The sequence below is a fragment of the Phyllostomus discolor genome, chromosome 3 (assembly GCF_004126475.2).
Source record: "Phyllostomus discolor isolate MPI-MPIP mPhyDis1 chromosome 3, mPhyDis1.pri.v3, whole genome shotgun sequence".
Classification (NCBI taxonomy): Eukaryota; Metazoa; Chordata; class Mammalia; order Chiroptera; family Phyllostomidae; genus Phyllostomus; species Phyllostomus discolor.
The window spans coordinates 161,771,809-161,915,987 of NC_040905.2; the positions used below are offsets into that span (position 1 = coordinate 161,771,809).

At 42.0% G+C, this 144,179-nt stretch overlaps 1 protein-coding gene, 1 long non-coding RNA gene and 1 other non-coding gene across 5 annotated transcripts; all 3 read right to left on the reverse strand.

Moving 5' to 3' along the window:
* Positions 1–57,608: 57,608 nt before the first annotated feature.
* Positions 57,609–117,597, reverse strand: RCL1 (RNA terminal phosphate cyclase like 1). Of its 3 annotated transcripts, XM_028526045.2 has the most exons (9): positions 117,180–117,597; positions 96,512–96,583; positions 93,888–94,063; positions 88,226–88,300; positions 85,801–85,925; positions 76,900–77,025; positions 74,260–74,416; positions 68,229–68,332; positions 57,609–58,437 (listed from the first exon to the last, which is right to left on the reverse strand). In XM_028526045.2, the coding sequence occupies exons 1-9, from the start codon at positions 117,313–117,315 to the stop codon at positions 58,287–58,289; spliced, it is 1,122 nt and encodes a 373-aa protein (XP_028381846.1). In that variant the 5' UTR covers positions 117,316–117,597; the 3' UTR covers positions 57,609–58,286. The 3 variants fall into 3 exon arrangements, with proteins under 3 accessions (XP_028381846.1, XP_035877565.1, XP_035877566.1); XM_036021672.1 differs by lacking the exons at positions 88,226–88,300; positions 93,888–94,063; positions 96,512–96,583; positions 117,180–117,597 and adding an exon at positions 86,434–86,454; XM_036021673.1 differs by lacking the exons at positions 85,801–85,925; positions 88,226–88,300; positions 93,888–94,063; positions 96,512–96,583; positions 117,180–117,597 and adding an exon at positions 78,371–78,659 and having other exon boundaries at positions 76,900–77,061.
* LOC118499681 lies at positions 69,124–69,802 on the reverse strand. Its single transcript, XR_004902191.1, has 2 exons — positions 69,529–69,802; positions 69,124–69,460 (listed from the first exon to the last, which is right to left on the reverse strand). It is a non-coding gene; the product is annotated as an uncharacterized LOC118499681 (long non-coding RNA).
* Positions 117,598–123,470: 5,873 nt separating the features above from the next.
* Positions 123,471–123,577, reverse strand: LOC114513727. The gene has a single exon (XR_003685859.1). It is a non-coding gene; the product is annotated as a U6 spliceosomal RNA (small nuclear RNA).
* Positions 123,578–144,179: the final 20,602 nt, after the last annotated feature.

The window sequence follows — 144,179 nt, forward strand, 5'->3', positions numbered from 1 at the left end:
TAATAGCCAAAAAATTGGAAAGAGTAAAGATGTCCTTTAAGAGATGAATAGGTAAACAGATTGTGGTGTACCTATACAATGGAAAATTATTCAGCAATAAAATGAAGTGAGCTCTCAAACATGAAAAGACATAGATGAATCTTAAACACATATTGCTAAGTAAAGAAGCCAATCTGCAAAGGCTACATACTGTATGGCTCTTTTTTTTTAAGATTTTATTTTTTTATTTTTAGAAAAAGGGGAAGGGAGGGAGAAAGGGAGGGAAACCTCAATGTGTGGTTGCCTCTTGCACGCCCGCGACTGGGGACCTGGCCCACAACCCAGGCATGTGCCATGACTGGGAATCGAGTCAGCGACCCTTTGGTTCGAAGGCCAACACTCAATTCACTGAGCCACACCAGCCAGGGCTTTTTGACTCCTTTTATGACATTCTGGAAAAGGCAAAATTAAACAATAAAAATTATAAGTGGTTCACAAGAGTTGCCGAGGAGTAGACCAGTATTTCAATAGATGAAGTGCAGGGAACTTTGGTGGGGATTCTGTTAGGATACCGTAACTGTAGTTAAATGACATTTTGCATTTATCAAAGCCCATTCAATTATACAGCACAAAGAATGAAACTTAATGTATGCAAATTACAAAAAAATAATTTAGGAGGTCAAGGGAGTCCCAGGGTATTACACAGAATGTGACAAAACCATATGCTGTATTTAAAATCTGTGAAACAACTTCATGGAAGCAGGTGGGAGAAAAGGTAGTGACCTAAGTTATTTTAAAAATAAGTGGAGTTTGTAAAAATAAAAGGACAATAAACTGTATATAAGCACTTGAATCTAGTTGTTAAAATTATATTCCACAGGGGTATATAGGTTAACAATTCTGATACTGTAGACCTGTGTACTGAGACTGAACAATCAAGGGAATGAATGGCAGGTGTTGAGAGTCCAGACAGATAAGCAAGGGGAGCAAGCTAGAATGATCCATGTGGTAATAGAGTGGAGATATTAATATGACCACATATGTAGCTTGATATAAATATAAATGGTTACAAATAGAAATATTTATTTATATATGTGTATACACAGATTACCTAAACACATATATTAATATTTCCTGCCCTGGCTGGTGTAGCTCAGTGTATTGAGTGCGGGCTGCGAACCCAAGTGTTGAAGGTTCAATTCCCAGTCAGGGCACATGCCTGGGTTGCAGGCCACGGCCCCCAGCAACCGCACATTGATGTCTCTCTCTCTCTCTCTCTTTCTCCCTCCTTTCCCTCTCTAAAAATAAATAAATAAAATCTTAAAAAAAAAATTTCCTTGTTCTGTCAGCTGAGAGGGCCTAGAAACAATGACATGTTAGTAGCATTCAGATGTCAGTTTCTAACACTATTCTTTAATCAAATGAAGCAGGGCTCCTTAGAGAAATGACTCATTCTAGGACTGGAACAAGAAATATACAAGATGATCCTGGGGTATCTTATAGTGGCAGAAAGTAAGGAAGTGCCACTGGCCCCCCAACACACAGACACACACACACACTGACAAAAATGGGTGTGTGTTGAAGGGACACTGGAACCAAGGAAAAGATCTCCTAATGGCCAAAACTGGAACAATTTAAGTAACAAAAGAAGTAAAGTAGTATTGAATTATAATCTATAGTATAAAGTAAATATCCATGAGCCTGTACATAACTACATAATTCAATAAGTATATTATTGAATTAATAAGAAAATAAAACAATCTTCCTTGCAGAAGAATTCAAAATAAATTGTGTAAGTTTTCTACCCTCAAGGAGGTCAAGTATAACTCTCCTCTCCTTAAAAGCAGCCTACACACAGTGACCTCCTTCCAAAGAGTACGGATGGAAAGGGGGAAAAAATAACTTTACAGTTCAGAAATCTGACATACACTAATTGCCTCAGCCAGTGGTCAAGGTTAGCATCCTCATTAGTATACCCTGTTGATAATATGCACCCTTGATATGATGTCATGAGGATGGTATGTTACCTTCGTGGTCCTCCTCCCCAAAACCTATAACCCCAGGTAAATCATGAAAAAAGAAATCAAAAAACATTAGACCAAGCCCAGCAGAGCAACATTTTACAAAGTACTTGACCAGTACTTCTCAAAACTGTCAAGGTCATAAAAAATGAGGAAAGTCTGAGACACTGTCACAGCAAAGTGGAGCCTATGGCAACAAGAAGACTAAATGTAATGTAGTGTTCTGGGTAGGATTCTGGAGCAGTAAAAAGACATTAGACAAAAACTTTAAAAATCTGAATAAAAAATCCCCCTCTACATCCCTCAGCTCAGCTTCTGTTCAGTCAGGAAGTTTCTTTTCATGTGTCAGAGAAAATGGCCAATTGCACACACAAAATCTCACCTTCGGCTTAAGAACCAAAGTGGAAAAAAAAGGAAAATTTCCTCCTCTGATGCCTATATATCAGTTCAGGGGAAGATTCTGATTGGGCCTGTTTGAATCTTCTGTCCATCCATGTGATGAAGTGATGGGTAGGGCACCCATCACTGGATTGACAGTTCCTCTGAGACAACTATAAATGGAAGGGCAGCTTCCTAAAGGACATAGGGCATTGCAAAACTTACTGAGCAAAACTTACTGAGATTTACTACAACAGAAATGTGATTGATCAAAACAGATTCAAGAAGAGCTTAGAAAATCTGTTTAGTCCACTAACTACAATCTAAACTGAAAAAGTTATCAGTTATCTACTACCCTTACAAGGCACCAGTCCCAGACTGTTCTATCAAACTCACAAAGAATAGGTCACTCCTGAATTATTTAAATTGTTCCAGATGATAGAAAAAAAAAGACAGAGCACATTATTCAACAAGATTAGCATTTCCCTATCACAAAAATCAGACAGAAATAACATGGGAGAGGGGATAAAATTATAGACAAATTTCACTTATTTGAATAGACATAAAAATTCTTAATAAGATATTAGCAAATTGATTCAGCAAAGTATTAAAAAATACAGAATAATACCACGAAAACAAGTAACATTTATCATAACATTCTATTATTAGTGTATTTTAATATAACTTACTACATTAACAGCTTAAGGGAGCAAAACCATTTGAGCATTTCAAGTTTCCAAAACATTCTTATATGATTCAACATCCACACATGATTTTTTAAAATGTTCTTAGCAAGCTAGAAAGAGAATGGTACTTCCTTAATTTGGTGAAGAGAATCAGAAAACTAAAGTATACATATTTAATGGTGAATCATTAGAAGCATTTCTGTTAGAGAAATAAGAGGATAAGCTTCCATCACTATCTTTGACCATCGTACTAGAGTTCATAGTCAATGAAGTAAGACAAGAAAAGGTAAGTATCTTGGAGAAAAAAAAAACATTAACTGCAAATATAACTTTAAAAATCTAAAAGAATCAACTGAAAAATAATTTGCCCTGATAAAATAATTAAATAACATAGCAAGATTCAAGATTATTAGGTTTTCTACACTAGCAAGAATAAGAATATAAAATACAGTCAATTTCCAGGACTTGGGATTGGCCACCAGAACAAATAATACATAAATCTATGTTTTATGAGAATTAAAATTCAAAATGGAGGCATGAAAGCCTCCACTTACCTCATCACCACCACTAATATCTCTTCCCACTTTAACTTGTCACCAGAAACTCATGTGAATTGTTATTAGTCCCTTATCCTCTTTGATAGAGAGGGATCCTTAATAATGCTCAGTAGGTTCTATCTCTATCAGTTGTACCATTATTCTTTATATCGAAATCATTTGTGCATGTTTCTTATTTCCTCTATTAGATGATCAATGACTTTCTTCTTGTATTGCACCCCACAATATCTTGGATACAGTAGGTACACAATGATTATTGACTTGAATACAGTCCAAGGGGATGCGCAGAAGAGAAGGAAATGGAGAAAACAAACTGAAGAGGAGGAAAATAATATTGAGTCAAAAAAGATTGGTGGACATAAATAACTTGAGGCTCTTTTATTCACTCCTTTCCATGGCTAAATTTTCATTATCTAAATTCCTTAAATTTCAAAACAGTAAAACTTCTAGAGCAAAATATTCAATATTTGGGGAACTGCCAGTGAAAAGACTAGGAAATATTTCATATAAAATAGCCCAAGTGAGAACATTCCTGATTTTTTGTAGGACTTGAATTTAAATTTCCATTTCCCATTCACCACAAATTCTCCCAAAAACCTCTTTTTTATTTCTTTGGCTCATCTTTATTTTACTTTTATACTTTTCTGTTTTCCACACTTCCTACCTTTCTTCTCTCCTAAAACTAAGTATTCTCTTCTCCTCTGTTAATCCTGGTTTTAGAGGGGGCTAAGGAGGCCCTGGGTTTTGTGTCTAACTCAGCCATATCCTCTCTGGTGTGGGAATTAAGGAATCACAAGTGATCAAATATTTACACAGTGCATTCTATGTTTGGAAAGAGTGAACATTTGGGAATTAAATAGAACTGAGTGGAAATCAGGCTCCAACCATGCTTACAATCTTGTGCCTCAGTGTTCTCATCAGGAAAATAAAGACAATAATAGCAGCTCCCATGGAGAATTATATGGATTAAATAACACATAGTTTTCCCAATGCCTAGTTCAAAGTAGGCACTCAGCAAATAACAGCTATTAGGGAACTATGGTTGAGAAACAAGGGAGGAAGTAGAAAGGCCATACTCCAGTTTTTTCTCCCACCTTCCTTCCCTCTAACCTAAAATCATAGGAATGGGGAGAGGAAAGAAGGCAGGAGGTGAAAGTGTGGGTAAAGCAATACTAAATTTTAAATCTTAATCCCCATTTTATAGTTGGATCAAAATCAAAGACATTTTTATTCTATATCCAGTTTTTATTTTATTTATCTGATTTTATAGTTTTTAAAAAAGATTTTATCTATTTATTAGAGAGAGAGGGAAGAAAAGAGAAAGAGAGAAAACAAACATCTTTGTGTGAGAGAAACTTTGATCTGTTGCCTCTTACACACCCCCACCTGGGGACCTGGCCCACATCCAGGCATGTGCCCTCACCAGAATTGAACCAGTGACTTTTAGGTTCTCAGGCTGGCGCTCAATGCACTGAGACACACCAGCCAGGGCTGATTTTATAGTTTATTTCAGAGAAATTATCTAAGCAATAACATGTAATTGGAATAAAAATCTCCAAGAGAAAAATTCTCTTAGATCAATACCCCAGCAAAAATGACACACCAAGATAATTTGCCCATTTCAGTATCAATACCGTTTCAAATTCTCAGAAGGTAATAAAAGTTATTGTCTTTAACACAATAAGTAAACAAAGTAAGCCCCCTCAACTCATAAAATTACCATAGCTGAGAAAGAGGGGGCAATTTTATCTAATTAGTGAATTTTCTAGATATTTGATATTTGTTTTGCATTAAAAATATGAATGCCTGTTGTAGTCATTTATGGCCAGTGGTAAGTAATTGTAACTCACTTGAGAAGTGTTTTCAAAGCAGGAAGATAGAATACCAGTCCACCCTACAATCATTGCTACATTTATAATAATTACTCTGATGAATGAAAAGGGAAGGAGCAAGTTTCAGGATAGTTTTCTAAGAAAATGCTTCACTTCCAAAGTATCTGGTCAGAACAGGGATGTAGGTAGACATGCCTCAATACATTGTACAACCATGAGACAGAACACCTAACTTAAAAATGAAAAACACCCAAAACTGTGTAGAGATCTGACAAGCAAGGATTTAAAGAAGACGCTATATTCATCCAGATGGGAAAGAGGGGCTGAGATGGGGAGTTGGGGTGGAGAGGACTTGGTGTGGCTGGGGCAAGCTGGAGTGAGGGCCAGCAGAAGGGGCAGCCCTATATTCACACATGATGAATAAAAATCAGGGAGACACCTTGAGAGCGAGTGTGCCCAGCCCCAGGCCAGACTGTACAGCATGAGGGGGTGGGCAGGGCAAAGGAGAAAGCCTCATAACTTCCAGCTGTAAAGCCCACGGGGGGTTAGGATGGCGGTAGAAACTGCCAGCTTCTCAGGAGAGCCCAGAATACTGGCAAACCTACCCACCCTAGGAACCACAACCAGGACAGCAGGTAGAGGGGTGCAAGTAGCATACAGGAAGTGGGTGAAGTGACTACAAATGGGATGAGGAACAGGCAAGTTCCCAGAAGTCAGCCAGCAGCTTCATTGTCCCCTCTTCAACCCCTCCCCCACACAGTTGCAGAGCCCTGGCAGACACCCAAGGCTCCACCCCACACAACTTAACCAATGCACTAAAATGTAATCAGAGCAGCTCTACCTAGTACACAGACACAGTGAGGTTGCCAACATCAGGAGACAAAGAAATATGGCCCAAATGAAACAAAAGAACAGAACTCCAGAAAATGAACTAAACAATGCAGAGATAGCCAAACTATCAGATGCAGAATTGATAGGTTAGCTATCTATCAAAACACTGGTGGTCAGAATGTTCAAGGATCTCACTGAATACAGCAAAAGCATAAGGGAGGACATGATAGTTCTACTAAGAAATAAAGAAATATCCACAGGAAACCAACAGTAAAGAAAAGGAAGCTGGGATTCAAATCAATGATTTGGAAAATAAGGAAGAAATAAACATTCAACCAGAACAAAATGAAGAAAGAAGAATTTTAAAAATGAGGAGAGTTTAAGAAGACCCCGGGACATCTCCAAAAGAGCCAACATCTGAATCATAGAGGTGCCAGAAGGAGAAGAGGAAGGGCAAGAACTTGAAAACTTATTTGAAAAAATAATGAAAGAAAACATCTCCAATTTGGCAAAGGAAATAGACATCCAAGTCCAGGAAGTACAGAGAGTTCCAAACAAGTTGGATCCAAAGAGGTCCACACCAAGACACATCATAATTAAAAGGCAAAAGATTAAAGATAAAGAGAGAATCGTAAAACCATCAAGAGAAAAGCAGGGAATTACTTACCAAGGAGTTCCCATAAGACTATCAGCTGATTTCTCAAAAGAAATTTTGTAGACTAGAAGGGAGTGGCAAGAAATATTCAAAGTGATGAAAAGCAAGGACCTACAACCAAGATTACTCTATCCAGCAAAACTACCTTTTAGAATTAAAGGACAGATAAACTGCTTCCCAGACAAGATAAAGCTAAAGGAGTTCATCATTATCAGGCCCTTATTATATGAAATGTTAAAGGGACTTATTTAGGAAAAATAAAATCAAAACTATGAGCATTAAAATGGCAATAAACTCACAACTATCAACAGCTGGATCTAATAAACAAAAACAAACCAAGCAAACAACTAGAACAGGAATAGAATCATAGATATGGAGACTATTTGGAGGGTTATCCACTGGGAGGGAGAAGGAGGAGAATGGGGGAAAGGTACAGGGAATAAGAAGCATATTCAGTAGGTACAGAATAGACAGGGGTGTGTTAAGAACAGTATAGGCAATGGAAAAACCAAAGAACTTACATGCACAACCCATGGACATGAACTGAGGGGGGTGGAATTGCTGGAGGGAAGGGGGGAACTGGGTGGAGGGGAACAAAGGGGGAAAATTGGGACAACTGTAATAGCATAATCAATAAAATATATTTTAAAAAAAAGAACCTGAGGAGGATATTAAAAAGACAGCCATAGTTTTCAAAAAACAAAAATAAATACAGAAAGAAAGAAAGATGAAAGAAAGAAAGAAAGAAAGAAAGAAAGAAAGAAAGAAAGAAAGAAAGAAAAAAAGAAAAAAGAAAAGAAGAAAAGAGAAGAGAGAAAGAAAGAGAAAATGCTTCATTTCTCTGTCATCATTCAGCCATGGTTGTATCTGATTTCATTATTAGTGAATCCACTGCACTTTTAAGTAAAAAAGAAAAGAACACATTTCAGTTACTGCTGACTAGATATTTCATCAGTCTTCCTGTTAGTATGAGTCATAGCTGAGAAGAATTTGATGATTTACAAGAAGAAATCGTAAGTCCACTAATAAGCAAGATAATAAAATCAGCAACAAATTTTATTCTAAATTTTCCTTTGCGTGTCTACTGTGTACAAGCACTGTTCCAGGATTTCTGAGTAAACTAAAAAAAAAAAAAAAAAACCCAGGATATACTCTTTGACATTAAGGAGTGTTTAACCTGAAATTTTCTTTATAAGGAATCAGCACTCAAAAATGAAACTAGACCGTCAACTTACACTACACACACAAGAATTAACTCAAAATGCATAAAAGACTTAAATGTAAGCTAAAAAACCATAAAAATCCTAGAAGAAACCATAGGCAGTAAAATCTCAGATATCAAATGTAGCAATATTTTTGCTGATATAATTCCTAGGGCAAGGGGGACAAAAAAATAAACAAATAGGACTAGATCAAATTAAAAAGCTTCTGCAAAGCTAAAGAAACCATCAGCAAGATGAAAAGGAAACCCACTGTATGGGAGAACATATTTGCCAAGATACATCTGATAAGGATTTAATTTCCAAAATATATAAAGAACTCATAAAACTCAACACCAGGATGACAAACAATACAATTTTTAAAAAGGGCAAAGAACCTGGATAGACACTCCATCTTTGAAGTGTCTCCATCTTTGGAGATACAAATCGCCCATAGACATATGAAAAAATTCTCAATATCACTAATTATCAGAGAGATGAAAATTAGGACCACAATGGTATATCACCTCACACCTGTCAGAATGGCCATCATCAATAAATCAACAAGTGCCGGTGAGGATGTGGAGAAAAGGGAATCCTGATACACTGCTGGTGGGAATGCAGACTGGTGCAGCCACTGTGGAAAGCAGTATGGAGTTTCCTCAAAAATTTAATGGAACTCCCTTTTGACCCAATGATTCTACTTCTGGGAAAATATCCTGAGAATCTTGAAACACCAATGCAAGAAAATATATGCATCCCTATATTCATAGCAGAGTTATCTACAATAGCCAAGATATAGAAACAGCTTAAGTGACCATCAGTAGACAAATGGATTAGAAAAAGCTGTAGTACATTTACACAAAGGAATACTACACAGCAGTAGAAAAGAAAGAACTCTTACCTTTTTCAGCAGTATGAGTTCACCTGGAAACTATTAATGCTAAGTGAAATAAGCCAGTCAGTAATAGACAAATACCATATGATCTTATTTATATGAAGAGTCTAATGAATAAAATAAACTAACAAGCCCTGACCAGTGTGGCTCAGTTGGTTGAGCATCATTCTGCAAAGCGAAATGTTACAAGTTTGATTCCTGGTCAGGGCACATGCCTGGGTTGCAAATCTGATCCCTGTTGGAGCATGTGGGAGAGGCAACTGATTGGCGTTTCTCTCACACACCTATGTTTCTTTCCCTTTCTTTCTCCTGCCCTTCCCTTCTCTCTAAAAATAAATAAATAAAAACTTAAAAAAAATAAAATAGAAACAGAAGCATAGATACACGCAACCGACTGACAGCTTTGGGGGGGCGGGGACTAGATGTAAGAAGGTGAAGGGATTAGCCAAAGAACTTATATGCAAGACCCATCAACACGGACAACAAAATGGGGATTGCCTGAGGGATGGGAGGGGATGTTGGGAGAAGGTGTGCAAAGGGAGAAAAATCAAGGACAACTATAATAGCATAAACAATAAAATACAATTTTTAAAAAATTCATCACTCCTTTTCTGAGTGCTCTGATGTTGAGACTTTAAAAAATCAGTCTAAAGAGCCCAACCTCCACAAGAATAAGAACATTAATACCAAAATTTCACCAGCATCAAGCCTCTCACTTGCTTAATCACAGAAGCTCCAGTCTTGCAGTTAGTTCTTGGAGCCTGCAAAAGGGCTTACAAACATCCACAAATACTGAGCTGCGAACGCAGGAGGAAAGCAGGCTGTAGCCAAGTTGCTTGAGTCTCAAAATGGTAAGTGGTTAAGCCAGCATACTCTTTTATTTGCCAAGTCATTAGCAGTTCACACAGGGGTCACACCACCCAGCCAATGCTGGACATCTAGTCACCTAAAAATGACCATGAAAAGTGACAGGGAATTAGAGATGTTCTGTAGCAAAGTTAGTTCCCAAATTGCTCTGGACAGCTTACTCACAGCCATTTCCCTTGGGACACCAGGCTAGCAAGGCCAGGACAGATTTTGGTAGCAGTCTGCATGGTGCACCAGGAGGAACCACGCCAGAAAACACTGTGGCTTTGCTGCTGGGTTTGGCTTGCTGTGGCAGCACCCTTTTCCCTTATGGGGAGTTAGCTGACAAGTATCGCAGTGTTCTCCCTATTGTGTGGCCTCTATGGGAGCTACTCCAGTCCATCAGCCATGCTGTCTGGAGCCCATAGTGTCAGGATGCAAGTTTTCTGTTCCAGGAGGCTCCTTTGCAAGTCAGTGCCTGGCTCTCTCATCAGAATCGCCTGAGCCCCTGCTCTGGCCCAGCCAGGATGCTCTGTTACCCCAACATTGGGAATATTGCTACCAGGTGAGTGATGATAAATGATGGCCCAAAGTCATAGTAAGCATGCTAAAAATGTATAAAACCTTCTCGGTGCAAATTGATATTTTCACCTATCAGTTACCATGTTCAAGGAGGCAGTGGAATTTACATGTAATTAGAAGGTTATTTAAAGTGACCAAGAGAAATTCATATTATACCTGCAAGAATTAATATTTTACATGCCGCTTTTTGTAATCAAAAAAGATTAAAATATTTTATTTCAGAGTAATACTTGCCTAGAACCATAAAGCAAGCAGCAATACATCTGAAATGATCTGATTGAGAGTTCTTAGAGACTGAGGATGGCAATTTGGACATAATTCAGTTTGCAAAGCCCCAGAAAGATGGATGAGAATGATAGGTAAAGTTCATGGATCAGTTTTTGTGTGTCAAACACTGTGCTAAGTGATTCACATGTATGAGATAGCTACTACTATGATCTCCATACTGCGCATAGGAAAACTGAAATTAAGAAACTATCCACGGATCCTGAGCTAGTCAGAGATGGAACTGAGCTAAAAACACGGGACATCTGACCCTGACACCTCTGTGCTCACTACCTCCCGCTGGGTTTCATCATGAGATTTGGATTCTATAAGTTTGGCTTCTAACCCCATTTTCGCTCCTAAAAGGTCACTGAATCTCACTATCTTGCCTGTAAAATGTGGGAGGGAAGCCTGCTTCCCAGGTGGTGGTGAGGATTTTCTGAGGTAACATTTGCAAAGACCCCAGGGAGTGTTATCATTGCAAGAGGGGATGAGTCCCTCCCTCCTGAGAAGGATGAGGGGAGCAGAGGACCCTCCTGCAGCCAGATCCACCATCAGAATATGGGCACACTGGTCACAGTGCTGACCTGGATCCTCACTGACTTACAAAAAAGACTTTCATGCATAGAGGACTGACTTTAATTCCTACCTAGACTATTTTCATTTCTGTCCAAAACTGGGCACACTGGGATTATCTGTTTCTTTCATTCGAGTGGAGTTTGTCCACATGGCGAAAGTTGAGTATCTCCTACAGATGCGCTCATGATTCTTACCACACTGAGTCAGAGCACCAAAGCTCAGAGCCTTTGGGGCCTATATGGGAATCTCTTTTCTAAGGCTTGCATTCTCCTCTAAATAATAAAGATAAAGCTAGTCTATGAAACACCTATTATTTTTAAATTGAATTTATTGAGGTGACCTTGGTTAACAAAATTACATAAGTTCCTGATGTACAATTCTATAATATACCAGCTGTATATTGTATTGTGTGTTCACCACCCCAAATCAAGTCTCCTTCCATCACCATTTATCTCTCCTTCACCCTCTCCTACCTCTCCCCATCCCTCTTTCCCACTGGTAATCACCATACTATTATCTGTCTATGAGGATTTGTGTTTTTTTGTTTGTTTGTTTTTTGCTTAATCCCTTCACCTTTTTCACCCAGCCCCCCAAGCCCCTCCTATCTCACAGCTGTCAGTCTGTTCCCTATTCCTATGAATCTGTTTCTATTTTTTTTAGTTTATTTTGTTCATTAGATTCCACTTTAAGTGCAATCATACGGTATTTGTCTTCTCTGACTGGCTTATTTCATGTAGCATAATACTCTCCAGGTCCATCCATGTTATTGCAAAAGATAAAATTTCCTTCTTTTTTATAGCTGAGTAGTATTCCATTGTGTAAATGTCCCACATCTTTTTTTATCCACTCATCTACAATGAGCACTTAGGCTGCTTCCAAATCTTGGCTATTGTGAATAAAGCTGCAATTAACATAGGGGTGCATATATTCTTTTAGAATTAGTGTTTTGGGTTCCTTCAGATATATTCCCAGAAGTGGAATCGCTGGGTTATGAAGTACCTATTCTATCCTCAGTTTGAAATTCTACAGTACAGAAGGTTTGTTATTAAGTTCTCCATCTATACAGTCAACTGGACCCAGACCCACCGCAGGTAGCCACTTTTGGAGCTTTGTGCTTATGATGACATGTAATAAAGTGAAGAAGAGGGGAAGGAGTTGAGCCCTGAACAAGAGGACTGAGCCAGCCAGCTGATGTCCTGGTATCAATTGTCCTGAAAGGTGACTGCATCAGAAGTGAGCCGTCTGTTACAATTTGCCAACTTAAGAAAGCCTAGACCTCTCCCCAGATCTAGTCCTTTCTGGGTTAAGCACTGATACTGAATTTTTACCACTGAGTCCTTATATTCCAACTCATATTTACATCTATCATTTGTTAACTGATGGTAATGATCATTTCTATTGTAAATCAACATAAGTTTATTAGTATCTTATGTCTGCCCCATGGACCTAGAAATTGATGGAAACCAAGTAGAGTTGCCTCTTTGTAGATTTGATTGTAGGCAGTTTCCATTGATCTCTCCTGCATTTTTAGGGTTCTATCCACAAGATTTCTCATTTTCCCTTGGGCTAGACTTACCTAATGGCTGTCATCATAGTGTCAGCAGATCCTGAGTACTTACCATGTTTGACATGTTGTGTAACTAACACACAAATACGTCCCATGAACAACCTCACCCAATCCTTACAACTCTCTAAGGTTGTTGTTGTTACTACCATTATTATTATTAACTGCATTTTCCACTTGGGAAATTGAGTAAAAGAGAAGCTTCTTGCCCACAGATCACAGAACTAGAGACTGGGTTGGAGCCAGGCCTTACACACACGTCTGTGTGACTCTTATGTGACTCTAAGTCCTGAGCCTGCAACAGTCCCACCGCATGCACTCCTCCCTGACTAAAACCTGGAAACAAAACTTGTTTCCACCAATTCCACTAAAATTGCGGCCCAAAGAATGGTTCTCTCTGGGGGCAAGTTACAGACTATTTACCAAATTATAAAAACATGAAATCACTCCAGAGAGGATGACAGCTACTTGAATGTGTAGAGTCCACAGGATTGTCTAAATTAATCAGTTTCAGGAATAACTGAGCTGTCTTGAGAGGGAAAGCAGTGGGTGTGATAGGTCTCTCCTTTTCTTATTCTCCTCTATGTGTCATTGGGTAAGTCACTCTGCTTCTCTTTGTCTCAAGTCCTGGAGTTGGACTGGATACAGGTTAGTAGGTTATGAAATCAGTTTAGTGAACAACAACCATTTTACTTTAAGAAATTAAATAGAATAGTAGAGCATAAATATATTTATAATATTAATGCTATGCTATTTATATTATTAGAATAGCAGAGAATAAAAAGTTAGTCACATGTATTGAATAGTAAGATAGGTACTTTTTATCAATCTTTTGTTTCAGGTGTGGGGCCCGAAAGAAAAGATTGGGAACTGCTGTATTAGGTCACATGTTTTAGGTCACAACATAAAATGTATTTCCTATGGAGGGTCATACTAAAAAACATTTGAATAACACTTGGCTATGATTCTCTCTACCTTAAATTGAAGGATTCTATCCAATAGTTCTGATACTTCAGTCATAATAAAATTGCAGACTGTAAATCTATATAATTTGTCAGTAACCATCTTATTGGCAAACTCCAGAACAAAGAAAAGAATAGAAAAGAGAGAGTCAAATAGAATCTAATAATGTTCATTGTTTCCTTAATACCAACGTTCTTTCCTGATAACTAAGAAGCTAAATATGCTGATTGTCAAATAGTTTTTCTGCTTTATCATGACTGTTATCATATTTTTTCTCTCCTTTGACTAAAGTGACGTCTGTTCCTTTCATCACTCAACATGTTCCCACTAATGATAAGGAACCAATGAACACAACTAACCTTACAATATCACCATTGCATGTCATAATTTGCCAATATTTAGGCAAAATCCTCCTGAAAAACTTGGTACATTCCTCTGATCTCATTTGCATTTTTCTTGTTTGCTCCAATATGATAATTAGTATAAAAACATGACAGTCCATTCTCCTCATTAAGCTCTGCCACATCCATCTCTGCACCCATCCTTCTCTTTGTGTCAATTTCTTTTTGAGCAGGTAGCAGATCAGACAGTGGCAGCTAACGTAATAGGCTGCTAGTGGTTTTCTGTGAGCAACTCCAGAGTACTATGAACCCCTCGAGTACTGATGGCCCACAAAGATCCCTGCACATGACAAAAAAGAGTTAAAGTCTTGGGAAAGAGAACTAAAATGCTGTCTTCATGTGAGCAGCAGTTCCCAAAAACACAATCCTAAATGCACCAGAATCTCTGGGGAGCTTTTCAAACATAGTTTCCTAAATCTCTTATGTAGACGGCAAAATTAGGTGGATATTCTAATTTGGTAGGTCTGAGATAGGGCTTAGAAATCTGTATATTTTAACAGAAATTTATTCTGATGGGAAGCATAAATACAGAAAAATGTAAAAAATCATAAGTATATGGCTTGAGGAACTTTTACATTGTGACCAACTATGCTCTGTGTCCCAGGTGACTGATCACATCAAGAAATACAGCCTGGTGGCATATCAGAGTCCCTTGCACGTCCTTTTCCCAGACTCCACCTCTTTCCCCCAAAGTTAGCCCATCTCCTGACTTTGGATAGCATAGATTGGTTTTGCCTTTTATAACTTTACATAAATGGAACTATACAATATGTATTTTTCTGTGTTTGGCTTTCTTTGCTCAGCATATTTCTGAAATTGATGTCATCCATACATTTGTGGTTTGTTCCTTCTCATTGCTGTTCTGTTGATGTACATTTAAGTTCTTTCCAATCAGGGGCTCTCACAGACAGCACTGTGATGAACATTCTTACACATGTCTTTTGATGCACCTATACATGCATTCCTGTTGGGTACATATGTAGGACTGAAACTGCTGGCAGATACTACCAAACAGGTTTTCAATACGGTTGTGCCAAATATGAACATTTTAAACTATTCCCCAGTTGATTCAATGCCAGGTTTGTTAACCGCTGAACATGAAAAAAAAGCATGAACATTTGAAGGCAGCCACTGTGTTCTGCTCCCAGTGTACTGGACAGTATCTTATGCACAGTGAGACATCAGTAAATATATGTCAGGTTAAGTTAAATTTTCCACAAATATTAATAAGTGAGGAACGATGATCATTTTATTTTCACTTTATTTTTTTATCATTTTTCTGATGACTTTATAGAACAACATTCCTGATGAGATGGTAAAAAAGGAAACCCTAACCCAACCAAATCGGTCATCTGTTCTCACTTCACACAGCCCACACCTTCATTTGGTCAATCTCTCTCAGATCCATCCAGAAAAAAATCTTTAGGCCTAATCCTGGCTTAACTACAGAGATATTCTGTATGAACTGAATGTGTGCCCCTGAAGTTCATATGTTGAAGCCGTAACCCCTTGTGTGGCTGTTTTTGGAGAAAGGTGCTCTAAGGCAGTGGTCCCCAATCTTTTTGGCACCAGGGATGGGTTTTGTGGAAGATAATTTTTCCATGGATAGGGATGGGGATGGGGGCAGGGGGGTTAGAGCAAGAGGATGGTTTGAGAATGATTCAAATACATTACATTCAAGCTCACCTACTGCTGTGTGGCCTGGTTCCTAACAGACCAGTCTGCAGGGGGAGGTTGGGGAACCCTGTCCTAAAGAAATAATTATGGTTAAATAAAGTCATAAAGGCAGGGCTATAATCTGATAGGATTCATGTCCTTATAAAAAGAGACACCAAGCACTCCCTCTTCGCTTCCCCACCCCCTCACACACTCACAATCACAAAGGGATCTTGTGAGGTGTCAGCAAGACTGGGGCGTCTGCAACCTGGTGGTTGGGAGGGTTGGGGGAGCTCTCACCAGATAGCCACCATGCTGGCACCCTGATCTCAGACTTCCATCCTCTGGAACTGTGAGAAAACAAATTCCTGTTATTTAAACCACCCAGTTCGTGTTGTTATTTTATGGCAGCCTGAACAGATGAACACACACTCCAGTGCAATTTGACAGGCATTTATTGAGCCTGCTGGATTTGAATGCCATTTTGATCATTTAACAAGCTTCCAAAAGAAAACCGGAAGTCAACTTTCAGAGAGACACCTTGGCAAACTATTTCAAAGCAAAGCATTTTTTTCACTGATTTCCAGGGAAAGAACATTCTCATTTCTGCCTCTATCTAGGAGACAAACCCTTCAGAGGTATGTTTAAGTTAGTTCAAATCCACAAGTTCCATTACCCACAACTGGCAATAATGGTGGTTGATGTTTGGGGAGCAAAAGATCCCCCAAAAGACTGATTCTATACAGAACAACTGAAATTAAAGACTAAACATGCTTATGACTAAGATAGAAAAGGGAGATATTGAAACAGTTTTTACAATCCCAATGTTAGTTTTTAAAATTCTGTTGATATCTATGTATATCCATACACTCCTACTCATAAACAGGAAAAGAAAATAAGAGCTTAAATGGGGAAACAGAGAGTCTCATATATATAGTAAGACTGGAACTTGGTTAAACCATTATGGAAGGCAATTTGACAAATAGCTTTCAAATTTTAAATGAATGTGCTCTTTGCCCAGTAATTCTAATTCTGGGATTATTCTTACAGACATATTAGCATATAAATCCAACCACAAATGTAAAAAGATGTTTACTGCAGCACTGCTGGTAATACAGAAGAATGAAAACAACCCAAATGCTCATCAGGAATGGAGTAGTAAAAATAAATCAGTCGTACAACGAAAAACTGTGCAACCTTAAGAAGAATGTGGTAGGTAGTGCTCTCTATGTATCACCACAGAAAGTCTCTGGCATATGGTTAAATGAAAAAGCAAGTCACAGAGCAATATTTATAGTCTGATCCCATCGGTATAAACAAAGAAATTTCCTTATATATGACTCTGTGTGCAAACGTTTAGGAAATAAATCTGGAAGAGTAATGCTGGTCAAGGTTACCCCTGGGGATAACAGTGGGAGAAAGGGTAAAGGCTGTGTATTAGTTTGCTAGGGCTACCGTAAGCAAATACCACAGCCTGGGTGGCTTAAACAGAAACTTTTTTTTCACAGTTTTGGAGGCTGGAATCTGAGATCAAGGTGTTCACAGATTTCTTCTGGGGCTTCACCCCTTGGATTGCTGACGGCCATCTTCTAGCTGTGTCCTCACATGGCTTTTTCTCTGTGTATATATCCCGGGTGTCTCTGTAAGGATCCAAATGCTCTCTTCTTATAAGGACACCAGTCAGATTAGATCAGGGTCCACCCCAATGGCCTCATTCTTAATTTAATCACATTTTAAAGGCCTTACCTCCAAAGAGTCACATTCTGAGGTACTGGGGTTACGACTCAGCAGCATACAAATTTGAGGGGGGGCACAATTAAGCCAAACTAGGATGACTTCCATATTTTGTCTATATTGTCTCAATTTCTTATGATGATCATATATTTGTTTTCTAATTTTGAAAACAATTAAAAAGATAAGAAAAAACTGTCCAGAAGATTAATGTTTACAGCTAAATATTAATAGGAATGATCTCTAAAGGACTCTAGATGATCTTTCCCCCGAAGCCCACCCTGTGTTTTTCAACGTTTCCTTCTAACGCTCTTCAATAAACGTGCATTACTTCAGGGGTGTCAAACTCATTTTCACTGGGGGCCACATCAGCCTTGAGGTTGCCAAATGTAGTTTTAGGACTGTGTAAATGTAACTACTCCTTAACTAGGGGCAAGGTGCTAGGTGCTGCCACCAGGTAGAAACAAGGCACTGGGCCAGATAAAACAAGGTGGAGGGCACCCAGGGGCCGTGTGTTTGCCACCTGTGCATTACTTTTTAGTTAGAAACCAGAAAAATATTATTTTGTAATAAAAGAAAACCCAATACCTTTCTTATCAAAAGCCTGGAAATGAGACATACTCAGAGAAAATATCTACCTTTAGAACTAGCTAATGATTTTTAATAATCTACAATGGCACTTCACTTACAATAGGCTATTGAAAATACATCATCTTCCAGAGGTTCTTAGGTCATGAAAACTGGCATCCCAATTTTCCAGGTTGTAGTAATAAAGTAAATCTAGTCTTAAATTAGTAGTCTTCTCAAGCAATTATTCAAATTACAGATTTTTCAAATGACTGTTACATTATGCCTATGGTGTGAATTGCACACTTTTTCTTAATTTACTAGATTTCATTAAGTAATGACTCTTAATCCCAAAACATGCAGTAATGATGTACTGATTAATAGGCTATTTTTCCCAAGAGAGGTACAGCATAGTCATTAACTAATTTTATCATGCTATAAAATCACCTGCAGAGAAATGCAAAAAATAAGAAAATAAAAAGCTTGTGACTCCAATACATACCTGCTTTGCCTCACGATTTAAAGCTCAGCCAGAAATACCCATGCAATTTGCTGACTTCTGAGTTTAGCATCTTTTCCCCAGAGCCCATGAGAGTGAACTAAGGTCAGGTTTGTCAGTCTGACTCTCAGGAGAGTTCCGGTCTGCATGTACAGAAGTCCAGGATGCTTTGAACAGAATTTCCTAAGGAGAAAATTGCTTCATATCCCCCATGTGGCTATTTGAAAGATGGAGCGATGACATCTTCCAAAGTGGTATCTTGTTTTTTCCTCCTTTTTTCTTTAGAAACTGCCCTTAGTGTTTCCCAGAGAGTGGATTTCCCAGAGATAGAAAGCAACCTAAAGTAACATAACTGGAAATTTTGAAAATTTTCTTCTCATGGTCAGTAAACCCAACAGTTTTATTCCCATGGGGAACCACTCAGAACTTCTAACTATTTGTTCAGCCACTGGAATGTAGCAGGTTTGGAAATTCCCAACCTCCGTTCTTGTCAGGGATCCATTTCTTCATCATAGTAGTTCACATTTACCAGTGCTTGAGAAGTGGGTGGGGTTTGTTTTTCCTTCACATTTTTAGGAGTAATCAGTCCAAACAAACACTTAAGAATGCCTATGGGTGCAAGATGACAGAGGAGTGACTTCCAGTGTTATACCACCAAATATGATGTTCCACAAATTCTTTGCCAAAGGCAATATTGTATTTACAAATATTCCTTTCTTGTATATTTTAAACTAAAAGTTGGCTTACATTAGCAATTATCTGAATATCTGTCTCTACACCTAACTCTATTCAAGCTATAAAGGCTAACCATGTTTGTCTACCTGCAGAAAAAAAGAATGGGAGAGAAAGATGAAATGGCCAATTGCTAAGTAACTGAGAGCTAATGTGTGTATTTGGGTTCAATTCTCTTTCATCTTTTAGGTGTAGAATCTATGCTATTTTGTCTCCAGGAAATAAGAAACAGGCTCTTTAGGTAGCATTGGGGAGTCACCTTGTACTGCTAGGTTATCTTAGGAAGGATTTCTGTATGAGCACAGGTTAAATAAGAGGAGCTGAAAGAAGACAGAGGAAGAAAGGAGGAAGCAGCTGGGCAGTCATGGACTGGATGTTGGCAGGTCTACCTTGTTGACCTTGGCAAGCAGGGCAGAAACAACTTGAGGTAGTCCTTTACAGCTCACCCAGCCTCTGCACATGCAGACCTCATCTGGCTTTCTCAACATCCTTATGTTGAAGAAATCATTTCCCATTAAGTATTCAGGTTTTTGAGTCTAGGCTTCAAGTCTTTTTTTTCAAGCACCTTTTTTTAAGTTGATGTTCTATTACAGTTGTGTCAATTTTCTCCCATTGCTCCCCACTATCCCACCCAGGCTCCTGCTCCCACACTCAATCCCTACCCTGTTGTCATGTCCATGAGTCATTTGTATTTTGTTCTTTAACTAGGCCTTTCCCCTTCTTTCCTCCCTTATCCCCTTCCTTGATCCACTCTGGTCCCAGTCAGTTTGTTCCTTGTTTCCATGCCTCTGGTTCTATTTTGCTCATTTATTTATTTTGTTCATTAGGTTCCACTTACAGGTGAGATCATTTGGTATTTTTCTTTCACCACCTGGCTTATTACACTTAGCATAATGCTCTGCAGTTCCATCCATGCTGTCATGAGAGGTAGGAATTCCTTCTTTCTTTCTGCTGTGCAGTATTCCATTGTATAAATGTAACACAGCTTTTTGATCCACTCATTTATTGATGGGAACTTAGACTATTTCCCAAACTTGGCTATTATAAAAATGCTGCTATGAATGTAGAGGTGCATAAGTTCTTTCGAATTGGTGATTTGGGATTCTTAGGGCATAATCCCAGCAGTGTAATTGCTAGGTCAAAAGGGAGCTCCATTTGCAGTTTTTTGGGGGGGGTTATTTTGAGGAAATTTCATATTGTTTTCCACAGTGGCTACACCAGTCTGCATTCCCACCAACAGTGCACTAGGGTTCCTTTCTCCACATCCTTGCCAGCACTTGTTTGTTGATTTGTTAATAATGGCCATTCTGATTAGCGTGAGGCAGTATCTCATTGTGGTTTTAATTTGCATCTTTCTGATGGCTAGTGATGTTGAGCATCCTTTCATATATCTCTTGGGCCCCCTCTGTATGTCCTCATTGGAGAAGTGTCTGTTCAGGTCCTTTGCTCATTTTTTAATTGGATTATTTATCTTCCTAGCATTGAGACATATGAGTTCTTTATATATTTTGGAGATCAAACCCTTTTCTGAGGTACTGTTGGCAACCTATATGGTTGGCTCCCTTTTCATTTGGATGATGTTTTCTTTAGCTGTACAGAAGCTTTTTAATTTCATGTAGTTCCATTTATTTCCCTTGCCCTAGAGGGTATATCAGTGAAAATATTGCTGCATAGGATAACTGAAATTTTACTGCCTATGTTTTCCTCTAGGATTTTTATGGTGTCATGGCTTATGTTTGTGTCTTTTATCCATCGTGAGTGTGTTCTGGTGTATGGTGTAAGTTGGTGGTCTAGTTTCTTTTTTTTTTTTTTTTTTTTGCATGTACCAGTCTAGATCTCTCTCAGCACCATTTGTTTAAACTGACATTTTTACTCCATTAAAATAGCATTTTCAACAAAAATAGATGAATTCCACTTGATAATGGTGTATGATCCTTTTAATGTATTGCTAGATCTGATTTGCCAATATTTCATTGAGAATTTTAGTTTCTATGGTCATAAGTGACTGTGTCCTGTAGTCTTTTTTTTAAATATATTTTATTGATTGTGCTATTACAGTTGTCCCATTTTCCCCCTTCACTCCCCTCCACCCTGTACACCCTCTCCCACCCATATCCCCCCCTTTAGTTCATGTCCATGTGTCATACTTATGAGTTCTTTAGCTTCTACATTTTCCATACTATTCTTACCCTCCCCCTATCTATTTTCAACCTACATTCTATGCTACTTATTCTCTGTACCTTTTCCCCCTCTCTCCACCTCCCACTCCCCTGTTGCTAACCCTCCATGTGATCTCCATTTCTGTGGTTCTGTTCCTGTTCTAGTTGTTTGCTTAGTATCTTTTGGTTTTGCTTTAGGTGTGGTTGTTAATAATTGTGAGTTTGCTGTCCTTTTACTACACATGTTTTTTCTTTATCTTCTTAGATAAGTCCCTTTAACATTTCATAAAATAAGGACTTCGTGGTGATGAACTCCTTTAACTTGACCTTATCTGAGAAGCAGTTTATCTGCCCTTCCATTCTAAATGAGAGCTTTGCTGGGTAGAGCAATCTGGGATGTAGGTCCTTGTCTTTCATGACTTGGAATATTTCTTTCCAGCCCCTTCTTGCCTGTAAGGTCTCTTTGGAGAAATCAGCTGACAGTCTTATGGGAACTCCTTTGTAGGTGACTGTCCCCTTATCTCTTGCTGCTTCTAGGATTCTCTCCTTCATTTTTACCTTGGCTAATGTAATTATGATGTGCCTTGGTGTGTTTCTTCTTGGGTCCAACTTCTTTGGGGCTCTCTGAGCTTCCTTGATTTCTTGGAAGACTATTTCTTTTGCCAGATTGGGGAAGTTCTCCTTTATTATTTGTTCAAATATGTGCTCAATTTGTTGCTTTTCCCCTTCCCCTTCTGGCACCCCTATAATTCGGATGTTGGAATGTTTAAAGATGTCCTGGAGGCCCCTAAGCTTCTCCTCATTTTTTTTAATTCTTATTTCTTCATGTTTTCCTGCTTGGATGTTTTTTGCTTCTTTCTGGTCCACTCTATTGTTTTGAGACCCAGTTTCCTTCCCATCACTATTGGCTCTCCGTGCATCTTCCTTCATCTCTTTTATGGTAACCTGCATTTTTTCATCTAATTTGTGTCCAAAATCAATTCTGAGAGCTCCCTGATAACCAGTATTTTGAACTGTGCATCTGATAGATTGGTTATTTCTTGGTCGCTCAAAAGGATGAGTCCTGGGGGACTTATCTGTTCTTCTGTTGGAGACATATCTCTCTCTGTCTCTCCTTTTTTTTTCCCTCCTGTCTGGTTGCTCTTGTTATGGTGAGGGGCGGAGCCTTAGGTGTTTACCTGGGCTGGGCACCCCTGTCACTAGATTGTGACATTGTATATGGGGACGGGAGGGAACAATGGCGGTAGTTCCGTTCTCCTGGGATCACAGTCCCTTCTCTGGGATCCTGGGTTGCGAACTCTGACCTGGTCCACAATTGCTGCTTCATTGGGTCTGCCAGCCACTGCTTTCGTACTCAGGGTCCACCACTGCGATCTTGCACGCCCCGGATGGCTTACGTGCTGACTTCGCGCCGAGTTTGCGCTGAGTTCTCCCTGTTCACCATGCGCCACTGCCAACCCCGTGCTCGCCCGGCTCCGCCCCTCCTACCAGTCTGGATGAACGGGTCTACTTCAACTTCTTGGCTGTCTGACTTCCATTCAGATAAATTCTCTGTCAGTTCTGGGTGTTATTCTGGCTCTAAATTGTTGTTCTAATCTTGGTTGTGCATGGAGGTATGGTGTATCCACCTATGCCTCCATCTTGCCAGAAGTCCCTGTAGTTTTCTTTCTTTGTTGTGTCTTTACCTGGTTTTGGAATTAGGATGATGCTGTCCTCATAAGAGTTTGCAAGTCTTCCCTCTTAATGGATTTTTTTGAATAGTTTGAGAAGTGTAGGAGTTAGCTCTTCCCTAAATGTTCAGTAAAATTTGCCTGTGAAGCCGTCCAGTCCAGGACTTTTGTGTGCCAGGAATTTTTTGATTACTGCTTTAGTTTCACTAACTGTTTCCAGTCTATTCAGGCTTTGTGGTTCTTCTTCATTCAGTTTTGGAAGATTATATGTTTATAGAAATTTATTCATTTTGCCCAGTTGTCAAATTTCTTGGCATATAGTTATTCATAGTAATTTCTTATAATCCTTTGTATTTCTGTGGTATTGTTACAGAACAAACAAGGGGGGGGGCCTGAGACAATATACTATTACTGAAAGAAGCCCCCAGGTCCGTCATGTCCGCCACCAGAGGAAAGACGTCTCTCAAGGCCAGAGATTGGTGAAAAGGAAAGGAAACGTTTATTTAATGCTATACAAACTTAAAGTAGGGACCTAATGTCTTCACCAAAAATCCTAAAGTCCCTTAAAGCACCCACAAACAGACACAGTCCTTCCTTCCTTCCCCCTTTGCCCAGTCCAGAGTACAGTATCTCCTAAAGCTGCGGGGGTCCCTACTCTGACAAAGGCATGTGGTCCTCTCTCCCCGGACCACGGGAGTCCCCACTCTGCCAGAGCCGCGTGGTTCTCCCTCTCAGGGCTGCGAGAGTCTTCACTCTGCTAAAGCTGTGTGGTTCTTTCTTGCAGGGCTGCGCATGATTCTCCCCCTCAAATGGCTGCCGCATCTCAATTTAAATCCCAGCACCAATCTTCCTCTGAAGCCCCATTTCCGGCTCCTCTCACAATTGGCTACAGCTGCCAGATTCTGGGCAGGTGTGGCCCTGTGGTGTGGAGCCAATTATCTCCAGGATCTTCTGGATCTTATTACAGATCCCTATTTGAGGCTTCCCTCTTAGCTGCACCCTGTTACAGTATCAATTATAATTTCTCCTCTTTAATTTCTGCTTTTGTTTATTTGGGTCCTTTCTCTTTTTTTCTTGATGAGTCTGGTTAAAGGCTTGTCAGTTTTGTTTATCTTTTCAAAGAACAAGCTCCTGGATTTATTGACCCTTTGAATAGGTCCTTTAATCTCTATGTCATTTACTTCTGCTCTGATCTTGATTAAATCCTACCTTCTACTCACTCTGGGCTTTGTTTGTTGTTGTTCTTCCAGTTGTTGTAGATGTAGGGTTAAGTTGTTTATTTGAAATTTTTCTATCTTTTTTAGATAGACCTGTATTCCTATGAACTTCCCTAAGGACTGCCTTCGCTGTGTCTCATATGTTTTGGGCTGTGGTGTGTTTATTTTCATTTGTTTCCAGAAACTTTTTTATTTCCTCTTTGATCTCACTGTCAATCCATTCATTATTTAACATCATGTTATTCAGTCTCCATGAACTTCGATGTTTTTGAGTTTTTTTTCCTTGTGGTTGGTTTCTAGTTTCAAGCCATTGTGATCTGAGAAGATGATTGATATGATTTCAATTTGCTTGAGTTTGTAGAGGCTTGTTTTGTGACCTACAATATGGTTTATTTTTTTTAATGTTCCACGTGCATTTGAAAAGAACGTATATTTTGCTTCTTTGGGGTGAAAAGTTCTGTACATATCATTAAGTCCATTTGATCTAGAGTGTGTTCCTTGAAAGAATATCTTTGTTTGGAAAATCTATCCATTGTTGACAATGGAGTGTTAAAATCCTTCACTATGAGTGTGTTTCTATCAATATCTTTTTTGAAGTCCTCTAAGATTTTCCTTACATATTTGGGTGCTACTATTTTGGGTGCATATATGTTTACAAGGGTTATATATTCTTGATGAATTGTTCTCTTGAGTATTATGAAGTGACCTTCTGGGTCTCTTTTTATGGCCCCTATTTTGAAATCTATTTTGTCTGATATAAGTATTGTTACCCCAGCTTTTTTATCAGGTCTGTTTGCTTGGAATATTTTTTTCTTCACTTTCAGTCTGTATAGATCTTTTGTTCTGAGGTAGTGTCTTGTAGGCAGCTTATATGCAGGTCATGTTTTCTTATTCATTCAGCTATGCTGTGTCTTTTGATTGGAGCATTTAATCCATTTACATTTAAGGTTATTATTCATAGGTACTTATTTGTTGCCAGTTTTCCCTTTGCTTTTGTGTTCCTCTCCTCTCCCTTTCACTTCATCTTCTTAAACCAGTCTCTTTAACATCTCTTGGAATGCTGGTTTGGTGGACATGTGTTCTTTTAGCCCTTTTTTTTTTTTGTCTGGGAAGCTCCTTATTCCACTTTCCATTTTATTTGAGAGCCTTGCTTGGTAAAGTAGTCTTGGTTACAGCCCTTTGCTTTTCATTACTTGGAATATTTCCTACTATTGCCTTCTGGCTTGTAGTGTTTCTGATGAGTAATCAGCTGATAGCCTTATCAGGGCTCCCTTGAATGTTACTAGCTGTTTCTCCTTTGCTGCCTTTAATATTCTCTCTTTGTCTTTAAATTTTGCCATTTTTATTGTGAAGTGTCTTGGTGTGGGCCTCTTTGGATTCATCTTGGTTGGGACCATCTGTGCCTCCTGGACTTGTGTGACTTTTCTTCTCATCAAGTTAGGGAAGTTTTCTGTCATTACTTTTTCAAACAGGTTTTCTATGCCTGTTCTCTTCTTCTCCTCTGGTATTCCTATGATACAGATACAATTATGTTTCATGTTGCCTGCAGCTCCCTTAAACCCTCTTCATTCTTTCTGAGTGTCTTTTGTTTTTTTTGCTGCTCTGTCTGGGAATTTTTTCGTACCTTATCCTCCAGCTCACTGATTTGGTCCTCTGCCTCATCTAGACTGGTTTTAATTCCTTCTACTATGTTCTTCAGTTCATAAATTGTCTTCTTCATTTCCTCCTGGCTCTTATTGATAGTCTTATGCTCTTTTTCACACTGATGTAGTTTGCAGTAAGTTCCTACTAGCTTCCCTGTAGTTCTCACTGAGCTTATTGAGCTTCCTTATAACCATTACCTTGAACTCAGTGTCTGACAGTTTACCTGCCTCTATTTCACTTAGCACTCTTTCTGGGGATTCCTCCTTTCCTTTTGATTTCAGGTTGTTTCTTTGTCTTTCCATTTTAAGGGAGACTCTTCTTATTTGTTTCTGCTTTTTAGATTGATCTGCTTTAACTCCCTGTCTTTGTGGTGTGACCTTCTATGGTAGGAGACCTGTGGGATTCAGTGGTGCATTCTTTCTGATCTCCTGAACTTGATGCTCTTAGGATGCCCTGTCTGCCATTTATGTTAGCTCTCTAGTTGCAACTGAGTTTTGCTTTTTGTTGGATCATTCTTTGGTGGGTCTTCCCCTCCAGCTGGCTGACTGAGAGTCACTCCACCTACCATATCTTGTATGCTGTTGTACAGGTCCTGCCAGAACAAAAGAAAACAACCCATGAAACAAAACCCACACCTGCAATATTGACCCCTACCCACAATCACACTACCAACCGCAAATGAGCCAATATTAATAAGGATATAAAGAGATTAAGGCTATTATAAGAAAGCAGAAATGAATATGAGATGACTAACTGAAATAAAAATGATTTTGAGAGAGTAAAGGGATGAGTAATAATAATAGTAGGGAATTGGGGCAAGGTGAAGAAAGTAAAATTTATATCATAAATAAAAAAAGGGAATGAAGAAGCTGGAGAGGAGCAAGAGAAGGTAAGCATATAGTATTATGTTTAAACAAAAATTAAGAAAAACATAGTAAGAGAGAAAGAAAAAGGAAAAAATGAATAAATGAATAAAAAATAGAAACCAAATTGGAGAAAAAGATCCACCACAGCACTATCAACAACAAATGAGCTAAGATTAATACAGGTAGAATGGGAATAAATCAGGGGAGAAAGAAAGAAAAGCTTAAAAGATGTCTAGAAGAAAGGGAAGTGATTTTGAGCTGATGGAGAAGGAACACTAAGCGTGAGGAACAAAAACCAGGTGAAGATCAGGAAAAACTAAAATTTAAAATGAGAAAAAGAAAGGGCAGGAGGAAGGTAGAATGGAGTAGGAGAGGGGAATAGTAGAATCTGAGATTTTAAATACCCAAATAGTGAAGATCTAGAGATAAAACTGAAGAACTGCAACAACAATTACCCTATCCACAACCAATGAGCAAAGGTTAATAAAGGTGGAGAGAGGACAAGGGTATTTTAAGAGCAGGAAAAAGAATGTGAGATGATCAATGACAAGAAAAATGATTTTGAGAGGCTGGAGAGGGAGAAATAGTAAGTGTGGAATGGAAACAAATCATAGCAAGAGAGAAAACAAAATTTAAAATGAAAATAAGAGGAAAGAACAAAATAAAATAGGATAAGAGAAGGGAGGAGCAAAATGTGAGATTTGAAATAAACTATAATATAAAATCTAGTGACTTAATATGCACAAACTCGAAGGATAAGAAATGAATGTTTAAAATCTTTGGAGAGATAATAGCACAAATCATGAAGAAGACCGTGGTGGAATTTGTCTTGGTAGCATCTGGTATTTATCACTTGTTTTTCTTTCTGGATCTGCCTCTGGTGATGTCATTTGGTGTCCCAGTCTGGTCTTATGCAGCCTGTTCAAGACTACCAGGGATTTACAGTCTATGGCTGACTGCTTCAGTTGTTAATCTAGTCACTCTATAATAGGCAGTCAGGTTTAAGCACCACAGGGTAGGGCAGAGTAATTCTTGTGAGTGGAGCTATTGCTTCCACTCAGGCTGCTGCCACTTGGAGGGGAGTGGTCTGCCTGAGCAAGATGGTTCCTGCTGTATAGGGGATGACTCAGTGCCAGGATCCTGGCAGCTGCTTTCTTAGTTCTCTCCCCAAAACCACCATCCCCAGTCTCTCTTCAAGCATCTCTAGTCCACTTTGCACCCCCTTTGCCAGAGCCCAAAGTCAGTGGATGCATATGTGTTGGCCCTTTAAAAAGGTCTCTGTGTCTCCAGCTGTCTGCCCCTGGTGGAGAGAAACCCTGCCACTTTTCACAGCTGGATGTTACCTAGGTTCCTTTCAGTGCCATAAGCCAGGGAGCCCAGCTGTGAGTTTAGACTTCACACTTCTCAATGGGAACCTCCAAGTCACTGAAATATACCTCTGGCACTTCCACTGCTGCCCATAGAGCCCAGCCAGCCCTCTTGCATCTCTTCTGCACTCTGTACCAGTCACATTGTGGTGAAGCTGTTTCTTCTGTCTGTCCATGGTTATAAGTCTTCTTTTCTGCTATTGTTCAGTTGTTTATTCTGGATGATTTCTCTGCAATTTAGTTGTAATTCCAGGCTGGTCCTAGGAGGAGATCACTGTGGCTTTTACTTACTCCTCTACCATCTTGGATCTCCTCTCAAATCTTAATTCAGTCACTTTCTGACATTGTGAACTTAAGTTAATCAATTAACTTCCCTGTGCCTCATTTTTCTTATTCATTATGGGTGATAATCATACCTACATCATAGGATTGATGTGAGGATTGAGTGAGATAATACAAGTCCTGAGTACATGGCCCAGCACACAGTGAGCCCTTAATAGATGTTAGCTACTATTTGTAATAAGCATTTGCTTGTATCATACCTAGAGAGTTCTTTCCCTCACTAAGATTTTTTAAAAGATTTTATTTATTTATTTTTATACAAAGGGGAAAGGAGAAAGAAAGAGAGAGAAACATCAATGTGTGGTTACCTCTTGAGTACCCCCTAATGGAGACCTGGCTTACAACCCAAGCCTGTGCCCCAACTGGGAATTGAACCCAGGACCCTTTGGTTTGCAGACCAGTGCTCAATCCACTGAGCCATACTAGCCAGGTCCCTCCCTAATATTGTATGTTCACTCATACTTCCTTTTATGGTCTTATGGTTTACAATTAAATCTTCAAAAATGTTTTTAAATTGTGGTAAGAACATTTAGCATGCCCACTTCTTATCAACTCCTCATTTCCCTCTCCCCATAGCCCTCACAACCACCATACCACACTTCGCTTCTGTGCATTTGACTGTGTCATATACCTCATATAAATGGAAAGATACAGCATTTGCCCTTCTGTGACTGGCACACTTCACTTAACATAATGACCTCAATGGTGCATGTTATGGTCTCAAGTTTTACATTGAAATCTTTTATCTACTTGGAATTTATTTGTACATATAGAATAAGGAAGGGACTTACTTTTTGCCAAATGGTTACAAGGTAATATTTTAAAAAAACAAAACTATATAATATACAATTCCCAGAAAAAATAAGGATGGGCAATTCTTTCATACTGAAATTAGTTCAACTTTTTCTTTTAAAAAATAATTTCTGCTTAGGGTTTTTTTAAAAGACTATAAATGTATTAGATTTTCTTAGTGCATCCTGGTTTCTGTCATCAAAGATAATAAAGCATTTATTTGCCTTCTCATAATATTAGCTTAAGAAGAATATTCCAAAAGGGAGTGGAAATAAAGTGAGAACACCACAGACATGCTGGTGGCACCAACTAACTCTGTCTATGGGTGGCAGGAAAAAACTATAAAAAAATCCATACTTAGGGATACTTACAGACAAAGCAACATAATGGAGAGGGAAGGAAGCACCTTACAAGCAAAACATCTGTTTCCTATTTGCTTAAGCCTACTCTGTTTTAATTAATGTGTTTAATAGAATATATAAAACAGAGAATAAATTAGAAATGGACAAGAAAGATGAGGCCAAGGAAAAGTGAAAGTAGGAGCAGGAACGAAGCTCTGTGCTTTTCCTATGAATAGGCCACAGATTTATCTCCAAGCTTTCAACTGTCAGTGTACAATCAAACATAAGCTCAGCCAAAAAAATGCCAAGTACCTTTAAGAAAAAAGCAAGGTAATTTCTCAGAGCATGATACACAAAGGTGGATATTGTTGGTTGTCTTGCCAGAATTCATTCTCCCCTTCATCCTTCCTAATATAACTTCAACTTTGTTCAGGTGCTTCCTTATGCAGCACATGGAATTGAAGGATTCTGACCCCAGAGGTGGACTGATTAGTATAAGCCAGTCAGTGGTTGACTCAAGAATGAGCATATGATTGAATTTTAGCCAATAAGATAACAAGGGGATGGCTGCTAAAACTAGCAAAGTTCTTTCTTGGCCTTAAGAGACCAAGGAGAAGTTCATATCTCTTACTTGCTGGATACCAAAAGAAGCTGCAGTACTGCTGGAACCATCTTGAAACCATAAGGGAAAGCAGACCGAGGACAGGCAAAGCATGAAAATGGAAAAACCAAGACAGTTGAAGAGAAATGTACTGGAAAGCCCTGACCATACTGCACCTGAAGTCTACACTACTGTTAGATATCTACCCATATGAGTCTTATTGTTTATCAACTTGACAATGGTTTCTGATACTGCAATCTAAAACCCACTAATACATATACCCTCCAGTGTATGAAAACATGCCCTTTTTTCTACTGAGAGTTTTCTATTTGTACTTCTATGATGAGAATATTTTCCTTTATCACCATAAGTTGTTAAAATAGCTGGTTTTAGAAATTTTGGGGCTTCTGGCCAAGATGGAGGCATAGGTAGACATACTGTGCCTCCTCACACAACCAAAATAAGGACAACAAAAATTTAGAAACAAAATAGCAACCAACAGTGACAGAAAATTGAACTGTATGGAAGTCTGACAACCAAGGAGTGAAAGTAGACACATTCATCCACACTGGTAGGAGGGGCGGAGTCAGGCGGAGAGGGGTTGCAGCAAAAAAACAGTGGTGGCTGGTGGACCCAGGCACACAGTGAAGCATCTGGCGGGCCCAGTGAGGCGGCGGATTGTGGAGGGGTGTGGCACACAAGGTGGCTTATGGAACCAGTTGGTCCCACATTCACACACAGAAAAACCAGGCAAAACTGGGGAACAAGACAGACCATGCAACCCAGGGTCCCAGAGTGGGGAAATAAAGCCTCAAAACACCAATTGAAAACACCTGTGGGAGTTGAAGTGCCAGGAAAGACTCCCAGCCTGACAGAAGAGTTTGTTGGAGAGACCCACAGGGTCCTAGAATGTACGCAAGCCCACCCACATGGGAATCAGCACCAGAAAGGCCCAATTTGCTTCGGGGAAATGGTAGAAGTGACTGAAAACTGGCAGAGAGTGGAGCAAGTGCCATTGTTCCCTCTCGGACCCCTCCACCACATACAGCATCACAACCCAGTGACTGGGTTGCCCCTCCTGGGCGAACACCAAAGACTCCGCCCCTCACTACGTAACAAACATGTCAGGACAAAAACAATGGCCCAAATGAAAGAACATATCAAAGCTCCAGAAAAAATACAACTAAGCAACAAAGAGAGAGCCAACCTATCAGATGCACAGTTCAAAGCACTGGTGATCAGGATGCTCACAGAATTCATTGGATTTGATCACAAATTAGATGAAAAAAATGAAGGCTACGCTAAGTGAAATAAAGGAAAATGGACAGTGAACCAATAGTGATGGGAAGGAAACTGGGACTCAAATCAATGGAGTGAACCAGAAGGAAGAAAGAAACAACCAAACAGAAAAGAATGAAGAAATAAGAATTCAAAAAATTGAAGAGAGGCTTAGGAACCTCCAGGACATCTTTAAACATTCCAACATCCGAATTATAGGGGTACCAGAAGGGGAAGAGGAAGAGCAATAAGTGGAAAAGTTATCCGAACAAATAATAAAGGAGAACTTCCCCAATCTCGCAAAGGAAATAAACTTCCAGGAAGTCCAGGAAGCTCAGAGAGCCCCAAAGAAGTTGGACCAAAGAGGAACACACCAAGGCACATCATAATTACATTACCCAAGGTAAAAATGAAAGAGAGCATCCTAGAAGCAGCAAGAGATAAGGAGGCATTTACCTACAAAGGAGTTCCCATAAGACTGTCAGCTGATTTCTCAAAAGAGACCTTGCAGGCAAGAAGGGGCTAGGAGGAAGGAAGTATTTCAAGTCCTGAAAGGCAAGAACCTACATCCAAGATTGCTCTATCCAGCAAAGCTTTCATTTAGAATGGAAGGGCAGATAAAGTGCTTCTCAGATAAGGTCAAGTTCAAGGAGTTCATCATCACCAAGCCCTTATTTTATGAAATGTTAAAGGGACTTCTCTAAGAAAAAGAAGATAAAAAAACACGTACAGTTAAATGACAGCAAACTCATAATTATTAACAACCATGCTTAAAACAAAAACAAACTAAGCAAACAACTAGAAGAGGAACAGAACCACAGAAGTGGAGATAACATTGAGGGTTAGCAACAGGGGAGTGGGAGGAGGAGAGAGGGGGAAAAGGTATAGAGAATAAGTAGCATAGATGGTAAGTAGAAAATAGACGGGGGGGTAAGAATAGTATGGGAAATGTAGAAGGTAAAGAACTTATAAGTATGACACATGGACATGAACTAAAGGGGGGAATGTGGGTGGGAGAGGGTGTGCAGGGTCGGGGGAGTGAAGGGAGGAAAATGGGAGAACTGTAATAGCATAATCAATAAAATATATTTTAAAAAATAGCTGGTTTTAAAATCATTATCTGCCAAATCCAACATCAGAGTAATTTTGACATTGATCTCGACAGATCCTTTTTTCTTGAGTATGGAACCACATTATCCTATTTCTTATAAGCCTAGAAAACTTGGAATTTACATAGGCATTGTAAATAATACATTGTCATTGTAGAGGTTCTTGATTCTGATATACGTTCCTCTGAAGAGTATTAATTTTTTTCTTACTTAGATAAACTCAGTATCTAAACTCTGCCTCTCCTGCAGTGAACAGCTAGTCTCTGTTCAATAGTTCTCACCTCAGTTGGGCTGGTTGGAATCTACCTCTAGTGAAGATTCCAAGTAGGTAACTGGCTGGATACATGGATTTGGAGCTCAGGAATGAGGTTTCAACTACAGATAAAAGATTGAGAAAAATCAGCATATAGTTAGCAAATGAAGTCATTGGAGTAAATGAAATCACTGAAGCATACAGGTAGAAGAAAGGAGAGTATATCAATTTGTCAGGGCTGCCATAACAAAGTACCACAGACTGGGTGGTTTAAACAACAGAAATTTGTTCTCTTACAATTCTGGAGGTTGGAAGTCCAAGATCAAGGTGTGGGTAGAAATCATAGGTTTCTTCTGTGGTTTCTCTGCTTGGCTTGCAGATGGCTCTCTTCTCCCTAGGTCTTTCCTCTGTATCCATCTGTGTCCAAATGTCCTCTTCTTACAAGGATACCAGTCATATTAGATTAGGGCCCACCAACCCCAATAACCTCATTGTAACCTTTTAATTGCCTTTTTAAAGATCTTATCTCCAAATACATCACATGATAATGTACTAGGGGCTAGGATTTCAACATATGAATTTGGGAGGACCCACAATGCAGCCCATAACAGAAAACATTTGCAAAGGCCAAAGCAACCCCAACATTTGAAGGTCAGAAAGTAGAAGAGAAAACAGCAAAAGAGACTAGAAAAAAATTGCCATAAAGGTAGGAAGGTGATCAGGAGAGTGTCCCAAAGTCCAAAGGAAGAAAATTTCCAGGAGGCCATGGTCAACAATGTCAAATGCTGCTATGAGATTAAACTTGTAGGACTAAATGATACCCAAAGGATTTAGTGAAAGACAAATCACTGGTGACTTTGGTGAGAACGCCGTGCATTGGCACGGTGGAGTGAAAGTCTGACCGAAATACAGCGGGCAGTAATGAAGATAAGAAGAGAGAGGCATCGAATTTCTCTGGACTTGGAAACTGAGAGGAAAGAATAGGAAAGAGGTCAAGCTTCATTGCATCACTTATTGTAGATTGGCTCGTGAAGCCCCCCCACTACAATCCCCTTTTAGCTAGTTTCCTTTACTCTACTACATTTATTAATCCATGGAATTAATATTTATTACATGTCTAATAACAGTACCATACACTGTTTAAGAGCTTGGTGTACATCTATGAACAAAACAAATATCTCTGCTCTCATGGAGCTTAAAAGAGACAGACTTAAGCATTAAACACAACAATAATAATAAGTATATTATAATTAAACACGGATAATAAATTATAAAATTATAGAGTATACTAGGAGGTTTAAGTACTTTGAAAAAAGAAAAAGTGAAAAGAGAAGGGGGAAGGGGAATTCCAGGAAACAGGAAGGGAAGAAAGTTGCAGTATTAAATATCAAATCATACATTTAACAAAAAATATGTAAGGTTTCTACACTTAAAACCACCAAAGAAATATTAAAAGAGCAAATACATGGAGAGATGTACCATTATGTGGGTTTTTCTACACCAACAACCATTCTCCAAGTCTGTGGACACCAACTGGGCATCCAATTCCCATTGAATGATCTGATTTAATCCTGACAGTAAATGCCCAGAGTTAGTACCTGACTCCACTGCTTAGTGGCTCAGCCTGCCCTGACTTCAGACACCAGTCGAAAGTCCCAGGCCTCCCATACTTCTGACCAACCTGCTATAAATCGGTGGTTCCCACACACCCCTCCTCAGGTTCAATTATTTGCTACAACAGCTCACAGAACTCAAGAAAGCACTTTACTTACAATTACCCATTTATTATAAAAGATATTATATAGAATACAAATGCACAGCCAAATGAAGGAGTACAACGGTCAAGGTCCAAAAGGGTTTTCAGATAGGAGTTTCTGTCCCCAGGGAGCTGGGGCGCACCGCTCTCCTAGCAGGTGGATGTGTTCAGCAACCTGGAAACCCTCTAAACCCCCTGGTTTAGGGGTTTTAATGGAGGTTTCATTATGTAGGCATGATTGATCAAGTCATTGGCCACTGGTGATCTCCAGCCCTTCTCTCCTTCCAGGAGTTCAGGGGTGGGAGAGAGCCGAGAGTTCCAATCTTCTAATCGTGCCTTGGTCTTTCTGGGAACCAACCCCTCTGAAACTCTCTAGGGCCCCCAAGCTAACCCTCATCTCATTAGCATACAAAAAGTTACTCCTAGCACTCTGGAGAAGTTCTTGTGGCAAGAACCAGGAATGAAGACCAAATATGTATTTCTTACTACATCACACTATCACAACCGTTTTCATGGACTGAAAAACTCAGTATTATTAAGACATTGGTCCTTCCAAAATCAGTTAAGATTCAATGCAATCACAATCAAAATCTTAATCTAATTTTAAAATGTATATGCAAATAAAAAATTCTGGAATAGCCAAGATAATCCTGAAAGAAAAAAATGCAAAACAAACTTGGGAGAATTTCAAAACTTACTATAAAGCAACAGAAACTTATCTGTTCCCACAGATATACAGGTCTCCCTCAGTTCAACCGAGACCTATACTTCAGCTTCCCACACTCCAAAGCATCCTTTTTGCAGTGAGAGAACATCATAGAAATAACCTAAGTCAAAGCCTTCCCAAAGACACACATTGACTAAATACACTTTCATGGTATCATCTGGGAATTCTGTGGGCAGTATAGAACACAACCAAACTGTTAGGCTCTTGATCTCAGAGGAAAATTATTGACCTACTGTAGAGTATTTTTCAATTCTCTTTACCTTAATCCAATACTTCCCAAAGTGTTTTACTTGGTATTGGGTGTTTCATGAAAAGGAAGGAAGGAAAGAAGCAAGGAAGGAGGAAGGGAGGAAGAGAGGGAGACATTTCTTAACCAAGTAACATTGGGGATTGCTGAGTTCAACAAACTTTGATTTTATTGTTGCAGGACTTTCCAGAACTTTTAAGATGATAATGTACACCATAGGTCTCCAAGACGGCAGAGAGCAGACTTTTGTGTATGAAATCCTTCTAAAAATAACTAGTGTCCATTGGAATAACATACTTTGAAAAATGCTCTCTGGCCAATGGGGAAATGCTACAAATATAAATTTATTATTTTTCTCTGACTCAAGAGGAAACAGCTAGTCTTCAAGCTTATTAAGGTAAACTTTATAGTTTCAGTAATATAAATGTCTACTTTCTAACAAAAAAAAAAGAATAGGATTAGGAGCTAGCAGGTGTGCCCTCTTCTAAATAACTGTGTGACCTTGGGAAAGGATCACTTTAGCCCATTCTAATCCTATGTCTTTGCTACCACTGCAAAAGCAGAAATCCCCTGGTCACAGAGTCCTTTGTGGTAGCAGAATTTAAATAAATTTGAATAATACTGAATTAAAGAGAATACAGATATTAGGGTGGAAATCCCCAGACTATCCAGTTAGAAATTCCCTTCAATTGTTCTGATTCTTGCTGTTGGCACACTGACCACAGTTTGATGTTGGGCTTCCTCCCAGCGTCCCCACAGGCAGAGCGAGGTCAAAGGTGCACATTGCTGGTGCAAAGCCACCAAGAATGGGGCAAATCAGCAAAGGCAGAGAAAAGGCCCACTTTATAGACCTTTCCACCCACAGCAGTGCTCATTCAAATGTCCCCTTGTCAACCAGTCCTGTGGGGAGAAAGGGGCAGGGAAGGATCTTTAAGAACCTAAAGTTATATGCAGCATTATTCACAATAATCAAGATTTAGAAGCACCCCAAGTGCCAATCAGTAGATAAGTGGATAAAATAGCTGTGGTACATTTACACAATGGAATACCACTCGGCCATAAAAAAGAAGGAAATCTTAGCTTTTGCTACAGTTTGGATGGACCCAGGGAATATTATGCTAAGTGAAATAATCCAGTCAGAGAAAAAATACCATATATTTTCATTTATATGTGGAATCTAATAAACAAAACAAATAAACAAAATAGAAACAGATTCATAGATAAAGAGAACAGACTGACAGCTGTGAGAGGGGAGGGAGTTTGGGGGCTGGGTCAACAAGGTAAAGGGATTAAACAAAAAGTAAAAAGAAAAACCTCATAGACAACAGTATGGTGATTACTACAGGGAAAGGGACGTGGGGTGGTAGGAGGGGTAAAGGGGGGTAAATGATAGTAAAAGGAGACTTGACTTGGCATGGTGAGCACACAATACAATATACAGATGATGTGTAGTAGAACTGTACACCTGAAACCTATGCAATTTAATTAACCAATGTCACCCCAATAAATTCAATAAAAATTAAATAAATAAATAAGAACATAAAATCATAAAAATTCAGAATATTCCAGATGATTAGTTGTAGGGGGAGAACCTGGGGAAAAAGGCTAAAGAGTTGATGAGAGTACCTGCTCCAAAGATCTTTCATTATATATGTTTTCTTCATTTCATCTTGCTACAGCAAATTCTACTAATTAAAGATTCATGTATGTTGATTTTTAAAAAATAGAAATCTCTCTAGGAAGATTGAAGAGTTATTAAACATACACCTGGGTGTGATTTTGCTCAGTGAGGCCGCTTTCCTCTTAATGTCTGAAAGCATTTGCACTCAGGGGACCAGAGTGTGACTGGCAGTGTGAGGAAGGAAAGGGGGAAGGCACGGCGGGGGACAGGCACGGATGAGGCATTCACACAGTGACAGAGAAATATGAGACAAAGTGTGAAAAAGGAAGATGTTAATAAGAAATTACCCAATTTTGAATGGCTCCTAAGGCCTATCCTTCCATTTCTTCCTCTTCCTCCTTCATCTTATGCTCTCTTGCTCAAGGGAACCAGGAAAGTTAGGACTACAGTTAGGCTACATCATGGATAAACTTGGTTTTTCTAGGCTAGTCTGACAAGCTAAAAATCACCCATCATTGTGATGGCCAAATGTATTCCAAATTCCAAAGACCTCTTTTCGAGAGAATCTTTGGCAATATAAGTGTTCATGAGGTTTCTGATACTATCCAGTCAGTCGGTATTTACTGGGTGCCTACTGTGTGCAAACAGTGCTAGGTGCTGAAGAAATGATTGTACAATGGAGACTCAGAGGCTTCATCTCTGCCTTCACAGAGCTCAGGGATCATGTTTGCATTTCAAAGTCACTGAAGTGCAGTAAACCGGTTGAAGGGAAGCAAGATTGGAGTCACCAAATCGAGCAGGAGGCAGCCGCAGAAATGCAAGGAAGGCCTTGGTCCTTAATCTTCACTGAACATTTCTGAGTAGGAGGACATTAACAAGACTATTTTCTTTTGTATTTTTGTCCAAACTTTCCATTGTTGGGATGATGGGTATTCTTTGCATCTAGGTCGATAGTAAATAACTGGTTTGGTTTTAATACTCTATACCAACACCTGTCAGTCTTTGCTTAAGGGCTGCTCCCTCTACAATGGGCATGGCCACAGAAAGCCCCCAGGCATAACAGAGGATGCTGGCAGATGGATATTCTGTCTTGCACTAAAATGATAAGGACAAGAGAGTATGGTTATAGTATACATATTTGCTGTCCCCCGTTGGGGCAGGCGGTGACTTGTAAATCGCCCTATAGGCTGTGGGAAGAACGTGGAATCAGGAAAACTGTCATGGGCTCACCCACTTCCACACCTCTCTCAGCCATCTCTCACCGCTCACCTGGGGATTCCACATGCTCTGGTGACCCACAGTTTGAGAAACACAGCTCCAGTAAAGCAAACAACACTGGTTGAAAGAGTAGATATTCAGTTTGTTTATGGAACAAACATGTGTTCTATTCTCCATGGGGTTTGTCTTGGTTTCACAGTTTTAATTGTTTCTCCTCTTAGTACTTCTCCTTCCACACTTAGAAGTCTGGCTTCTGTGTTATCATTTAGCCATCCTTCCTCCAGGTTGTAATCCCAACATTATCACTGACACTTTGATTCTGTTTAGATAATATTCTCATCTGTAAAACTCTGCCTTGAATGCTATGATGGCCACAAAGAAGACCAGGAGGAATGTGGGGCCATCCTTCAAAGGGCATTTCTTTTGACCTTTTCTGGCTCCATTGAAATTTTCTCTAATCCTCTATTATTAACTCCCTAGCTCTCTCTAGCTCCTGGATGCCTCTGTAACATGAATTCCAGGCTCGGATAGATTGTTACCTTAATGGTCACAAATGAATCACAGATCTAATGACTCACACCATTTCCTGAAGATAGCTCCCTCCCACCTTGAATCGGAACCTGGCCTTGTGATGTGTGTTTAGCCTGTGGACACCAGCAAACACTACGTAAGCAGAGGCTTAATAAGTGCATGCACATTGCAGTTTTCTCTGTTGGAACCCTGCCACTGCCAGGCAGACAAGCCTGGCCCCAGTTCCTTGAGGAGGAAAGATCAAGGAGAAAGAAGCCCAGCTGTCCCAGCCACCCCAGTGGAGTCCAGCATCCAGAGGATCTGTCCGCTGAATGCAGCCACATGAGAGAGCCCAGGCAAGACCGTCAGCAGAACTGCCCAGCCCTGCCACAGCTTCATAAGAAACAATTGTTTAAGCCAAAGTTTTGCTATGAGGCAATCAGTAACTGAAATACATGCCTTATTTTCAAGGCCCTTCTCTGACTGTCATGCAAGTGCTCTGTTTTAGTCCTGAAGGTCTTCTGTCAACTCTTCAAGCTGCTATGCTTAGGCCTACTCTGCAAGGAGGAAGAGCATGGGCCCGTGAATCCCCTTCTGCTATCAGCCTTCTTGACTGTGTGGCCTTGGACAATTTGCTTAACCTTTCTTAATTCAGTTTTCTGCATGAGAACAGTATTGTTCAAAATGTATTGTTCAAAACGTGGTCCACTTGCATCAGAATTTGCAGGAGTGTTTGTTTAAAAAAATAGAGTTAAGCAGCTGTTTTCGTAAGAGCCACAAACTGGAAATAGTGTCAACATCCACTCACTGGTGAAAGGATATGATGCATCCATGCCATGGAGCACTTTTCAAAGGACAGAGCTACTGATAACACTTAACGTGGCTGATTCTCTCTGACATTATTTTGAGCAAAAGAAGCCAGACACAGGAGAATACATATTGTATTGTTCTATTTATTTGAAGTCCTAGAATAGGCAAAACTGATTTGTGATTATCGGGCCAAACAAATGGATGGAATTAGAACAGTGGAACATTTGAGTGGGAGGGAGGACAGGCTAGAGAGAGGCATGAGGGGACTCGCTGGCACTGTGGAAGTACTCTGTATCTTGATGCAGGTGTAGGTTATGTGAGTACATGCATTTCAGAACATCAAGCCATACACTTAAAATGTGAGCATTTTTATATGAAAAGTATATTTCATTAACAAATAAAGACATTGCAGGAAACATGCAGCTTTGGGTGGGCTACATATTTTGGTTGGCTCACTCAAACTCTACTTCATCTCCTATGTGGAGAAACTGGGAAGCTCCTGATGTGAATTGGTTCTGCCAGTTGGGTGTGTTCATGAGAGCTTCAGAGGTGGAAAGAAAGCAATTCTGCTTAGCTGTCTTTCCATGGGCTCTGGCCAATGGGACTGCTGGCAGGGGCCAGACTCCGTGCTCCACCATCAGGTGGGTGGTGGCAAAGGCAACGGTGACAGAATGATGGTCAGCAAGCCTCCAGATCTCAGCTGAGGTGGAATGACCTTGACACCAAAGGCCCAGTGGCTTCCTCTCCTCCAGCCCTTCTAACGATTTTGTAGGCACCTCATTCCTTGTTCTAAATCCCTTCCTGCTTTATAACTGCCCCAAACTAAATGCCTGGGTAGTATCTGTTTCCTGCACTAAGCCCAAAGACAGAGACCGACCCCAGACCGAACAGGGCAATGATAACACCTAGTTCGGGGGTGATTGTGAGGCTCACATGAGATCCTACAGTTTAAAACATAAAGCACTTAGTATACATACAGTAGGTGCTCAATAAATTAAGCATCTACTAAGTATTGGAATTTTTTTAAATTCATTGATTTTATAGAGAGGAAGGGAAAGAGAGAAACATTGATTTGTTGTTCCACTTACTTATGTGCTCATTAGTTGATTCTTATATGTGCCCTGACCAGGGATCGAACCCCTTGGTGTATCAGGATGATGCTCTAACTAACCAACTGAGCTACCCAGCCAGGGCCAAGTATTAGGATTACTGGGTTAAATTATTGAGATTGTTACTGAACGACACGTAGGAATCCAGGAAAGCCTAGGTGTCTGGTGCAGACATGGTCTTGTAGAAAAAACTGGAATGAAACTTCTGGGGTCTGGGTTCCAGTTCTAGCAGAGTCGTTACCAGGCCTCTGTTAACCTTTCTGAGCTTCTTTTTCTTCATTGGCAAAATGAAGGTCCTAGAGTAAGTGATCTTTTGGATAATCCTAGGGACTTCTGATACTTTCAGGAGATTAGCGCACAGTTGGGTATTTACTTCTTCTCCATGTATGCTGTGTTTCTGGCGTTGGGCCCCCACCCCCATGAGCATAACTGACAGCTTTGGGGATGGGAACTGACACAAGCTGGGTGGGTCAGACCCCGCCCTGGGGATTTTAAACTTGGATGTTCCCTGAATGAAGAAGGTAAAAACTGGGAGAGGTTGTAGCCCAACCACTTTCTTCTCACTAGGCAGACTAAGAAGCAAAGAAAGGAGAATTTCAGAGAGAAGAATGAAGCATATCAGCAGAAGGAAGCTGCCTAGGCCCTGATAGCTTTCAAATTCTTTCCTAAGGCTTAGCTGTATGCCTGCTCTTGCATTCCCTGAGACAACCCCATATCCTTATAACAAAGTCCTCCTTTGGGCAGATAAAGTGCTTCCCAGATAAGGTCAAGTTAAAGGGGTCCATCATCACCCAGCCCTTATTATATGAAATGTTAAAGGGGCTTATCTAAGAAAAAGAAGATCAAAACTATGAACAGTAAAATGGCAACAGATTCACAACTATCAACAACTGAACCTAAAAACAAAAAGCAAGAAACTAGAACATGAACAGAATCACAGAAATGGAGATCACATGGAGGGTTATCAGTGGGGAGGGGGAGAGGGGAGAATGGGGGGAGGGGGAGAGGGGAAAAATGTACAGGGAATAAAAATCATAAATTGTAGGTATGAAATACATAGAGAGAAGCTAAGAATAGTATAGGAAATGGAAAAGCCAAGAACTTATATGTATGACCCATGGATATGAACTAAGATCAGCGGGGAGGTGCTGGTGGGATGGGGGTGCAGGGTGGAGGGGAATAAAGGGGAGAAAAAAATGGGACAACTGTAATAACATAATTAATAAAATATACTTAAAAAAATAAAGTACTCCTTTTTCTTTAAGCTAGCTTGAAGCCTATAATGAATCATAGCAACTATAGTGTTTATCTAACAATGTAGCTCCCCATTCCGTGTTTTGATTTTCCCCTTTTTCTTAAATTGAGGGAATTCCTCTCCTAATCTGCATGAGGTTGTAGGAGGACAGACTATCATGGGTGCTTCCCCTTGAGGGTGGGCACGATTCAGGCAGGCCAATCGTGGCCACCAGCCCTCTGGCCACAGTGATTGGTTGGTGTTCAGGTACATCATCCAATCAAGGACAATCAATGCTTTCCCTAGTTTGATCTAGGGAGTTAGAAAAAGAAGTCTCTTTTCTGCTGGGGCAGCTATACTGAGAAGATGTAATTTTGGGACACTCAGCACCATTTTACCCTCTTTGTGAAGAAATGCTGTCTGAAACCAAGCAGAGACAAGCCAATCCAAGAGAGGGACCTCTGAAGACGTCATTTGAGCCTTAGATTCTATCCTGCCTACAGTCAGCTTCATCCTAGACTTTTTGGTTACATAAGCCAATCAATTTCTTTATTTAAGCCAGCAGGAATTGGGTTTCCATCACTTGCAACCCAAACAGCCCTGACTCATTAAGTTTATGCCTATTACTTGCCACCAAAATTCTAATAGAGCAATATATACAAATACAGAATTTTATGAAGTCTTGGAGTTTAAACAACAATCCCTATAGAATTAACAAGACCACTATGGCGACAGGGCTTTCCAAATTATGCTCATAATTCCTCCAGGTCCACTTGCTGCAGCTCTGTCAGCCTTGGGTCTTTGTTACGGTTTGAGCTGTGTACTTTCACACCACCCTCCCACCCACTCCATAAAAACAAGAAAAAAAAAACATGTTTGAGTCCTACTCCAATACCTCAGAATGTGACCTTATTTGGAAAGACAATCATTGAAGATGTACTTAGTTAAGATGGGGTCACACTGTAGTAGGGTGGGCCCCTAATCCAATAGGACCGGTGTCCCTGTAAGAAGACAGCCATGTGAACACAGAGCCCAGGGGGGATGCCACATGGAGAGGGAGGAGCACAATGATGCAACTGCAAGCCAGGGGACACCAAGGCCACCAGGCCTGAGAGACAGCCATGACAGGGATTCTCCCTCCTAAGGTACAAATCTGCTGACCTTGACTTTGGAGTTTTAGCCTCCATCTAGGTTGTGGTAACTTGTTGCAGCCGCCCCAGGGAATTAAAACACTTCCCCAACCAGGAAGCACCATTTGGGTGACGGTGGCAGGTACAGGACTGTCATTTTATTTAGGTCGGAACAACTGTGCTTATACCACCTTCCTGCTCCTCCACTTCCCTTTCACAGGTTGTTTTTCTTTTGCTCTAGGGAATCTGAAGGCCTAGCTGGAAATTCTGATAAGGTGACCCACAGTCCACCCTAGTGTAACTGAGTTCAGAGCTCCGTTTCCAAGGGACTCAAACACCAGAAGAAATTGGCATTTGTGACTGACTAGAAGGTGGGAGAATGGAGGTAGGGAGAGCCACACACCTTGGCAGAGCCAGCAGCAAGACAGGTACCCGCCAGCTGGCACCCGAGGCCCCCCTCTCAGCATCTGCGTCTGGGCAGTGTATGCAGTTGCCATCCCAGAAAACCCAGACATTTCCTTCTCTTTAACCAGCAGCCAGCCTCCCGCCCTGGACACCCCTGACCCTCGAGCTAATTGTCCGAGCAGCCGCTAAGTACAATTTCAAGTCTCATCAAAGAGAGTCAGTGTGCAGGGGTGTGGAGACATCTTCCTACTGAAAAAGAATACTAATACTAATACTTACTAAAGAGTAAGAAAATGCCAGTTGTGGCTTAGAAAAAAGTTTCCTAGGAGATGTCAGATACTTGATTCCCAGCAATGGCTCCATACAATTGGATTTATTAATTTAATGTTGAAGTGAGATCCACACCAAAGAGTAGGTCAAACTGTTCTTGTCCTTTACTTCAGACAGGTTTTGGTGACTGAGCTCCCACAGCAGCCAAAGCATCCAAGTTAGGCTTTGGTGTAAGATGAGAGCCTCCCCCAGGCACTGTCAGTGAGGGCAGCCTCTGCTCTCTTCCCCCGCCCAGAACTGCCTGCCCCCGGGCCCTGCCCAGCCCCGCCCTCTCCCTCCTTTTCATTCTCCTCAGAGCTAACCTGAGCCCTCAGCCTTTGGAAAATGAGAGAACTATGGGATAGGCGCACACCACAAATTTGCCACCAGCTTGAGAAAGGTTGCTATCTCCAAGGCCACCAAGATTGTCATGGAGGAGAGAAATTAAATCCTGGGCCTGGGATTTATTTTTTATTTTTTTGGCATTGCTTTTGGTTTTTGACATACTACTTAAGCACACCAAATCTGGAAGCTGGAATTATCCTTAAGGACAACTTACCATACCATGTGCCAGCATTGCTGTAGATCCCGTGGAAATTCAGCCAGAAGACCCCAAGGGGATGCACAGCAGAGTTCTAGGCCAGCTGCTCTGGCCCAAGCTTACGTCCGCACTCCTGTGCACCCATCTCCTTCTAGGGCCCATCTCTTGAAGGATTAGTTTTATCTCATTCTAGGTACCTCTCTTTTGCAGTTCTAAAAGGTTTTGCTTTTGTTGATAAGAGGAAACAGGAAAAAAAAAGACTCCCTTTTATCCCCCTTCATATAGACTCTATAAGAAAAAACCCAGTGGCCTGAAACTATTAGGTCCTTAGTGACTCAGAACTACACTATCCATGTACCAATGATGTAAAAGGATACACCCACGGCAACCACCAGCCTTGCCACTCTAGATTTCACTTAGTGCAAGATAAGGAATGAAGTACAGGTGGGGATAGATCCAGACCCCTCTGGGAAGCAATCATCAAAGAGAGAAGAGCAAGAAGGGGAGTCCCAAGTATAGCTGCAGCCACCAGGCATTCTCAGGTCAGTGATGTGAAGGGCGTCCCCGCTCAGGCAAACAGATAGCATCTTCCTCAGGGTAGTCACCTGGGAAGATGAGATTCTTATTCTAAAAGTGGAGCCCTTTGTTACAAATACCTAAGAAATCCTCTGCAGCCTTTAGATTTCACATTTTATTATTCTTGATGTCCTCAGTAATGGCAAGTCTTCAGGACACATTTGATGACGAGCAAGTCTAAAGGCATGTGGACTGAAGCTTAACCAATAAGCTGAGCAATTCCCTTTCAGGTCAAACTCGGGCTGTGGCTGGCTCAGTGATTCTCTCTGAGGCCTTGTGAAGTGGCCCAGAGGGGAGGAGACCAGGCCTGTGGGACGCTGATCATCATGCCCACCTGTCAGCAGGGCCTTGACACCGTTAGGTCCAGTGTACCAGGTGCGCTGTCCAGTGGGGTCAGTGCCACTGAGAGGAAAAGCCCTCATCCTTTGAAGACAACTTTTCTGGGTCTGTGGCAGCCTCAGGTTTGAGTCCCGAGTCTTGTCTCCAGCCCCAGCTCTCCACTACAGGTCCTTTACCAGCCCTCCTCAAACCTAGCATTCAGGGCCATGAGCAATTCCTCGAGATACCCCCCTGCGGCCCAGTGCCTCCTTCTAAGTCACTCCAACAACGGGAACTACCCAAAGCAAAAAGTGAGTGTCCCTTCCCCAGCCTCACATGCCTGGCTACTCCTATTAACAACCTAGATATATTCTTCCACTTATTTTCTCTCTGGGGACTCAAGCCTGCTCTTATACCTAGATCAATGCCCACATTTTGCATGCTATAGAGAGTCCACTGCAGTGGCCGCAATGATCCCCCCTCTACAGAGCCTTCAGTAGTCTGTGATTACATTAGGCCAGGCAGGCCTAATTTTTAAGTCTGGAGATCTCTTGGTGCAGCCACAACCAGGGTGGGTTGTAGGACCCACTGCTTACTGGTTCTAGGGCCAGGATCTGCTCTGAAATCGGCCCTGTCCTGGCTGTGCCACCTGGGCCAAGTCCCTCTGTTCTTCAATTTCATTATCCAGTGAAGACAGAGTTGGGATAAGAGGGAAAATGCCTTGGGAACCAATCTGTAATGGAATGGAATAGAGAAAATTGTATTGATTAGTATTCTGATCAGGGAGCATTCTGAATGTGGTTTAAAGTAATATTTTGATAAGCTGCTGTGTGTTCAAAGGAGAGAAGAATATTTCTGTATTACATACTTGCTGCCTTGGCCTGTCCAGCATCCATTTCCCTATCTTTTGGCACCAGAAGCCGTCTTTTCCTTGGGAGACTGTTCCCCTCACTTTCAGTGCCTGTGGTTTGGGAATCAGACTCCATTGTAGTTTGACTCCACCAGGATCTAGGAGTTGACATGTGACCTAAGCATGGCCAGTTAGGGCAGCCCACCCCTTTGGTTATAGTCATTGACTTCTGGTTGGGAAAATGACCCAAATCAATTCTGTTTCTCAACTCTTTGGGGATATTGTTGGGGACTGTTAGAGACACTTTCTGTTGGGGCTACTGAGAAGATAAACTGTAAGCCAAGAACTTTACATGGTCTCTCGACACCATCAGTAGGGGACCCTGCTGGAGAATGGAGCATGAGAAAGAAGACCAGAGACGCAGAGCAGAAATGATGAGCCTTAATGACATCAGTTAAGCCCCTGGATCCAGCTAGGCCCAAAATGAAGCGCATCCTTGGACTTTTCCTTTAAATGAGTTAAGGAAGTTAAGGAAACACACAGCAACACACATCATAATTAAATGACCCAAGATGAAAGATAAGGAGAGAATCTTAAAAGCAGCAAGAGAAAAGGAGACAGTCACTACAAAGGAGTTCCCATAAGACTGTCAGTTGATTTCTCAAAAGAAACCTTACAGGCAAGAAGGGGCTGGAAAGAGGTATTCCAAGTCATGAAAGGCAAGGACCTACATCCAAGATTGCTCTATCCAGCAAAGCTTTCATTTAGAATGGAAGGGCAGATAAAGTGCTTCCCAGATAAGGTCAAGTTAAAGGAGCTCATCATCACCAAGCCCTTATTATATGAAATGTTAAAAGGACTTATCTAAGAAAAAGAAGATGATCAAAAATATAAACAGTGAAATGACAACAAACTCACAACTATCAACAACTGAACCTAAAGAAAAAAACAAAAACACACTAAACAAACAACTACAATAGGAGCAGAATCACAGAAATGGAGATCACATGGAGGGTTATCAGCTGGGAGTTGGTAGGGTAGATAGAATGGGTGTAAAGGTGCAGGGAATAAGAAGCATAAAGGGTAGTACAAAATAGACAGAGGGAGATTAAGAATAGTACAGGAAACATAGAAACCGAAGAACTTACATGTACAACCCATGAACATGAACTAAGGTGGGGTGGGGGGAATGGGGGTGGGAGGGGAATAAAGGGGAGAAAAATGGGACAATTGTAATAGCATAATCAATAAAATATATTTTAAAAAACAAAAAATAAATAAATAAATACTGAACAAATAGTTAAAGAACATCATTTGAAAGGCCACCAAGGTATGACCTGCTAGACATATTCACATGTCGCAGTTCAGAGCTCAAAAGTGTTGAGTTCATGTTCCAGTTTCTCCACGGATCAATGTGGCTTTGACTGCGTTTCACAGCGTCTCTAAACCTGAACACAGTGTATCTGCCTGTGAGCATGAAATGGGAAACGTTCACGAAAGTGTGCTGAAATCCACAAAGTGGCCGGAAAACCCGAACACGTGCCGTGCTGGAAGGATGCTGCTTTGAAGAGAAGACGTCCTGAAAGGAGAAAGCAGCGCTTCATCTCAGAGGGGCAAGGCTCCGTGCAAACAACAGTTCAGTAACGACAGACAAGTGATGCCAAATGGAACTTCATCTCTCTGAGTGATGACTGAGAATGACTCAGTCACTGCACTGACCTCATCCTCCTCCTTCTTCTCTCGCCTGACTTACCCCCCCGACCCACCCACACACACAAAAGCAGAGAGTCAAGGTTTGTGGCAAGAAGTTCAAACCTTTCAGACCATTCCAGAATGATCACATGGCCAGGGTAGGTAGCCGAGAGGAGACTACTACTGGGGAGAAAATACTTACACAAAGCATGGGACCTCTATCAAACATCTAGAATTCTCATACACTTGTTTTCCACATGATAGAACCTGTTGATTGAGAAACTACTTAATGGAACAAGTATGAATTAAGTAATGCTTTGAATGAATTCATGGATTATTTATAATAGCAGTGGTTCTTACCGTTGGCAAAGAGAGTCAAAAAGAATGGGAAAGTCCTATTACACATGCTGTGCTCACAGCCCTCTGGGGTCACATGAGCCCAGACAAACAAGCAAGTAGGACAGCCTCAGAGGGACTGGGACCTGAGCAGCAGACCCACTGGCATTCTCCCGCTGGCATTCTCAGGGCAGCCCCCCTTGTTTTGCCAAAGCTGTTTTCTTGGCTTTGTTAACAAAGGCACTCCTCTCACCACACGCCACACGCTCTTTTGCTCTGAAGTTGTTTTCCGCTTCCTGTTGCACTCTTCTTCCTCTCAGGTAGTTGGTCAGGAAGCTCAAGTTCTCTTCATTACTTCCTAACTGGGGTTGCAAATTCACGTCTCTGATTGAACCTTTGCTGCTGTTTCACCTTCTGAACTCCCAAAAGACAAAACTCAGGACTGCAAATAGCACCCCCTCAGGTTGTCAAGAACTGCAAAAGTTTATTTATTGTCGATGTACAGCAGGGAGTTTCAATCTTTTTCATCTCACGGCACACTGAAACTAATTACTAAAATTCTGTGGCCACAAAAACAAAAACATTTTTTGCCAATCTGACTAAAAAATGAGTGTCATTTTGATTCATTTACACTGGATGGCTATTATGTTGGCTGTTGTCATTTTTAATTTGACAATCTGAGGAAAAAGAGGTCAGCGCCCCTGAATAGTCAGGGGTTGCATGTTTTAAAAATTCTTATGGCACACTGGTTGAAAATCACTGACATACAGCTTTAAAAAGCACCCATCTTAAGTTCTACATTTTAAAGAAGACACTCCGAGAGTATTTGGGCAGGCTCTTTTCCGGAAAACCCCTCGGCAGAGAAGTAGGGGTGGCAAGGGCTTGTTTTAAGTGCAAGTCTCTTTTTATAAGCCCATTTAAAAAGACCAAGCCCTCTTCCCATTCCCAGGTCCGCTGCCTCAAGGACCCTGTGTTTGCGTCTTAGTGGTAACTGGTAGGCGGGGCCCTGGTCAGAACTCTCAGAAAACCCAGGTGTTTGGGGGCTCGGGTTTGGCCTAAGAAGTACGGCCAACCGTTTCTCCATGCCCCCTTCCCAGGGGTTTCTCCCTGACCCGTTACCAACACTTGGACTAAGCTTCCATAGTGCCCTGGCGCTTCCCTGGGCCTCCCTCCCCTCGCTGCCCCCAGACAATGGAACTTCTACACACACATTCTGACCTCTTCTTGCTGAGAGCATAAGTGGGCTCCGCTGCCATCTTAAGGCTCTGAGACAAAAAGAAAACGATGTGACTCCCAAGAAACTGAAGACATTGTAATTATCACATGATGGAAACAATAAATCAAGTCCCAGCCTGTCCACATCCCTGACCCCTCTAACTCCTAGAAGCCCAGACAAGCAGGGTGGATGTCAAAGGGCTGGGTGGGCCGGTGGCCATGGGTGTGAAGCTCATGCTGGCAGAGGCGATGCTATGGGGTGGGGCCCGGGTTCATTACCTATGGGCTTGGGTTTCCCACTAGGTTCCATGTAACTACTTGGCTTCACACAAACTGTAATAAAGAATGGAACACTTCATCTTCTCCTAAAAACTCCTGTTAGGCCAGGAATCCTTGGAGTATGACCTGCAGAGTAAGAGCACTACATGCAATTCTTTTGCGGGTGTGTGGGGGGAGCAGGGTATGGAAGGTTCCATGGTCAAGTCAGCTTATGAAGTGGCAGGCTAGACAAAGACAGTTTCAACACAGCAGGACTTCTTGGAACCATGCTAACGTGCACTGTGACTCTCCGAGTCCGGGCTCAGGCTGCAGTGTTGTCCACACCTCTATGGAGCTCCTTCCAGGGACAGCACCATGGTGCTCCGGGAAGTGCTGCAGTGGACCCAATGGGCTCTAAACTGGTGGCGAGCACAGTGCTCTGGCCCCTAACCTTGCTGCCAGCCTTGAAAGAGGGCCAAGGTGCAGGAGCCTAAGGCACTCATCCAGCATTTTATCAGGCATCCCCGAGAGATTACCTCCACTGGTGGTACCTCCTTCCCCAGGCCCCAGCTACATCACAAGTCACTTGTGTGTGTGTTGCCTCTCTTTGAGGAAAGATGCAGAAGGGTGGGACAAAGGGGATGTCTGATCTATATTTACCTTGGAGCTACTGGAAGCTCCAAGGTAAATATACCTTGTGTTCAAAATTCTTAGTATAACTAAACATGCATGCATTAACCCATAAGCATATATGTATACGAGGGGGGGACCCCAAAAACCTGGAATTATCTTTTGGAGGGTGGGCCTCTTGTAGTACAGGCTTCCCCCACTAGGGTATTCTAGGAACTCATTTGTATTGGTGTACCAACTGGTGTTGCTGTGAGAGGCTGTGGAGAGGGGGTGTCATGGAGAAATGGTTGGCTGTACTTCTTAGGCCAAGCCCGAGCCCCCAAACACCTGGGTTTTCAGAGAGCTCTGACCAGGGCCCCACCTACCAGTTACCACTAAGACGCAAAGACAGGGTCCTTGAGGCAGCGGCTTCAGTGAATTGTTTTGAAGACTCAACACAGTTGCCCATTTCATGATGGGGGATTTACAAGCGCACCTGCCCACACCAGGCTGAGTGTTCAGCAGTTTTCGACCAAACACAGCATGGCCCTGTGCCCCACCCTCCCTATTCACCAGATTGCACTCCAAGCACCGTTTTTTGTTTCCCCAGATGAAAACAGTCCTCAAAGGGGAATGTTTTGCCGATGTGGAAGAGGTGAAACAAAAAACAGCAGAAGCATCAAAATCAATGTGTTCAAAACCTGTTTTGAGCAGTGGAAAAAACATCTGAACAGGTATACTGCACCAAATGGAGAGTACTTTGAAGGTGACTGAAGTTTAAACACATAAGAATAAACACACAATTGTTTATAAATAAATCCTGGGGGGGGGGGGGGTGATTCCGTGTGTGTGTGTGTGTGTGTGTGTGTGTCGTATATATAATAAAACCATAAAAACAAAATAATGCAAGTCATTTGAAAATAAGATGAACCGCAATTGCGCTCCCCTCCTTACACTCTGTCACCACTTGTCCTCATATGTCTTCATTGCTCTTCCACAGGCAGCTGTTTCTGTTATCATTTTAATTCTTGTATCCCTGGAATCGGAAAAACAGTCCTAATCTTCACTTCCCACTCCTGAATCTGCCTTTCAGGGGCTGGGTGAGGAAGAACCAGTAGAAAGTACCAGCTGACCCTGCATGGAGACCCCCCCGCTTCCCTTAGGGCAGCCCCCTACCCTCCCCCTGCCCCACAGCCCACAAGCTGCTCCCACACCCAGAACCGGCCACGGCCACTTCTCCCTGTGCTACCATCCTGGGTATACTCCCACTTTTAGTTCAAGAATATCACTGGCTAAAATGATGCACTTTTGCCTAGTGTCCACATTAACCTTGACCTTCTCAATACAAAGATCTGGCCTTTGTTAGGCATTATTTATTGAATTGAACTCATCCTTGTCCACCTAATTCTATACCTTAATGCTGAAAGATGGTGGTGGGCAGGCAGTTATGTGGGAACATCCTTTCAAGAATATTCAGGGAATTGTGAAATGTAACCTACAGTGGACAACTGTTGTCTCTGCCTTCCCAGCGTCTGCTTTCTTCTTTGTAAAAGCATTCAGCTTTTCCTTTGGAAACCACCTCTTACTCCACATGACTGGGTGACGCTGACGTCAGTACCAGTGGGTCAGTACCACTCCAGGGAGAGAACAGAACCCATGACCATCAAAGTGCTGCAGTTAGCAGAGGAAGACAAAATTCTGGGATTTTTCTTTTAAGATTTTATTTATTATTTTTAGAGGGGAGGGGTGGGGAGGGAGAAAGAGAAGAGAGAAACATCACTGTGTTGTTGCCTCCTGAGCACCCCTCACTGGGGACCTGGCCCCCAACCCAGGCATGTGCCCTGACAGGGAATCAAACCAGTGACCCTTTGGTCCCCAAGCCAGCACTCAATCCACTGAGCCACACCAGCCAGGGCTTTAAAAAAAAATTTTTTTAAGCATTGGGTAATGAGAATCTGTCTACCGTGGTGGGGGAATAGAATATTAAAGGGAATGCCTGCAAGAGAAGGAAGAGAACACTGAAGAAAGCAGAGCCGAGGGAAGGAAGAGGGTTTTCTGATGACAGCGTAGTTTTTTACACTGTATTTGTGGACGACGGCATTGTAGTCTGAGGATGTTGCAGACCCTCAGTTTGGCTCGTACACATAGCAGCTCTGGGATCTAACAGTCCCGAGGTAGCCCTGCCCATGCACTTCACCCTCCGTGGATGGGTCCTGTTGGAACCTGGTGAGCTGGTTGGAGCGTCATCCCAATGTGCCAAGGTTCTGGGTTTGATGCCCAATCAGGACACATACAAAGAATAAATCAATGAATGCCTAATAAGGAAACAACAAATTGATGTTTCTCTCTCTCGCTCCCTAAAATCAATAAATAAAAATTTTTAAAAATAAAGAGGCTTTCAAAAACAACTTTAAAATCATGGCTATACCAAACCTAAAAAGATGAACCCAGTTCACACCCGCATAGGTTAACAGGAAGGAGAATTACATAAGAGTGGAGTGTGGTGAGAGCTACCTTACGGGAGGCAGCCAGGGGTCGATGAGAATGTGCAGCGTGGTGAGGGCCACCTGGGAAGCTGAAGAGGCTTCGAGCTTGGCAAGGTGGCTCGAGGAGGGGAGCATTCACACGGCTTTGCTCTCTAGGTCCCTTATGACAGCACTACCAAACCGCACATTAACATGTATCCACAGCCCACAGTTTTGAAGTGCTTTTTGTAACTTTCCCTTTTCAATTGTTTGACCAGCAACTCATTTAATAGATGATTAACTCTGATTCCTTGGCAACTGTGTGTGCCTGGAAATGCTTATGAAGAGAAAAATTCACACCTATGTTGTTTTCAATATTCTAAAGATTAAGGTGGGAACAATTTATTTTGTGAATATTTAATATAATTATTTTTGCTCTTCTTTTTGCATAATTTTGCATAACTTGAAGCCAGTACTGTTTTTCTTTTTGCACACATCCCTATTGGTTTTTCAAAGTTTACAGATCTGAGGCACAGTGCCTTTAATTGCCTAACAGGTAAACGAGCAGAGAAATCAAAACAGCGGAGTATGCGGGCAGGTCCAGAAACTGAGCACATGCAGCACTTAAAATAGCCCGAGGTGAGTTGTCATGACCTGATATTGGATCCCTACATGTAGCAAGCCAGGCACCTTTTCAAAATACATAGTCCCTACCGATGTCTTCCCTCAAAGACTAGAAATAGCCTCCGAATGTCCTACCATTCCCAGATGCAGCAGGGAGAGGCAGCCACCCCCACACTTGCCTTCCTTTGGACCACCCTCCTCTCCTAAGACGGAGATGGGCCACCAGAGAGCCCAGCAGCAGTCCCTCCACTCCCTTGGCCGTGGTGGCAGCGAGTTGCTGAGCGTATTATTGCTGGGCTGGTTCATTGTCTTTGTCTTTAAGTTGGTCTCTGGTTTCTAGAAATTCCACTACTTTCATCAGTTTGAATAAACATTTCCCAAATCATAGCAGAAAGTATTAATCAACGTGAATATTTAGGAATGGGGAGGAAACCCAGAAATAGAGTGACTGGAGACCTCAGAGAAAACATCTGTGTTGAAAAACTACTCATGCCAACTAACCTTCCTGCCACCCCAAATATACACATCGAAGAGCAGGGGAGGGGTGGAAGAGGCAATGAGGGGCATCTTTCTTATTTGCCTGGCACCAACTCACACATCTACCCTGATTCTGCATAGGAAACCCAAGTGTGGAGAGGTGAATTACTTAATGTCATAACTGCTAGTCAGCAGCTGAGCTGGGCCAGAAAGCAGGCTGTGCCTCACCTGCCGAGACCACCATCACCTCCTTTGCAGACCCAATGGGAGGGTCTCAGCAGAGCAGGATGCACATCCAGAACCACTATCATGGGACAGACCAGAAAAACCCTGACCTGGCCCATCAACAGGTGCTGCCCCCAAGGCCCATGTCTCAGGCTTGGGGTCAGACTATCAGACAGGTATGGGCCAAATGTGACAAAGAATTAAAGCAGCTCTAAACCCAGGCAGCCCCTGACAAAATGAGCTTTTATTTGCGTGAATAAAGGAATGATGTGGTTTGGCCTCCGTAAGATGCCAAGCATTGACAAGTTGTTCCACTCGAATGTTTTCCTGGAGCTAGCCAACTGGAGTGCAGGAAGACCTGGCTTGCCGACTGGCATTCCCACGAACTATTAGTCACTGCTGTAAAACAGGCCAGAGTGGTCTGCACACGGACACCACCCAAGCACGAGTTACTACTTCTCACCCACTCAGGCCACAGGAGTTCCAGGCTGGGCACACCGCCTGTGGCGCTGCCTTTCCACTCATCACAGCCTGGCTGCAAGTGCGCACGGGCGCCTCCACAGGTCTCCCACCAAGTCCCAGCAGGAAGTCCGTGGAAGCCCGCATTCTGATCCTCTCACCACGACCAGGGCCCCCAGTAAATGCACTGCTTCAGCCCACCTCGGTCTGTCCCCTCACCTCAGGTGAATCTCTTGGGCATAGCCCAAACTGAGGTAGTTTCTTATTTCCATGGTGCTTCCTTTTCTCCATGCATTTTCTATCTTATCCACTTCTTAAGTCTCTCTCCTCCAGCCTGCCTACTTTCCCCACCTGTAGCAGTCAGCTCTTCCCCTCAGTCACCGTACAACCAACCACCAGCCTGGGCCCCTCCTGAGTCTCCCAACACAAAAGACCGAAGGGAAAATAGCCACCTCGTGGGCTTCGGTGGTAAAGTGACAGTGAAAGGACAGGCACCATGGTGCAACTTAACTGTTGGTTTTTTTGTTCGGTCTGTAATTAGTAATGTCCTTCACCACTTTTTATCAAAAAAGATAAAAAAAAATCATCAACAAAAACCCACGAGGGTTGGCTGTCCTATGAGGGAGATTTGGATTTCAGCAGAGCCTCCCCTGTTTCCCCATCAGCATGTCGTGTTGCAATACCCTAGTTCCTCCCACCCCGTATCAACTGTCCTGATGAATACCGTAAAATAATCTTGATGGAGGCTGGCTGGCTGGCTGGTGTTTACACAGCATGGAGTTGAAGGGTGTTGACAGGCAGAAACCTGGCCTGGTGAATGACGGGAAGGCAAAGGCAATGATTCTGCCTTGACCCCAATAAGGTCATGCTTAAAAAAAAATCACCAATTTCATTGAGAGGCCTATCTATCTCAGTGGTCTGTCTCCGTCGAAGGAAGCAGACAAGCCACGGCAGAAAGCCAAGCCCAAAACGCTGGGCTCCCACCCAAGTACCCCGGGGTAGCTAGACCAACCAGGAGCTAAGCTAAGAACAAGGCAGAGACCATGGGAGCCGAATGTCACTAAGAAGCATCAGCAAGCTGCACAGGATGTCTTCATCCCAAGAAGTGGTATTGTTTCTCTTGGGCATTTGAGAAAAGGGGCTGGGAGCAGACTGTTTAAATAAATATTAAATTTGTTCTCCTTTTGGCAGTATCATCCCCACTACTGCCAGATGTTCCTACTCCAAACACAGCTGTGTCAGATGGAAGGCTAGAAACCAACAGACGCTTCCGTGTTCACGGCAGATAGGAGCACGCATACCTTCTACTGCCTGGAGTCTACGTGCCACCCTAAACTGACCAACAGTACCATTGCCACAGCTTCTTCTAAGAGATGGAAAGCTCCTGCAGAATAGTATTCGACATGTGGCCCCTTAGCATCCACGTGTTGGAAGATCTGGGTCCAACCATCAGCAGCACTATGTCAGACTGCAGCATGTGTGGTATGCAAAGTTCTAGGATGGCTGATCAAAATTCCCAACCCCTGGCTATACAAACTCCAATCTAGGTTCTGCTGTGATCAGGGGACCTTAAGGCAGGGAGACTATCCAGGTGGGACAGTGATGAGTCGTCTAAAAGCAATGTTTTCTTCAGCTGATACCACAAGAGGAAGTCAGATTCAAAGCACGTGAAAAATCTGATGCAACAGGATTTGATGCACCATTGCTGGCTTGAAGATGGAGAGAACCAAGTTATGAGAAATGTGTGCAGGCCTTGTAAGCCGAGAGCTGTCCCCAGCCAGCCAGAAACGAAGAACTCCAGTCCTTACAACCTAAATTCTGCCAGCTGAATGACCCGGAAGCACATTCTTTCTCAGAGCCCAGCCTGGCTGACACCTTGGGATCTCAGCCTTGAGACCCTGAGCAGGGAACCCAAGCAAGCCCACCAGGACCTCTGACCCACAGAAGAGTGAGATGATCAAAGTGTTACTGTAAGCTGCTGAATTTGCGGTAATTTGTTACGCAGCAATGGAAACTAATGCAGCACATAAAGCTCTCTGCAAGTAGAGCGCACAGTTCCAAGTGCCTGGCCTTCTTCAATGCTAGCCCTCCATCTCCGCATCCCCCCGCACTCCCAGCCACAGAGCACAAACTTCCTCGGGCCCCGACCACCGAAAAACAACAGGGTACCCAGAGGGCTGAGGCGGCAAAGACTTTTCATACTTCAAAACCCCACCCCAGGGGGAGAAAACATTTGGAATTCCCATAGAAAGAATGAGATCTTCCCTCTTCTACCAACTCCAACCCCGCACACACAACCCCGAGCTCGTGCACATTCCCCTGGGGAGGCCTTTACCTGCACCCCTCCTCGTAACTGTTCACAGCAAGCAGGCTGGGGGATGAAGTAACGTCCGCGTCTGGAGCAGGAGCAGGCGTGTTGTGTGGGGAGGAGTCCCCAAGCACGCCTGCTGCTCCGCTGTCACACAAACCCACTGTGTGCGTGGCACCTGCCTGGGGCCCTCCAAGTCACCACTGTGGGACTTGGGAAACAACACAAACATGGAGCTCTTGCCCCTCACTGTGCTCTGAGTAAGGAAGTTCACTGTCTCTGACCGAGGCTCTTGTGTCTTCTGCAGCATCCATGAAACAGGAACCATCTGACTTATTAGCTAGTAAGTAAGGCAACGTCTCAGACTCTGACACTATTATAATTCCATCTTTAAATCAGGAGAGCTAATGTCTTCACATTATAAATTTCAAAGGAACAAAATATCCTTTTAAATTTTACTTGTGGAGATAAAACCTACATCCCATGGTTATTGTGAGAATAAAATTTAAAAAGTATGAGATATAGAAAATATCTGAAGACTTTAATTGGACCCCTGCCCTTCCCAGGCACTTACCGCCTCCCCCCGCCCCACACACAGTGAACAGACAGGGAGCAGAGTCTGTCTCCAAGACAGCAGAGTCCATTCCGAAGACAAGGAATGAAATAGTCTGACAGGCCATTTTCTAAAACTTGCATAACACTGAACTACTCATAAAGACTTTCCACCGATACTACCTCATTTAGCCCTTACACAGAAACCAAGGTTCAAAGAGGTCAGTCCTTGCAGAAAGGACAGTGACAGGAGCCACAGGTCTGGAAGACAGCCGCACAATGGAGCCTGGGCGTGGGCTGAGGAAGCACTGCCGGTATGCAGCTGTGGTATATGCAGCTGTGGCGGAGGTCTGGCAGCGTGGCTGAGTCCGGAAGGCACGCCCTTTGTCCAGGTGAGCCGTGGGGGGCTCTCATCACGACAGGACCTCCTAAGGAATGTCACTGCTACTAGAGAAATGGCTGGAAACCTCATGATACAAAAATGTCTTTTATTTGGATGTTCTGATTGTTTTTCATTGGAAAACTTTTAAAGGGCTTAATATAAGAGGCTATTCTGTCCTGGATGAATTTGAACTTAGTTCCCTTTGGGTCCTTGGCAGCTTCTGCTTTGCCTGCAGGCGTCAGGGCCTTCTACTTTGTGACAGCATCACTTGAGGGTCTTGCTAAGGTTGGAGAAGCCAATGCCGACACAGGTCATGAGCACTTTATCCCCACCCTTGCGTTCTTCACCACATGGCTTCGTTTCAATTTTAAACATTATCTGGAAAAAGCTCTTCAAATGCCGCAAAAATTCTATCCTAAAAAAAATAAAAGAGGAAGGAATGAAAGAGGAATTAGATTTTTTAAGAAACTCTCCTCTCACCTAGAACCCAAGCTTTTAATTTCCCAGATCAAGAGGAGTGACCAAAACTAAGAAATTCTCAAAACTGATTAAATCATACTTATTTATAGCCTACCAGTCTCTAAAGAGGACTTGTATTTGTGTAGAGATGCACATAATACAACAAGAGGAACTAAATAAAGTTAGGTCAGTACACGACACATAAGTTTTGTCCTACGCACTATTGCTGTGGACATAAACATGGTGTTAATCTTTTGAGTGGCTCCTGCGAAGTGAGAAACACGCAGTTATGATTCACAGGTTCGTGCAGTAGAACCAAGAAGAACGACTACTGCTGATGTCAGACAAGCAGGGGTCTCTCTCTTCATCCCTCAGCGTCCACAGCACCTTCCATTCACTAAACAAATGTTCATCGACCGCCTGCAATGTGCCAGGCACTGTTCTTGCTGCTGGTGATGTTGCAGTGAACTAAAAATCCCCTCTCACATGAAGTTTTCAATCTAGTGGGGCAGACAAGGTAAGTTAAATATTCTTGAAAAGGGAAATTTAAATAATGTAAGCAAGCAGATGGGAAGGAAATGTGGGTAAACAATATCTGTGTATATATGGCAGGAGGCAATATTAAATAAGGTGGCCAAGAAAGGGCTCACAGGAAGTACAGCGAGAAATTTCATGGGGGCTGTTTGTTGTCATCTTCCTTAAGACAGAGCTATGGCTTCACCCCCAGAGTACCCTGGGAACAGCAGTGCTACAGAAGGACCATGGTCTGGGTATGCAGGCTTCTACTGGTCTCGCCTAGCAGATCTAGCACTGTCCCAGCTACCCTGACCACAACACCCACCTGGAGAATCCATTAAACATGACAGGGAAGGCATGTCCATGTGGAAGAGCCTAGAATCACAGGCCATATGCAAAGACGTCCCCTCTCCACCTTTTCCAGACCCTGCCTTCCTGCTGCACAGGAACCAGGTATCTGTTATTCATAAGCACCCCAGGTGATTTTTATCAGGCAAGTCTGAAAACACTGGTTCAGTTATGAACAGACGTTCTGCATATCTGTGATAAAGTACCAGCAATCCTGTGTGTGCTCCCTGCCCATCGAAGCGCCCCAAGTCCCTGCCCCAGCCAGACGGGTCTCAGCCCCAAACGCACATGGAATCGTCTGAGGAGCTTTCAAAACACTGATCCTGACATGCAGATCAATGGAACAGAATTGAGACTCAAGAAATAAGCCCACTCATTTTATGTTCAACTCATTATCAAAAAGGGTGCCGAGATAACTCAAAGAGGAAAGAATAACCTTCTCAATGAATGGTGCCGGAACAGCTTCACACAGGCCCTTTCTTCACTTCACACACACAAAGTAACTCAATACGAATCGAAAGATCTGCATGTAAGTGCTATAACAATGACACTCACAGAAGTAAATCTTCATGGTCTTGGACTAGGCAATGGCTTCTGAGAACACAAAAGATAGAGTGATGAAAGAAAAATAAATTGGACTTTATCAAAATTAAAATATTTTGTGGACACTATCAAGAAAAGTGAAAATACAATCCCCGGAATAGGAGAAAATATTTGCAAATCATGTATCTGATAAGGGATTAATATCTAGAATATATAAAAAATTCTTACAACACAATAATAAAAAAAACAAATAACCCAATTTAAAAACAGATAAAGGGTCTGAACAGAGAGCTCCCTGAAGACGACGCGCTCGAAACCGGGGAGCACATGAACACTTGCTCCACATCGCCAGTCACAGGGCGGCCACACCGAAACCACTGTGAGTTGCCCCTTCACACCCAGCAAAATGGTTACCATCGAAGAGACAGATAGTAACTAATGTGCGGTTCGGACGGAAAACAGAAAATTATCACCACTATGGAAAATGGCCTGGCAGTTCCTCAAAATGTTAAACAAACAGTGATCATATGATCCAGCAATTCCATTTTTAAATATATACGCAAGATAAATGAAAGCATATACCCACACAAAAACTTGTGTTTTTAGAACACAAATGTTCAAAACAGCATTATTTGTAACAGTCAAAAAGTGGAAACAGTGCCCACCAACTAATGAACTTACAAATGCAGTCCATCCATACAGCGGGATATTTTTCAGCTATAAAAAGGAACAAAACACTAACACACGCTACAACATGGGTGAGCTCGGAAAACACTGTGCTAGGTGAAAAGAAGCTGGTCACCGAGAAACCCGCACTGTCGGAGTCTGTTTACACGGAATGGACAGAACAGGCCAGCCTGCTACAGGCAGAAGGCAGGCCGGGGGCTGGGGGGCTGACAGAGAACAACCACTGATGGGCAAAGGATTTCTTTCTGGGGTGGTGAAAACGTTCTAACATTAGACTGTGGTTATGTTTACACAACTTTGTGAATATACTAAAACCACTGAACTGTACATTTTACTAATATTATTTTTTAATTTTTCTAAGAGTTTGATCCAATTTGATGACATATGCCAGGGAACAAGATCTCAAATGTTCCTGAACTGTACATTTTAATGTGTGGCATATGAATTATACCTCAACAAAGATATATATAGATATATAGATATATAATTTGTGGAGTTTAACAAAAGTATTGATCCTGGTTCCCACCCTTATAGTATATACCAAACTAAGTACAAAGCCTACTGCAATGAGTTTTCCCCTCTCCCTATTCCCGTTCCACTTGATTTAGCTAAGGGAGGGAGAGACAAAAAGGAGAAAAGGGGGCCAAAACAATTCCTCACCTGGTCTGGCTGACTGACGTGACCAGCAGGCACGTCAGGGGTTAACAGGAACTGCCCTAGAGAGTAGTTCTGGTAAGGGCTGCATGCTCACAGATAAACTCCTCACTTCTTTACTCCTCTTCCACCTAGGATCATGCTACTTCATCTCTTTCTTTAAAATATAAAATAACTTACCATTTCTCAACTCTTCTGCAAAGCATTCCCTGGCCAATAACCCTCCAGCATTCTTGGCTCTGCTTGTGGCATCTAATTAAACGCTTATGTGTAGTTGTCTCATAATGTTGCCCCCCCCTTGGCAAATTATATAAGCACCTCAAAGGCAATGACCTTAAGATATTGAAACCCACTATAACTGCTAGGCATTCAATAATGAGGCACAAATGAGAATTTAGGAGTAAGGACTAATTTTGAGAAATGACTTCAGCATTCTTAGCAATTAAGGGAAGTCAGTTCTTCCCCTGCTGGCTTTCCTGTCTTACTAACCAATTTTCAGTTTTTTTGCTCTTCACCCCACCCTGTCCTAGGAAAAAAGAAAACAAACACATCAAACCCACAGATAAACAGTCCACATCTGTGGGCAAAGGGTCCAGCTGGCAGCAGTGCGGATGGACAAAGCCAGCCACCTCACCCACTCCCCTGCACCCCAAGGAGAAAACAGCTTGTTCTCTCTCTCAGCTCTAATGCAGGCCCGCTCCCAGAGCCGCCCCAGCCCAAGTCACTGTGAATCGTTCAACTGTGCTGCGAAAGCCAGACACCCTCCCCAGCTGGCAGGACACCTAAGAGGCCTCAGCTTGCTTCTGATCTCTTGGAGAAGGATAGGAGAAACACAGGTTTGAGTGTGAAGGCCTACCTATTTGCAGCTGTGGGATATTTGTAGTTTTTGGAATAGTTAGAAAAAGTAAAGCCTGTTCCATTTTTTACATAATGTTCTGCCAACCCCTCAACCTATCTGAGAAAGACCGTATATGAAAAAGGATTAAGGTATGTTTCAGAATGTCCTCTCACCACCAGCCCCACATTCTCTGTCTCCTATAGCTGGGTTGTCAAAAAGCCAATATGCTCAGAATCTGAGAAATAACCACAGACAATATTAAATCCTAACAAACAGTGTCTTTAAGAAAACGAAAAACAAACAGAATAAACCTGCCCCATATGGGCACACAGCCGAACAGTCACATCCGGTGCTGATCCACAGCCTTCTCTCCACAGCCCCACGGGTCCACATAGCTCCAGCCACACACAGCCCCACCGCACCCCACCCCTTCCCGTCCCTTTCCTTCCAAAGGCTGTTCTGCAGATCCACACTTGCCAGACACAACCACATGGCCGCACAGCCGGGCAGCAAGTGCCGCAGCCTGCTGAGGGCAGTGCTGCTTCCTGACAGAGAACCCTCGCACAGTGTGACTGGCAGCTTTTCACACTAACCATGTCGGGCAGATGGGACTGTGCAACTCCCCTGTGAAGGACTTAGAGAACTGTATCTGTAGTAAACCAGCCCCCAATACAAAGTGATTTATTCAAAAACAAACAAACCAACAAACAGTAACTGACTTCTCATGAAAGCCTCCAGGCCACCCACAAAAGCAGGTTTCGGGGAACCCTGGAACGTGGAGATAATTTCTCCTGTGCATCTTCCCAGAGCGGGCTGTTCCTGCCAGCACTGCTGGTCAGCAGGTGACAGCCGCTGGGGCTCAAAGCTGTCTGTCCAGTGAATCCCAACAGCCCAGGACCGGCCAGGTTGCTGGGCCCTGCCCCTTAAAATACAGCCCCTCGCACCGAGTCCCTCTTCTGACACCTGTTAGGGGGTGGGGGAGAAAGCAATCCTGGGGAGCTCTCTTCCTCTGGCAGCTCCCAAATGACAACAGAGCGTCCCAATTCCTGCTCCACCAAGCCACTTGGATATTGGAGACACTACTTCTCAGGTCTTGGCGGGGATAAGAGATCTGGGTGGGCCCCCTACAGTCAGCACGCCTCAGCTTTTAAAATGTATTGTCAGTGCTTTTTCTGCCAAATAGTGGCTTTCCCAAAGCCCAGCTGGCCTCTGATCTAAAAACTAAGTAATTAAACTGGGTTATAAAGGCAGAAGGAGGCAGACAGGCTGGTGGCACTGTTGGGAGATGTGAGTCCCAGGACAAGTTTGGTTCAAAACTCACTAAGGCAGTGGTTACACACTCCCTGACCTCTCTCTCATCTGAAAAGTAAAGACATCACTTGCTTTTACCATATGCCAAATATATTCTGGGGTTCAAACAGCTCAACGAAGGCAACAGGGCTCTGCAGCAATCTAAACACAAGTAAATCACAAATGTAAGGTGGCATGGCATCCTGCTGGCTCAGGAGAGCAAACAACCGAACCCAAAGAGCCGTAGGCCCAGCCAGCACATCAGTCTCCCCGCACGGTTTCCTGTGATCTGCACGCTGCTGTGCGACAGGTGGGCAAGCCAAGAACCCCCAGCCAGTCCGTGTTTAAGAAGGACCCCGGGCTCTCACTCCCCAGCACTTCTCAAGCAGCAGAAAGGGGTTATTTATTAAAGGGACAAAAATCCCAAAGCAGCACGGTTCATTTTAGACCTCCAAATAAAGATAGAAGGAGATAATTTTACAGCAGCATCTGAAATGAGGACTCTCCAAAAAAATGTAGCACGGCTGCCTGCCTCAGGCAGGGAGGCGTCTGGAGTCCACCAATGTGGATGGAATCCCAGCACTTACATAAGAGCAGTGGGTCAGGGAAGCATGGACTCTGGACGAGACTGCCTGGGTCTGAACTCCAGGTGCTGACCGCGTGATCCTGGGCCCGCGACTCAGCCCCTCCGTGCCTCAGTCTCCTCACCTGCAAAGTGGAGTGTGCACTAGCACCTGCCTCTGTCACCCTCACTGGGTCATTATGAAAACTATGTGAGTTCATATTTGGATAGCCTTAAGACCACATCCAGCCAACAGTAAATTCTATTAAGTTTTTGTTAAATAAACATCTACTTTACAGAATACTTGGGGACAGTAAATAAGATGTGCATAGTTTTGTTTAGCAATATGACTGCAGGAAGCTAGTCATACATTTAAAAATTAACAGATATAAATTTACAGCTATCTGAGCAAATAATTTACAGCTGACTCTAGCCGGGAAACTACCCAAAGCAAGTTTACTGGGCCTCCTAGTGTTCAAAGTGACTGGGCCTCCTAGTGTTAACAGGAGCCTGGATGTCCCAGACTGCAGCAGGACAAAGGAGTGTCTGGGTGGAAACCGCAGTGGCCAGCATGGCCAGCACTGACCGAGCTCTGCCAGGCATATGGCACTGCTGGGAACACTAAGTGCCTGATCTTATTTAAGCCTTGCTCCATCTCCACAAGCCCATGCCTGCAGGCCCGTTCACCTTCTCCGCAGACAGGACCAAGGCTCAGAGATGCTCATGACCACGATCTCCCGGGGCTCCAGGGCGGAGCCAGGCCTGAAATCAGACGGGCTGCACTTCAACGTCCACGTATCAACAAAATGTAGAAAGCTCTGGTAACCGCAGTCTGCAACCATAAATAATTCATGAAAGTTGCTATTTTCTTGCTGTTGATTCCACTCTTAAGTATATAAAAGTATAAACCCTCCCTAAACTGTAATATTAAGCTTTCTTAGGGGAAGATAGAACCACTGTCACCAACTGTAAACCCTTAAAATTCAACCAATTGAATGGAAATAGATTCTTCAGGTGACACCTCAAAAAATTAAAAATGGATCTGCCTTTTGACCCAGTGATCCCCACTTCTGGGAATGTAACTGAAGAAACCCACAAAACTAATTTGAAAGAACATTAGCACCCCTATGTCCTTTGCAGTGTTATTTAGAATCGCCAAGACAGGGCAGCAGCCCAAGTGTCCATCTGTGGGTGAGTAGACAAAACAACTATGGTACATTCACACAATGGAATACTACTCAGTCATAAAAAAGAAGAAACTTTTACCCTTTATGACAGCATGGATGCACCTGGACAGTATTATGCTAAGTGAAATAAGACAGTCAGAGAAAGACAAATACCATATGATTTCAGTCATATGAGGAATCTAATGAACAAACTGAGCTAACAAGGAAAATGGGGACAGACTCACAGATGGAGAGCAGGATGACAGCTGGTGGAGGCACTGAGCAAAAGGAAAAGGGACTCATGGATATGAACAACAGTGTGGTGATTGCTGGGAAGAGTGAGGGAAAGGGGACTAAATGGTAATGGGAAAAAAACAACAAAGATTAAATTAGCCCTGGCTGGTATGGCTCAGTGCAATGACCACCGGCCTGCAAACCAAGGGTCACCAATTCAATTCCCAGTCAGGGCACACGCCTGGGTTGCAGGCCAGGTCCCCAGTGGCAAACACACAAGTGGCAGCTACATATTGATGTTTCTCTCCCTCTCTTTCTCCCTCCCTCCCCTCTAGAAATAAATAAATAAATCTTAAAAAAAAAAAAGATTAATTTTATAAAAAGAGATTCTCTACATACCAGTATGTTATCCAGTACTATTTTAATTCTACTGAAAAAACTCTCTGGACTTTGTGAGGAATTTCATACATAGATTTGCCTTCTCAAGTAACATAGCTGGATGAAAAAAAGAATAACTCAGGAAACCCAACATAAGCAGGACAGAGGGAAGAATAAAAGGAAGAACCTAGACCTTACTTTTCAGAAAGGGTTTGAAAGCAATATTGCAAGAAAAAGCATCCTCCTTAATCTCCATGCTCTGTTAAAAAAAGAAACATTTAAAAAGCTATTTAGACAAATCAGAATGTGAACACTGCCAGGAAAAACAAACAAACAAACAAAAAAAAAAAACACATTTCTTTAGCCCAAGGAGGATCTTGCTTCTAGTTTTCTTGAGAAATTTGAGATTTCAAAAAACAGACCTTCATGACTTGAACCATACGTAAAAATAAGTGGTAGTTTGCTCTTCAAACTCTTGAATCCAGCTAGGATAAACTGACCCCCCAACCATGATTATGCTGAAGATAGACTCTAGGCCTTTTTACCCTGCCCTGCACCCACAAATATGACATTAACTTTGCCCACTGGGTTCCTGAAGGACATGTATTTCTTCCTACCGTCATCCTTCATCATTTTGGGCCGCTGCAGCCTCCCACAATGAAAAAGGGGAAAAGGGTCCCGAACAGATACAGCTTTCAAAAACAAACTCCTTACAACCCCCACACCCCCACCCTGTGCCAGCTTACCAAAGAGAAAGGATACTGCCCTTTCCCACCCGACAGCGGCCCCCCTTGCATGAAACCCGGAGAGGCAGGAAATCCAGAGAAAGATAGCCCAAGTCTCACATATAATTTGCGTTTTGCCCCAGTCCTGTAAAACTCCATTCAGAGTACACCACTTTGTTTTCCTGGGAGATGTAGTAATTTTAGGCAAGGTTTCTGAAGACTAGACACTACAATTAATGTTTGGTGAGAGGGTGTGTCAAGGAGAGCACAGGAACTTAAAAAAATAAAATCCAGTCACATCTTGACGAACTCCACAGGGGCTGCTGTCTTGAAAAGGTATAAAGGCCCTATAGCTAAACTGGAAAAAAAATCTCTAACGGCAAAAAAAAAAAAGTGTCAAGGAAAAATAAAAACATGCATTCCATTTCTCACATAATGTTCTGCCAAACCTCATGCCCCACAACTATACACGTCTGGACACAGCCTCAGCGCTATGTGAGCAACCAGCCCTGCTGCTGCCCCGAAGCCGAGGCTGGGAGAGCAGCAGCAAAGAGAGAGCCGAGAAGCTGACAGGGCCATGGTGGCCACAGACTATTGGCCGCTTCCAGCAAACTCCCTGCAGGAAGTGAATCTCTGCACGCAGGGTGCTGTACTCCCAGTCCTCACCTCCCCTCCAAATGCCTTTTAACTGCACAGTCTATTTTAGCAATGCTGATTCCTGGTGCTGGCATGCCTCGGAGGATTACCCAACTTCAGGCTTCCTGTCCTGTGAAACACTTTACACAAGTTGTCAGCAGATAATGCAGTCCTCATCAGTTTGCTGCTTATCAGTCTTCTCCCATTGCTAACAGAATGTATTTTCTTCCATTTCCTTTTTCCAAAAAGATCTCCACTACCAACACAAAATTTAAAAAAACCCTCCAAAAGAATCTCTGTCAAGCTCCTGGTCTCCATGCCCCCCAGCAATGACCCAATGGTGCAATAACCCAATGGTGCAACGTCCCCTCAGCAGTGCTTGCCCTTTCTCAATGTGATGGCACCACCATTCTTCAGTTATCACAGTACTGTACCTTTCAGATATACAGCATCGGTACCATGATAACCGAAAAAGGACAGTTCAGTCTCTTATCTACCTGAGTATCTCCTCCCACGCAAGGCCCACCTGCCGATGGCCATGTAATGATTTCTGGCACACATACATGCAGCCAGATGTCAGCACTCAAACAGGATGGTACAGCAAACTCATTCACTAATTCAAGTCTTCGATGAGCTGCTCTTTTTGGAGAGTGCTTGCTTTAATACCTCAGCTGTCAACTTCCGGTAACATCCAACGGCCACAAACTCACCTTTACAATTTCCCTACCAGTCCGACAGCATTACTATACACATTGCCTCGTTCTTCATCTTTCCAGCCAGTTTATACCCTATCATCTTGGATGAAAGGACAGCCCTATTTGCCACAGCTACGGAAAAAAGGGATTAAAAAAACTCATAAAATCCAAGCTAAAATGGAAATCTGGAGTTTACCTCCAAAATGGGAAAAAATCTAAAGCATAGACAAAAGAACTGCCTAGTATACCACACAACTTCAAGGACATGGAAGTGAGACATGGGAATGATGAAACTACAGGAGAGGGAGAAAGGCAAGAATCTTGTTAAACACCAGGTTAAGAGCGACAACCTCTGGCTTATTTAAGGATCAGAACAGGCAGGTGTTCACAGTGATAAGCTGTGCACAGTACAACACCTCTGTCATTTCATGCCATTGGAATTTCAGCATAATGAGGCTGAAAGAAAACAACTCACGTGTAGGGAGAGAGTGGTCCGAGCAGGACTTTGGAGACGTCCTGTTGTCCCAGGGTCATAAACAATAGAGCCAGGCTCTGGTTGGTCGAGTCCACACATCCACCCTATAAATACAAACACTTTAAAGATTAATCGTTATACCAACCAGAAAATGGAAAACCAAGAAAACAGCCACAAATACCAAGGATAGCAGAACCACAGAAGAGCAAATTGCAAACTTTAAGCAATTATAAAACAGAATACGAGTCTTTTAAGAGTCATTCTTGTATCACTTAACTGTGGAGGTTAAACTAAGAGTTAATTGAAACAACTGTATTAACTGAGACTATCAGAATAAATACAGAGACACTGAGTTTACAGAGGTGCACCTAGAGAAAAGCAAAACTTTCCCTTCTAATTAAAGCAGCAGTAGGACGTACAAACAAAACAGCAAAATCAGTTTCTAGGAAATGTATAGGTAACTAATGAGGGCAAAGTGAATGCACTTCTAGTTATTTACTTTTGTGGAACACCACAGTCAATGTGACATGAAAGGACCTTTACCTGTAAGACTTAGTCACATTCAAAAACTGCTCGCAAGTTACATTAGTTCCTCCTCTCTACCCTTCCTGTGTGCCTTAAAACTGAAGAACTGTTAAGATTGGCTCCATCCATTCTTATTACTCATGCACTATTCTCCCCCCTGTTCATTCCTTTTCTTTCAAACCAATAAGCAGAACAGAATTCTCACGAACTTTCTCCTGAGAAACGTTTTGGTTGCCTTTCTTTCATTTTTTAATTTCTCAACCATTTTAGCTATTCTGCTTCTACTAGATGCATGCATTACTACTGTTTACATGCGTGCCTTAAAAATGTCTTCCTTTCTGATCATTCTTGCTGGGATAACTTTACTTACAACAATTCAAACTTACATTGTACAGTGAAAGTAGGATGACCTTGAATTTCTACACATTTTGTACATGTCACAAAAAGAACCCAGTTTCTGATGATGGCACATCACTGGCCAAGCCTCAAGTCCCAGACTAGAAGCAGAACAGGTGGCCACTCACTGTGGCACACACCTCTCTCCTTTTTAAATGCCTGTAGTGTAGGGAATAAATCGATTCTCAGGCACAGACACTCACTCTTTGCTGTCAGACTTCATTTATGACAATGGTGTAGGAAAATAAAGTGGCTTTATCTTACAGCTAGCCTTTAAGAAAATCTATTGCTCTTCCTACACTTAAAGGGTACTTAAAGGGTATTAAATACGCTACCCTTTAAAGGGTATTTTAAAACACCCTTAAAGGGTATTAAACACCCTTAAATGGTATTTACCCCCACTAAGCAAATGTTAGGACAAGAGCAAGTATAGCACATACATATTTCCATCCAAAAAAGAAAGTCTGACCAATAGAAAATATGAGGACCAACAAAACGGTTTTATAAAACTTGTTGCTTTTCACTTGAGTTGGCTAAAAAGATTGTTCGGTTTTTGTAAGATGGCTCTAGTAGCACTTAGTTGTCTTTAACTAACTTCTTCATTCAGAACAATTTTGTTAGATTGTATCGTATCAGCTGTCATATTGGTATGTGTTTTTAATTGGTGAATTTTTGTGCAGCCATTTTAATATTGAAGATGGAAGAAAATATGCAACATTTTTGGCATATTATGCTCTATTATTTCAATAAAGGTGAAAACACAACTAAAACGCAAGAAAAGATTTGTGCAGTGTATGGAGAAGGTGCTGTGACAGATCGAATGTGTCAGAAGTGGTTTGCAAAGTTTGGTGCTGGAGGTTTCTCGCTGGACAATGCTCCATGATTGGGCAGACCAGCCAAAGTTGAGAGCAATCAAATCAAGACATTAACTGAGAATATCCAACATCATACCACATGGGGACAGCTGACATACTCAAAATATCCAAATCAATAAAGTTACTGGTGAAAATGAAAAATGAATCTTATTTTACAGAAAAAAATGTACTTTTGGGCCAACCCAGTAAGGCGGTCTAAAATTAAGCTGTCCTCTTCGACTTCTGCTTCCTATCACTATGCTGCTATTCCATCATTCTCAACTGACTTGTATCAATTTTGACTATGTACTAGACCAGCATTTTGCACAATAAATATGTTGGGGGCTCTGTGTACAGGACACCATGGAGGGCGTGGTAGGGTCACCCCTCAGCAGAGGATACAACCCTTGAGGGCTGAATCTCACTGGCTTCAATCTCACTGAAAGTGGCTTCAGTCTGGCTAAAAGATGAGATACAAGCAGGAAGCAGAAACAATCTGAGGTGAAGCCAAAGCTCTGCAGCCCCTGAGGGCTGTGGACACTGGACGGCCAAGGGGAGTGGGGAGGGGCTGTCACTCACCGCACCAGGGTAAGGCACTGGGGAGGTGGGGACTTGAACTGACCCTGGAGGGAAGAGGTTTGGAGAAGAAGGAAAAGCAGGAGGGTGAGGGAAATAGGATCTAGGGCCAGCAAGGAACCACCAGGAGGCCAGCCTGAAAGGGCTGTATGCTACCTGCAGAGGAGAAGTATGCAAGGGAGAAGGTACAGTAGGCACACTGAGGGCTTTTCTGAGTCTAGCAAGGGTTCTGATTTATGTCCGGAAAGTGAGAAGCTACTCAAGGTCTTTTGAGCACAGGAGTGAAAAGATCAAGTAAGTGTTTTAGGAGATTCAGAAACGAAGGGGATGTTGGAGCAGATGTAGAAAGGACTTCCCCTCAGCAAGTAGGCAGAGCCAACCCACACAATGGTAGGAGACGGAAGCAGCAAAGATGGATAGGAAAGGCAGTTCCAGAGAGCCTGGGACAGAATCAAGAGGACTTGGTTAACGATGAGACACAAATAGACCAGGAGGGATTAGAACAGAGGATTAAAACTGATAAAAATAAACAGCGCCTTCCAAGGCGATAAGTTTTTATTACTTATGGAAACCATGTCACAACACGGGCCTATAAATTACTCACAAAAACATGAAGCATTTTCATCCTTTTAACAACTGAAGACCGTAGACAAAGAATAAGGAAGTTTTCTTAATGATTTAAAAAAGGAAACTTGGTGCAGGCACAACAAAATGGTTTTTATATAGAAGTTAACTAGAGTAAAGAGAAAAAACAAAATAAAATAACCTAATCCAGACTGCATGCTTTCTCTCTTGTGAACGTATAGCTTCACAAGAGAGAAAGCATGTTTCCACCCTAAGGCCTATAATGTGCTATTTACGGGATAAAACCCCACACTCCAGCGGGGCTGCTCTGTGATGTGGTGCTTCCGGTTCCCCCAGCTCTGCTGGAACGACATGGAAGGGTCCCCAGGGTCAGAAAGGGGGCCTCCAGCCACCACGGATGGGAACCTGAACAGGTCACCAGGGGCTCAGGGACACAGGCATCACATGCACGGCCCGTCTTCAAAGACGTCCAGATGACAAACTTCCTAGATGACATGACAACCTCTTGATCATTTATTTACTTCCAATTTCTGGTTATTACCCACTTTTCAAAAAAAAATCACTAAATTAAGCATCAAACATTGAGCTGATTTAGCATCAAAAAAGCTAACACCAAGACCTTGGCTACACAAAAATTGTAAGAAGATTGTTCCCCTTCAGGAGGATTTCATTTGATAGGATACTTCTTTCTGCCACTATCTGCTGGCTGAATGTTGAGTAGAGGGAATGGAGTCACAATACTGAAGACACAATTGTAGGTTCTTTGTCTTCCAGTTTAATTAGGGGAACATTAAAAAAACACCTTTAAGACCTGGACATTTTAATGAACTCTGAAGCAGTTCACTCTTACTTCTTCCACTGTGCAACCAAAGAGAGGTACTACTAAGGACGGTGACTGATGGGAATAGCGCTGTGGCTACAAGCTGCTTTCCTTCGTGAGGCCAGCACAGGGATCAATACCTGTGAGCCAAACCAGGCCTCATTCCACCGCAGTGATGAATAAACCACAGTGACAGAAAGAATTAAAAAATAAAATCACCACTGTGCCCCTGCCTTACTCATTTTATTTCACTGAGATCACATAATGATTTTTGCTACTAAAGGGGGCAAAGCTTCCTTGGAGACCTCAGGAAAAAACCACAGAGATGTCTACTAGCTGAGAATAAACACACAGAAATACAGGGATGAAAACTCTTCAGCTGAATAAAAAAACAATTCACAAACATTGTACACCACACAAAAGCGAATCACACAGAGTATAGTTCTTGCTAGTGCCCAGCTCAAGACTGTGGGCCTCACACACACAGCGGAGAAATGACTGTCCCCGGGAGTCTGCCTCGGATTCGGCTTCACCTTCCCGACAGGAATCCAAGGCAAAAGACAACACAACCAGCGTCCTGGAAACAGACTGGGGACTTTCTTCCAGCCAAGCCTACAGGATTTAGAGAATGTGTTTTGAAGCAGCTTTATCTTATTTTCCCGGCCATCATCTTTCCTTCCCTCCCAATTTCCTTACTTCAGGTCACCTCGACTTATTTTGGGAAGCAGAGTAAAAGTGCATGTACGAGAGGGAACCCAAAAAACTAAAAAACTTATTTATTAAAAAATTCTTTATTTTTACATGTTTAAACTTCAGTCACCTTCAAAGTACTCTCCATTTGATGCAATACACCTATTGAGACATTTTTCCACTGGTCAAACCAGTTTTTGAACTTGTCCATTTTGATACCTTTTAGTGCTTCGGCTGCTTTTTGTTTCACCCCTTCCACACTGGCAAAATGTTTCCCTTTGAGGACTTTTTTCATCCAGAGAAACAAAACAAAGTCCCTTGGGACAAGATGGGGTGAATAGGGAAGGTAGGGCCCAGGGGTCATGCTGTTTTGGGTCAAAAACTGCTAAACATTCAGTGCAGTGTAGACAGATGTGCTCACAGATCACCCATCATGAAATGGGCAAAAGCGTCAAAAGACTCTTCAAAATAAAATTTACTGAAGCCAAACACAGCCTCTCACAGCAACGCCAGCTGGCACACTGATACAGATGGGTTCCTGAAACACTCACCTACTGGGGGAAGCCTGTACTACAAGGGTCCCAGCTCCCAGAAGATAATTCCAGCTTTTTGGGGGGTCCCCCTTCATATGCCTATGTGTATGTTGCTTATATAAATCGACAGAGAAAAAACTGTGGCAACTTACAGGACAGGTTGGTCCAGGCTGGTCTGAGCCATGGCCCATCCACAGAAGCAAATGACAATCAATGAAGTCTCACCTTCGGCTTCATGTCCCTTCTCTTTCCTGTGTTCTAATCTTTCCAAAGCCCCCGCCATGCTCTGACACAGGCCTGCCTTCCCTAAACATTCTTCCATGTTCTAAAACAGCAGTCCCCAACCTTTTTGGCACCAGGAACCAGTTTCACAGAAGACAATTTTTCCACAGACTGGGAAAGGGTGGAGGACAGGTGGCGAAGCTCAGGCGGTAATACAAGTGAAGCTTCACTCGCTCACCTGCCCACCACTCACCACCTGCTGTGCAGCCCTGTTCCTAACAGGCCAGGGACTGGTACCGGTCCGTGGCCCAGGGGTTGGGGACCCCTGCTCTAGAACACACTGCAAATTCTACCCTGTTGACACTATTTTCTATCTGAATCAACTGTCACATACAAATCCAAATTTCCCACTTCTCATGAAACACCTGAAAACAAGGAGTCCCCACCCTCACATGGCAACGACTGGGGGAGCTGAGAGCACCTGCTTTGCTCCTGGCCATGCATTCTCTTCAAGTGGCCAGTCACCACCTAACCACCTTCATTTTTTTTTACCTTCTCCTTCCTCTGTATCACTGTTCCAGATCTTTCCTCTCCCAACTGTTCAAGCTTACCTGCCCTGTAAACCAGGAGAGGCTGGATCTCTGCTCACTGATTAGTTTAGCTAATCTATTAAGCTAGTCATATTAAACTGTTTTTAAATGGGTAAGAATAGGTTAACTCCTTGGCTTAAGCCCTTGGAAGGGAAGATAGTTGCTTAGGATTAAAAATGAGAGGCAGTGAGCTGCTTCCTGGTGGCCCCTCTCCCCAGCCAGCAGAGGCTGAAGACATACCCTATAGATTTCTTCAAGCAGCAGCTTCGCACAATTCCTGCCCAGGTCCTCGGGAAGCACCGCTGCTCCCTGGCCCTGGGGGTTGGAGGCCAGTTCAGCACTGAGGAAGGTGCCATTGGTGGTCTCAGCAACCAGTGACAGCCCGAAGCCTGGAGACCTGGGAATTCAAAGACACAGACACTGAGTAGAGTTAATGAAGCGGGGTTCACATTCACCAGCAAAAGGAAAGAAAATGCGAACACCTTTCTGATGGCATTCTGGTTTGTTTTGTCAAGCCTTATCACAGTTCCTACCAGCTTACACAGGAAATATACACGACGTCGTGAAAGCACATGAGGCAGAACCAAGGAGGACCCAAGTTTGCATTGTTTTTCCTGTCAGCCCTCCAGCCCCCAACCCCTCCTCCTCCCCCCACACTGGGGACACCGGAAAATGAGCACTAGTTTCTGCCCCTTTCTGAGCTGGGAGCTTTGACACTACACATCTGCAGAACAGATAGTAGTGCCCATTTTACAAACGAGAAATTGGAAAAATTAAGCAACCTGTACCAAGTCCACAGCTGACAGATGTGCACACTGGTCGAAGCACTGACACAGGCCACCAGCAACTGCCGGCCCCAAGGTTCTGGGCCGTGCCCGTAACATATACTCTCACGCCTGGATTTCATAAGCCTAACTGACATAGATACTTCACCGGTTCAGAAGAGATTAATAACCACTCATGACTTTACAATTTCATAACAGAGAAGGAAGATCACTATGTCATCTGTGACTTAAGATTTAGAAAATTAAACAACCTTATCATGCATTGGTTTTAATTTTCTATGGGGAGCTTGGAGTTGATGACCACCAAGTCTACATACAGCTTCATCTTGATCCACGTGAGCTTCCTGTAGTGTAACCACAAACGGGTCAGCTAAGCAGTCACTACGAAAAGCTGCACTATAGCTGGTGGCAGTGTGGCCTTCAAGCCTGCTCTGCTTCACCCCTGGCCACCCTTTGGTGAAGAGGCCAGACAGAAAAGGCTCTATCCAGATCAGGCCATGCGACAGCTGCCCTGGCTGTTGATCCGCCCACACCCTCTGTAATCCCCTCTCCCCTGAGAACTGCTGACAGTGACTCCAGACCTGTGGCCGAGAAGAGAAAGGGAAGAACAGCCTTAGCAGTTACCATTTCTGTTGCACCTATTATGTGCCAGGCACTGCCTTACTGGCTGGCGTATGTCACCTTTCACCTTCACAGTTACCTAGAAATGCAAGCAGTATCACTCCCATGGCATGAACAAGGAGAGCACTGGTGACATTTGAGCAATACCCAAAGGTTTAGGACCATCACTGACCTTTCTGACCCCCCCAAAGAAAGAGCCAGCTTTGCGCACAAACCCTTTCCCAACTCTAACCTCTGGTACGAGCACCTCTGTCACTTTGGACTACAAGCCACTATCATGTTTCTGAAATCACCTTGATCTTTCCCTGAGGCCTCAGGAAGGCCAGAGATCCCGTGACACCCTTACCCCCCCTTCACACTCCCTTTCCTTCTTTTGCTGAAGTTAAAAGAAACATCAAATAGAACATCTATGAAAAAGGTTAGTTGCAGCACCACTTAGAAAAAAACTGATTTCTTAACACACCACTGTCAATCTTAGACTCTGATATTCTTATTTTTAGGAGACGTTCAGATTCAAAGTACAATAATATTATTATTCACACTGAAATGTTTCAGCAAAAACAAACAAACCCACACAGGTAAAGCAAATTTAGCAAAATACTCACTGTTAACTACAGGTAGCAGGAATATATGGGTGCTCACTATACCATCCTTTCAATTTTTCTTTTATTTTATTTTTCAATTATAGTTATATTTGATATTATTTTATATTAGTTTCAGGTCAACTTTTCTTTATGTTTATCATTTTTAGAGTAAAAAGAAAAATTTTTTAAGAGAGGAAGGGAGAGAAACATCAATTGGTTGCCTCCTGTACATTCCCAGGATGGGGACTGAACCCGCAACTTTTTGGTTATGGGACAACGGGACAACCAACTGAGCCACACCAGCCAGGGAAAATACTGGTTTTAACTGCTTCCCTAACCTACTGGCTTCTAAATATACAACGAAAGCCTAAAACAGACACTTTCATTACACAGATTATCATTAACTTTTTATTTTCTAAACTGAGGTTTTCCGCAAAGGCTTTAACTAAATGAAATTCGAATTGCAATAACAGCTTTCTCTGGCTCTAGGGGTGTTCCCTTGGTGGAAAGAGAATCTAACTGGCATTTAGTCCAACAAAGAGTTTTTTACCCCCTTAAACTGTTACTTACACAGGACAAAAGAACTTGCTTAACTTTTTGTGGGATTAGAGAGCAGATGGGATTTAAAGCTTAAAGCACTGTTTATAAATAGCCTAGGGGTCCTAGGCTAGGGACTGGACCCCTCATCTCTCAGCACTGGCCACTGAGGTGCCTTCCATGCAACAGGAGTTACTGGTGACAATGGCAGTTAAGTCAGAAGGAAATTAAACCTGAAATTATTCTTCTTCTGGCTGCCCAACCTCAGAGCTGACAGCTTTAACCTCAATCAGAACAGGAGCATGAAAAAGGCTGGGTAGCTACGGTATCAGGCCGCAAAAATGCACACGTACTTCCCAGAGTTGATTCCCTTCACGTGGTCTGTGTAAATGTAGATATCAGGTATAAACTTGTTGAGGATGCTCCTCGCAGAATCCACAATCCGGTTCGCCATCTGAGGTGATACACGTACGGAGTACCTGCAACCTGGAGTTAAGGTCATCATTCTACTTGGACTTCAGAACACAGAAAAATCAATTATAAAGCTAGCAAATATTTGTGAACCTGCAGTAACATCAGATTGCATTTGATTTTCTAACGGTAGTTCATTACTTAACTGTATAGTACCATCATCAGTTTTTATATTATTATTATTATTTATACATAATTTTATACGATAGTTACAAAAGTCTTAAATATTCATGGTGAGAAAGCCAAACATAAGAAGTTAGAAAGTAAAACCTCCCAACCCTGACCTAGACTTCCTACCCACACCCCCACCCTTACAAATGATCAACTCAATTCTGGAATAAATGAAGACAACCGCCTCTTGGTAGGGGCGTGAGCCAAGCTCCCTTTGAAGTACTCCCTGATCATCCCCACAGCCGCCACCACCGAGTCTTTCTCTTAGAACCTCAGACCAGAACAGATTCCGCACTGGGGATGCCCAACCCACCTCCTCCAGAAAAAGAATATAGAAAGAGCATGGTAGCTGCTGTATACAAAGGTGTAAACAGATTTTTTCTTTGTTAACTTGCAGAGCCTATTTTCAATTATTTAAGTATCACTCACTCCATTTGTGGATGGTTCAGACTCCTCACAACAGCTACTTTATGGTCACAATACTGGTAACCAGACTTTTACAACAGGGCACCACCAGAAAGAAAAGGAGGAAGATGTTAGCAACTCAAATAAAAAGGCTGGTTCTTGAGGAAGTAGAAACAGAGACTGGCTCTCCCCAGCCCCATGAATCAAATAAAAACTAAGTATGTACTGAGTACTTTCAATGTGCAATGCACGGCCATAAGCTAGCTGCACCTGCGAGATGAGGGGCTGAAAGAATGGAGAAGTAATAACACGTGATCTTCCCACTCCCCTTACAGAGACCTCATGTGGCAAGTCCAACAGGGAAAACCAGGTGTGTGGTGGTCTGCCCATTTCAGCTCAGCTCTTCAAAAACTACTACAAATAACACATTAAATTTTCATTTGAGCTGCAAAACATAATGCTCTGAGTCTGTATAAAAAATTGACTAGCATCAAGCTTCCCTTCCTGACCCATCCTGCATATTCCACTCAAAGATCATCTTCCTCAAGCTAGTCAGAGTCTGCCAGTAACTCTGGACCTGGACCCTCCCATTTCTTGGGTCAGATCCTCTGCCTCGCTCAGTGTTTCTCCCCAACCCAGTAACAGCACACTGTCCACCCATCCCACTTCTCCAGATTCTTCATCCTGAACTGCCTTCCTTCATTCTCCAAGTCCAGAGTTCCCTCTCTTCTGAAACCCCCCGGCCAGCACCCAACTGTGGTCTGCACTTAGACTTACCACACACCTCCCTTCACATACGCACATGTTCTTGCTCGTCAACAAGACTGCACACTCTATGCGGAAAGGGGCTCTGCTGCTGCGTCCCTCACAACTCTCTAATACACTACTTTTGTACTCAGAAATATGTGATAAATATTTGACTTGACTCAAAGAGCAAACCTGAAATGAGGAAAGAGCAAAGAGGGATTTTTCAATACACACACAGAACCCAGTTACATCACCACCTCTGCTGTCCAGAATGTACTTTTGACCACAGGCAGCTAAGACAAACAGTCCCAGGTCTCACAGCCTTTGGACCAGGTAGGTGCTGTCCTTCTGAGGCCTAAGGCTGTTCAATCTCCCTAGGAGAGCACAGATGTCACTACCCTGACACATAATCCCACAGTGTTCGTGGTTCCTAAAGTTATTTTAGGTACATTATCAACTTATTTTACGTTCACGGTAACCCTTTGTCAAGGGCTATGGATCCCCAGTTCCAGGGCTTACGCTGAGGACAAGTGGGTCACAGAACTAAGGTTCAAAATCAAACAGATCCACTTCCCAACGACAACCTCTTCCCCTACCCCTCCAGAGCTATGGAAACCAGGAAGGAGATGGTGCCCATTCAGGGTCAGTGAAGAGGGAAAGGAGTTTTAAACTGGCTATATCCCAGAGTCACTATGGGGCTACCTGGCTTGGCATGGAGGCCCTACCAAGGGACAACCAAGAGTCCTAGAATCAGACTATACTGAAGTCCCGGCTCCAGCAAACCGCATCACACCAGATCTGATGTGCTACTCTCTGTGCATCCACTTCCTCCTCAGTAAGAAAAGGATAATCATAACACTCTCCCTGCAGGGTTTGGAGACTCACATGAAATAATGCATGCAAAGTAGTCAGTGGTGCCTGATACATGGTCGGAGCCCAATAAATGTCAGCTACTGCTTTTCTTACTGTTAGTCCAAGATTCAAATCCCAAAGCAGAGGTTCTTATCCTTTCAGGAATCAGAGACCCCTCTGAGAACCTGATGAAAGCTATGACAGTCTCTCAAGAAATACACGAACACACATCATTACAGGTAATTTGAGGGTTATCAACGACCTGAAGCTCATTCATGAAGGCCATACTAAGAACTCATATCCAAGAGACAAGTCCATACCAATAGTCCATACGGCTTGCAGGTCAGAGAAACCCAAGGCATGTGCGTGCTTGTGTGCGAGCATGTGGGCGTTGGGGGCAGAAGGAAGAGGGAAAGAGAGAGTGGTTCTCTAAGTACCTTCCCTATAGTCAGAAAAAGGAAACCAGATTGTCCCACAAATTACACCCCACACCCTTCTTCTGCTTCTACCCTCATATACTCACTTAACTCTTATGTACCAGATCATGAGCTGGCAGGACAACACTAGAAAACTGAAATGGACTGTTCTCTTCTGTCTCACCCCGTGTCGGGCAAGGGGAGAATGAGAGTGGGTGGCATTAAATAAATGGTTAACTGCACCATCCAGTGACAGCTGCTGGCAGGAACAAACACCAGCCCCCTCCCAGGCCCTGGCAAGTTGATCAGAAGGGGAAAAGATGCACTTCCGTGCATCTTAATGCTCTTTAAGGTGTTGACCCGGGCTTCCAAAAGCTGCATTTTCTTTGTTGTCCTCTCAACTCTGACTTTCCATAGTCTCCCTTTCTGGGAGCACTTACTTTGCTTCTGCTGTCAAGTCTTAGTGGCCTCCCAGGGTTCTGTCCTCCCCTCTTCCTGTTCCACAGGGTAGCTGACTCTAAAGTGTTTATTTCTAGTCCTCACCCTGCCCCTAAGTTAGAGATCTACATTTCTAATTTCCTTTCTAGGTTTGTCTCCCTGTAACCATCTTAAAAGACCCTCAAACCCAACATGAATTAAAACTAAACTTATCTTTACTTCCCCACTCTCTGCCACTTATTACCCCACACATTTGTGACTACTATAAGAACAAACCTCTCTACCCATGTGCCTAAGTGAGAAACATCAAAATCGTCCTCACAACTCCCTGTTCCTCTATTACAGACACAGATAATCACTGTGGTCTATTCATTCCACTTCTAGGATCCTATAAACTAGCAGGCCTCACCTGTCCTCCAGCCACTACTCTTACTGTCCCTTCTTTAGAGCACCATAATTCCCTGTCATCTTTGTCTCTAAGTGCTCATCACCAGCTGATTTTTAGAAAACCTGTGCCTTCCAAAAGGTGTACAATGAGCCAAAAGTTCTTTCGGTACCACCAGGGTTGTCCTCATAATATACAAATTCATTCTACAGAAGAAAACTGCTAGCTTTGGAATGAAGAATAACACTTCAACTTTCACTGGTTCCTGGCCATCTTCATGTCCCTTCTTCTACTGCCAAACACCACAGCTGACCTGCACTTGGGCCACACCACACCAATCGCCACTCCCCAGAGCCACTGTACATTTGTTACCTCTACACAGTCCCACTTTTCTGCCTGAAGTGCTTTTCCTTCCTTGCTCCACTTTATAAGTCTCTATTCTTCAAGGCTCAGTCCAAATGTCCTATCTTTTCTATAGGAAAAAGCAGAGGTGAAAAGTCGGGGCTGCAGAGTCAGACAGATGGGGTTCAAACCCTAGCTCTGCCATTATGAACAGTGTGATTTGGAAGCAAATTCCTTAAGCTTTTTAAGCCCCAGTTTCTTATCTACAAAATAGGATATAAGTAAATTCAGTAACTTTGAGGCTTAAAAATAAAGCATATAAAATATAAATACATTAAAGTTCACAATCAAAAGACAAAGAGTAGCTGAATGGATAAAACAACAAGATCCTACTGCATTCTGTTTATAAGAGACTCACTTTAGATTCAAGAGTATGTATAGACTAAAAGTAAAGGGAGAGAAAAAGATATTCCACGCAAATGGTAACCAAAGAGAAGAGACAAAATACATCAAACAAAACAGACTTTAATTCAAAAGTGACCTTAAAGTCACAAGAGACAAAGAGATCATTATATGGTGATAAAAGGATCAATTCAATAGGAAGATATACGGATGATAAATATGTGCATACTCAACATCTGAGCACCTAAAACATATAAAGCAAGCACTGCCAGATCTGAAGGGAGAAACAGCAATATAATAGTAGTTGGAGACCTCAATACCCCACTTTAATAATGGATCTAAGAACACCCAGAATGAAAATCATTAAGTAAACAACAGACCAACAGACATACACAGGATGGACCTAAAAGACATATAGAAAATTCCACCTGGTAGTAGTAAAACATACATTCTTCTCAAGTACACACAGAATATTTTCTAAGGTCACATGCTAGGTCATAAAACAATCTTAACAAACTTAAGATTGAAATCACTCCAAGTATCTTTTCCAACCACAACGGAATAAAACTAGATATCAATAGCAGAAAGAAAACAGGAAAGTCCACAAATACATGGAAATGAGAGAGTTCTGGCCAAAATGGAGGCATAGGTAGAAACCCTTCACTTTTTCACACAACCAAAAGGAGGCTAACAACCAATCTAAAAACAATAAAGAGCCAGAAGTCCCAGAAAATCAAACTGCATGGAACTCTGACAACCAAGAAATTAAAGAAACAGTCAACCAGACTGGTGTGAGGGAGACGGGCGGACGGAGAGAATCTGGAGCAAGGTGGTGTACCGCATGGGTGGGGCTGGCTGAACGGGAAACTGAGACTCAGAACTGACTGGACTACGGCAGCGGTTGCCACAGTGGGAAAAACTCCCAGTCTCACATGAGAGTTCATTGGAAAATGGGGCTAGAGCCCAGCAAGCCAGCTGCATGGTTCCCTTTCTGACACCTCCCCCACAGACAGCACCACAATGCAGCAAAGAAGGTTGCCTGCCCCCATACAACTTAACAGGTGCGCAGGGACACAGAAATATGGCCCAAATGAAAGAACAGAGCAAAACTCCAGAGAAACAGCAATGAGGAGCTAAGCAATGAGCTGATGTGGAATTCAAAATATTGGTAATCAAGATGCTCACAGAACTGATTGAGCTTGGTCGAAAAATGAAATAAAAAATGAAGACTACCCAAAGTGAAATAAAGCAAAGTATTCAGGGAACCAACAGTGACAGGAAGGAAATCAGGACTCAGATCAACAATTTGGAACAAAAGGAAGAAATAAACATCCAACTGGAACAGAACGAAGAAAACAAGAATTCAAAAAAATGAAGAGACACTTAGGAACCTCTGGACAACTTTAAATGTTCCAATATCTAAATTATAGGGGTGTGAGGAGGAGAATAACAGCAGCAAGAAATTGAAAACTTATTTGAACAAATAATGAAGGAAAACTTCCCCAATCTAGCAAAGGAAACAGACTTCCAGGAAGTCCAGGAAGCTCAGAGAGTCCCAAAGAAGTTGGACCCAAGGAGGAACACACCAAGGCACATCATCGAGTTACTCAAGATTGAAGACAAGAAGAGAATCTTAAAAGCAACAAGAGGAAAGGAAAGAGTTACCTACAAAGGAGTGCCCATAAGACTATCAGCTGATTTCTCAAGAGAAACCGGACAGGCAAGAAGGGGCTGGAAAGAGGTATTCCAAGTCATGAAAGGCAAGGACCTACATCCAAGATTACTCTATCCAGCAAAGCTTTCATTTAGAATAGAAGGGCAGATAAAGTGCTTCTCAGATAAGGTCAAGTTAAAGGAATTCATCATCACCAAGCCGTTATTATATGAAATGTTAAATGGACTTATCTAAGAAATTGAAGAAGTACAAAAACTATGAACAGTAAAATGACAACAAACTCACAACTATCAACTAAACCTAAAAAACAAATAAATAAACAAACAACCCAAAAACAAATACTAACCAAACAACTAGAACAGGAACAGATTCATAGAAATGGAGATCACATGGAAGGTTTTCAGAGGGGAGAGGGAAGGGAGAATGTGGGGGAAGGTACAGGGAATAAGGAGCATAATTGGTAGGCATAAAATAGATGAGGAGAGGTTAAGAATGGTACAGGAAAAAGAGAAGTCAAAGAACCTATATGTACAACCCATGAACATGAACTAAGGGGGGAGGATGCTGGAGGGTTGGGGGGTACATGGCAGAGGGGGATAAAGAGGGGAAATTGGGAAAACTGTAATAGCATAATCGATAAAATATACTTAAAAATATATGGAAACGAAACAACACACTACTGAACAAACACTGTGTCAAAGAAGAAATCAAAAGGGAAATTAGAAAATATCTAAAGGCAAATGAAAATAAAAACACAACATACCAGAACTTATGGGATGCAGCAAATTCAGTACTAAGGGAAGTTGAGAGCGATAAACATCTACATGCTTTCTACAAAAAGATCTCAAAAGACCTAACTTTACACCCCCAAGGAAACAGAAAAAGAACTAAACTCAAAATTGCAGAAGGAAAGAAATAATAAAGATTAAATCAGAAATAAATGAAATAGAAAACAGAAGACTATAAAAACTGACATAACTAAGAGTTGGTCTCATAAAAAGATAAAAATCAACCAATTCTTAGCTAGACTGAGAGAGAAGACACAAGTAAGTAAAACCCGGAAAGCAGAGACATTACAACTGATGCCATAGAGATTAAAACAGATCATAAGAGATTATTACAAATAATTTTACACCAACAAATTAAACAACCTAGAGAAACGAATAAGTTCCTAGAAACATAAAACCTACTACCAAGTTTACTGAGAATAGAAAGCTTGCACAGACCAAATAACATGTGCCAGACTGAAACAGTAATCAAAAACCTCCCAACAACAAAAAATTGCACAGGACCAGATGGCTTCATTGGCAAATTCCACCAAATAGCTAATCTTAAACCTCCAAAAGCGGAGGAGGAAGCACTTCCTAACTCATTGTATGAGACCAATATGAGCCTCACACCAAAGCCAGACAAAATCAGTTCAAGAACAAAATCTACAGGCCAATACCCCTGATGAATACGGATGTGACAATCCTCAACAAAACACTAGCAAACCAAATTCAATAGCAGAATAAAAGGATCATATACCATGACCAGGCGGGATTTATCTCTGGGACACAAGGTTGGTTCAACATGTACAACCAATGTTATACACTACATAACAGAATGAAGGATAAAAATCACCATGATCATCTCAATACAGAAAAAGCATTTGACAAAATTCGACATTCTTTCATGATAAAAATTCCCAGTGAATTAGGTATAGAAGGAACTTACATCAATACAATAAAGATCATGCATGAAAAGCACACAGCTAACACCACATTTAGTGGTGAAAAACCTAAAGCTTTTCCTCTAAGAACTGAAACAAGGCAAAAGACGCCCACCCTCACCATTTCTATTCAACAAAGCAATTAGGAAAGAAAAAGAAATTAAGAGGCATCAAAATTGAAAAGGAAGAAGTAAAACTGTCTATGTTTGCAAATGACATAATTTAATACACAGAAAACCCTAAAGGCTCCACACACAAAAAAAAACTACTAGAATAAATTCAATAAAGTTGCAGGATACAAAGTCAACACACAAAAACCAATTGTATATTGGTTTATTTCTATACACTGAGACCATAATGCCTATGGTTAGTGACACTGGACTGTGTGCTGCAGTACTTAAAAATTTGCTAAGAGGATAGATCTCAAGCATTATCAAAAATAAATTAATTAAGAAAACTTTAAAGAAGATGAGAGGAAATTTTTGGAAGCGATGAATATATTTTTGGCATTATTCTTCACCAACTCTTATTTCCAAAGTTTCATCAAGTTGTATCATTAAACATGAAGTTTTCTGGATGTCACTCATGTTGTACTTCAGTAAAGTAGTTTTTTAAAACTAAATATATAAAATAATTATCCTTTAAGTACAGAGTAAGCACTTAATGAACAGTAGATATTATTTCAGCCCTCCTACATCCTCCAGACAAAATTAACCACTCTCTACTCTTAGCTCCCCCAGCCCACTGCACACGTGTCTATATCATCTTACACATTATATCAGAACTATGTGCTTACATATTTGTTTCCTTCATCAGATGATGAGCTCTTCTGAGGGCGGGGCTGCAACTGCATCGGTGGCCCCCAAACCAAAGCCCTCAGGAGAGGATCATATACATGGGAGCCATTTAAGTGTTAACCAGGAAAGAAAATGGTAAAGATTAAGATAGACAGACAGACAGACAGACAGATAGATAGATAGATAGATGGATGATAGGAGGAAGGGTGGGCGAGAGGGAAGGAAGAAAGAAAATAAATGAATCAATCAATCTGGTCAAGGTGAGGCAGATAATAAAGCATCATATCGTAGCCAACCATTACAATTTCACTCCTAAAACTTTTCCATGATTGTTATCTAAAATGCAAATAACCCTGGGAAGAGGTAAAGCTGTTATGAGTCACTCTTATCTTCATAAGGTAAGAAAAAAATAAGAAATCTAAACCAAATGCAAAAAGGATACGCCATTCCTCTGATACGTTTGATTTTTCCTGGATCTGTGAGCTGAATGGGCCTCAGGAACTTCCTTACAGGACATGAGAAAAACACTTCACCTCCTCCTCCAGGAGGCATTCCCCGTCGCACAATCTGCACACATGAAGAGAAAGAAGAGGCAAGGATGCAACAGAAAATAGTTGACCCAGACACCCAACCCAGTACAATTTACACCAAGGGCTCTTCCTTAGAAGGGAGACAGCTCTTTCACATTTAACTTGGCAATCCTTTCAAGGTCAGCAGCACCTGATGTTAGCTCTAAGAGGGCACATGATGAGCAAGGACACCCTACAGTGTCTCAGAAATAGCACAGAGCCAGCATGTCCCAAAGTCAAGTGGGTCTTCATCCTTAAAATGAGGGACTGGCCTAGTTCATGCGTTAATCCCATTTCTTAACCGTTTTCTCCTATGCAATTAATTGATCTATCAGAACTCTAAATTATGGTCATGCACCTTACATCTTAATTATTACGTCTTAAACGGTATATAATTCTCCGAACAGTAGTACTGCCCCACTGCACTGACAACAGTAATTCAGGAAGGTATCGTGGAAGCAGAGCTGGGTCACGCAGGACTTCTTTACACTGGCAGGGGCACTTACTGGTAGGCTGAAAGGCCCGTGGGTCCTCACTGTGTGCCAGCTACTAAGTATTTCAGTTTATAACTGCAACATTGCCCCTGAGCAAGACTGTTATCCTGTCCTTAAAAGCCTGGCACTAACTTGGCCTCCTTATGAACTCGAAGTCCTTTCAGGCTTATCTGTTTCCAGAATAGGGAAGTTCAACCCACACTGAATATTTGTGCTGGCAAGTAATTTTCCTCCACAATCAGCTTATCCAGCGTGTCCCAAAATTCCTCAGCTCCCTTCACATCACCACTCACAGACCCACCACTCACTTTCACACTATAATGAATAACCATTCCTGAATCATTTAAACCACCCAGAGCGAGCAATAAATTAACACTGTAATCGAGTCCAGCCCCTTCTTTCAACATCACAAACATTTTGCTTTGGCCGCAAGTGCCATAGTGCTGAGAGGGATAAACAACTGCGTCCCGTCTGGAATCTAGGTCATTAGAAGTCTCTCTGTGCCTGATAGAGGCCCTTCTGTAATTTTTGTTGGTTTCACTGCCTTTAATGAAGCAGACCCTTTAACAGCTTCCGTCACTTTGTTTTTGCTCTTCAAGACTGTAGCTATCTATGGTGGAATGGAACGTGCCTGATGGCAAGCAACAACCATCACTAGTTTTCCACCTGTGTAGTCCTTAACCACTTTTTAATTTGTTTCCAAGTCAACCACTGAACATGGCCTCTTACTGGCAATATTAACAGTAGATTTTTGTTTGCTTAGGGGCCATAATGAGGAAAAAAACCCACAAGACTGAATCAAGCACAAAAGAAAATGAGATGTGGTAAATATATATGAGGCTGCTACCACTGTAACATAGCATGTTTTACAGCCACGTTTTTTCCCAAGTAGAAAAAATACACTCTAAAATACGATAAATAGCATACTCGAGGTACATAAACCAGTAACACATTTATTACCAGTATCAAGCAATACATATTATACATCATCGCATGTGTTATGCTTTCATATGACTGGCAGTGCAGTAGGTTTGTCTACACCAACCTCACCATAAATATGTGAGTAGTGCATTGCATTATGATGTTACGACAGCTATGTTACCAAGTGATAGGTATTTTTTAGTGCTATTACCTTATGGGGCCACCATTGTATATGTGGTTTGTCTTTGGCCGAAATATCATTATGCAACACATGACTATATTAAAAAAAAAGTCATTTGCCCTGTAAAAAGTAGAGATGCTAAAACAGCTTATGACATCCAGTATTATCACACCAACCTGATATAATTCCTTCCAAGTGCAAACAAATGGATGCTTATATTCCTTCTACTAGGTTTGGAAAATACTGAAAATTCTCAGGGGCATCCAAGTGGGAAGGCTCTGGACATATATGTAGATGATCCAGATTAGAGAGGCATTATGGCTAGAATCCTGGCTCCACTGCTTATCAGCTGCGTGACACAAATGGTGTTGTTATGAAGAGTAAAGAATAAATATATGCAGAATGTCTGCAACAGTGCCTTCCACTGCAAGGTAGTGCAATATAACTGTCGGCTACCATTGTCATTACTAAAAGCCCCTTTTGGCTCAAAGTCTGTAATATTTAGTTCATGTCCTGTGGGTCTTCTCATAAATGGTGACTTCAAATGTCTGTTTCTCTTTCTCTCTACCTCTCCCCCTCCCTCTCCCTCTCTTTCTCTCTCTCTCACACACACACATAGTCATGCAGCTCTTCCAATGAATTGGTAAGGAAATGGTTTACACAGATATACTCGTATACAGGTAACAATTCATACATTCTTACCTTTAGCTCAAGTGATTCACCATCAATTCCAAACTGTTTCAGAAGAGGGAGGGCCGTTGCCCTAAGAACATCAACCTATAGAATTGTTTCAGAATTTAAAAAAAAAAAAGTTTCATTAAACTTTGAGCAAATGGGAAAGAGCTCACGAAGCAGGCTGAGGCATAGCAACCAGGCAGCTAATGTGTGCTCTGGTCCAGAGAAAGGATTCTGGCTTCCAAGTGAGGGCATGGAATGACCGTGCTCCCAAATAAAACGGAGATTTTATAAACCACCAGATCCTCTGAGTCCCTTTCCTCACGTACAGCATGGAGACTTACACCTACCTTACAAAGGCATCACCATGAGCATCAAACAAAAAGCATAAGAAACTCTCAGGCTCAAACAGAAAACAAACTGGGACCTCTGCTCATTCTTTTAGGTAAAAACACTTTGGAAAAATATCAGATTTTTGAATTAATCTTTCAAAAGATTTTTTCCCCAGCATGATTGTTTAATCTTTAAAGCTTATGGCAGTCCAAAGGCAAAGGGAAAAAAATCTGTGACAGCTACTTAAGAGCCTTGCTGATGCCCACCACATAGGCAGTTAAAAGGTAGGTGGTGGCTGTACAAGAAAGTGAAGGCAGTGGGGAATGAATGGTCACTTCAAACTACTTGATGCAGGACTCACAACTGCACAACTAATGGCAAGACGACACCAAGTATTACTGCTATCTCCTCCCTATTCCAAATTCACAGGAGGCCTGGGGTCCTTTCTTATTCATTTGCGGAATCCTCAGAGTATAAGGATGATATTTAAATCATGCTGACCTAACACATCAGTGAATGAATGCTGCCTCAACTGCAACATGGGAAAGAAAATTACTCCCTTACTTGCTCCCAAAGGGCAAAGGGCAGCTCCTCAGCACTGTGGCTGACCCTAGCAGGAGGCCATGGGGGCAGGCAGGGCGAGCACAGGGTGCAGGGGAAAGCACCAGCCCTGGCTCCACCTCTACTGAGCAGCGTGGCCTCAGACAACAAGATCCCAACTGTCTGAATTTCCTTATCTCTGAGGGAAGGGTCTTAGACTGTCTGGCTCCAAGCTGCTCCCTCCCAACATGCCAGGATTGAACAGAATGATACTCCAATAAGGTTTTACAGCACAGAATAGGCCCCAACTACATATTCTGCTATCAGAAAATGAACCTGAGGTAGAAATGACCTACGAAGCCTAGGAACATACTGACAATGGATCAGGAGACGCAGCAGCAGTTACTAGGAAAATTCATTGAAAATTAGCTAATTTCAATCTACATATTAAAATTAAACATATGCAAATACTAAACATATGCACTTGGGATTGCCAGAACCAAGAAGTCAGTCTAGGCTAGTATTCAGAGCAGCTGGGGAGATGGCCAAGCTAGATTCTGAAAAAACCAGGGAATACAGGATGTGGGTTACTCTTATCTACCTGATTGCCTGGAACTAGGCAGCTACCAGCTCCCCTGGGGACAAGAAAGGCAAGAAACAGAACAGTCCTTCTGGCTCATCCTACCTATACCTGGAGTCATATAGGATAAAGTCAAGATTTACTCTGAGGGTCAGCCAGAAGCCTGCGTATCACTTCCGGCATGGTCCCATCTCCTAAATCACCCTCCACCTGAGCTGAAGGGCAGGCAATTCAGTGTGGTGGAGCGAGGGCTGGAAAAGCATATGCGGGCGTGAGTCCCAACTCTGCCTCTTACCAGCTGTGAGGCTGCACACTCCCCTCTCTCCCCAGGGCCCTGGCTTCCTGCTGTGCAAAACGAGGAGCTGGACTACACATGTTCCAGTCTCCACCAACTCTGCACACTAGTTTTAGCTGAGTGGGGGTGGGCCGCAAGTTCTACTTAAGGGAAACTGAACGGTCACTCTGTGTTAGGGAGTAAAAGCAAAAGTCTGACCCTAGGACAAAGGTGTCAGTCATCCTGACAAGTTCAGTCAATCAACCAACAGGCAGAAATGTCATCAGATCCATGCAATAGAAAGGAAGAAACCGCTCTCCGTTATCTTGTCTCAAACAGGGACAAGAATACCCACCTCATGGTTTGTACAAGAATTGAAAAAATATGGATACATTTTATCTACTAGAACAGGGCCCAGCACACAGCAGACTTTATTCCCCTTCCAGGGCAGGAATAAAAAAGAATGGAATCTTCATTAACCACCTGACCAGGGTGTTGGCACCCGTAAATATTTACAGGGGGCTCTGGTGCCAAATCACTGAGATTCAAAGGAAACATCTTGGAACTTTGCTTCTCAAAATTTCTCCTCATTGTCTATCCTTTTGTCTGTGAGGAAGGGGGGAAAATGTCCCTACCTTTCAAGTTTGTGGCACTCCAAAGCCAAAGAAAACCAAAAACATTACTCAACAGCTACGTCATAACCTTGCTGATGCCCACCACACAGGCAGTTAAAGGGGAGGTGGCTCAGCAGACCACTTCTGCTTTCCGTGCCCATCCCCTCCAGATTTCTGCCGGAGTCACCCTCATTAAATCCCCGACCCTCCTCAATTCTTCCTTCTCAATTACAGCGTCTCCTCAGCCCACAACAGGCATAAGTCTCTCCTTATCTAAAAAAGTATTTCCAACCTCAGCTCTTCAGGAATCACTATCTAACCTTCTGGATCGCCTAACTTGCCACGGTTCTCTTTCCTGCTCATTCCCCAGCCTATGACTGTCCTTACACTCCAATGACACTGCTCTCTCAAAGGTCAGTAAAACGCCTCAATGGCTGCATCTCCCTGCCCAACCCCTAAATCACCTCCTGCAGACACTGACTGCCTGGGTCCTCCCTGGCTTCTTCAAACATTTCTTTCTCCCCAGTCACTGTCTGTGGCTCCTCTTCCCCTCCTCATACCTTAAACATTCATTTCCTCGTCTTCTGTTCTCAGGCCCTGGGATCATCATGGAGCAAAAACTCTAATGCTCAACACAGGCCAGAAAGTGAATTTAAATGATGAGATCAGCCAAGACCTCCAGCTAACTGGAGCTCATGCCTCTTCCAAAGAAGGCAGCTGCTACCCAGCTCCAATTGGTGGCTGTCGGGGAAGAACTGCTGTCCAGTGCTGCTCCATCAACCCCTATAATGCAAAGTCTGGGTTGCAAACATGAACATTCAATTCAGATATCCACACCACCACACTGTGCAGGCCAGAGGAAAAACTCCAGCAGGGTCAGTTCAACCAGAAAGCCGTCAGTGTTCAACCTCAACACTGGTCAATCTCATTTTCCTCAGGACTTAACTTCCTGGGTAAGATGCTGAGGACCTATCTCTGAGGCTCTAGACTGTAATTATACCCTCCCAACCTACCAGGAACAGGACCAAAACCAAACACATCGCCCATCATCCAACCAGTTTCCCTCTTCCCTATGTCAAACTTTCTGATCTCTAGCCTTCAAGTCAACCAGGACAGTCCCTCCTATTCCATCTCCAATTAGCTGTCAAACTATGACATTTCCCCTCCACACTGTCCTTCGTATCTGTCTCTTCCTTTCTACTTCCATCTCCATTACGTTCAAACTAACTGGCAGCCCCCTTCAATTCATCCTTCTCTCAGCCTCCAGAGTTCTCTTCCTCCCAAAACCAGACTGATTCTGTGGCTTCCCTTCCTCTAGAAAACCCTCCTCAATCCTCAGTGCTTTGCTGGTACCTCTATTAGAGCCCAGACGTACTCAGCCTTATAATCTCCCCAGATGTGTTCACACTGCCCACCCCATGAGACCTAGAAGGAGGAACTCATCACATTCATTCTGGTGCAGAGTAAATGTGGACAGTAACTGATGGGGAAACCTCACATTAAAAAGAAAGCTCAAAATGAAGGGACCACAAGCTGAAGAAGTTACCTTTTACCCAAGATTAGGTATATTTATTCTATTCTGGGTTGGAGCCAAGTACTACCCAAGGTCATTTTAATCTTGCAGCTAGCTAAAGCAGAGAGCCCTGTAATATGTGAAAACAGATTTCTTTCATAATACTCTGCATAAAAGAGTTAAGTACAGGTACTATTTCTGGGGAATTCATCAACTAATCTTTGTTAGTATATAAACCTTTTTTAAATATTGCCAGTGTTAACAGCCTTTAAGATCACCAGCGATTACAGAAAGAGCACAAACTGGGACACACGGTGCCAAGGTCTGCTGTGCGCTTCGGGCCCTTCCCACTGCTCAGGGCACCTGCCCCCGTCCACGCGTGCAAAGACCTCCTCCCACGCACACTTTTAACTCAGGGCCCACTTCCCAGGGCCTTCCAGAAAAATGCAGGAAAAAGGCAATCCTTTGAAATTAGTTTAAAATTCTAAACAGTTTATTCAACGTTTCTTTACAGTTAAGAATTTCAGATCATACAATGTACTCAGATTCTAGGAAAAGAGTTTATGTACCTGAATTCCCAAGAACTGGGAAATAAGTCTTTTACTGCCTAATAACACATTAACTAGGTTTATACGCTAATAAGTGCATTGGTGAATACCAGCACTCTCCACTTTGCAGCTTAATGAACCACCTAACTGGTCTTCCCTGGTTAGAAAAGTTACACACTTCACATTCTGCTTTAGAAGCCACCCCTTCCATTGTTTGTTTGTCTGTTTTCAGATTTTTTTGTAAATTTAAAAAATGTTTCAATTATAGTTTACATTCAACTATAGGTGTTTATTATATTAGTTTCAGGTGTATGGCATAGCAGTTAGACAATCATATACCTTACAAAGTGCTCCCCCTGATATTGCCAGTACCCACCTGGCATCATACACAGTTATTATGATATTACTGCCCCTTCATCAGTCTCAGTTCCCTGTCGGTAGGGGTGAAGATAAGTGTTCTCAGTCAGGGCTTCATATCATGGCCCTAGGCATTAAGATCCCTACACTGACAGCGTCCAAAGGTGAGGACCCCTCACTCCATGAGAGGTCTAAGGCAGGTCTGGACAGGACTATTCGAATCTCTCTCTCTCTCTCTCTCTCTCTCTCTCTCTCTCACACACACACACACACACACACACACCCCCTACACTGGCACTAAGACAGTTGTGGTAGCCACAATGAAAATTCCACCTGAATATTAACTATCCTCCCCATACATGCAGAAAATTAGCCTGCTTAGTAAGATTGCTGGTGCCCACAAACTATCAAAGTTCCTATATACTGTCCCTGTCCCTATGCCTTTATTCTAAATCTGCAAGTTCTTCTCAGGTGAAAAACACCCTCCAGTTTATGACTGAAGCCCAAATAAAACAAGATTATGCTGCAACAATACCAAGAAGATAATATTTTCTGTCTAAAATTTTGGTCTACTTTCCAGTCTCTGCTGTCACATGACCTTCCAAAACTTCCCCTCTCACACACTCCAGTCGGCAGAGCCTATTTCTTGTCAACCACGACGAGTCTGCAAGCATCTGTTCTGAAGGTGCTTACGCACCACAATGAAAGGCACCTTGATGAAGGGTAACAATCGTCACTCAATTTGATTGATTATGAATCTTGATCCATCTGCATCCTGGAATGATCAATCTCTAAATCTCAAGGTAAATAACAACAACAAAAATACACTCAACAATAAACCTGTGCTTTATTAGGAACTTGTTTCTCAGAAGTTGCGTTGTAGCAAGAGACAAAACAAAAATCACACCATGGTTTGGCCTCTCTACTCACCGAAGGGTCAACCTGGTCATTGGTCACTCCTCGCAGAACTATTCTTAACGGGTTCTTCATAAATGGAGCCAGGCAAAGAAGACTCTCCAGGTAATAGCCAATGCTGCGAAGGACGCTACAGTCATGTTCCACGGATCCACCATACAGGAGGCCAGGCTGATAATACAAGGTTGTTCCTTACACAAGAGGAGAGAGCCACATTCAGCACACACAAAAATCAGTTTCATGAAAGAAACAAAGAGGCCCGCACTGGGCAGCTCAGTGCAGCTGGTTGGAGTGTTGTCCCAATGAGCCCAGGTTTCGGGTTCAATCCTGTCAGGGCACACACAGAGTCAACCAATGAGCGCATAAATGAGTGGAACAACAAACTGGTGATCCCCCCCTCCACACACACATTCCTCTCTTTCTCTAAAAATCAATAAATTAAAAAAATTAAAAATTAAAACAAAAAACAACAAAGGTAGTGAGTCCCAAGGAGAAAGTCTGGCACGGGTATCCAGAAGACTTCAAATGCCATTCCTACCTACGAGCCCACACTTCAATCCAAAAGCTGACTCATTACTGTCAAGTCCCTGTAATAGTAATAAACTGTGAGTTTAACTTAATAAACAGTAATAAATTAAGCCCTTCCCTAAACCCTCTGAACTGCCAAAGTCACGGTAGGGCACAGAGAAAAAACCCGAATGTGCATCTTAGTCTCCCAACGCACATTCCCAGACTGCGCTGGAGAAGGGCGTTTACAATGATGCTCTGAAGCCATCACACCGGCAATCAGCTTCTTCTAGGCTCCGGAAATAAGGTTTCCCACATCCTGCACTTACCAAAGAAGACACATAGAAAAAGCAGGTACTTTACGGCAATTCCATTAATAGTAGCTATTTTAACAGTAACAAATGAAAACATCTAAATTTACTTAATAGTTTTATTAGAAACTCTTATTATCTTAATTCACTTCTCCATATATGCCTATCATCCAAAAAGTTTCTTACCAGATTAAGATGTTAGAGGAAAACCAAAGTAACATACTTAAGAGTATCTTGGGTGTACAAATGGGTGAGCAAACTCCTTTTGCTGCTCAAATGTTTTACAATGTCTTCTGGCACAATTTATCAATAGACAAATTTAGCAACAGAGGAATAAAATATGTTCATTCACTCAAAAGGAAAGCAGCTTTCAGGAGTTTCACCAAATAAATTTAGGTTTTATTATACTATATTAAAAACCAAAATCCCAACAATCACAATCAGAATCAATCAAAATCAGAATCATATCCTCCTACACTTCTCAAAGGGATAGGTTTTATAGATTCTACACCAGTTATTCTAAACACCATGAATGAGTCACAAAATCAATCCTTTAGGTCAAAAGTCAAAACAGAAAAAAAGCTATACAACCACTAAACGCCACAAATACATTTATGCCTGCAAATCAACCAAATGAAACACTGACCAGATCATCAGAATGAAATATTCTACTCTGGGGTGGTGTTGGGACGGGGGAGACAGGAGGCAGAAGCAGGATCGAGTAAATGTCTACTTCCCAACCTAAGCTGCAGATGTGACTAGACAAGAACAGAATTACCTGCCCTCTGAATCACCAATATAATGTGCTAAAAAACATCTCCAGCAATTTCAAAGTAAACAAGCCAAGGAAGTCTAATGGAATCAGCTTGCAAAGGGCATCTGAAGCCTCATGCCTAAAAGCTGTTCTCTGAATGCAGCTACAGATGAACAACTTCAGTGTGGTGTCAGGCCACTTATGAAGCCAAGCTTGTCTTCTTTCCAAAAAGAGACAACATAGGGGAAAGTCCAGAGTTTCTTTTGTTGCACATATGCAAAAATGTACACAGTCATGGAGCTTGTCAAAAGATGTTTGTGTGGTCTCCTCCCTATACAATGTAGATAAAAAAATTTCTAATAGCAAACAAAAAACTAGAAACAACCTGAATGTTTATCAGTAGGGAGCCATTAAATAACTTACTATGCATTCATACAACAGAATACTATATTAGGCTTATGGAAATAGTTGAGATTAACCTGCAACATTTGTGCTAGTGAAAAAAAAAAAAAAAAAAAAAAAGAAGCTGGCTGCAGAGCATGCAGCAAGCACAGCCCTGTCGATGGTCTAAGAAGTACCCGTACAAGCAAATGTGCCCACGGCTGTACCCAGGGAGGGAGCGCAACAGGAAACAGGCGAAGGGACTTTCGTAATTTTTGCATACACTTATTGAACCTTATTTTTAAAGACAAAATAAAAAAATAAAATTCAGCACATACAGCTACCTCATAGAGTCTGCTGTAAGGTTTTGTTGTGACAAGATAAGTAAATGCACTCTGACAAGTTGCACATAAATGTTAGGTATAAAATATTTTTACTGTTAAAGAAAGGGGGCATGCTCGTTTGTTGATCTGAAAGTTTCATTCTTCTTACTTCCTTAAATCAAGTGTGTGCTCCTTAAAATGGCAGAGTTCATGTGTATCTCCAAACAACTGAATCACAAACAGGAAACTGGACTTTTCCCATCTGAATACAGTATTTATACTACCAAAAGGAGCAAGAAGCACAAGAATGTTTAAGTAGTACATGTGTAGATGCTTTCGGGAATGGGAAGAAAAGGAGCTTACCTGTTTGGTTTATTTCAATTCGAGAACCATTTGTTATTTTGTCCAACAGCCTAATGAAGCTGGCTTCAAAATCTGCAGGAGAAAGAAAAAACAGATTGGCCTCATGTTAGGTCACCATGGCCAGATAGCACGGCCCATTCAGGCCCTGCCATGGAGGGCAGGTAACTTCCTGCATTGCAGCTGGGTTTTTTTTTTTCTCAGGATCTGGGTGGGTTCCCTGGTTGAGGAACCTGAAGCAGTTGAAAAGCACTAACATATATGCTTAGTAGAACTATTATAAACAGTTCAGCTTTCATATTCCACAAGAAACAGAAACTCTACCAGCAATCTAATGGAATAATTTTAGCAACATTATCAACCATAAGACCTGTTCTTCTGACCTCAAGGAGCACATGCCTAATAAGGGAGAACTAGTAAAAAGTAGGGAAGAGTTTTAAAGTCAAATTCTTACTTGTTACAGAATACCTGAGAGGGCAGGTTAATTTGAGGGCTACCCTTCAGTCCGAGACAGTATGAGGTCACTGTCTCTTCTGTTCAACAGCGTCCCTTCTCCCTTCCTCTACCATCTTATTGATTGCTCTAGAGCTATCTAACCAGTTCAGTTTTTAATTTCACTATAAAAGTGCTTGATGTACAATACTATTGCCAAATATTTTTTTAAATTCAAGGACTATTTTTTTAATGCATGAGAAAAGACTGGGAGGAAAAACATCAAACGTTAATAAATGGGTTTCTCTTCAGGACAGGACTTTAAACAAATTTAATTTTCTTGTTTAAATTTTAACATTCAAATGTGCTTCAATTCACTTTAAGAACAGACAATTATCTAAAATATAAAAGCTGGTCATGCTGACCAGTGTGGCTCAGTTGGTCGGATGCAGTCCTAAGAACCAAAAGGCCACTCACTGGTCAATTCTCAGTCAGGGCACATGCCTCAATGCTGGCCTTGCAAGGGGAAACTGATTGATGTTTCTTCTCTCCATTTTTCCCCTCCCTCCCCCTCTCTAAAAATAAATTTTTAAAAATCTTTAAAATATAAAAGCTGGTCATTCTTTTAAAAAGGGCGGTAAAAGAGCAGAAACTGATTTTCAAAGTGAAATATGGGAGGAGGCAGAGTGAAGATTCGAAAGAATACAAGGTCCATCCAGAAGGTATCCAGGCATGTACTATGAAAAATAGAGACATTTACTGAAGAATATACAAGATACAAGAAACACTGTACATGGGACAATGACACCTCAGTCTCCTTCAAAGTAGGCACTTTGGGACCTCACCCAGTTCTCTCAATCACCATCAGTTGCCCTGTTGTATTTTCCTGAATCCAATCAAAGGTCTGAAATCTCTTCCCTTTCAAAGGTGATTTTCGTTTTGGGAAAGCAGAAATCTTTGTTGATTACAGCCTGTACACGTTCAACATTCTTAGGTGTTCTGCTTGTTACAGGCCTTCCAGAACGTGGACCACTTTGAAAGATTCTCAATCACCTTTAAGGCATTTGTGTCACTTTTATTTGCACTGCACTCACTGCATCATCCCCAAAAGCCTTCTGAGTCATCCCAATAGTTTCCATGGAAGAATGTTCAAACTTCATAAAAATTTCCATGCACACTCGTTGTTCTACTTGCTCAGTCATTGTGAATGCGCCAGCCACACAGTACACATGCTCACTGAATAGTGTCTACCACCCCCCACTGACCAGTATAGTGGAGTCTATAGTGGAGTCATCACGGTCCATGCATGCTCATTCTAGTCCACTTTCCTTGGCTGCCAGGTTACATCCATGTTGTGCAAACCATTCTCATTATATTAGCAATGCCTGGATTTTTTCCTGACAGACCTTGAATATGTCCTCTGGCCTTTTTGACTTGATCTTACACACATACACATAATTTAGCTTTAACCTCCTGCCCATGAACAAGAACAGGAAGTCCAACTCTTCTGCACTGAAGGCATTGTGACTGCCTGGCATCTTCTGCAGTTCCCGCTCCCATAATAAACTAGCAGATTTGCAAGCACAGACTCCAGCAGCCACCTGAACTGATTCCAATGGGTCAGCAGATCAACTAAGCAATTCCCATCCACCTGTTCTGTTACTTAACACTGTCCCGTGACTCCTGTCATAGTATATTCTGTATCTGTACAAAAACCACTGAGCTAAAAAGTCAGAGAAACTCCAATTTGTCCTGAAACAAGTAATAAAGGCTAATAACAACAGGTGTTTATTAATGCTTACCTTACAGAAACATATTCTCTCATTTAATCCTCAAAAACCCAAGTTGGAAGGCCCTTCCCATTTTATAAAAGGCTTAAGCTCAAGAATACCTACTTGCTTGTGACTGGCAAGTGGTAGGGCCAGGAGCTGAGCAAAGTTCACACTCTTAAGCACACACACCATGACTCGAGTTTGCCTAACTCCGTTTAATCCCGCGAAGCCAACCTTTTCCTCTAGAAAATCACAGCACCTTTCCAAATGCAAGCAGTGACCTATTAAAGGATCCTGCAGACAACTTAGCAGGGCAGATGCCTTTCAAAAATAAATCACCATTTATTTTTAATGAAATTAGACCAGAACAAATGATATCAGAGTAATTAATTATATATAGTAAAAGTACTGTTTGTAAAACTTTGGCACACACACATATATTTGTATGTGTATTAGGTTGTGGTGTAAGCACCATCACAAATTTTGTGAGCGACTCAACTATAAACTTAACTAGAAATTACTTCTATGGTCTTTTTATATAGAATAATTTTTTTTTTTAAAAATCACATATGATCTATATACCATTGAAAAACCTTTGATTTGCTCAAGCTTCCAAGGTCCCTAAATGAGACAACAGGATTTATGAATAAAGCCCTAAATTAAACTCTAATGCTCTTATAAATTAGGAAAGAAAAAAGCATGGCTTTAGAAAAAATTTGTCTTTTTATTTTCTTGTGCAATCCACAGGGAATGGGCATATAAAGAGAGCTCCAGGCAGGACTATGCCCTGGTCACAGCAAGTAAGTGCTTAGGAAGCAGTGCTTCAAAGCACCAAACACAAAGCCAGTTCCAGAATCCAGCAACAGTGAAGATACAGCTCCATCACCTGGTACAAAAAAGATCTCAAGTTCACCTAATAATACTAAGACTGAGTCCCCCATGCTTCATTAAGACAACATATGTAGAATTCTTTGCCCCTTCACTTCCCACACACCCTCTGTGACTCTTCAAGCCTGCTCTTGGGGGTACAAATTTTCAGATATCTAAAAACATTAGGGAAGAGTTCCAAAAATAAGCACAATTTTACTACATTGCTTAAGAATGCATAATGAGGTTATAAAGTTATGAAGACAATTAACATGAATGCAATAATGGTCAAGAAAGTGGCCACCACTGGGGGCGCGCAAGGAGCTATAAATGAAAAAGGCCCCACAAGCTTAGGCAATGTTGTTTGTGATCTGAATGGGGTCATACAGGTGTTCATTTCATAATCCTTTAAGTACTACTTTTCTGTCTTATGCATGTTATTATATTTCACATTGTAAACAAATGTGAAATATTTGTACTGCTGGGATTTTCAATCTCAGGATTCCTTAAATACCAACTCCAACGCCTAATGCCCCTGTCTCCCTAACCCCACCCCCCCAAGGAAGTAAGCTCAGCATTTCTTTACAGGGACAGTAACTCCTGTAAGACGGAGGCAGTCATCAGCCTGACCCATTCTTCACTAGCAAAACCACGTGTCAAATAAGGGGAGTGAGGGGAAAAACACACTCTGGAGATCTACACTTTAAAAACAAGGAGGAAATCTCAGTAAATACACTTTAATTTAAAAAGTGTTATAACTTTAATATCTAGAAATACTAGTCTACTTAAATAAATTATGACACATGTATGTGTTGGAACACTCTGCAGCCTTAAAATTAATGAGGTGTTTTTACACACTGATGTGAATCCTCTCCATGGTATACTGAGTGGGAATAAAGATGGTAATTTCTGTGAAAAAGAAAAAAGTGCATATGGATTCGTCTAGTAATTTAAAAAGCAGCAGCAGCAGCAGCCCTGAAAAAAAACACAACTGATAACACTAGTTAGTTCGCAGGGAAGAAAGACTGGGGGACAGACAGAAACAGACTATGTAAATCCTTTTGTTCCCTTCGGATTTCAAGCCATGTGTGTGTGTTTTTAAAAATACATAAAATATAAAGATACAAATAAAGTTACTGCAACACTATTTAAAAGGTCAACAAAATTGTTCTCATTAAAGTCTATAAAAGATGTTTATAATACTATGCAGGCATCAAAATATTTTTAAGCAATTATTTAATTACATGAGGAAATGCTTATATTAAAGAAAAAACTAAAAATATATAAAATGTGATTTAAATTTCTTTAGAGAAATAACTAAAACATGAGACAGCAAACTATGTATTAACATGCAAAATTAGGAGTCATTATTTTCCTCACCAAATTCCAAAAGGCAGAAATTACAAACACATACCCAATACTCACAATAAATTAAAAGATATCCATCCACTTGGAAATAATGTATCTATAAAATATGTTCATATTATACTTTAAGACATAATTATAGTTATATATTGTGTATATTATTAATATGAATACTGTGATATAATATTTTAACTTGAAGAAATAACATCTTTCTTAAATTATAACCAGGTCAAGAAAAACAGTGATTGACATACTAAAAAATATCAATTTTATCAAAATACATGGACATCTACTAAAGAAAAATTTACCACTCTATGATAAATAACCAGGAAAAAGTTGAAATTCTTCCAAATCAAAAAGTATACAGATTGAAAAAAAGGGTATCACTCTGAGTAATGAAAAGGCAAGAGCAAAATAAACTGAGATTTTAGAAATGTAATAAAATTATAAGACAAAAAGTAAAAATAATCTCAAAAGGAGAAAAGACAAAATGGAAAATATAATAGAAAAATTAAGCTACTGAATTTTTCTGACCATAAGACGCACCTGTTTTTAGAGAAGGAAAATAGGAAAAACATTTTGAAGCAAAAAAAATGTGGTAAAATATTTAATAGCATACACAACATAGTATTTCACCAATGTTAATGTAAACAGAACTCAACAGCAGCATGAACAACCATTATTCACCCCAAATCTGGGGCAGGGGTGGGGGGAAAGAGGGAGTGCATCTTATAGTACGAAAAATACAGTGATTCATTGAGAAAACACAACACAATTCAAAAGCCTCATTCATTTTTAACAGGAAAATATGTGAATAAAATCAGAAATAAAAATAATATAATCAACAAAAACAATTACAAGATTTTGTGGTAAATTATTCTCTATTATTTACAAATACATTTGAAATTAAAATAGCTATGTACAACAATGACAAATCAAAATAAACAAAAAAGATACAAGATAGCCCAAAACAAAAGGAATGAGAAAATTTATCAAGTAAACAGAAAAGAGCACTAGTGAAATTATTGGAAAATTTTTCTAACACTAGAAAATTCTTACGTTACACATTCCAAAGAACAAGGAAGAATGTGCAGAGATGGTTTCAATTGAAAAATAGTTAAAAGCACCACACACAAAATATTAAATTACAAGCTAACCACATTTAATGAGGATAAAACCTCCTAAACAAAGTCTCAGGAAAGCACCGTAACACATTTTTGACTGCCCAATGTGGCTAAGAAGGGTGCATCCCAAAAATGGACTTCAGATAAAGCATAATGAAAACAAGAACATAATTAAATACAAAGTTAAATATATAACCAGGGAAAAATATCAAGTAACGCACTCAGTTGCTACTGAAAGGACATCTGTTAAAATTCAACACAAATTTTTCAGTAAAATTCTGTTTTAAAAATATAAATAAACTTATTTAATGTAACAGAGTTTACATATAAAAACAGAAGCCTTAAAAGTTCAAGGAGAATGTCTTTCTGGCCCATGGTAGGCAAAGATTTCTTTAAAAGAACATAGAAAGATTTATAAACACGACTACATTAAAAGTAATAACTATTGTTCATCAAAAGACATCATTAAGAGTGTGAAAAGTCACACTCTTCATAGTGGGACTTGCAACACAGAATACATAAATTGTAGCATATTAAAAATGTAGTATCACAATATAGCAAGGAAAGCCAAGAAACTACTACAACAGAAGAATCTCACAAACACAACACAGAAATAAGGAAGCCAGACACACACACAAAATACACACTCAAATTGTGGTTAATACTTTTTAAAACCCAGTCTACTGTGTAAAAAGTCAATTTACTGTTTATGTTAGCAACAGGAAGAAACAGGCTGAGTGGGAGGCAGCATGAGAAGGGTTTTGGGGTACACTGGTCATGTTTTATTTCTTGACATGGGTATATCCACGTAGTAATAATTCATCAAGCTATACATTTATAATTGGTGTACCTAATGTGTAGTATACTTTAATAAAAGATTATTTGAAAAAATGAAAAATCAAGTTCAAAGAAATAATACCTTTAAAATACAAAAGAAGCAAAGAAACCCAATCATCTCTCCAATTTACCAGGACAGAAATGCCATTAAATATATATTTTTAAATGACAGAAGGTGTCAATACAAGAAATTAATTAGCCCTGGCTGGCGTAGCTCAGTGGATTGAGCGTGGGCTGCGGACCAAAGTGTCGCACGTTCAATTCCCAGTCAGGGTACATGCCTGGGTTGCAGGCCATGACCCCCAGCAACCGTACATTGATGTTTCTCTCTCTCTCTCTCTATCTCCCTCCCTTCCCTCTCTAAAAATAAATAAAATCTTTTAAAAAAAGATTTAGAAAAAAGAAATTAATTAAGGGAAAAGTCATCTCACCAATTAAGCATGAGACTTTCACATGCTTTGATTTGACCCCACTCCCAGTGTTTTTCCAAAAGCATAGTCTTTGACCCAGCAATTCTACATCTAAAACTTTATCTTGCAGAAATAAGAGGTATCCTAGGCTCTATGTACAAAAACTTTACTGCTACTTTATTTATAATAACAAACATTGAAGATTACTCTTATTGTCCCACACCTTCAAATGTTCCTATATATTGTGTTTTGCTTATATAAAAACCTGTAAAAGAAACAAAATCAACAAAGGTCAACTTAACTCTGATTTATGCCGTTTTTACCACCTTTCAAGTGTGAGAGGGATCTAGCACTTTCAAGTTTTCTATTTATATACAAATTATTCAGTTCTACTCCTTTTCTTTACAAACACAGTGGGAGAAGCTAAGCTTTCTGTAGCTGGAATTCACTAGAGCACCAGTGCCCAGCCTTTTTGGCACCAGGGACCAGTTTCATGGAAGACCATTTTTCTTTTTTTTTTCTTTTTTTTTTTTTTTAATATATTTTATTGATTATGCTATTACAGTTGTCCCATTTCCCCCCTTCTCTCCCCTATACCCTGTACCCCCCTCCCACCCACATTTCCCCCTTTAGTTCATGTCCATGTGTCATACTTATGAGTTCTTTAGTTTCTACATTTCCCGTACTATTCTTGACCTCCCCCTATCTATTTTCAACCTACATTCTATGCTACTTATTCTCTATACCTTTTCCCCCTCTCTCCTCCTCCCACCCCCCTGCTGCTAACCCTCCATGTGCCCTCCATTTCTGTGGTTCTGTTCCTGTTCTAATTGTTTACTTAGTTTCTTTTGGTTTTGCTTTAGGTGTGGTTGTTAATATTTGTGAGTTTGCTGTCCTTTTACTATACATGTCTTTTCTTTATCTTCTTTTCTTAGATAAGTCCTTTTAGCATTTCATAAAATAAGGGCTTGGTGATGATGAACTCCTTTAACTTGACCTTATCTGAGAAGCACTTTATCTGCCCTTCCATTCTAAATGAAAGCTTTGCTGGATAGAGCAATCTGGGTTGTAGGTCCTTGTCTTTCATGACTTGGAATATTTCTTTCCAGCCCCTTCTTGCCTGTAAAGTCTCTTTGGAGAAATCAGCTGACAGTCTGATGGGAACTCCTTTGTAGGTGACTGTCCCCTTACCTCTTGCTGCTTCTAGGATTCTCTCCTTCGTTTTTACCTTGGCTAATGTAATTATGATGTGCCTTGGTGTGTTTCTTCTTGGGTCCAACTTCTTTGGGGCTCTCTGAGCTTCTTGGATTTCTTGGAAGACTGTTCCCTTTGCCAGATTGGGGAAGTTCTCCTTTATTATTTGCTCAAATATGTGCTCAATCTGTTGCTTTTCCCCTTCCAATTCTGGTACCCCTATAATTCGGATATTGGAACGTTTAAAGGTGTCTTGGATGCTCTTAATCTTTTCCTCAATTTTTTGAATTCTTATTTCATCATGCTTTCCTGCTTGGTTGATTCTATCTTCCTTCTGGTCCACTGTATTGTTTTGAGACTCATATTCCTTCCTTTCACTATTGGCTCTCCTCCGCATGTCTTCCTGCATCTGTTTTATGGTAATCTGCATTCTTTCATCTAAATTTCGTCCAAAATCAACCAGTTCCGTGAGCTTTCTGATCACCAGTGTTTTGAACTGCGCATCTGATAGATTGGCTAGTTCTTGGTCGCTCAAAAGGATGAGACCTGGGGGACTGATCTGCTCTGTTGAAAACATAGTTTTTTGTTTTTTGTTTTTTTTTCCCCCTGCCTCTCCTTTTTTTTTTTTTTCCAGTCTGGTTGCTCTTGTTATGGTGGGGGGCAGAGCCTTAGGTGCTCACCGGGGCTGGGCACTCCAGTCGCTAGATTGTGACGTTATATGTGGGGGCGGGGCGGGAGAAAACAATGGCGGTAGTTCCGTTCCCCTGGACTCAGACCCTTGTCTGGGCTTCTGGGCCGCGAGTTCTGCCCTGGTCCACAATCGCTACCCGTCTGGGTCTGCCAGCCGCAGCTTGCGTACTCAGGGATCACCGCTGCCTTCTTGCGCGCCGGATGGCTTTTGCGCCGATTTCGCGCCAAACCTTCCCCCGACCTCCGCGCCGCCGACCTGAGCCAGCCCCGCGCCCGCCGGCTCGTCTTCTCCTACCAGTCCGGATGAACGCGTCTACTTCAACTTCTTGGCTGCCCGACTTCCATTCAGATAAATCCTCTGCCGGATCTGTGTGTTATTCTGATAGTAAATTATTGTTGTAAATTATTGGTTTTCTAATCTTGGTTGTGCGAGGAGGCACGGTGCGTCCACCTATTCCTCCATCTTGCCGGAAGTTGGAAGACCATTTTTCCACAGACTGGTGGGGTGGGATGGGGAGGAGGCTTTATAGCCTGCCATCAGATGCAGCTTAATTGTCACTTGCCACTCACTGATATGGTTTTGATATGAGCCTGCAAGCAACTGATTTATCGTGGTCTCTGTACAGTCAAACCTCTCTGCTAACGATGATCTGGATATTTGCAGCCACTCCCCAGTGCTAGCATCACCACCTCAGCTCCACCTCAGATCATCAGGCAGTAGATTCTCACAAGGAGTGTGCAACCTAGATCCCTCGCACATGCAGCTCACAGTAGGGTTCGCACTCCTATGAGAATCTAATGTTGCAACTGATCTGACAGGAAGCGGAGGTAACGCAAGCAATGAGCAGTGGCTGTAACTACACATGAAGTTTAGCTCCCTTGCCTGCCACTCACCTGCTATGAAGCCCTGTTCCTAACAGGCCACAGACCAGTATGAGTAGCCTGAGGGCTGGGGACCCTTGCACTAGAGCATTTCCTCCAGCTCAGAAAACTATTAGAGACAGAGAACAACATTATATAATAATAGAAGAGCCAATTCACCAATCTTAGATGCACCAAACAACGAAGCTACAAGATATATGAAGCTAAAGCTGTTCAAACTGAAAAGAGAAAGACAAGTCTACAATTATAGTTGGAGACTTCAATACTCCTCTCAATAATTAATATAATAACTATACCAGTGATTTCAACCTTTTTCATTTCATGGCACACATAAATTAATTACTAAAATTCTGTGGCACATCAAAAATATGTATTTTTTTGCAAATCTGACCCAAAAAGGGACGATTTTGGTTCATTTACACTAGACGGCTATTGTTATGTTGGCTGTCATCTTTTTATTTGACAAACTAAGGGCAAAGAGGTCAGTGCCCCTGACTAAAAAGTCAGGTATTGCATGTTTTAAAAATTTTCATGTCACCCCTGTGCGCCTCTTGCAGCACACCAGATGAAAATCACTGAACTAGACAGAAAATCAGGAAAGGCAAAGAACTCAACAATGCCACAAACCAACAGGACCTAATCAATATTTAATACACTCCACCCATAACAGGAAAATACACATTCTTCCCAAGTATGCAGAGAACATATGAGGTCTGTCCAGAAAAAGTCCAGCCACTGTTAATATAATAACAGTTTGCACTACATTGATGTAACCTGGCAGCCAAGGAGAGTGGACTAGAATGTGCGTGTGTGAACAATGACGACTTCACTGTACTAGTCAGGGGGGGCTGTAGACACCGTTGGAGTGAGCACATATTCTGTGTGGCCATCTCATTCAAAATGAGTGAGTACAGTGATGAATCTGCATCCAATTTTGGGTTAAGCGTCAACATTCCTCTGCAGAAACTATTTTGATGATACAGAAGGCCACACCTATGGGCAACTGGTGACTGGCAGCTTCATCATAACAACGCACCCATTCTATGCATCAAGTCTCGTGCAGAGTTTTCTGGTAAAACATGAAATTACCCAGGTGACTCAGCCCTCCTACAGCCCAGATTTGGCCCCCTGCGACTTCTGGCTTTTCCCAAAACTAAAATCACCTTTGAAAGGCAAGAGCTTTCAGATGGTCGATGAGATTCAGGAAAATATGACGAGGCCGCCGATAGTAATTCCAACAGAGGATTTTGCAGAGTGGAAGAGATCTGGGAGGACTCTGGGAGGTCCCAAGGTACCTACTTTGAAGGGGACTGAGGTATCACTGTCCTATGTACAGTGTTTCTTGTATCTTGTATCTCCTTCAATAAATGTCTCTATTTTTCATATTACATGGCTGGATACCTTCTGGACAGACCTCATGTACCCAGATAAACCATATCTTGGACAAAAAAAGAAAAAAAATCTCAACAAATTTATGATTCATATCATAAATTGAAATCATACACAGCATGTTCTCTGACCATACTGGAATCAAATTAAAATCAATAATGGAAAGATAACAGAAAAATATACCTGTACTTGGAAACTAAACACACATAAATAATTCCTGGTTCAAAGAGGAAATCACAAAAAAAGAAAGAAAAAAACCACACTGAACTGAATAAATATTAAAATATGACACAGTGCCCTGGCCAGGTATCTCAGTTGGTTAGAGCATCCACCCAATGTGCCAAGGTAGCAGGTTTGATCCCCGCTCAGGGCACATACAAGAATCAACCAGTGAATGAATAAATAAGTGGAAAAATATATCAATGTCTGTCTGTCTCTCTCTCCCCTACTCCCTCTTCCTCTTATCTATAAAAATCAATAATTAGCCCTGGCTGGTGTAGCTCTGTGGACTGAGCATAGGATGAGAACCAAAGGGTCGCTGGTTCGATTCCTGGTCAGGGCACATGCCTGGGTTGTGGGCCCAGTCCCCAGTGGGGAGCATGCAAGAGGCAACCACACATGGATATTTCTCTCCTCTTTCTCCCTCCCTTCCCCTCTTTCTAAAAATAAATATTTTTAAAAGTTGTTTAAAAATCATAATAAAAATTTAAAATACATACATTAGAAAAGACTAAGTTTCCAATAATCTTAGCCCCACCTCAAGAACCCAGAGCAAGCAAAGAAATAACAAGCCTGGCTGGTGTGCTTCAGTGGATTGAGCACTGGCCTGCGAACCAAAGGTCTTGGGTTTGATTCCTAGTCAGAGCACATGCCTGGGTTGTGGGCCAGGTCCCCAGTTGGGGTGTGCGAGAGGCAACCACACATTAAGGTTTCTCTCCCTCTCTTCCCCTCTCTGTGAAAATAAATAAATAAAATCTTTAAAAGAAAAATAATAGCCCTGGCTGGCGTAGCTCAGTGGATTGAGCACGGGCTGCGAACCAAAGTGTCGCAGGTTCGATTCCCAGTCAGGGCACATGCCTGGGTTGCAGGCCATGACCCCCAGCAACCACACATTGATGTTTCTCTCTCTTTCTCTCCCTCCCTTCCCTCTCTAAAAATAAAATAGTAAAATCTTTAAAAAAAAAAGAAAAATAATAAAAGAACAGAAATAAAATAATAAAAGAACAGAAATAAATATAATTGAAAAGAAAACAGAGGTCCCCTATCTAGAGGCCCTGGCCAGTACCTTAGTTGGTTGAAGCATCATCCTGTACACTGGTCTGGGCACATTTAGATTGTGGATTCAATACCCAGTACGGGCACATACAGGAGACAACTGATCAATGTTTCTCTCTCCCTCTCTCTCTCTCTCTCTCTCTCAAATCAATAAATATATATATCCTTGGATGAGGAGAAAAGAGAGAGAAAAAGGGAGAGGGAAGGAGGAAGGAAGGTCAATGAAAAAAGTTAACTTAAACTTCTAGGAAGACTAGCAAATATAAAAAAGAGAAAACATAAATCATCACTATCAGGAAGGAAAAGGGGGTATATCACCAACATCAACAGGCTAAAGAAGAAAAATTACATGATCACATTAATTAATGCAGAAGCATTTGACAAAATACAATACTTAATCACAATTTAAAATAAACCTCTTCAAAAAAATGTAAGAGCACTTCTTCAACTTGATAATAAAGCATTCTAAAAAATATATGTTGTTAACATTATACTTAGAGGCAAATACTGGACACTTTCCCTCTAAGACAGGGGCCAACACATGGAGGTTTGCTCTCATCAGTCTTATTTAACATTGGGCTACAAGTTCTAGCGAGGGCAACAAGAAGGAAATAGGAATAAAGTTCAGAAAAGAAGAAATAAATAACACTGTTCTTATTTGCAGATGACATGATTGCCTACATAGAAATCCCGAGTCTACAAAAAAATAGAATTAGTAAATTCAGCAAAGTTGCACATCACAAGAAAAACATTAAAAAAAAACTGAATTACATTTCTATATACCAGCAATGAATACATGGAAAACAAAATCACCTGGCTGGTGTGGTTCAGTGGTTGAGTGCCGGCCTGCGAATCAAAGGATCAATGGTTCGATTCCCAGTCGGGGCACATGCCTCGGTTGCAGGCCAGGTCCCTGAAGGGGTCATGTGAGAGGCAACCACACATTGATGATTCTCTTCCTCTCTTTTTCCCTCCCTTTCCCCTCTATAAAAAATAAATAAATAAAATCTTTTAAAAAATGAAATAAAATAAAAAATACCATACATGATTACTCAAAAAAGTGAAATATTTATGTTTAAATCTAACAAAATATGAATAGGACTCATATGCTGAAAACTACCAATATTGATGAAAAAAATAAAAAATCTAAATAAATGGAGAGATATACTACATTACAGATAAGACTGAATATAGCCCAGATAACAATTCTTCCCAAACTGACATATAGGTTTAACATAATTCCTGTTGAAATCCTAGCAAGATTTTTTAGATGTAGACACAATTATTCTAAAATTTATATAGAAAGTCAAAGAAACTAGAAGAACTAAAATAATCATACACACACACACACAAGAATAAAGTGGGAGGGATTAGTCTGCCTAATTTCAATACTTATTACACAGGTACAGCAATCAAGACTGTGTGGCACTGGCAAAGGAATATACATATAGATAGTGGTATAGAACTGAGAACCCCGACCCACACAAATATGCTCCACAGGTTTTTTTTTTAAGGTACAAAAGTGATTAAATGAAAAAGATAGCTGTGAACAAATAGTACTAGAGAAAGTTGGATATACACAGCAAAAAAATGAACCATGACCTAAAGTTAACTTATGTATAAAACATAAAACTGTAATACAATTGCAGGGGGGAACCAGAAAATTTTCAGGATCTAGGAAGAGGCAAAGGGTTCTTAGATTTGACTCCAAAAGCACAAGCAATAAAAGTATTTCGATAAATTCTATTTCATTAAAATTAAAATATTTTCCTCTGAAAAAGACCATGTTAAGAGAATGAAAAGACAAGCTATGGAGTTGATACAATATCAGCAAACCATATATCTGACAAAGGACTAGAGGATGTAAAGAAATCTCAAAACTTAACAGTAAAAACATAGAATCACACTAAAAAATGGGCAAAAGACAAGAAAAGACATTTCACCAAAGAAACTATGTCAACGGCAAATAAGCTAATGGAAACATGTTCAACATCATTAGCCATTAGAAATATGCAAATTAAGTTACAAAATAGTACCACACACTATCAGAATGGCTAAAAATAAAAATAGTGACAACAGAGGAGCATTTTCTCAATCCATTGAGATTTTCCTTCCCAGCAATTATCATCAGTCTATCTCAAATAAACTCATTAAAATTCAAAAAAATAAAAATAGTGACAACACTAAGTGTTGGCAAGCATACAGAGAAACCAAATCACTCATACATTACTAATGGAAATATGAAATGTTAAGGCCATATTGAAAAACAGTTTGGCAGCTTCCTAAACATGCAAACTACCATACAACCCAGCAATTGGACTCCTGCACATTTATCCCCAAGAAAGAAGGACTTATGTCCTAAAAACCTATCACACATTTTTATGGCAGCCTTATTCAGAATGGCCAAAAAACTAGAAACAATCCAAATGTCCTTCAACAGGTTAATAGTTAAAAAAAAAAACTGAGACACTTTCATACAATAAAATGGTATTCAGCAATAAAAAGGAACAAACTTGGTAAAAACAACTTAGATACATAAATCTCCAGAGTATTATGCTGAAAGAAAAAAGTCAAACACACAGGATTGCTTACTGTATGATTGTATATATAGAACAAATGATGAAATTACAGAAATGGGGAACAGGTTAGTAATCATCAAGGGTTAAGAGGCAGGTGGGAAAGGAGGAAAGTGAGTGTGGCTATAGAAGGGCAACCTGAAGAACCTTTGTGATGGAAGTGCTAAATCCCTTCACTCTTACCAATGTCAATATCCTGGTTATATTACTACTACTATAGTTTTTCCAGATGTTATCAATGGGGGAAACAGGGTAAAATACAGGCAGATCTCTCTGTATTATTTATTACAACTGTGTATGAACCTACAATTATTTGAAAATAAAAAGTTTAGATAAAAAAATTGTGTATAGTTTCATCTGGAATAGCATTTTACAGTTTCTAAGCAAAAGCAGATCTGAAAATAGACCATTAGAATTCTTGGCATTTGCCTTTAAAAGATGAGCTAATAATCAAAACATGGGAGCAAACTTTAACTGTCAACAGAGGCACGAGGGCAGGTTCCTAAGTAACAAGACAATATTCAATCTACACTTACCATTAGTAAAGTCACTGACCTTTCCCAAATCCACTTATCAACAACTACGCTTCCTGGAGCACAATGGCACATTCTGGTGGTACAAGAAATACAGCTGCCCTATGTCCTGGTTTCCTGGCACAGAGCTCCTAAAATCCTTGGAAGTGTCCAGAGTGATAGAAAATCTTTTAAAAGTTTTTCATATGGAGCCCCTTTCAAACACACCTGAGTTTATGCTGATGAAGTGACTTAGTATGGGGCCCCAAAAAAGCCTCAGAATGGAGCCTGGGGGCTGGTCACTAGAAAGACCAAATGACCAAAGGGTTGGAACTTTCAGCCCCACCTACTGACCTGGTTGGGTGAGTGGGAAGTGTCAACCAGGGAGATTAAGCCCTATAAAAACCTTTGAATAAGGTGAGAACTTGCAGGTTGAAGAAGGAATCCAAGCTCTGAGAAGGGGCACACCCTGCTTCAGGATCCTCCCAGACCTGACCCTATATAACTCTTCACCTGGGTGTTCATCCCTATCCCTTTTAATGTCCTTTATAATAAACTGCCAAATAAAGTACATGTTTCCCTAAGCTTTGTGAGCCATTCTAGCAAATTATCAGAAGCAGGGAGGGGGCTATAGAATTCTCCAACTCACAGCTGGTTGGTCAGAAGTGCAAGTGACTCAGACTTGGGATTAGGATTTGTGATTGGCATTTGAAGTAGGAGGCAGTCTTGAGGGAGTCCTTAACTTTTAGGATCTGAGGCTATCACTATACGGAGAGCATAAGAGTTGAGTTAAATTTCTGGATGTCCAGTTGGTGTCTTCTGAGAACTGGAGAACTGCCTGATTTAGGGAGGGAGGGGGCACAACATGTCTGGTGTCAGAAGTATCGAGAGCAAAGGAGAAAAAGTTTTCCCTTACAATTCTCCTTTGAGAAGATCCAATTTATGAACAGCCAGACTGACCCATAATACAATACATCAGTTTAACCAAAAGATGATTTTACCTTTCAAAGAATTGCTATGTAGCATCTTTCCTCACCATATTTTAAAGGATCTTTTGATTAAAACTCCACTTATCCCTCCTTTTTCAGAATCTCAACTGGTTAAGCCAAAGGGCAGCACTCCAATGGGACTAAAAAAAAAAAACCTCCTCTAATTTCCCAGGGGAAGACAGTGAGGCTTGGTCACGTGACCCGCCCAGGAACTTAGGTGTTGCAGTCCCATGTCCTAACTACTAAATACAGTGTTCTTGCCCAAATCCATCATTTCTGTATTCTCACTTTAAACAATTATTATTCTGGTGAAATTTTTTCCATTTAGACCTCACCTTACCAAGAAAATATTAATTCAACTGAACCCTGCATGACAGACAGCCTTGGGAAATCCGGAGACAGGTATTCTGGACAGCCCCTGCACACACAAGTCCGGCATGCAGTGAGACAGGAGAACAGGCCCTCCAGGCTTTCCAGCCCTGTGACTCAGGGGATGCTCAACTTCGCTAGCTATCTTACTTAACTATCTTGGGTTTTTTACTTTTAGAAAAACAACTACCAAAAAATATTTACTTCCTCCTCACTGACAGAAAGAGCCTAATGAGGCAACATAATTAAGAGTGAAGCAAAAATTATACCATAGCTATGTAATAAAAACCACTCCAGGATCATATTTCTTTGCAGTTAAAATTCTCATTATTTATAATCCCTCTGCATTGGAAGGAGGCAGTTTTATTTAAGAGATTAATCGATCTGCCAGAAGTCACAGTTTGAGCTGTGTCTCATCCCCCTTTGAATCCTTGCACAGTTTTCTTGGTACCACATACTGTTATTCCCAACTTTGAGGGACTGGAGAAAAGAAAAGGCTGATAATTAAGTACAGAAGGTCAGAGTTTTTCAACATCAGCACAACTGATATTTTGGGCAGAATAATTTTTTGTGTGGGGAGCTATCCAGTGCATTTTAGGCTTTTTAGTAGCATCCCTGAGCTCTACCCACTAGATGCCAACAGCAGCCGCCCAGCTGGGACAACAAAAAATGTCTCCAAACAGTGCCAAATGTCTCCTGGCGAGCAAAACTGCCCCTGGTAAACAACCATGACATTACACATATAACACACAAATACTTGGAGGCCGTCACCTAAAAGGAAACCTTTAGACCAAAAAGAGAAAACAAAGAGAAAGTCATGATTCTCTATAAATATCTCAAGTTTCCATACAGGTTGGGGAACAGATTTTGGATGCCAAAGAGCAGAACTATTCCCATTAGATAAAACCATACATAACAAAACTAGCTAACATTTATACTTCCCACACGCCAGGTACTGTACAGTGCACTTTCAAGTGTTATTTCATTTAATTCTTACAATAACCCTATGAAGCTGGTAGTACTGGCCCCACTTTGCAGATGACAAAACTGAAGCTCAAAAATGTTACAGAATTTGCTGAAGGCCCAAGAGCTAATAGCAAAGGTAGAACCAGGACTCAAACTGAGTCCTAATTCTGAACCCAAGCTCTTAACCACCAAGCTACTATCCCTATGACAAATTAAGGATTTTTCTTCAACATAGTGATTTTTTTAAAGAAAAAAAAAAAGAAATTTTTGACTTAAAAGCTGTTTCTTTCACCCTTTGATTCTTGCAGCCACATCTCAATCCTCTATGTCCATCCAGGCCAGAAGCAGATCCAGAAACCCTACCTTCCTAACAGCCTCCAGGGAAGTCACACTCTTAACTCTGCTGAGCCCCTTTACAACATTCAGCGCCCTTCCTACTTCAAGTTACTCAAGCTACTCTGTCAAACTTTTCCTTGGAAAATTCCTTGAGAGCAGGGCAACCACCTTCTCACATTTACACCCCCACAAACCCTTGCACATACGGGGGCTCAATAAACCTTTTCTGAATGACTGCACCACCCCACCCTCCAAAGCTCACACAGCAGCAATGTTTTAAGCAAGCATTTTTGAGATGTACAGTAATACTTGCACGTAAGCTGAAGATTTTATTGGAAATGCTCTGAGTTTTTCCCAATTCTCAGTCTGAGTACACAAAAGAGCCAGAAAGGAAAAGATGACTGGTAACACAGACCATTGGCTATATCGTCAATCAAGCTCACAAGGACTTGCTTGACTACGTCCAGATAACATGGACCAGGGGCTACATATATTTGTATATGCATATACACACATACACTTAATTTATGTATATGTACATATACAAATATCCATGCATATCTATGTATGCATGTACAATGATCCCTGGCGTCGTGTGGGATTGGTTCCTGGACCCTGTGGATACAAAACTCTATGGAAGCTCCAGTACCTTTTATAAAATGGTGCAGTATTTGCATGTAGGCTACAGCAGGGTAGGCCTACACATCACTTCATTCACGTAGACTCAGCATAATGCTTGGTGAGTAGCAAATTCAAGTTATTGCTTTTTGAAACTTTCTGGGATTTTTTTTCCCAAATATTTTCGACTCACAGTTGGTTGAATCTGTAGATGCAAAAACCATGGATATAGAAGGCGAACCATGTTTACCTAAACCTCAGTTCCCTCTATAAGAAATTAAACAATGTCTATAAGATTTTTGAGGTTTTCAAGCCAGCATAAAGAGATCTAAATTAGAGGCCTCTTTCTTCCCCTATATATTAATAAGGTAAGACAAATAATGCTATGCCGTTCCTCAAAAAATATCAGCACATCTGCCAACCAATTCTACCTCCCCCAGATATCCTCTCAGGAAAATGCCAAGTAGCCAAGCCCTGTTCGCATGCGTGGCAGTGAAGAGATGCTCATAAAGAGTGGAAGGGGGAGGCAGGAATGTATCCTTTGAGACATTAAGCATTAGTTTGCAAGCCACCTGTCAAGAGACAAACACTAAATGTAGCTTATGGGCACTATATTTCCATTAAAAATTCCAATCTCCAGGTTAAAGTACTTCTATTAAAAAAAAAAAAAGCAAGCTATGCCCAGTATCCATAGAAATAGAAACCTGTCTTCTTACCATATCCAGCTAGTGGTGAGTTCTCTAGACTAACCTGGGGGACTCGAAAAGGAAAAGCTGGCTGGGAATACCAGAGTAGGCCAATCAAGCAATTGCTTTGCCCAAGGGCCAATCTCAAAATAAGGGGAAGAGATGTTCAGGAGGAAGAGCACCTGACATAAACCAGGCTAGCAGTCCCTCCTTAATTTCAGTTACAGCAAGGGCAATAATCACACGCCAGCACAAGCCTTTCCTACTGTCAAGATTCCTTCCCATGGTATGGAGGTCTTTGGTTCTTTCTTTCCTAACCTTGTACCTCCATCAATGACATGGCATTTTCTCCTTAATGTGCAACCAATCACCATTCAAGAGAGGCAGAAATGTAACTGTCCAGAAAATGCAGACAGATGATGAAATGGGCTGGCCACCTAGTACAGGAGCCAGGGCAAAATTAAACACATCAACACGACCTAGAAATCTTCCAGGACCAACCACCAACTGTATCCTTCAATGTGCCGATAGGTTTTTGTTTTTTTTCTTAACTGAGCCTCCCAATTCAGGATAATCATACTGAAGCTTTTAAATGCATGCGTCTTATTCCAGGGGACCAGCTGAAAATCAGAGACATTTAATCTGTGTGTGTTCAAATGGGGCCTACTTTTAATCCAGCTACCTTTGTAGGGCAAAAAGGGAGCTTGGAAACCTACTTTAGCGCTTGTCACCAACCATTTACTCAAGTCAAGGCAATTAGGCCCATGACTGTTAAAAATTTATCTAAAAGCTGCTGTCCTGTGCACATCAATCACAGTCACGGATGAGAACAAACAGAATTTTTAAAGATTCTTTAATCCACACTCAAGGGAGAGGTGTGAGGACAGCCGAGAAATCATGGCGACAGGGAGAGCCAGTATCCAAGGGGGCAGCTGCGTCTGAGACCTGTTTTGGGACAGGGCACAGAACCAACTGGTGGTACTTTTCTCTCCAAATCTCCCTCCATCTTTTCATCTGCCCATTCACCACATTTCGGTCCAACAAACTGTTTTTCTCCTTTTAGAGATTTATAGAGAGAGCAAGAGAGACTGAAAACAAGCGAGGGGGAGAACCTTGGGGCTTACGACAACACGTAATGCTGGAAAACGTGTAGCTGTTTACTACCGGCGCCCTGGAGACGAGGAGCGCAGCACACAGCAGAGCTGACCCTCGGGGCCCGACCTCGCCTCCCCCACCGCCTCGGGCGCATCCGTGCTAGGGAGCGGCGCGCCACCAGTGTTCCCCAAAATGCCCGAGGGACCCCAAGACTCTCGGCGCGCCGGTCCCCATAACATCAAAGCGGTCTCCCAGTGGCCCCGCGCCCACCCCTGTGCTGCCATTACCTCGGAGGCCCGGGTTGTCGTCTCTCGCCCGAATCTTTCGGATTTTGACTGGGCGCCCGCTCAGAGTAGACAGTACCAGACGCTGGCGTAAGAAGTTGCAGCCCGCGTAGCTGAGAGAGTGCGTCTGAGTCGCCATGTGCGCGCTCTGCGCAAGGCGTGGGCACCCGGGGGGCGGCTACTTCAGACAGGCGCCGGATCGCAACGTCGGTGGCGGCGGCGACAGCAGCTGTGGCGACCGGGGTTCCCTCCCGCAGCCCTGCAGCCCCGCAGCCCCCCGCGCGTCCACGTGGTTTGGAACAGGAAGAGGCAGAAACGAGACACCGGGTCAGAGGGGAGCAGGGCGGAGCCGGTGGCCGCCTCCCCGCCTATCCGCCGGAGTGAGGGCGGCCCCGTACCGGGCCACGCCGCTATTGGCCGTCGCTCGATCTGGGCGGTTCCCGCATCATGTCGCCATTGGTCCGCTGGAGCTGGGCGGAGTCCAGGCCTGTTTGCCATTGGCCCGCGCTGCAGTTGGGCGGTGCCCGGACCCCGGCAACAGCGCGCGGCCAGACGAGTGCGGGGGTGGGGGTGACCTGGGAGCGGAGGCGTGGGAGCCTGCGGGCCCCCGCAGTCTGCGCGGGGTTTCTCCCTGAGTAGGAGCGAAGGGAGGGAGTGCCTGCTACGGGTCAGATACTCGGTCCCTACTCAAGGCAACCACTGGAATGTGGATGGTATTATCTCCCCCGCCTTTCTCTTAATAGAGGAGAAAAGGGGTTTGGCGCGCTTACCCTGTTGCGGACGCTGTTGTGAGCGCATTGCTGGCACTGTCCCCTCATTCATTCCCCCTGTTATACCTCCAATCCCGCCTTACACCTGGGGAAAGAACGTGAAGAACATTGCAAAACTGGCAGTGCCAGCATTCACTGGGACTCCAGTCTTCGGACACCAGGCCATTGCTATATTTTATTGTGAGGCGCCAAGTTTTTCTCCTTTCACATTCGTCTGTTAATTTCCACTCACAGCGCAAAGTCGGGTCCTCCCATCTCACATACCTAAAAATGGGTTGTGATAGCTTCGAACACAAACACATACTCTTTTTTTTCCCTCTTTCCTGTCCTCTTCGAATCCTGCACACCAAAATCTTACCAAAAACTGGATTATGTCAGACCTCGGTTCAAAACCTTCAAAGATGCGCAGTTAACTATTAAATGACCACAAGCTTAGTAGTCCAGTATCATAATAACGTGGCTTTGCAACCTTTCTAGGACAATGTCACCAGAACCTGAGTTCCAGAACACATGGGGGGGGGGGGGGGCGGGAATCTAGAAAGGTGGGAGCTTAAGTTAAGATTAACGAGGGTAGCTAGTCTTAGGTGGATAAGTCCCAGTCATGAGGAACCAACCTGAAGTTCTGAGCTCCTGTAGGGTGACAGATTATTAGAGGTGTAGGTAGAATTTAAGAGAATTAGCAGTGAAGTCCATTGAGCAAGGGAGGGAATCCATGTCTATTACTGCCATTTCTTCAGACTACCCTTTAGGAAGTTGACAGTGGTGATGTGGGAATGTTGAAAACTCCAGGACCTCTGGGGGCCTCCCTTGAATTTTGCCCTGTGGGATACCAAAACACGGGGAGGAGCCATCTCACCAAGAGTGGATTTTTTTCTAATATATTTTAGTGATTACGCTATTACAGTTGTCCCATTTTTTTTCTCCCCTCTATTCCCTTCTGGTATACACCTCCTCCCACCATCCTTCCCCCACCTTAGTTCATGTCCATGGTTCATAATTGTAAGTTCTTTGGCTTCTCCACTTCCCATACTATTCTTAACCTCCCCTTGTCTATTTTGTACCTACCATTTATGCTTCTTATTCCCTGTACCTTTAACCCCAATCAGGAGTGGATGTTTTTTATATTATCTAATTTTCCATACTCAACCACCTTCCCTGATTGGTGTGGCTCAGTGGATTGAGGATTGGCCTGCAAACCAAAAGGTCACTTGTTTAATTCATAGTCAGGGCACATATCTAGGTTGCAGGCCAAATCCCCAGTTGGCGAGCATAGGAGAGGCAACTGATTTCTCCTCCTTTCCCCTGTCTCTAAAAAATAAAAATAAATAGACTCTTTAAATATTCAATCATCTTAAACAACAACTAATATTCTCTGTAGTAAAGCCTGTCGGTTCATATCCCTTCAGCTCTTAACTATTTTCAGTGCAAACCTGCCCAATTTTTATTTATTTATTTTTTGCTAGCAGTACCTATATCTCTTTATCTGGGACTTTTTCCCACCTGTATGGAACTAAGCAGGGCAAAGGTACTGAGGAGTTAATGCCCCCCACCCAGTCATTAACCAATGAGGGATGGGAGGTGATGTGTAAATATCCCAGTTACTCCACCACTTGGGCAAGATAGCTCTGAGATTCTACAGTGTTTCCCCAGGGTTCCCCAGAGGTTTTAGCTACAGTTGCCCATAGGGTAACTTGCTTAAGTACTTTTTACCGACTTCCCTTCCCTGTATCCTCCCCAGCTCCCTTCTGATAACTTCTGGGATTAACTCCCAAATAAACTACTTTCACTCAAATTATTGCCTCACAGTCTTCTTCTGGGCAACCCAAAAGAAGTCCTGATTTTTAAAATTTGAGAACTGGGGTTCAGAGAGAATGAATGACCTGCTTAAAGTGACATAGCTAACAAATGGCAGAACCAGAATAGAAAGTCTCCCTCTCCTCCCTTTCTCTCCTCTCTCTCCCTCTATCTCTGTCTCTACATTGTTCATTCGTATTCTGTCTCATCAGATATCTTTGGAATCCTGAATTTCTAACAAGAAGTCTGCCTACCATGCAGCTGCCACGTCAGAGACCACACAGAGAAAGAGAGAGCCAGCTGTTCCTGCTGACAGCTAACATCAACCACCAGACGTGGGAGTAGCGAGTCTTCAGATGACTCCAGACCCCAGCAAGCCTCTGACTAGTCTTTGGAGCCACCCTAGTTGATGCCTTACGGAACATAGATGAGCTGTCCTCACTGAGCCCTGCCCAAACTGCATATTCCTGAGCTAAAGAAATGATTATTACTGTTTTAAGCTATGGGTTTGGGGGTAGTTTGTTACACAGTATATATAACAGAAACTACATGTCCCTAAGCTCCTTTCCCTGCATAATTCTGGGTTGCCAAGCCACAAGAAACATCTTTCATGAGATTTGGGTGCCAAAATAAAGTCCTAGACACATTTTTTTTTATGTTGGTAAGTCACTGTAAGGTACCAGGCTGTTTTGTAGCTCACATACTTAATCTGATGCTGACCTTATTGGTATGGGGTAGCAGCGAAGCCCATGTCACCTCTAACTCCCATCTGGTTCTACTTTAGCAACTCACACTGCTGACTCGACCAAGCTATACATTTATCCCCATGATAAAGAACACCATCTTTTGCTGGTCATTCACATCATTGAAATTGGAGGTTTACAAACAGTGATAAACACACAGGTTCTGGCTCATCCTGCTGATTTTGGGCTCCATCTCCAGGCACAAAGACAACAGCCTCGTAGACTGTGAAACCAGTCCCCACAATTGCAAGAGGTCAAATCCATATAATAAACCTCTAGTTAGTGGTTCTTCTTCAGGTGAATATTGACTGGTGCAGAAGTCCTCACTGAAAGCTAACAGTTCAAGGATCTATGCTAAAGGCTTTCTATACATGATCTCACTTGTTCCTCATGCCTGCTAGCTCAAAAATTGGATTATGAGTAATAAAAATTGTTTATACAATTCTTTTTACCTTTGTTTACATTTGAAATTACCCATTACGAATGTTTAATCTGCTCCTATTCTTTCATACTAAATGATAAATGACATACACATTTCCTTGTAATCACTTCCACAGATACATTCATTTTAATAAGGATAAAAGCATACTTGGCTCAGCAATGGGACATTGGACTTAGGGGCCAGAGTAGAAACTGATTCTCCCCAGTCCATAGAGAAGGATTCCCAACCCCCTACTTTTACCAACTCTTGGAGATGCAGTGATGGTGACATTTTGTCTGTTTTCCTATAATTCTTAGCAGTAAAAACACTGATAAAATTTGAAAAAGTTCGTGTGCTTGTTTCAGAGCCTTTAGGAGAGGGGCAGAGTGAGGAACAAGCGTCTTGTTTTACAGATGACCATAAATATCTTCACCGACTGAAAGTGAAAGAAGTAGATAATCAGCAGGTGACAGACACTCGGAGCAGAATTTTTAAGGCACCAGTTGCGAACATTAAAGCCATCATAGCATAGTTATGAAACATCATGATTTATAATTATGAAACTTCAAATGTGAATTGAAGCCTAATACACAAATGCAGCCGTGTTGCACAAATGTTACATCATTTCTGATGTTGCAGTTTTCTCTGAAGTTCCCATAGCTTATTAAACTGTCTCCATCAAATTGCACTCATCACTTATCAGGTCACATTCCAATGTTTGATTTTGAACTGTCTGTATTGTAACTCTTTACTATTTTAAAGCACTTAACCATAAAAAGGAATCTATTGATCCATTGAAGGTCAAGGGGTATCCCCATATCCATTAACTGATGAATGGATAAACTAAATGGAGTATATCCGTACAGTGGAATATTATTCGACAATAAAAAGTAATAAAGCAAGGTACTTGCTATCTCACGAATGAACCTTGAAAACATTATACTAAGTGAAAAAAAACATTCAAAAATATCCATGTATTAAATTGTTTATATGAAGTGTCTGGAACAGGCAAATTTCTAGAGACAGAAAGTTGATTAGGTAGGGTCAAAGACAGTCATTAGAAAATCCAGACTCATTTTCCACCAGCTTAGCAAACCCAGGATGAAGGGGCCACCTCTTTTCTAACAGCACCATTAAATCTGGGGTTGAGCTCTCATTGGGTCATGTACCCATTTCTGAACCAATGGCAGTCTGCTGGGAGAATATGTTCTCTGATTGGCCTCACCTGCGTCACATACCTCCTTTGCAGAGAAAGTAGTCTTAGTAGCTCTCAAACCACAAGAATGGAGCATGAAAGAGGAGCAGCTCTCCTAAGGAAAAATAAAGTTTTATGAATTATTACAAGAGATAACAAACACTAGACAAGCAAAAACAACACATGATGACCTCACCAAACCCACACAAGGTTAAAGAGTCTCTTATCATATCATGATTATGATTTTGTGGAGTTAAAGCTTCATAATATGCAGATATTTTTCCAACTTCATTCAATGCTGTAAACATGTATCTAACACTAACTAGAGTGTTAGGGTTAGCTATGCCAGAAAAGATAAAGGGTATATAGTGAGAGACCAAAAATGCAAAGATGAGTAAAACGCAGATCCTGTTCTCAGGGTGTACACAGCCTAATCCAGTAGCTATTGAACCTTATCACAGAATTCACCTAGGGGTGGGGGTGCAGCAGTCTTTTCAAAGATACATGTCTTGGGGCTACAATCCAAGATTTTCTGATTTCATTGGTGATGTCTTGGCTCTAAAAGTGTGTCTTTAAAAAGACACCCCAGGTGACCATACTGCACAGGGCCCAGGAACTACTCTGAGAGTCTCTGATATGATGGAGGAGAAAAATAAGCAAAAAGGAAGAAGCAGGACATCTGAGAGTTGCTGCAAGATCGGTGCGAGTGTCCGGGGAAATGAGGAGGAAAAAGGGCTCTTGTTTAGCTTGTCAGGTACTTCGCACAAGAGATGATTTCCAATAAAGGAAACTACAGGATTATATCCAGCCTACTGTGAAAATTTATGATTATGATGAACCTGGGGATATTTGGAAGATAAGAAGCTAAGATTTGTCCTTTGTTCATTTGCTTGTAGCAATCCTGTAGATCCACTCTCCTTTTATCCCACTGAGAATTTTTAGTGACACTACAAATTAATTTACCCTTCAGAATTTACCCTACCCTTCAGTATTTTCTTACCTAAAATCCTTCACCCTTTTATTTTTTTTAAATTGTTTCAATGTGCCCTAAGCAGCCCTAAGTTTAATGTGTCTAAGTAGTTCAATTGGTTAGAGAGTCATCCCAATACACCAAAGTTGCTGGTTCAGTCCCTGGTCAGGGCACATATAGGTGACAACCAATGAATGCATGGACAGGTGAAACAACAAGTAGTAGTTTCTCTCCCTCTCTCTCTCATAAAGTTTTTTCTTATTTCTTTTTTAAATTTAAATTATTTTATTATTGTTCAATTACAGTTGTCCGTATTTTCTCCCCACCCCTCTCCTCCTTCAAACCCACCTCCCTCCCTTGCTTTCACCCTCCCCCTTGGTTTTGTCCATGTGTCCTTTATATAAAATATGGAATGCTTCACGAATTTGTGTGTCATCCTTGAGCAGGGGCCATGCTAATCTTCTCTGTATCATTCCAATTTTAGTATATGTGCTGCCAAGGCAAGCACTCAATAACTGAAAATTTTTTTTAATATATTTTATTGATTATGCTATTACAGTTGTCCCATTTCCCCCTTCACTCCCCTCCACCCTGTGCCCCCTCTCCCACCCACGTTCCCCCCCTTTAGTCCATGTCCATATGTCATACTTATGAGTTCTTTAGTTTCTACATTTCCCATACTATTCTTGCCCTCCCCCTATCTATTTTCAACCTACATTCTATGCTACTTATTCTCTATACCCTTTCCCCCTCTCTCCTCCTCCCACCCCTATTGCTAGCCCCCCATGTGCCCTCCATTTCTGTGGTTCTGTTCCTATTCTAGTTGTTTCCTTAGTTTCTTTTGGTTTTGCTTTAGGTGTGGTTGTTAATAATTGTGAGTTTGCTGTCCTTTTACTATACATGTCTTTTCTTTATCTTCTTTTCTTAGATAAGTCCCTTTAGCATTTCATAAAGTAAGGGCTTGGTGATGATGAACTCCTTTAATTTGACCTTATATGAAAAGCACTTTATGTTCTCTTCCATTCTAAATGAGAGCTTTGCTGGATAGAGCAATCTGGGATGTAGGTCCTTGTCTTTCATGACTTGGAATATTTCTTTCCAGCCCCGTCTTGCCTGTAAGGTCTCTTTTGAGAAATCAGCTGACAGTCTGATGGGAACTCCTTTGTAGGTTACTGTCCCCTTATCTCTTGCTGCTTCTAGGATTCTCTCCTTCGTTTTTACCTTGGCTAATGTAATTATGATGTGCCTTGGTGTGTTTCTTCTTGGGTCCAACTTCTTTGGGGCTCTCTGGGCTCCTTGGATTTCTTGGAAGAGTGTTTCCTTTGCCAGTTTGGGGAAGTTCTCCTTTATTATTTGTTCAAATAACTTTTCCACTTGTTGTTCCTCCCCTTCTGGTACCCCTATAATTCGGATGTTGGAACGTTTAAAGGTGTCCTCGATGGTCTTAAGCTTTTCTTCAATTTTTTGAATTCTTATTTCATCATGCTCTCCTGCTTGGTTGATTCTATCTTCCTTCTGGTCCACTGTGTTGTTTTGAGACTCAGATTCCTTCCTTTCACTATTGGCTCTCCTCCATATATCTTCCTGCATCTCTTTTATGGTAATCTGCATTTTTTCATGTAATTTGCATCCAAAATCAACCAGTTCCGTGAGCTTCCTGATCACCAGTGTTTTGAACTGTGCATCTGATAGATTGGCTATTTCTTGGTCACTCAAAAGGATGAGTCCTGGGGGACTGATCTGTTCTGCTGGAAACATGTCTTATGTCTTTCCCTATCTCTCCTATTATTTTATTTATTTATTTATTTTTTCTCCGGTCTGGTCGCTCTTGTTACGGTGGGGGACGGAGCCTTAGGTGTTCACCGGGGCTGGGTGCCCCAGTCGCTAGATTGTGACGTTATACGTGGGGGCAGGGGTGGGAGCGGGGACAGGAGGGATCAATGGCGGTAGTTCTGTTCTCCTGGAGCCAGACACTTCCCTGGGCTTCTGGGCCGTGAGCTCTGCCCTGGTCCACAATCGCTGCCCCACTGATTCCCCCAGCCACTGCTTGCGTACTCAGGGATCACCGCTGCACAGCTGCGCTCTTGCGCCCCGGATTGCTGTCGCACTGATTTTGCGCCAGATTTCCCCCGACCTACGTGCGCCTGCGACCCGCGCCAGTGCCGCGCCCGCTCGGCTCGTCGTCCCCTACCAGTCTGGATGTACAGGTCTACTTCAACTTCTAGGCTGTCCGACTTCCATTTAGATAAATCCTCTGACAGTTCTGATATTATGACTGCAAATCATTGTTGTAAATTATTGTTGTTCTGTTCTTGGTTGTGCGAGAAGGTACGGTGCGTCCACCTATTCCTCCATCTTGCCGGAAGTCCAAGTTTCTTCAAATAACTGAAAATTTTAAAAATTATTTCAGATCTGGCTCATGTGGCTCAGTGGATTGAGTGCTGGCCTGCTAACCAAAGAGTAACTGGTTTGACTCCCAGTCAGGGCACATGCCTGTGGCGTGGGCCAGGTTCCCAGTTGGGGGTGTGCAACAGGCAGCTGACTGGTGTTTCTCTCACACATCGATATTTCTCTCCCTCTCTTTCACCCTCCCTTCCCCTCTCTCTAAAAGTGAATAAATAAAATCGTTTGTTTAAAGATTTTTATTTATTTATTTTTAGAGAGGGAAGGGAGGGAGAAAGAGAGAGAGAGAGAAACATCAATGTGCGGTTGCTGGGGGTCATGGGCTGCAACCCAGGCATGTACCCTGACTGGGAATTGAACCTGTGACACTTTGGTTTGCAGCTCGCACTCAATCCACTGAGCTATGCCAGCCAGGGCTATAAAATCTTTAAAAAGTTATTTCAACATATTGTTTTCACCTTTAAAAATAATTTATTCTATATATTATTAGTGTTCCCTTTAGTCTGACTCTCCTAATACTAAGTAAGAATGTACCTTAATTTCATTAGAAAAATGTAGATACAGTCATTCAATATTTTAAAAACTGACTCTGCATTCTATTTTATACTATGATAAATTTCTGAGACTAGAGTTTCTATCACTTTAGGATGTCATAAATCAGTAAAATTAAAAGAAAAAAAAAGACCAATTGTGGTGATTTTAGAATATGTCTACCAATTCTTCAAAACTCCCTTAAATGGGTGGATCATAATTTTCCTCCCATTGAGGGTAAGTTGGACTTAGTGACTCACTTCTCATGAATAATATGGCAGAAGTGAGTATGACTTCTGAGACTGGGTCACAAAAGGCAAAGCAACCTCCTGCTCATTCGTTCTCTTGGATTACTGAGCCTTTTTGCACGACCCAAGTATTCCCTGACAACTTTCTTGCTTTCTTAGATGTCATGGTGTTCCAGGCTCAACCTGTTTGTTTCCTGTCTCTGATCTGGAATCAGCCATTTTTCCAAGAAGCTCTGATTTCTTTCAGTGGGCAGTGGTAATTACAGGCCGTAATTGGGGCACTCTTTGCTATTTTGTTCTTGTTTCTAGGTCTTTTCAGTAGATAGAGCAGGAAAATACATTTTTTTTTCTTTTTTAAGATAAAATACACTGTGAGTTTAGAGTAGTACTTCCAATTCAAACTCAGGACTCAGGGCATTTAAATTAATCTCATCATTCTTACATTTGTATCTCTTTGTTTCCATAGCAAAAATCTTGGTTCCCAAATACCCCAACATAATTACTCAATTGCTTTATCCCACAAAACACACACAAAAAAACGGTTCCAGATAACAACACCGACACTACCACCACCAATATGATAACAGAAAAGAGTTTACAATATTTTTTTGTCCTTAGGACATATTTCACAAGGAATATATAGTGAGGTTAATGTCTTTTTAAAGTACTTGAAATAATTCCTCTCTGTGTGGTCATATCTTCTCAATGTACAGTTAAACTCATTTGTTTCATTTTACTTCCAACTTTTAGGGATTTATGATTTTTAATTTAACTTTATTTCATAACTATATAAAATTTACAAAACAAGTCATATTTACAAAATATAGTATATAAAGAAAAGAATGTAGTTACTATCCCTGTCCTCTCTACTCTGTCCTTCTCTTCCTCCAGAGAGGGCTAATTTTTTTTACGTTTTGGGTTAGCCTTAATTTTATTAATTTATTATTATGTTTTTATAAAATTTACCTTTTAAAACATTTTTTAAAAGACTTTATTTATTTTATTTTTAGAGAGAGGGGAAGGGAAGGAGAAAGAGAAGGAGAGAAACTTCAATGGGTGGTTGCCTCTCACACACCCACCACTGGGGACCTGGCCTGCAACCCAGGCATGTGCCCTGACTGGGAGTTGAACCAGTGACCCTTTGGTTTGCAGACCAGTGCTCAATTTACTGAGCCATACCAGCCAGGGCATTATTTTAAAAATATATAAATATATATCTGTAATTTTATTCCTTCTCCCTTCAGCTTTCTTAGATAAGTAGTAATGAGGCAGGAGACAGCATAGGAAGAACTCTGAGACTGCACTGCTGTTACTGGCCAGCATCTAGCATCCTGGTTGCCAAGAAACGCCTTTATCGCTTAGGCAGAATGAATAGTAAACTGAGGCAGGGAGGAGGAGGGAAACATGTCTCACACAATAACTCAGTAGTCTTGAGCCTGGTCTGAGAATATTTCCAGGCATTCCAACATCACAAGAAACACTATGTTAGCAAGAAAGGAGGGAAGTCCTTGAAATTCTATGTAGCATTTCAATTATCTGGGAAAGAAAGCCTTGAAGCTTTGTATTCATTCCAGGGCCTGGGATGTGGGATAAGGTCCATGGTGCCCAAAGAAGAAGCCCATAAAACAACTTTCATTAATTGGCTACCTCTGGTCACTATCTGTTTTATGAGGGAGTCCTTAATGCTTACAGAAAGAGCCCATAAATAACTTTGGAAAGTGCCCTAACTTTAATTAACTGCCTCCTGTCATATTTGTTTTATAACAAGATGAACAAATGGGGTCTGGAGCAAAAAAAGGATTCAGGCTAACAGACCCTCACATACATACCTAAGTTTGGGTAGTCACATCCCCCCCAGGAAAGCTGGCACCACCTCTACCTGCCAATCAATATGTAACATTTTTCTTCTGTCCCACCAACTATGTAAGTCCTCAGAACAAAGGACTTGCTCTCTCTCTTTGGGGCTCAGGGAGCTTGGGGGCACTCTTGGATCTCTGGCCACTGGGCTTCTGCGCACCCGGACTCAGGCCATCTGGGGGCTTGCCAACCTGGTCTTCAGCTGCTCTTACTTTTGCCACCCTGATTTGCCCTGAAACTTTGGCTTCCATCCTCCATTCTAACTAGTCCCATTCTCTTCCATGGGAACAGATCAATAATAAACTGATTGCACGCTAATAGATTTGCTGATCTATGATTCTTTACATGCCTCAGCAAGAAGAACCAGGTCTCTCCTGTCAACAATATCATATCACACACAACTTTCTTCATGTTAACTTCCAATGGAAAAATCCATATCTTAGAATTCACTCCATAGCAGTTCATGCAGTTCTCATTTTCTTTACAGCTTTCTTTTGTGTAGATGGGCCAAATCCTATTCAACAGCCCACAAAAAAACGGACACCTCCAGTGTCTTGCTGTTAAAACACTAAGGCAATTAATAGCTCCGCTCATATATATTTTCAAATTTCCCCAGTATAACTTAGGGATATACTTCTAAAAGCAGGGTGCTTGAGTCGAAGAGTAAATACATATGTAATTTTTCTAGATACTCCCAAAGTCCCATACATATGAATCATATTATTTTGCATCCCCACGAGCAATATATAAAAGTGCCTGGTGCTCTATAATCTCAACAAAAGAGTATATTGTTAAACGTTTGAATGTTTGCCAATCTGAGAGGCTGTAGGCAGTATTTCGGTGTATTTTTAATTTATAAAGAGGTTTGTTTTCTTTTTGGGGGAATGAAATTAGGTTTGTTTATTTTATTCTTTCACAAGTATCTGCTGAAAACAGGAGGAAGCCGGAGGTGCTAGTGGCGGTTGTGGTGAACAACTTGGAAGACCTAATCTTAGCCTTATTTAATTTCCGTTTTTCCAGTGTTCCTTTTCAGGAAATACCGGAGAATGACCATAAAGTTCTAAAATCCCAAAGAGGATGGGGGGGAGGATGGTAAACTGAGTAGAAAAAAAATACCCCTTTCCCACTGCAGCAGTTCATGTCGTTAATCACACCCTTCTTGGATTCTGTTCCACTCTCTTGACTTTTCCCCCACCTCATTAAATCAAAAATATCCAAAATATCTACTAGTGATTTGACCTCATCTGAGGCTCTGCTTCCTCTCCTCATCCCTTAAATTGTGTTTCCTAGAGTTGTATACAATGTTTCTCTCACTCTACTGTTTATCTGAACCACCTTCTTCATTCCTATGGCTTTAACTTATCATCTGTATGAGTACGAATCCCGTATCTACAATTGCGGTTTTGTAGTCTTCCCTGAGCAGCAAAACATAAGTTGTTTACTGCAAACTTCAGCCTCGTTGCCCCATGGGGACCTCGAAACTCAGTCTATATACAAGGCTAACTGTCTTCACAAAATTCACTGGCCTCCTTCTATAGTCTTTCCTCTTCACATCTTGGTTAGAAGAACGTCCCAGTACACTCACTTGCTCAAGCAGAGACGTGGTCATTAGCCTCTACTCCTCTCTTCCTCATCCATTAGCCACTCAGCCCCATTAATTCTATCTCTTGAGTGTTTCTCAAATCTGCTTTTTCCCGTCTTCATTGCTATAGCCATATAGTCTTGTTTCAGTCCCTCATCATCTCTTTCCTGTACCAGGGGACCATTTGGTTACTCATAACCCCAACCAAACTTTAAGCTCCTTCAGGAGACAGTTTTCCTTATTTTTGCTTTGTGCCTGCCTTTCTCCCAACAATGTTTCTGGGCACAAGTACTTTGCACGTTTGTTGAGGAATCAATGGAGGCCCTGTGAAGTATGATTACATACAATCTGCAGTTTCAACACTCTGGGATTTGTACAAAAACATTTATTTTCTCACAAAAATGGTAAGGACATAATTTCAAAATAAAATACAACCCTTTGAATTCAAAACAGTTTTAGGCAACCCTTACTCACTGTTTTAGTTGGGGCTGCTCTAACAGATTTCCTCAAATAGAGTGGCTTAAGCAGTAGACATTTATTCCTCACAGCTCTGTAGGCTGGAGACCGGGGTCAGGATGCCAGCACAGTAGGGCTCCTGGTAAGTGCATTCTTCTGGGCTCACAGATAGCCATCTTCTTTTTCTTCTGTCTTCACATGGTTGAAAAGAGCTAGTTAGCTCTCTGGCCTGGTTTTATAAAGGCACTGATCTCGTCCCTGAGAGCTCCACACTCTTGACCTACTTATGCCTCAAAGACCACCACTTCCAAATACCATCACACTGGATCGAGATTTAACCATGAATTTTGAGGGAAGGTAAATATTCAGTCCATTGCATTCATTAAATATTACTTATTTTTCTCACTCTCTCTAGGTTGGTACTTGCTTATACACCACCAGTATCAGTCTCCAAAAGTACTTCTTGCTTGCACATACAAAATAATGATGTTTGTAATTATTATTATGAATAGTACTCAGGAATAAGAGAGTGAAGCTGGTCATTACCAAAGACAACAGGCTCAGGAGTTTCAGTACCCCCAGACTCTGTCCAACCACCCCAAGCATGCACGAGGCCTTTGATATCTCCAGATACTTGGAAGCTATACCGTTTACAAAGCTCTGTATTAAAAAACTAACCCCATACATGATATATAGATTCTTGTTAGTTTCCACCTGAGAAGGTTTGCCTTTCCCTAACCAGTGAGTTGGAACTAGATCTTACTCTGGAGCCTAGAGCCTTTTGTCCTCTACCTGCAACAATGTTGTAACTACTTAAGAGAACAAAGAAAAAAATTGTTTCCAATTTCAGTGAAGCCTTTCAACACTTCTAGGCACATCTAAGTTTTTGTTTTTTTTAATTATAAATTATATGCTCTTATTTCTTAAGTTTAAAAAATATATTGATTAATTTGAGAGAGAGAGAGAGAGAGAGAGAGAGGGGGAGAGAGAGAGAGATTGAGAGAGAGAGAGAGAAACGATGACTTGTTGTTCTACTCATTTATGCATTCATTGGCTGATTCTTCTATGTGTCCTGACCAGGAATCAAACCCGCAGCCTTGGCATACCAGGACAATGCTCTAACCAGCTCAGCTACCCACCCAGGGCTATACACTCTTTATATTTTAAATCATTTTTGTTTGCCCCTTAAAATAAGGCATGTGCGTTTCACTGACCACCTGATTTTAGGTGTGACCATGCATTTTGTTCTGGCCAGTGAAGTGTGAGCAGAAGTTACATATGTCACTTTCAAGGTGAAGCTCCTCTTTCCCTTTGTCATGGTGACCAGCATTTTTCCAATTACAGGTGCTCCATAAGCCTGGATCCTGTAGTGGAGACAAATATGACGCTGTAGTCAATCCACCACGGACATAGAGCCTGAGTGAGAAATAAACCTGTGTTGTTTTAAGCTACTGAGATTGGGGATTGTTTGTTATTGTGACACAACCCAGCCTGTCCTATTACATCAAAGAGTCTAAAGTGGCTCTATATTATGGACACCTGAGCTTCCAATGCAGTTGAAGACATTGGAAAAATGTACCTCTGAAATCACACACAAGTAGCAAATGATTACTCTGTAACTAAAAGAACAATGTATATCATCTGTGCGATCAATATGAGTTTACAGACTAATTAAGTAATTAATTATTCATAGCATCACTGGTTCTCAGAGCATGATAGGATCTTAGAGATGACCAAGTCCAATGCTCTATCCAACACACAGCCCCCTATACGATTCCCAGAGAGCAGCCTTCCAGGTTCTTCTTGAAAACCCACATACGGAGAGAGTCTATGTTAAACAGAAGCAGTGTGCTCCATTTCCCAATAACTCGAATTGTTTGAAAGTTCTTTGTATATCATGTTGACTTCTTTCTCTCTCTTACTGCAATGCTATTGGTTCTATGAGTAAATTTAATCTCTCTTGCTACAAAGACCTAACATATTACCTTCTTCTTCTGGTGAAATATACCCAATTTTTGCACTATTCCTCGATGTCATTATTTCCAGACCATTCTCTTTCCAAGTCAAGTACCTTTGGGCCCTTCTTCAGCCTAAGAGGACTCTGAACTTGGCATGCACTATTTTCTAACCCCCTCCCCCCTGCCAGGCCCTCCACACCCACTGCCGCCACCATCCCAAGCCCGTTGCTGCTGGAATGAAAGCCCTACTGTAGTAAAAATAAACCCATAAAAGACACTTTTGATGTGACAGTCCTCTAAGAAATCAAAACCACCTTGAGAATAATAGTTAATAGTTAAGTCTGGGACTATAATAACAACAACAAAAAAGATGAATCCCCAAGTTTTGCCTTCAGGGAGAAGTATTGGAACAATGGACTTATTGTATAATTGCAGACCGGTGATTTTTTGGGACCAAGACAGTCTGAAATTAGAGAAGGGAAACCAGCTGCAAGAAATTCCAAGAAACATCAACATGTGTGTACTTCTTGGAGGGAAATGTCCAGTGATTTCTGGGAACATTTAGTAACTTCTGTGCTTACATACATTCGGTGTGTAAAGGCAAGGGCTTACCCCAAAGGTTTTCATTCAAAAGTTGACACAGTGAGTCTTTTATTTTCTTGTTTAAAAAATGTGTCCTACTTTTTTTTTTGATTTATAAAAATACTACATGTTGCCACAGAAAATATGGAAAACACAGAAAAATATACATAAGTAAAAATTAAATAAACTCTGACAGGTACTCGTACAATTAAAACTTTTGTGGTTTTAATAGACAGACAAACCTATGAGTGGTCATGTTTGATGTAACAAAATTACAGTTCAGAATTATTTGGCTGTGTCATTAAAATGTGCTTAACAGGATTTTGAAGTGTAAAGTTTACCCCTCTGTTTTCTGCTACTGCTATAGAATTTATTTCAATTCCTTGCCTTTACAGATAAGGAAATCAAGAATAATAAACGCCATGACTACTTCACGGCTGACCAAAGTGTCAAAGACGCTTCCCAGTTTGGTTGTTTTCAGTAGCTCATTGGAAATATTTATCATTTTAAACTCAACATATCTAAAAACTAAGCTCATTTTCCTTTCAAATCTGAGGTTTTCACTAGTCGAGCAACTTCTTTTTAAAGAGATGAAGTAATGGTATTTTTCTGGTTCACCAGACTCACAACATTAATGCCTCTTCTCCCCAACACATTCACAAAGAAGCAACTGCTCCTTTAAACTCTCTCTAGGCTCCCACCCCTGCCCCTTGAATTTTATGTCACTACCTTAAGCCCCATCAACTGGGAAGCTGCTATTAAGGAAGACTTTAATTAATGTCCATCCAGCTGCCTTCATGCCCCCCACTATGTCTTCATGGTCTATTTTTTTTAATATATTTTATTGATTATGCTATTACATTTGTCCCATTTCCCCCCTTCTCTCCCCTCCACCCTGTACCCCCCTCCCACCCACATTTCCCCCTTTAGTTCATGTCCATGTGTCATACTTATGAGTTCTTTAGTTTCTACATTTCCCGTACTATTCTTGCCCTCCCCCTATCTATTTTCAACCTACATTCTATGCTACTTATTCTCTATACCTTTTCCCCCTCTCTCCTCCTCCCACCCCCCTGCTGCTAGCCCTCCATGTGCCCTCCATTTCTGTGGTTCTGTTCCTGTTCTAATTGTTTCCTTAGTTTCTTTTGGTTTTGCTTTAGGTGTGGTTGTTAATATTTGTGAGTTTGCTGTCCTTTTACTATACATGTTTTTTCTTTATCTTCTTTTCTTAGATAAGTCCCTTTAGCATTTCATAAAATAAGGGCTTGGTGATGATGAACTCCTTTAACTTGACCTTATCTGAAAAGCACTTTATCTGCCCTTCCATTCTAAATGAGAGCTTTGCTGGATAGAGCAATCTGGGATGTAGGTCCTTGTCTTTCATGACTTGGAATATTTCTTTCCAGCCCCTTCTTGCCTGTAAGGTCTCTTTGGAGAAATCAGCTGACAGTCTGATGGGAACTCCTTTGTAGATGACTGTCCCCTTACCTCTTGCTGCTTCTAGGATTCTCTCCTTCGTTTTTACCTTGGCTAATGTAATTATGATGTGCCTTGGTGTGTTTCTTCTTGGGTCCAACTTCTTTGGGGCTCTCTGAGCTTCTTGGATTTCTTGGAAGACTGTTCCCTTTGCCAGATTGGGGAAGTTCTCCTTTATTATTTGTTCAAATATGTGCTCAATCTGTTGCTTTTCCCCTTCTGATTCTGGTACCCCTATAATTCGGATATTGGAACGTTTAAAGGTGTCTTGGATGCTCTTAATCTTTTCCTCAATTTTTTGAATTCTTATTTCATCATGCTTTCCTGCTTGGTTGATTCTATCTTCCTTCTGGTCCACTGTATTGTTTTGAGACTCATATTCCTTCCTTTCACTATTGGCTCTCCTCCGCGTGTCTTCCTGCATCTGTTTTATGGTAATCTGCATTCTTTCATCTAAATTTTGACCAAAATCAACCAGTTCCATGAGCTTTCTGATCACCAGTGTTTTGAACTGCGCATCTGATAGACTGGCTAATTCTTGGTCGCTCAAAAGGATGAGTCCTGGGGGACTGATCTGCTCTGTTGAAAACATGGTTTTTTTTCCCCCTCGTCTCTCCTTTTTTTTTCCAGTCTGGTTGCTCTTGTTATGGTGGGGGGCGGAGCCTTAGGTGCCCACCGGGGCTGGGCACCCCAGTCGCTAGATTGTGACGTTATATGTGGGGGCGGGGTGGGGCGGGGCGGGAGAAAACAATGGCGGTAGTTCCGTTCCTCTGGGCTCAGACCCTTGTCTGGGCTTCTGGGCCACAAGCTCTGCCCTGGTCCACAATCGCTGCCCCTCTGGGTCTGCTAGCTGCAGCTTGCGTACTCAGGGATCACCGCTGCCTTCTTGCGCGCCGGATGGCTTTTGCGCCGATTTCGCGCCAAACCTTCCCCCGACCTCCACGCGCCGCTGACCCAAGCCAGCCCCGCGCCTGCCAGGCTCGTCTTTTCCTACCAGTCCGGATGAACGCGTCTACTTCAACTTCTTGGCTGCCCGACTTCCATTCAGATAAATCCTCTGCCGGATCTGGGTGTTATTCTGATAGTAAATTATTGTTGTAAATTATTGGTTTTCTAATCTTGGTTGTGCGAGGAGGTACGGTGCATCCACCTATTCCTCCATCTTGCCGGAAGTGATGGTCTATTTTTTATCAGTCCTTTTTTAAAATATATATAATTCTCATTGATTATTGACTCAAATTTAAATTCTTTGATCTAATGCCATTCATTTGAAACTAGTTTTTATTGCTTACTGACTCATTGTTTATTGACTCAAAACTAAACTCTTTGGTCCAGTGCCATTCATCTAAAAACTACCTTATTTCTGCGCTGCGCTGCTAGGAAGTACACAACGATGCAGTTCGCAGACAGGGTTCCTCACTCCCGGTGCCACAGTGCAGTGGAGGAGACAACAATAAAGTGAACAAAATAAAGACTTGTGACTTGTGACAAGTATGCTGAAGGAATAAGCAGGGCGCTGTGCCGAAGAATCCCAGGTTGGTAGGTGAGGTGTGAATTGGAGGGGGTGACTAAAAGAGGAAGTGAGGAGACCAATAAGGAGGCTCCTCTCATGGTCCGAGCAGCAGGTGAGGATGGTCTTGATTATTGTGGTGGCAGTAGAGAGGGAAGTGCCATATTTAAGAAGTAAAAATGAAAGGACTTGCTAATGGATTTGATATGAAGGGGTAGGGAAAGGGCTGAATCAATGATCATATCCAACTTCCTGGTTTAAACCATTTGGTAGATGGTGGTGTTACCAGGAGAAGTGGGGCTCTTGCAGTGTTTAAAGGAAAAGAATTTCCTGAGACCCACACGAGAGGATGTGGTTCTGTGGTATGGTTTATTGATGATATACAATTAAGGGGGTTCCCCTCCTGACTTCCCAATGTGCCATCTCTGTCTATCTCACCATGGAAAAAGTCCAGTCTCATTTTCAGTAGGGCCAGGAAGAAGGCCACTGTCCAGAGTTTATGCTCCATATTAAAGTATAGTCCAGCCCAGCATCCAGCTAGCTTAGTGTGTGTTTCCAGTTATAGTTCACTTCAGGCTCCCTCCTGAAGTCTGTGTGTGGACTTGCACAGCCATGGGCCATGTGGCTGCCAGGTCCATAAGGCCATGGAGAGGACAGGTGAGTGCACAGTGAGAGGTGAAAGGGAGAGGGACAGGGAGAGAAAGAGAGATTTCTTTGTTCCCTGGAGTTTTATAACCAGGAGCTTGGGTTTGGGATGGGCCAGGTGCCTTTCAGAAGAACCAATCAGCCCTGGCTGGCGTAGCTCAGTGGATTGAGCGCGGGCTGGGAACCAAAGTGTCCCAGGTTCCATTCCCAGCCAGGGTACATTCCTGGGTTGCAGGCCACAACCCCCAGCAACCGCACATTGATGTCTCTCTCTCTCTCTCTCTCTCTCTCTCTCCCTCCCTCCCTTCCCTCTCTAAAAATAAATAAATAAAATCTTAAAAAAAAAAAAAAAAAAAAAGAAGAACCAATCAACTTCCCAGGCTTCCATGGGCTTCTGATAAGCTCACCTCCCAACTAATCCCTTCTTCCCAGGCTAGACTGACAGGCCTCTTTGGTCAAGCACCTCTTCCTGTGCCATTTTGATTTCTGTTTTTCATGTGCCTGCCTTCCCCTGCTCCCACCTGGCAATGTCGTGCCAGAGTGGGAAAGAGAGGAGTGTCAGTCCTTTTGGTGGAGCATATGCTATGCTCCCCTGGAGCGTGAAGCCGTAGTTTCCAGGTGAAGCAAATAGGCCTATGTTACACATTTCATTCAGCTCAATGTCTACTTTTTTGCTCCCCTTTCCCAGCTAAATACCCATGGTAACAGTGGCACCAGTTCTGAGATGAGGAATATGAGAGAAGAGTGGATTTGAGGAACTGAAAACCATGTTGGATCTAACAAACCATCTAAGAAGGAGGAGGAACCAGCCCTGGGCTCACAATAATAACAGCACCAGAGAGCTGGCTCCTCTGACCCAGGGCACCAGTTCTCCCTGAGAGAACCCAACCCTCTGGGCACCAGTGGCTGATCCTTATCCCAGCTGAAGGCCCAGCCCAGAGCAGCTTTGACCTTAGCCTGTTGAGTTATCTTCTACAGCCTCCAGGGCAGGAAAAGTCTGACCACAGCTTTCCCCCAGCAGCACCTACTCCTAACCCTCTGCCAGCTTGAGCAGAAGGGACAGAGAGAAGGGGATTCTCCCAAAGACTCCCTCATCTTGCAGGGCTACCCTCTCTAGACTGCCTGAGAAATGGAAAGAAGGGGAACTTCTCTTTCCCATCCCTCCAATGGTAGGATCTTTTCCGAGAAGCAGAGAGATCCCCCGCTCCCACCCACACACACACAATTCACTGTGGACCAGAAGGAAGCAGATCTGCCTCTCTCTGATCTGGAGGATGTGTTCTCCCTGCTATGAGCAAAGAGGCAAAATCATCCCCTTCCTAGTCTATGGCTGTTCTGAGGCTGAGTCTTGGCATCTTGTCCAGTCCAGCATTGCAGGCTAGGGCCTGTCCTGTGGGGGTGGGACCTCTGGCTGGATGGCTCCCTGTTCCCCTCCATGTGGCCCTTCCTGAGCAAGCTGAACCAGATCTGCCTCCCTAGTCACCTAACATGTATTCTGTGGCCTGTGGAACCTGCTCTCAGCTGGCTACTGTCACCTCAAACACCCAGGTGAAGCTCTTGCCTTCTTGGAGACAGATATTACTGCATTACTGCTGGTGCTAGTGCCATTATTACTCAGGCTGCCCAGACTGTGCAAAATGCTTCCTCTGAGTGCTCAGTATGGCCAGAGACCATGGGTGCTGCCTGCAGCTGGGGCAGGCTTGGCTCTCCTGCTCCCAGGGACAGCTCCCTCAGCCCCAGAGCGGGCCTTCTTCCCAGATTGGGAGAAAAGACATTGGACAAAGACAAGAACATCTGCCACCTGACACACTCGTGCCTGGTGCTCCCCAACATCCTGGCCACTGACCCCATTCAGGGTAGTGGTGAGCCAACCCCTCATCAAGGACAAACAAACCACATGTGGAGAGCCCAGGAGGATGCCCTGTGCTACAGCTGTGACCAGGAGCAGGCCACGAAGTCCCAGCCTTGTTTGGTCTCCACCTAATAACTTTTGAATTTGATTGTTCAAGAAATAAAAGGAAATGTAGGGGAGGGAGTGTTGGGGACTGCCCTGCCTGGTCTTAGGAAGCTGTAACCCCCTGTGACTTAGGCTGAGTGAAAGACCTCCGGACCAGGAGCCACTGAGGAGACAAATCTTATTTCCCTGGTATGAACACTGCCTGTTCTAATGCCTGGCTTCCCTTTTGCATGATCGGCAGTCAGTGACGGGTAACAATTCTCTAAGAAAGAGAATGAATCTAAGACAGACGCGATCACGTGGGAATGCCTAGGGAAGAAATTCACGGGGCTGTGGAAATGAAGGGGTGATCGACAGGAACCCCTGCCCCCTTTGGCTTTGTCAAAGCCTGAGTTTTTGTTCTTAGATGTGAGAAATCCAAGTCTCCTGACTGCCTCTGTCTTCTGCCTGCAGGGGCAGTGCAGCCCAGACCAGAAAGGTGGGCCCCGGGATAATCAGGCGTGGGACATAGAATATGCAAGATCCTGTGAGATCTGTTTGCTGGAGGATGTTATTAACTTGAAATTTAAAGGTACAGACAGGAAACCAAAACTAACCCTTTGAGCCATATGTGAAAACCCCAAACCTTTGCCCAGAATCACAGCAGGAATCCTGTCTGCACCTTTGTCAGTTACCTACATCTTTTGATCTTTTCTGCCAGACTATGAATCCACAAACTTAGTCTGTTTTCTCAATAAAAATCTGCTTGGGTATGGAGACGGGGCACTCTCCCCACTAGAGAGAGGGTGGCCATTCTGTCCCTATTCCCCCACAGGACCTGGTTGTCTCTGTGTATGTCTTTCTTGTGTTTCGACCGACGAACCCGTTCCGTGCTCACTGCAGGCAGATGGGCACGCGTCAAGGGAGGTGAGGAGGAGTGGGGGGAAAGGCAGAAAACTGTAGTTGAACAACAATAAAAAAATTGTAATAAAAAGAGAAATAAAAGGAAATGGAAATGGGAATTGTATCTTCTCTCATTACTTTAAGGTACTTCCTTTTAGTTCATGGTCATTCAGGACTTGATAGTTATTTGTACCATATATTGTCCTTAATGTGTGTGATGCCTTTATTGTTTTAAAGATTTTATTTACTTATTTTTAGAGCAAGGGGAAGGGAGGGGGAAAAAGAGGGAGAAAAACATCGATCAGCTGTCTCTTGCATGCGCCCCAACCGGGGTGCTGGGCCTGCAACCCTGACTGGCTATCAAGCCAGTAAACTTTCACTTTGCAGGGTGATGCTCAACCAGCTGAGCCATGCCTGTCAGGACATGTGATGCCTTTAAATGCCTTCCCAATAAGAGTGAGACGGGGCTGAGAGCAGGGGTTTTGCCACCTCCTTCTTTGGGCCTACCACCCTTTTCATTTTACCTAGAGCTGGTAAGGCTACAAGCTCCTCCCTGGTTCCCTTCTGAAGGCCTCTGGCTGAAAGCTCCGCCTTGGGAGGGAAACGGCTCAGCTTCAGCTCTGGCCTTGCCTGATAGTCTTCCCAGCATCCCAGGCCAGTGCTATCAGTTATTTGCACAGGGGTGCCTGGGGGGAGGGGAAGAGAGGGGAGACTCAGAGCGGGAGGGAGAGTTGTCTATGGGGCCCCTGGCCTTTAGACTGTGAACTTAGTTCCAACACCTCAGGAGAATAACGTACTTACCCCAGGAGGAATACCTGGGCTTTCAGACTTCTGTTTTTAAGGAAAATGATTTTAAAAGGTTAATCACTCTGGCATTTCATAGTGCATAAAGGAAACAGATGATGACTAATAGAACTTACTGGATGGCTCCACCCTCTTGCTGAAATGACATATTCTTTTGAATGCTTTGGGTAATTTCACAACACTAGTGCTTGCTGGAAGCAGCTTTCTATTGCTGAGGATGGAAAAAGGAGTAATTAGAATATCCTTCCCATCTCCTTCCTTACCTGCTGAGCTCTCCTCTATAACTAGTCTCCTTCCACTTGTTTTTCTTCTTGAAGTCTTCATGTCTTCAACAATACATTTATTTATGCAAGTAGGACAATGGTAGACAAACTGAATAGGAAAAACTAAGTTTAATTATGCAGCACTTGAGGCTTGAATTCCGGTAAAACAAAACTCTTCCTCCTGTCCCTCACGGGAAGAGCATTTATATTGACACAGCGCCATCTGCTGGCTTCTGGATCTCTGCAGCCGAATCTGTTGGCCTTCTATTTGGTTGTCCTTGACCAGTGCTGCTCATTTAACTCCTTCACTCAGAACACATTCATTGTGTGCTTACTTTGTGCCAGACACTGTGCTAGATGCTGGGGGTACAAAAAATGGCCACTTCCTTAGCTAGTGTGGTGGTTCTTACACTTGGTACAAGTCAGACTCATCTTGGGAAATGTTTAAAATGCAGATTCCTAGGCTCTGCCCCACAAAGATTCTGAGTTGGTGGGTCTGGGATAAGACCCAGGAGCCTGTATTTTAAACACACGTCACAAGTGATTCTGAAACAGGAAGGTCATGAATCACATTTTCAGAACACTAAAGATGAAGAAGCAGAGAATGGAATTCATTGTTGCAATGTAGTCTGGTGAATGCCACAAAGTGTGGACATGGTCTGCTGGAGGCAGAGAAGGGACATTGTCAGACTAGGGAGAAACTGGAGACTTCCCAGAGGTAAGACTCTATATAAGTAGGAGCTCACAAGGTGAAGAAGGGGAGCAGGGGATGCAGACAGAGGGTGTGGCACGTGCAAAGGAACTGCACAGGACTTGCAGGTCGTGTGGAAAGCTAGAGAAAAGTGAAATGGAGTGTTAGAAAATGAAGGCCTAGAACACTAAGCCAACTGTATCCTAAAAGCTCTGGGGAATGTGGAAACTCTGAAACAGGAGAATAGCTTGTCCAGGTCTTTGGAAAACCCCTCTGATAGCAATAATAAGGGTCAGGACTAAGGATGGGGGATTCTTTGGGAAAGAAGCAGCAGGGCAGACAGAAGAGGGTAAAGGGGGGGATAAGTGGTGACAGAAGGAGGCTTGACTTCAGGTGATGAACACACAATACAGTGTACAGATGATGTATTGTAGAACTGTATACCTGAAACCTGTACAATTTTGTTAAATATAATGTCACCCCAACAAATTCAATAAAATTTTTTTTAAAAAAAAGATGTGGAAGAGCAACGACATAAAATGAAGAGGGGGGAGCAGGTGTGGGAGGAGTGAAGGAGGTACACACGGTAGAACCTAATACACAAATACTGGGACAGGAGGCAAGTGAAAGGGGCCTCACGGCGACACTCAGTGTTCTGGCTTGGGTGACAAAATGTCACAGTTTCCCAAGACCAGGCACATAGAGGGAGGGACAGGGTTGGGGGAGGGCAGGGAAAAGTAGGAGAGACACAAAAGGGAAAGAGGAAATGGACAGTGATCCTTTCCAATGTAACTGTCACTGTCCTCCTCTGTCATTAGTAGTGTGATCTTAGTTCTTCCTTAACCTAGCTGTGCCAGGGTTGTTTCGTCTGTAAAATGTGGATCACAGTAGTATCTACTGTACAGTATTGATGTGAGAATGAAATGAATTAATACATGCAAGGTACTTAACAACAGTGCCTAACACATGATAAGACAATAAATGTTAGCTGCTGTTTTATTATTTTTAAATGTTACTCATAGTAATGTTTGTCAGATTACTGACTGATTGTGGTGCTTCGGACCATTGTTTACAATGCTTCACTATCTCCACGTTTTAGTGTTTTGCATCTGTGCTCTTCACTAAATGACTTTGCAGATCCTCCCACTAGCACAGAGTACATTCCCCTGTTTGGTATCCATGACTTGTTCTGGTCAATGCAGTGTTAATGACCCTGTGACACAAGCAGGCTTTAAATGTGCTCATGAGGTTTGGCTTGCTCTTTCATGCTTATGCCATTTACCAACCGTGACCAAGACTAGAATGGTGGAGACCAGGCAGCAGGCCTGAGGCTAGACCTCCAGCCTCAGTCCAGAGGGGGCTCAGACAACCCATAGTTTTGTGAGCAAGAAAACAAATGTTTTTGGTAGTGTGTCAATGAGTGTTTTTATTTCAGAGCATTATTGCAATAATGGCCAAGGAATATGCTGATATAGCCACATTTTTACACTGATTTAAAGGCTCTTGTGTCTCTATTCTAGGCTTGTTATAAGCAGAGGCTGCCTAGGCACCCTAGATCTCTGACAGTATGCCTTCTAGCCCTTGTCAAGAGCAATCATTTTAGAGGATTCCCAACTTGTGGCCCCTGAAGGGTTACTTTGGGTGTCTTCATATCCCTGAGAAGAGAGGCAGGAGCCGGAAAAATGGCAGGTGCCCGACCGACTTCTGCTTATACCCTTCCTTCCCCTTGATCAATCTCAACTCATGGCCCAGACCACAGAATGACCCAACAAAGCTAACTTTAATGATATGTTTGAAACCTAGGAGCAGGTTGAGCTTGACCTCCAACCATCCTGAGAGCAGCAGTTTTCCCAAGGCCATTTTCTGTGTGGAGTGGCTCCCAGAGTAGGTCTCCATTCCCTTTGTCTCAGAGCTCTTGGGCCTCTGTCCATTTCTCAGTTATACCTGACAAACCTGCTTTATTCTTGACAGTGGAGTGGGAAGGGCACTGACTCAGGAGTCAAATGACTAGCTTTGCTGCTTGTCTGATATGAAGTCACTTAAACTGGCTCCCTTTCAGCTTTCTGTCTGAAAAAGGAGAGAACAGGACCTGCACCTAACCATTATCTAGTTGTTTTAAGGACCAAATAAGAAACACTGTCAAAACTGTAAAATGAAATATACCTAAGTGATAAGTCTTATAACTAGGCACTTCATTAGTTAGCCAGAAGAACACAGGAATGGCTCCTCCTATTTGTTTTAGGAATTGCAACACACCACTGTGGACTGCCTTAATCCAGAATGGGCAGTCGGAGTACCGCCCGGTGTTGTCCTACTTCAGGTTCCCTCTATCAGTTGCTTTACAACTCACTCTCCCCCCTCATTGCATTTGCATCACTCTCCCTTCTTGCAATTTGATATTAGTCTGGGCATGGGATCTTCACAGCAGCTTAGAATTCTCCTGACCTGTGATGAATTCTCATCCTATAACAGGGCTCTTCATCACTGTGGGCCTTCCCTGGAGAAAACTTGTGAGATTTTTAGAACAGATTAGATTCTAGAAGAATTTATCTTTTTCCTTTCTGCTTGTCAATTAGTGCTTGATGAAAAATATTTTTCATTTGTTTATCCACATATTCTGTACTGTTCTCCAGACTTGTGAACTATAAGCCCAAGGCAAAACTGGAAAGACAGCAGAGTTAGTCTTGAGGGTCCTTCCACTCACCTTTCTGTACAACTGGTTTCCTTTAAAAGCACCAATAGCCTGGAACTGGATTGTTCTTGAAGCCCCTCCCATTACATCCCAGTCCTCAATGTGCCCCCAGCCATCAAGTTCTGCTATCTACCAACACTCGTTTGAGTAATTAATTTTTTAAAAAGGTATCTGTATAATGATAGTATCTTAATATGTTAATACATCAGTGTTTTAATAGCAATCTTTAAAATCTTGAGCTTGGCCCAGCCAGGTAGCTCAGTTGGTTAGAGCATTGTCCTGATACAACAAGGTTGTGGGTTCAATCCCTGGTCAGGATACTTACAAGAATTAACCAATGAATGTATGATTGAGTGGAACAATAAATCAACGTTTCTCTCTCTAAAGACAATAAATTTAAAAAACATGCTGAGGTGTGATTGAGACTATTTAAACCTATAGATGATTTTGACATTGTAACAACCTTGAGTGTTTTGATACATAAATATAGTATATGCCCCTCCATTTATTTAGGCCTCCTACAATTTTTCTCAGAAACATTCTCTAGTTTCCAGTATTCAGTTCTGGCATTCC

Bases quoted from the DNA above. Each gene is read 5' to 3' on its own strand.
- RCL1 (XM_028526045.2), bottom strand. From the start codon at position 117,315: ATGGCGACTCAGACGCACTCTCTCAGCTACGCGGGCTGCAACTTCTTA. The intron at 74,417-76,899 runs GTACGTGTGCAT...TTGAATTCCCAG, and splicing joins AAGGGAATCAACTCTGGGAA to GTCTCCAGGCTTCGGGCTGT. The intron at 58,438-68,228 runs GTGAGTTGTTTT...TATTTTTTTTAG, and splicing joins GGACCACTCTCTCCCTACAC to GATAGAATTTTTGCGGCATT.